Genomic DNA, 144,179 nt, shown 5'->3' with positions numbered 1-144,179 from the left:
GAGGAAAAGGACAAGATGATTAAAAAGATTGAACAACTCAAAAATGACTTGAAAGCTACAAATGAGAGAAATTAAAAGCTGAGGAAATTTAATGAAAGCTCTGAGAAGATAGATGAACAATTAAAATCTTAGAGGAGAACAAAGGAGACAACTAGTCTTGGTTACTCCGATACAGGTCCTATGGAAACTAGAGAATCATCTGAATCCAAAAGGATGAAGGATGATAAAAGGAACAATTCAGGAATGAAAGGTATGAAGTTTTCTAAATATTCTTGCAATCATTGTGGTAAACTAGGTCATAAGTCTAAAGTCTGTAGAAATCAACCGGTCAGTCAAAATAATTCTTTCACCTTTGATGGTTATTGCAATAATTGTCACAAGTATGGTCACGCTGCTTATAAGTGTAGATCTCGATCTAGCAACATGTCTAATAGAAGAAGATTTAATGGATATTGTTTTACATGCAATAAATATGGACACAAAGCTAAAGAATGCATGTTCAAGTCAAATGCATCAAGATCACCATTCAAACTAGTTAGAGCTAATAAAAGGAGTAATCGGTTCAATGCCACCTGTTCCACTTGTGGTAATCTTGGTCATGGTGCAGCAAATTGTAGAATGAGAATGGGTCAGAGAAATAATACAAGACCATGGAGGACAATTGGCATGGCATGTTTCAATTGCCATAAGATTGGTCACTTAGACAGAGAATGTAGGAACCAATCCTATAACCGATCTAAATGCATGTTCCAGTTTGGCAAAAATAAAGGGCAAAATGACTTGAAAGGAAAGAAGACAATTGAAGAGGTGAGGAATGAAATGAAAAAGACATGGATTAAGAAGGAAGAAAGCAAAGAAGGAGAGAATAATTTTGAAACTAAGTCATCATCCACCGGTGATGACAGTTCCACTTCAAACTAGGCATATTGATGCTCAAGGGGAGCACATATGGTAAGATCATTAGTGAATCCCCTCAACCGATATGAGGTTATGTCTATCTACATAGTTTAGATGCATAAAAGTTTATTTAAAGATATTATTTGGTAAATTTTTTGAAGGTTAGTGTAAATGTTGTTTGTGTATTGGTATCGATAACAAGCAACCAGTAAGAAGTAAATCAGTGTACCTTAAGTTGTAAATTGTCAAAATTGTTCAAACTAGCCATTGTATTGAAGCACCAATAAACCTTAACAGATAAATAAAGAAATGATAATACATTCCATTTACCTTTCTTTCTTGTGAACATTCTTGAGCTCTCATGCGACCTAAGGTGATCAAAATATTGCTAGCACTATTTGTGCGAAGTGATCAAGCAGTATGATAGTGGTGATTGGAAACCCTAGAGGAGAAGGTATTCAAACCTTGTTTTTGAAAAAAAAATTTGAAGTTCATCATGGAAGCTTCGGTGTCAACTCTTGTGCTAGTTGAAGCAATTAAAGAACCACAACCCAAGTTCAAACTACATCCTATGAAGGCTAGAGAGATCAACATGACCGGTGCCCTATCATTTGTGCCCTCTGGTGTGTTACTAGCTGAAGATATTTTATTCTTCATCCATTGCAAGCTTGAAGAACTTGGAGATAAATTCATTCAAAATAAATTCAAAAGGTTCTATGATCATGATCTGTTGAAGGCAGAACATTTGCATCTAAAGAACAAGGGTTTGTCTAATGATGTTGACTTTCTTGATCAATTTCATGTTGATTGGGTCAGATATGTGTTCAGAAGAGTGCATGATCAATTTCTATGGTTGGAAGTTGAAGCATCGATAAAGATCACAAAAGATGTGATTCAAAGAGTAACAGGGTTTAGCACAACCGGTGAAGCACTAACCCTAAGAACAATATCATCCATTGAAGTCGCTCAATTGACTCAATCCCAATGTAATAGGAGAGAAATGACAATCTCTCACATTGAGGACATAGAAGTGAGGTTTGCTTCTGCAGTGTTGGGTTATAGGGTCTATCAATCAAGATGCATGAATAGTGTGTCAAGCAGTGCTATCCATGCAGCCTATCAAATCATCAAGGAGGATGCAACATACGATGTTTGTAAGATGATCAAAAGTCAATTTCTAGTGAACATGGAGTGAATTAAGAAGGACAAGAAGCAATCATTCAAGTATGGTTCATTACTGGTATGTATATTCTTCTATGTGCCAAATTTCTTTCTCAATAAGGGCAATGTAGTGTGGTCTGAAGATAAACCTATCATGGTTCAGATATGTGAAATGATTAGAGATTTAGGTGATAAGTTTGGAGAAACAATGTGGGGTTATTTTAAAGAATTCCAAATCAGAATGCACAAAAGAGAGTGAATCCCAACCGATATAGTTCAAAAGTACAAGGACAACATTTTTTTGCTTATTGATACTGACTGTTGCATTATTCAAGCGGTGTAGCCTAGAACCTTTTGGGTACCTGCTATGTGTTATGAGGTCAAGGAAGAAATTACTAAAGTATATGCAAACATGTTACTATCTAAATCGATAGACAGAAAAGAAAAGAGATTTTGAACTTGTGGGGAGGCAAGCTTCAAAATAAAAAAGGAACTCAAGGAGCCTATCATACAAAAGAGAGTAAGGAAAATGATTGACACATTAGACAAGAAGTATGGAGGTGAAGCATTCAGTGACACTGCTTCCACTAGTACAAGTCAACAAATATGGGCCAAATCAAAAAAAGTTAAAGAACAAATAGGAGAAAAGAAGAAAATGTCAAAGGCAAAGCCCAAGGGTGTTGCATCCAGCAAACTGACAGCATACACAAAATAAAAGGACTCAGATACTCCTGCATCTTCCCCAGGTAAAGATAGATCGGTACGAGTGACATATGCAAGACATCAAAAGCGTGAAGGGACAGATGACACAGAGGCTAATAAGAAGCCCAAGAAGGATGAAAAGGAGGGTGATAACACTAACACCCAATCTGATGTGGAAATAAAAGAGGTCAGAAGAAGTGGTAGAAATGTATTTCCAACTATTGATGAATTGGTCCATGGGATCAAAGTGTATGGAGGCCTATCTGGTGTTGGGAGAAAATATCCCCTCTGCAATGAGGAGGACAAAAGAAAAATTGAAGAAGCACTTATCTGGAACTTGCATAAGTTCTGCAGAACTCCTAGTGAATTATATGGAATAATTTCATTAAACTTGTAGACGTATAAAAATGACCATACTCCTAAAATGAATATTTTATGTTCATTTCCCTATTTAATTAAATCCAATTTAATTAAATTATCCACATTCTTCTATTTAATTAAGTAAATCACTTGATTAAATTCACTATACCATTTAATGAATAAATCATTTTATTCAATTAAATCCCCCTAGCCATTTTTAATTAAATTCAAATTTAATTAAATAGTTATCCTAAATTGAATAAATCAAATTTATTTAATTACAACCAAATTGAATGAAAATCAAATAATTCAATTAAATCCAATTATCCCCTCATCCACTTGCAAAATCCCAAACCCCTTCCTAATCCCTTCTAGAATCTTCTAACCAATTCTAATTAACCTAAACCCCCTCTAAACTTTGTCACATCCCTAAGCAAAGGGAGGTCACTTCTCAAATGGCCCAAAGTCTTGGATAACCATTGAAGGTTTTCAACCTTCAACCACCAAAAACCCTAAAGTCTTTGAAAACCATTGAAGGCTTCCAACCTTCAACCACTTAATCCCCAAAGTCTCCAATAACCATTAATGGTTATTTCAAACCCTCCCACATGGTTAAAACATTTGTTTTGACTCAACCTCTATCCAACCCAAGGGTCTCATCAGGTCATTAATGCTTTGACCATGATTATCTCTTAATCATTTGCACAAAGGTTTATCTTTGGATTAGATCTTAATTCATTGGGTAAACCTAACTTAGACTTGACCCTTAGCCTTTAGATAACCATGAGGTCTCCTCAAGCCTTTAATGCCTCCAACCTCTTCTCTCAACCCAATCCTATGTTGACACTTGTCATCATTTCATTGATGCCAATTGTGCACATGGATCCCCAACTTTCAAACTTGGCCCTTGATTAAACCATTCGATCCTGACCATCCATTGCCCTGTTTATGCTATAAATAGAGCTCTCATTCCTCCATTCTTAACAATCATCTTTCAAATTTGAAGCATCATACTTATGCTCAAATACTTTCAAGCTTTTTCATCATCTTTATACTCTTCATTTAGCCTCTTTTAGATCATAAATTAATCATGAACATGCATGCTAAAGTAGTTTATTTATCATTTTAGCTCAATCATAGATTAAATATAGTGTGCTAGGATAGTATTCATACTAACCCTGTCATCTTATCATTTAGTTTGTTGCATTTCAAGCATCTCATCTAGCTTATAACACATCTCATACTAAGATCAGTTAAAATCTCTCTCGTTCTCATATTTGCCATCCCTAAGCCATTTTGCTCAGTAATCTGAGAGCAAAACATTGGTTTGAGGGACATTATGAGATAGAGAACCATGGGACCCTCCTTGGGAAGCTGAGTAACACATCGTTACTCCATAGTTTGCATCAAGAAGTCCTGTGTGTGTGTGTGGATTGGTATTTTACATATTTTTCACATATTTAGTTTTATTAATCCATTTTTCCCACATACAAAACTTATAAAATCAAATTGAAGGGAGATGGAAAACAACTTTAGCTATTGAGAAAGAGCACATGATAAAAGAACTCATGTAAGTGCAACATGAGCTTTATTATAATAAAGCATCTATACCAGCATAAGCATGTATTCAACACTTTAAAATAAGGAACAAGACAGGGAGAGTGGCCATAGGATATGTCCAAGGTGTGCATGATGAGGGTGTTGCCTTATGGAAAACAATCTTGAGCCAACAAAAGGAAGTTGAATAAGAAATAGCAAAGGGAACTAAACAGGACCAAGGTGCAACTGCCCTTGACAAAGGGGAAGGTAAAGACAAAGACTCTACTGAAGGTTTTGATGTTTTCTTAGTTGATGATATCATAGGTAATGTTGTGTCAGATATTCCTAATCCGACAAAGGACATTGAGAAACCGATCAAATGCAAATGAATTGTTGAAACTTTTGATATTGATGTTACACCGATAAAGGGAGCCGATAAAACTAAGCATCCCAATGAAGATGAAGTCTTAATTGAAGATATACCTTATGAAGATAAACCTCATAGAACTTTGGTAACAATAAATCCTACTAACAATGAACCTCTTTTGTCAGAAAAAAGGTGTAGAGGAAGGAAATCCAAAGGTGATAAATTTATCAATACCACTTGTTGAAGAATAAGAGAAGGAAACTAAGGAGAAGGAAGAAAAATAGAAGGAAGCAGAAAAGAAGGAAGAAGAGATGAAGAAAACAAAGGAGACGAAGGAATCAAAACAACACAAAAGAAAGAGGATTCTTCATACGGTCAACCTGAAGATGGTAAGAAAACAGTGGTGGACACTCCTCTAGTAAAGAGGAAGTTACATTTAGAAAAGGAGAGTGAAAAGAAGAAAGCTAAACTCACCACCACAGCCAACTCTAATGTTGAGTCTAAAGAAAAGGGAGAGAAACAAAGGAGGAAGAAGAGGAAGACTCTGTAATTGACATAAACAAGATGACCCCAAACAATTAATGAAAGTTTCTAAAAAATTGAAACTTCAAGCTGAAAAGGCAAAACTTAGAGCAAAGAAAAAGAAGAACCAAATTCTTAATACTGCAAAGACCATTTTGTCTGATCTCATTCCTGACATTTCTATTGATGACATTGCACCCATCTTTGATCAATTGGGCACTCTTGTCAAAGCAATTGATTTAGAGGCAATCGATATGGAGAAGGTTGTAGTTAGACAGTATGAAACAAGGAGAGGTGAAAAACTAATGGAACACATATCAGTTGGCAAAGTTTCTCTCTCCACTAGCACTGGAGAGGTCAAATCTATACTACAAGAAGTTGGCCAATTATTGGTCAAGTCATCAATCTTATTGATTTAATCAAAGATCTTGAAGATAAAAGAGCTCAAACTCAAAGGGAAATCCAAGATCTAATAGGTTCTTTTGATCCTCTTACAAGCTCTGCAATGACCTTTATTGGAAAGGTCAAACGGTTAAGTCATGAAATCAAAAAGCTAAAAGAGTAAGAGGATAAATGATCTCTTAATCTATTAGAGATATAGTGCTACCTTGCACCAATCATTGATTTCATGCAAAGGAATGTCAAAGAAGCAGAAAACCTCATGAGTGCACCTGACTATAAGACAATAGTTGATATGGAGGATTTTGGTACAGTTTTGCATGGACACTTCAGCACCATGAAACATGTGAAGTCTTCATGGGAAACCTCTTTGTAGGATGCTAAGGAAAATTTCAAAGACATTTTTGCTTTACTTTCATGAATTCTTTTGTATATTATTTTCCATTGATGTCAAAAGGGGTATTTTGTATATACATGAGGCACATAAATAGGAGATCAGAACTGGCACATACATGACTATTTTAAAGTGTTTTCCACCAATACCAAAGGGGGAGTTTGTTGAAATTATGATACATTTTGTATGACTGGTGAAATGGTTGTCATTGTTGGCAACATCAGCTTCTAAGTCTCTACAGTCCATCGATAAAGGAGTAAAAAGTAACTAGTATAGAACAATAGTCATTATTCCTATCGGAAGTGAGTGGATTGGTATATAGGGGTTAACCAAATAAGAAGTGAGTAGACCGATATACAAGGGTTAACCAGCTAAGGAGTAGACCGGTATATAGGGGTTAACTGGCTAAGTAGTGAGTAGACTGGTAGATAGGGTTAATCAGCTAAGTAGTGAGTAGAGCAGTATACAGGAGGTAACCAGTTAGGCAGAATTAGACTGGTACATAGGTGAAAACTGGCAATATAGGAGTCTCAACTGACAGACTAAGAAATATCCAGATAACATCCAGTTGAACCAGCAGTCTTCTCTTTTCAATTGGCAAGATTTTTGGCATTAACTGTTGCCTTGACCGATATTCCTGGAATGATTTTTGGAGAGCAATTTGAGGCACAATAACATATTTTTGAATTTGATTTTTGAAGGGAAAGTTGGCACCAGAACTAAAGCCTAATATATTCACATCATTCATTATGATTGTGTTGTGAATGAGAAAAATATATGTGTGAATGTTAATAGGGGGAGCAAAATAGAGTTCAAAAGATAGAGGTATGAATTAGTGAAGCTGACACCGATCTGAAGAATAGAGCTTGCAAAGCAGATCTATGAGACAGAGGTAGTATCATCAGACAAATCAATCATCTTTGTTTCCTTCTAACAATTGCAGCTTTGTAAATCCTTTAACAGGGTGAACCTTAATCGGTTCTTCATGTAAAATCTCTTAATAGAGTCACTTCTAATATGAAGTTGTAAAATCCTCTAGCAAGGTGAACTTTAACAGGTTCTAAGGTATTCTTAACCGGATACCAGCCACTCCTAACAGGGTAATGTTCTCAAAAAGAACTATTTGTAAGCTCTTAACGGGGCACTCTTTTTCATTGCAATAAAAGAGATTGTGGATTATCCCCACCATGGTTTTCTCCCTCTAACCGAGGGTTTCCACATATAATTGCTAGTGTTATGTGATGCTTATTTGTGCATGCAAATTTATTTTCTTTGATGTTCTCTACTTTCATGATTAATGCAATACTTAAGTTAATTTGGAAGGATAGCTACAGACCAGTTAGTTTGAAAGTTTGAAATGTGAATAAATAGTTTTGACTGATTCACCCCCCCTCTCAATCACCAGTTAATACTAACATTTACAACAAAAGATGAGTACTTGATTTGGGGTTCGCAAGGTAAGTCAAGTCTCATGTTAACAAGATTTCGGATTTTGTTTCACTTCCATTTGGTAAAACTATGCAATTTTCAAATAAAGTTTTCTTTGAATCTTAATTAATACTAATGTTCTTATGAAATTCACCTCTAATTTTAAATATTAAATAAATTTATCTACACTAATTACTTGTGAAATAAATGTAACTTCTCCCTTACTAGTCTTATGATTCTTTATAGCTAGAAGGTACATGTGTTTTTAACTATTAATAGATTTGACTATTCTCAAATTCCTTGTATACACTATATTGAAATCTAATAAAGAAACAATCAAATGTTCAACTTTTTGAATTGAACAAAAACACTAATCCATATTGCTTGAAATGCATAAAAGGGGTAACTATGAATCTAAACACGTTTACTTGGTAGGTAAATCCATTTAACCATTAATGCTTGCACTAATTGAAATATACAAAGGTAGTTTGAAGTGTTGACTTAGTGTTCAACACATCCTTGGGGTTCGTGACATGGCTTCTTCCCACCTCCAGTGGATCCTTGACTCTATCCACTCTCTCATTCACTAACAGCTCAATCTTTTGGTGTAACGACAATGGTGATTCCAACAAATTGTATCAGAGTGTTGGGTTACAAGTTTGAATCGTAGGAGGTCCCCTTCATTCCGTCAGTGTAGAACCCTCAGACGGTGTTGAGGGGGGGATTGTTGACTTGGTGGTTAGCACCTCCTTAGGGTTCATGACATGGTTTCCTCCCACCTCCCATGGATCCTTGTCTCTGGCTTCTCTCTCATTCACGGACAACTAGAGCTTTTGGTGTAACGATAGTGGTGATTCCAACAAATGCTATCAGAGTGTTGGGTTACGGGTTCTAATTGTAGGAGGTCCCCTTCATTTCATTGGTGCAGAACCCTCAGTCAATGCTGGGGGGATTGTTGACTCGGTGGTCAGCACCTCTTTGGGGTTCACAAGGTGGCTTCCTCCCACCTCCCGTGGATCCTTGCCTCTGGCCACTCTCTTGTTCACTGACAACTCAAGCTTTTGTGTAACATGATTGGTGATTCCAACACAAAGTCCAATAAATAAGGAACTTAATATCGAAATGTATTGAATGACTTGAGAGAATCTATTTACTACTTGGATTTATTTGGGACTAATTAGTGATACTTGATGAAAAAGGGCCAATACTATAAGTGTATCATTGATGAAATGTCATTTTCCTTTTTCCTTTGTTTTCTTAAGTCAAACTAATTTATTTAATAGGAAGGTTTAGTTGTTTTTTATTAAGGTAAAAATGGGTTTTGAAGGGACCCAAAACCCTTTACAACAGAAACCAAAGATAGCTCTTGAAATCCCACCAAAACTAGAAAGAGCCACTACCAAAAACAAAAGTTGCACAAAAGCCAACATACAGCCTGAAACCAGAGAAAGGGCCAAAGAAAAATCTAGCCCAATCATCCACAAACAAGGAGCCTCAAAATTTACGTCTAGAACTGACCTTGTGGGATCAAAGAGTCATATCAAAAGAAGGCCTGGACGTCTTAGATTTCTTCCCCTTAATAGTAATCCATTCTTCTTCCACCTTAGATGTCGTGTCAAACCAATTTGAAGAGCCCAATGATGGCCCATCTAGAGTTGGAGAGAAAGCACCAACAGAGAACACCACCTCTTTTTCAGAACCATGAATATTCCCAACAGGAAAAGCATCATTCTTAGCACATCCTAAAATAGTAGTCTGAACACTAGTACCAGACATGTTACCATGAGGGGCAAGAGAAAACAAACCAGACTTAGCAGCCCCAAGACTAGAAACCGCAGTACCCTACATCTCACCAACCCTTTCATCTGAAACCGAAATAGTCGTAGTAGTAACTATAGTACCTTTCATTGCCTTTGAAGATTCCATTTCAGATTTCTTCTCAACAGTGTAATGCAAATTAGAAGCCCCCTTCCACCATGAGGCTGACATATTCTTCTTTGCAAGCCCACAATGCTCAGTCGCATGTCCCATTTTAAAGCATCTTCTGCACCTAAAGGGGATCTCTTCATAGTCCAAAGTTTGAACCCAGCTTCCCTTAAAAGAGTTGATAACTATCTCAACTAGCAACCCCTTTGAAATATCAAGCTCTACCAAAATACAGAAAAAGGTAGAGTGAAGAAGATCATAGGAATCCTCATCCATAAGTAGAAACTCACCAAGAGCATCACCGATTTCCTCAAAAAGAGAATCAATCCATAAATGAAGAGGAAGATAAGAAAGTCAAACCCACACTAGAATCTTATTGAATGTTTTAGAAAAGGGTTGAAATCAAAGTGCCAGGGTTTAATCATTAAAGGAAAGTTATCCTTCCAAAAAAAAAGCTCACACAAAATTTTCTTTTTGTCCTTAGCATTCTCAAATTTTGCAACAAAAAATCCTCTAGCCATAGGGCAGATATGAACAATACTAGAAATAAGAGGTTCCCAATGCTGGGAGATCCATCCATGCAGCTCAAGAAGACTAGGCCAGGTGCCCCTAAATTGCTAAATAACATTATGTGCAGCAAAAACCTTCTCATTATGCTCAATATCCAGCTCTGTCTCCTTGCTCAAATTCATAGAGATGGCATAGGAGACAAGGATAAACCCTCTCCCACCACCTCCACTCAAAGAACCAAGTAGAACACCAAAAGTTGTTGTAGTAGATCCAGGGTAAAAAACCCTAGTCACCACTGAGGAAAAGGATGGGCGAGCAGAACCCTTCCTTTCCCCTACAGACGTAGAACCCAGAGGCTTCATAGGTGCCTCCCTCACATCCATACCACTCACCACGACAGTGACAAACCCATCACCCATGACAACATTGATAGACCCATCACCTAGTGGGGCTGAGGTAGAGGAGTCGTTGGGACACACAAAAGAGTTGCTATGATGGTCGGAATCTGCCATTTCAAAAATCTTAAAAGACTGGGATGTTCTTAGGAAGGTTTAACTATTATATCTTCATTCTAAGAAATATTAATTCAAGATAATAGATCTCTTAATGTTTGATTATCTATTTGAATTCCACAAGTGTTAATTGACCCTTTTTCCTTGTGCAAAATTTATCCTTTAAAAACCGAAAGGGACTCTTTCACATCATTGAGGAAATAGTAACTCTTTAGCAAAATTGAAAACATAAAAATTAAAAGTAAAGCATAAAAATTAACTAATTATGCCAACATGAGATAGCATCTTCCATTTAAATTAAATAACCATTTAAATAAATGGAAGCAAGCAAAACAAAGGATGGTCAAATGATGACTCTCAAATGACCAAACCAATGCACTATGACTCACATAACAGCCAGATGGGAAGGACAACTGACTGACAACACTCACACAAGTGTAACTACGGGTCAAGCTAGGATACAACAACTATCTCCTCCACTCCCATCGGATATATAAGGCATGCTCAGACCTGTGAAACCAGGTGGATTCGATACCCCATACCTACCCAGTACTAGTACCTACAATGTCCTGCACCAAAGAATCCATACGTGCATATAAATAAATATTCATATATATAAACAGAAAGGACACACACACTGATGAAGGAGAATCGTGACGTTCCCTGTCTCACTAGAGTGAGTGAAGGAAAATCATCCCCTCATACCCTAAAACACTTGCAAACACACAACATATAAATAACGCATCATAATATAAGATAAGAGTGTCAGTCCATGATAATGATCCATAAAATAATATTAATCATAACCACTGAGATACTGCATAAAATCATACACCACATATCCAGATAAAGCATGAAATAACATTGCATAATGTCTGAATCAATATATAAAAATGTTCCACTGAATAGTCACTGAAGTAAATCAAAATATAAAAAAAGAGGTTGATCGAGGAGGGGTACTACATCCTTCCCCCCAAGCCCAGGCTTACTCCTGGAAGCCTAAAACAGATAATAATAAAGCTCTCTCATCTTCACCGCATCTTCCCAAGTCGCTGAGGTCTCATCACTTGGATCCCATAGGACCCTTACCTTCTCGATGGTACAGCCCCTGAGGGTCAAATTTGGATGCTGAAGGATGCATAGGAGATCCATGGAAAGTTGTCCGTCCTCGACCTGTAAAGCATTCCAATCAAGAACATGGGTCACATCAAGATGATAAGGTCGAAGAACTAAAACATGAAAGATATCATGGATGTGGGATAGAATCGGTGGCAAGGCAAGATGGTAGGAAATGGGTCTTATCCTCTCAAGGATCTCAAAAGGGCCTACAAAATGAGGCGCCAACTTAGAACCCTTTCCATAACGGATCGGACTCTTCCGTGAATGCACTCTCAAGAACACACGGTCGCCAATAGAAAACTGGCGATCAACTCTATGGGCATCGGCATACTTCTTCTGCCTATCCTAAGCAGCAACCAAATGCCTGTGAATCTGCTCAACCTGCTGCTCCATCTCATGAAGAAAATTTGGACCTAAACGCACCCTATCCTCCAACCAATCCCAACTCATAGGAGTATGGCAAGGATGACCATACAATTCTTGGAAGGGAGACATGCCTATAGAGCTTTGATATCTGTTGTTATAATCAAACTCCACAAGGAAAAGATATTCCTCCTAGCACGACTGTTGATTCATAACATACATGCAAAACATGTCCTCCAAGACCTGATTCAGACACTCAGTCTGACCATTGGTCTCTAGGTGATAAGCTGAAATGAAGTTTAATTGGGTTCCCAAAGCATGCTGAAGTGAGGTCCACAAGGCTGAAGTAAAGACATGGTCTCTATCAGAAATGATCCACCTTGGGATCCCATGCAACCTCACCACATCTTCCAAGAAGACTCATGCCACAACTATTGTTGTATAAGAAGATTGAATAGGAACAAAATGAGCAACTTTGGTCAATCTATCAACAATGACAATGATGGCATCATGAAAACGCGATGAAACAGGTAACTCTACAATGAAATCCATGGAAATGATATCCCATTTCCAATCCAATATCAAATTTGGCTATAAAAGCCTTGAAGGGTGTTGATGCTCTGCCTTCACCTGCTAACATTCCAAGCACTTGGACACAAAATCAGTAATGTCACATTTAATACCAGCCCAATGATATATCTATCTAAGATCTATGTGCATCTTCTTGACACCAGGGTGTGCCGAATAAGGTGCACGATGGGCCTCAGTCATGAGAAAAATGCGAAGACCCTCCAAAGGAGGTACATAAATCTGTCCAAGATGTCAAAGAAGACCATCTAACTCAATAGTATATCCATAATATCTACCCTCCAATGGTCTTCCAGACTCTGCCATGGCTCTAACATCCTGATACCAGGTGTCCTCAAGAAGAACTTCCAGAATTATCTCACTCAAGTCCACACCAAGGGACAATGTTGCAACCTCATGCCGCCTACGACTCAAAGCATCTTCCACTACATTCTCTTTCCCTTGAATATAATGAACCTCAAAATCATACTCATAAAGGAATTCTATCCATATTCATTGTCAAGCATTCAAGTTTGGTTGCGTGAAAATATACTGCAAACTGCGGTGATCGCTATGCAGCTCAAACCGACGCCCCAACAAGAAATGTCTCCAGTGAACCAATGCATGCACTACAGCTACCAACTCCAAGTCATGAACTAGATAGTTAAACTTGTGATCCTTGAGTTTGTGAGACACATAGGCAACCACACGTCCATCATGCATAAACACCACACCTAGACCTTCTAAAGAGGCATCTATGCATACCATGAAATCTCTGGATGGGTCAAGAACTACCAAAATCGGAGCACTAACAAGGAGTTCCTTCAAGGTACGAAAAGCAAATTCACACTACTCAGACCAAATGAACTTCTTCCCTTTCCTCTGAATAGAAGTAATCAGATGGCCTATCCGAGAAAAGCTTTGAACAAAGCGACAGTAATATCCGGCCAAACCCATGAAACTTCGAACCTCAAAAACATTAGTCGGCACTGGCCAATCAACAATGGCTTGGATCACTGAGCGGCTTTGTGGCCAAACTGACTGTAGGTGAAGCAAGCTCCTCTACTCCCAGATGGCCCACTGGAATGCTGAAATCTCTCCCCACTAGGGGCCTGTGATGCACCCTGAGAGGACTGCCCTGGAAAGGTTTGCCTACCCCTGGGCCATTTCCTACTCTTTTGAAACTAAGAGTTTCCACCTTGTTAGCCCTACGACTGCTTCGGTCTTGGTGGTTCTTGTTGTTGACCACCCTTAGCAGGTGCCTAAGGACCCCTAAGATGTGCAGCAATCTTGGATTGATTCCCTCTACCTCTAGACCCACTAAATGGATCACTCCCAATCTGAACTCCAGACTGGCCGCCATGAGCATAGCTAAGGTTCTGCTCAACCAACCTGGATTTTTCCATGGCTACCTCTACTGAAGTAGGCTCAGAAACCCTCACTCCTCCATTGATGCAGTCATTAAGACCCCTCAAGAAGTGTTGCACAAGCATAGCCTCATCATTCCTGATCCCGGAATACTATTTGAACTCATAGAACCTATGCTCAAACTTATCCACTAACAACCCAATCTGCTGCAGAGCATAGAACTTGTCTGCTCTCGATTGCCTCCACTAGAGTGAAAGAAATCATGCTCTGAACCTCTCCAATAAGATCTCCCAAGATGCGGTTTTAATGCTCACACTGATCCTCTCCTCCTCTAATCTCCACCAGATAGATGCAAAGCTCAAAAGATGCATGATCGTGCATCTCACCTTGGTGTTGTTGTCATATGGATACATGGTGAAACATCGATCTAAACTAATAAGTCGGGTCTCTACCTCGAGACTGATACCTTTACCATCAAAGAACGAAGGGTTGGACCTCATCAAGTCCCTCATGTGCTCTATCATAGCTGGATCTTGGTCCACAAGGACCTCTCTCCTTCTAGAAGATCTCTCTCTCTCTCTCTATAATCTATTGAAGTGACTCCTCTACCTGGCCATGGATGGGTTGATCCATCTTGGGTCTGGGGCCTAGTCTAGCTAGCACCTCCTGAAACATCTGATGTAGCTCTTCCCTTTCAGGAATCTGCTCTCCTGAATGTGGTTCCTCCTAATGAATTGATTGATCCCGATCCACACTCGCATGAGTGGGTGGGGGCGAAGGACTATAGTAGTCAGAACCTTGACCCCTTCCTCCTCCTCTGCCTCTGGTGCAGCCACCAACACAGCCACCTCCCTTGGCTTTCCTAGCCATGACCTAACACTACACAAGAGAAAAAGGTTCAGATCAAAGGCAAGGAAAGAAGCAAGGAAGTCACACCACAAGACCTACACAAAAGGTCAAGGCGAATGGGCTCACTACAAACCCAAAGTATCTAGTATTGAAACATGGGCTCTGATACCAAATGTAATGCCCTGCTAGGAACCCCGAAGGAAAACCCACAATAAGGGTAGAACATTTTTTATTTTTAGTATAAACATCATAAGTGAATTTACACAATATGCACGATAACACAAGCGGAAGACTTACACCAAAATTCCTTAAGGGTTACCAACGAAGAATTAAATCCATAAGATAAATTCCACATATACCATTTATACAAATATCCATCATTAACTCAATGATCACAATAAGCCATAAGCAAAAAAATATACATCATTGAAAGATTGAAAGGATACAATATAATTCCACTTCAATAAGCATTTACACATATCATAAAGGAAATTGATAAAAATATCCCAGACATAGGTTACATTGCTCTTCCAATACATTGCTTCTCAATATACATATAAAGATACAACTTAACCAAATACAAGTTTACAAAAGATCATGATACAATGACCACATAGGTCTCCAAATAACAATAATCTCCAGACCATGAGATGAAGCATGAGCCACAAACCACAGAAGCACCTTCAAAGCCAATCCTCACATGAAGGTACAAATCCAAACATCCGATGGGAAGTGGCACTACCACCGGACCATGTAATTCCCAAAATGGAATCACCCCACCGTGCTAGGAGATAGCTGAGGACCCTCAAACAAGCCTAAGCATGACATGGTCGAGAAAACAATACGACTCCATGACAGCATAAAGAGACTCCACAAGGATCCAGGTGACTCAACATCACAAATACACAAGTGACTCGATATCACAAAACACCAGTGAACCGACATCACACACACTAGTGAACCTAAAGAGGGAGTGTCATCACATAGCTTGATGGTTACATGGTTGGCCTCCATAGGTCCCAACTCACTATCCTGGTAACCTTTCCCGAACCTCTAGCTCCAACTAAGTCTCATGTGGACCCTACCATCCTTTCATGAAGAAAAGGTGGTCGGTTTGCCATTCCAGGCCTTCTCACAACATGATGAGCCTCAATAAAATCACTCACCCAGGTGTGAGGTACAATTATCTTTATTAATGTTATAAGACTACCCACCTAATCAATTCATTAGATTACCATTTATTGTCTAACTTTCGATGGGTTATCCTGCCATCCACTTAGGGCGTGGCCACCACTTGAAAGCCACTCTCTCAAAGGACACTAAACATAACATGGTCACTCCACGAGGATCCTATGGTGAAGCAGACGACCATAACACCACTATTAGAAATAAGTGGTCAAACAAGGACATACTGACTCTTGGTTAACCATAAGGAAAAGACACTACATGGTTAAGACAACAAAGCCAGCATATATCACTTGGTCAAAGATACTAAATATGTCACCATGGGATGACTGAACCACAGACCAATAATAACACAATATAAACTTGCAAGGATAGCTAATTCACTAAGTTTGCACTCAGACAATCTTTGAGAATATCAACATCATAAGCACTTGCAACATCATTGATTGAAAATTAAATAAAACACTCTTTATAACAGTCACATCTAATCAATTTCCAAATCAATATTCCATCAAGAATGAAATCCACATTAACCATTCAACTGAATTAAACATGAATTCCTAACAGGCATTTAATTCATTTCCAAAATATAGATCCAAATTAACCAATTTGAATTCCTAATTCATGCCTTGATTTCCATAGATAAATTTATTATACCACATAATAAAAATTACATGAAAAATCACCATTTTCATTTAACACTAAAACCACTTAAAATATATTTCATTTTATAAAATTTAAGTTCATAGCATAAACCAGTTTGTACCGGTAAGGGTACAAGGTCAAGTGGTGGCCAAGGCCAACCTGTAGTAGTGCTTCTACCACTGGTAATAGCCACTACCAACTGGTAGCAGTACTGATGACTGGTAGTGCCACTACCAAGCGGTGGCCAAGGCCAACCTGCAGTAGTGCTTCTGCCACTGGTAATAGCCACTACCAACTGGTAGCGGTACTGACGACTGGTAGTGCCACTACCAACCGGTAGCAGTCCTACCGATCAGTAGTGCTACTACTGACCAGTAGCATTCCTATCGATTGGTAGCACTGCTACTACGTAGCGGTGCTGGTGACTGGTTTCTGCTACCCGCGGGTAGAAAACACTACCGACCCGCATGGTGGGACTAGCCCGCCACGGGGTAAGGTAAGGTCTACGAAATAAATAAAATACATGCCTCCAAGGCATTAAAATCAACACTCCACCAAATCATTTAAACATGAAAATGATTCATTCCCGGATCATTTCACGACACACACATACACAGTGCCAAATCCAAATCTCAAATGGATATTTACCAATAAGGTAGATGGTGAAATAAAACCCCACAAGAACCCCAAATCTTGGGCAACAAGATACTAGAAAGCACACAGCAAACTAAATCTAGTTCACTCTTCCCAAATAGAAGAGGTAAAACAAGAAATTAATTTTGAAGAACACAACATACAACAAATAGAGAAATGAACCATTTTTTTCCCATAAGAAAACATATGATTTGAGATTCACAAAATCAACAATCACAGGCATTATTTCTTCCATTCCTATCATTCCACATGAATCTACAAGGAATTTTGCATATTTTCAACACACGGGAAGCAAACTGAAAAATTCAAATTTAAATTGAAAACAAGAAGAGATTATCCAACCTTGAAGCAAACTAGCAACCAAAATGAAGGAAGAATCACAATCCCTGCAAACCAATTCGAATTCCAGCTCCTCCTTCCAGAATGATTTACCGATTTTCTCTCCAAAATTTCTACCTCCTCTTCCCATGAATTTCCAAAATTATATGGGAAAATAATTTCAACCTAAACTTTCTAGTTTGAAAGTTATTCCATCCAATCAGATTTAAATATTTTTAAAAAGTAAAAAGCAATCAGATTTACTTTTATCCAAAAACAATTCTTTTTCAACAAATTAAAAAGCAAAAGTCAAATGGAAAAGTAAAAAGGAAACGCTTTTATTATTTTCTATTTCCAAAAATACTTTCTTTCAACATAGGCATTTAACATTTAAATGGCTAGGCAATTATTTATTTCCTTCCACAAAATCTATTAATGCAACTTTACACAATGAAATAAGCCATTTAACCATTTAACCTAGCAATTCATTAATTAAATAAATCAATAATCTCAGAGCATAAAAATTAACTAATTACGCCAACATGAGATAGCATCATCCATTTAAATTAAATAACCATTTAAATAAACGGAAGCACGCAAAACAAAGGATGGTCAAATGATGACTCTCAAATGACCAAACCAAAGCATTATGACTCGCATAACAGCCAGACGGGAAGGACAACCGACTGACAAAACTCACATGAGTGTAACTACGGGTCAAGCTAGGGTACAACAACTATCTCCTCCACTCCCATCGGATAAGGCATGCTCAGACCTGTGAAACCAGGTGGAGTCGATACCTTGTACCTACCCGGTACTAGTACCTGCAATGTCCTGCACCAAAGAATCCATACGTGCATATAGACAAATATCCATATATATAAACAGACACGCCATGCACACCGATGAAGGAGAATCGTGACGTTCCCTGTCTCACCGGAGTGAGTGAAGAAAAATCATCCCCTCGCACCCCAATACACTTGCAAACACGCAACATATAAATAACGCATCATAATATAAGATAAGAGTGCTAGTCCATGATAATGATCCATAAAATAACATTAATCATAAGCACTGAGATACTGCATAAAATCATACACCACATATCCAGATGAAGCATGAAATAACATCGCATAATGTCTGAATCAATATACAAAAATGTTCCATTGAACAGTCACTAAAGTAAATCAAAATATACAAAAAGAGGCTGATCGAGGAGGGGTACTACAGTAATTCTTGTTGCAAATAGATAGAAAATGGATTTAGAACCTTTCTCCAACTTTGGATTTTAGTTAAGATATGAATTTGTATGTTTCAACTTGTTTTTTTTTAAATGAGAGTTGCTTTGGGGAAACGCTGCCCAAATTTTTATGTATGTCCATAAAGTGAATTTTATTTCAAAAGTGTGATGTTGTTCACCCATCAACCAATGGGTTTTAAGGAATTTTTTATTTGGCAAGTTTTAAATTTTTGAGTTTTTGGAGGTCCATCAATGGTGGATGGCCTCCAAAACCTGGTTATTGGTCTCCTTAGACTTTTTGAAAAATGTGAATCTGATGTTTTAAATGTGAAATTATTATGTGGAATAATTATATTATTTATGAAAATTTCATTTGTGGATTGAATCGGATCCATTCTCCTAGCGTTAGGGCCAATTGAATAGTTGAATACATGTGCTGGAAATGCATTGTTGTCATGAGTTTTTTTTGTTTAAAAAAATAAAATAGAAATGAAAATCTCTGTCAAAACAAAATCATAGTAAATGTTATTTCTTGTGCAATGTGTAATATTTTATATTGTTTTTAATTCGATATATATATATATATATATATATATATATATATATATATCTAATTTGTAATTTGTAATTTGGAAAATGGTGTTAGAGGAAATTTATTTTTTAAAAGAAATATCAGTTTAGTATTGAATATATAAATATATATTTATACTATGTATTTTGAATTAGCAATATGAAGAGAATGTTAAATTTGATTGGATATAATAGTAAATGATTTTGTGAAAACAAAGGCTATAGGAATAACCATCAATTTTGTTAGTCAAAATGATTTTAATTTGGAAAAGATTATTTTGATTTAAATATTGAATTTAGTTTTTTAAAGTATTTGAAATGTTATTGTCATTAATTTAAAATTCGAATTCAAATGGTATTTGTTATAGCCGAATTGGCTTAAATTGAAATGATTATATATTTGTTTATAAATGGTGGTTTAATTAGGCTACGATTTGTTGTTCTAATTAATAAGAAAAACAAGTTTTAAGGACCCGAAACCTTTAACAAAGGAGCATAAAATAGATCTTCAAAAATCATCCAAATTTGCTAGGAAGAGCTTACAAAATGACTGGAAAAAACTAGTCAACCGAAAGGACAGCAAAAGAAAGGAACAGCAGAGCAGAAAAAACTAGAGAAAACACAGCACAACTAAAACGACTTAAGGAGCTCCTCCGCCTTATTAACCAGCTGATCATAGTTTGTTGTGACAACTTTGAATTCTTCCATGTCCTTGTTTTTACCTCTGGTCCTTATTCTAGGTCCTTGCGCTTTTCTTCTACCATCCATGTCAGGTTCAATCTCCAGGGAGTCCTTCTCCTCTTCCATTTTGTTGATGAGGATTTTTGTGTTGCCAGCTGAAGCCTTCAAAATGTTTAAACTTTGTTCTGCAATGCTTTTAAGGCTTTCTTCAATTTATTGACTTTTTTATCAGTTTCCTCCATTCTTTGATCCATACCAATCTCATTATTTTTCCTCTCAGTCAAGTCTTTCTCAATTTTCTCAAACCTGGGGTTAAAGGAGTCTCTAATCTCTTCGACTTTGGCAAATGTTTGAGTTAGATCCTCAACCTGTTCTGCCATTGACTTGCCTCCGTCAAAACTGATAGTCTCCAGGATTTGGACTCTATGATTGAGCTTCTTACTATCCTCCACAGCTTTCTTGTAACCGGAAATTAACCAATTAATGGTATCCACAAAGCCTTTCAAGCCCTTAGAAGGAGGATATGAGGAGGGTGATTTCTCACTAGAGTTGTCTTTTTCCTTATTGGAGGTGTTTCCAACAATGATTTTACCAACTTTTATGATTCTCTGTTCAAAACCTTCCCCAATGGTCTCCTCCAAATTCTGGTCGAAGTCCGGAATCTTTTTTCTGCACCTGTTCCTTATGCTCCATAATATTGCCTTCTTGTTTCTTCTTTTTTTTCCTTGTTTGAATAGAAATTTTGTTTTTCCTTTTCCGAGGAGACTGGGGTTCCTTCTCAGATTCCTCAGAGACCTCTTCCTCCAAAGAGGAGCTAATTTGGAGAACTTTATCTTTAGATTTATTCTTACCCTTTGAGGAGGAAGGCTTGGTTATCACATGTTTCCTTTTCTTACTAGTTTCTACTTCAGAGTCATCCAAACTCTCTTCGGATTCACTCATCGAATCACTATCTGACTCCTCACCCAAAGAAAAAATGGAATCCGACCCTTCCTCCTCAAACTCAAAGATAGATGGTTGAGGGCGGGCAATTTGGTTGGCTTTGAGGTGGTCATAGATTAAAACCATGAGACCTTGATGTATGGCAATATCACCCTTAGGGTTCTCTTTATGGGCCTTAATGGTAGCTTTCATAGAGTACAGCAAAAAATATGGGATATTAACTTTTTCATCATACCTAAAATGGTTCAGCAAAACAAAATGGTACCCATACACTTTTGTGAATCTACCATCCAAAGTAACATAGCGCATTATAGCAAATAAGACCTCCCTCCATGGTTTAACAAAATCCCTAGGAGGATAGTAAGTTTTACTTAGCTTAACCAGGCACTTTTTCAATGGCCTCCTTGCTCAATTTCCTGTCTCTATAGTAATTGCTTCCTTCCCTGCGGAGACCCGTAACCTGAGCAATGAGGTATTCATCAATGGAAATTGATTGATCTTCCATCTTCAAAGTGCCCTTTATCCAATTTTTACAGAAGAAATTAGTAACTGTGGCATCGTGCTCATGGAGCCTCTCCATAAAATTTGAAAACCTACCCTTCTGCAATATGTTCCAAACAACCTCCTTTTGCTTCCACTCCTTGCAGTTGCTGGGTTCATAGCGGCGTCAATTTCCTCCCATTTTTTCGCTACGAGTTGTTGTTATTCCTTTAAGGTGTGTGGTTTAAAATCAAGTATTGAAAAAAGTTATTTGGGGTGTATGTTTACTTGGACTATTTTGATGTGTTATTCCCTAATGTGGATTTTATTATCATGAAAGAGTCAGTTATTGAAATAGCTGAAATTAGTTGACATTGGCTTTTAAGTATATTTTGAGTGATTGTTATGATTCCTTAACATGGATGATTTAGAGTGCAAGTGTATTCATTGGAGTTTTACTCTGCTTGGTGTATTTTTGGTGTCGATTTGTAAGAGTCATTTTCATGTCATGATGGCATGTTGTTGAATGTAAGTTTATTGTGTAAGTTGATTGGGTTAAGTTTTGGTCATGGTCATACTTGCCTTATTGTGGTTTTGGTCTTGTTTTGTGGATAGACCAGTTTTTTGTTTCACACCTTCAATTGATTTAACCTCGGTAGAAGGTTTGTTTAATCAAGTTGTCCTTCAGTTTTTCTTTTTGAACTCCTTATGTTGGTTAGCTTTTTTTATTTGCCTTGGGTTTCTTCAGAGGTTGTGTAGTGTCATAAGGAAGAGTGGCTTTTGAGTGGGGGACGCGCCCAAAGAGGTAGAAGGATAACACATCAAAATTTTAGTAATAAGTTATAAATTAATTTTAAAATAGGGGGTTGGGTTCTACAAACATTAATGAAGATAATTTGTGCCCCACTCATGGTTGAGTGCTAGTAAAGACTCGGGATATAGTGGGAAGGCTTGGAATGGAAAACCAACTACCTTGTCCTCACAAAAGGTTTGTTGGGTCCACATGAGACATGGATGGGGGCCAGAGGTTTGGGAGAGGCTACCAGGGTAACCCAAGATGGGGGTCGGGGCCTATGGAGGCCTGTCAGGGTAACCTATACCAATTATGCGATGACACTCTTCCCTTATGTTCACTAGTGTGTAGTCATGTGTTGGCTTTACTTGGAGCACTCGTATGAGAGTCCTTCTTGTATGCTTATGTCTTGTTTGAGTATCTAATGTACATGTGAGACAATGTGATGCTTTGTTGTGGCTGGTTTGAGGGCCTTAGTACTATCTCCTAGCACGGAGGGGTGGTTCTTTTTTGGGCCACATGGTCGGGTGGTAGTGCCACTTTCCATTGGGTATTTTGTTTGTGCCTTCTTGCGATGGATTAGCATTGTAGGTGCTCCAGTTGTTATTCTATATTTACTCCATACTATGTTTCAAATGGATCCTTTTGTTCTTCTTAGATCATTCATGTATCTCTTGGACCCTATGTGGTCTTATGTATCATTTGTTTATGTACGCCTTGATGGTAGGTTGTAATCGATGTGAAATTTATATATTTTTCATATTTTATTTATTAGAATGGTCTTGCACTTGAAGTAGACCCGGATATGTAGCCCATTAGGGGTGCTCTGATATTAATCGGTGTTGTATGGTGTATGTGTTCATCTAGTTCCTTTTAATTTTGGATGTATGAATGCTATTATAGTTAAAATGTATAATGTAACTTAGGTGATATTAATCTTAATTGGATGTATGAAGTTATAAATAAAATGTGGTTATATGGATTATGATAAATGTAGCTTTAGTGATGTAATAAAACTAATGGCAGTTGTATATATTCAATCGTGCTTAGTTTAACCTCTTATGGAATTTAATTGCTATGTTCATGTGGTAATCATTCTATCATGAGAAGGTTTAATCAATCTCATTGTTAATTGGATTAATCGAGTAATCTTCATTGGAAATCCTTTAGGTGTTTAGATAAGTCTTTTGCTTGTGCTAATGGTATTGGAAGGTTTAACTTAATACATCTTAAAGTTTATTAATGTTTAAAAATATATATTTGCACTCTTTTCGAGTGTTTGTAGTTGTTTCCTTTAGGGTTTCTCGGTGGGGCATTACATGTGGACATCCTTGAGTAGCATAGGAACATGATATATCACCAAATGATAAAAGATAATGACTAACTAGGACAAAATTCAGCAGCTATACTGATTTGTGCCTTCGTTTTGATTGCTTGATGTCATAGTTGATAATGTCTGATCTCAAAAAGTTGTGGACCTCGTTTAAGACTGACCTATCTGATTTCAAATGTATCCTCTTATGTTTAAGACAAGATAATGATCACTAGATATGCATATGTGATGATTTATAAGATAGCTTGATCAGTTGATTGCGGATGTTTGACTTGATAGTTGTATCCTTTGTTAACTTTGTGCAAAGTGTTTGTTGGATATCTGCTAGGATGTTTGATTCTTGCGAGACATTTTATTGCAAATTTTATTTTTTTTTTTTTTTTTTTTTGGTTGATTTTGTGGATCAATATTTGAATGTTTTTGGTTGATTTTTTCAGGACTTTATCTAAATGTTTTTCGTAGATTTTTTCAACATCGTATTTGAATGTTTTTTTGGTATTTTTGAACAATTTTCCAATGTTTTTGGATTTTTTTTTGTGTTTTTCAATGCTTTGATTTTTTTCCAGGACTCTATATGATTTTTAGGATTTTGTGATTTTCAATGTTTTTTGGATTTTTTGTTTTTTCAATGTTTTTGGATTGATTTTTTTTTAGGATCATATTGATGGACTTGAAAAGCACTGAGAGGGGGGGTGAATCTGTAACACCAAAAATAATACTACTTTAAACACTGACTGGTAGATATACTTAACAAGTTTGTTAAACAATATGCATGAAATCCAAAATGATATAAAAGAATCCACAACAAGTAAAACATCCACCATAATACAAATGTTTATACATGGAAAACCCAAATGAGAAAAACCATGGTGAGATGGGACTCACGAGCTAACTATTTGCAAAAATAGATAACTGACCGGTTAGGGTCTACATAAAGTTGCTCTACTAGGAGTGAATCATGTTAAAGATCCCAAAGCTTAATTAAAAGATATACCCTGTTAAAGGTAGTACCCTGTTAGGAGTAACCTCGATAGACGATTTCTGAATCCAAACTAATGGATCACTTGGTTAGAGGATTTTTACAGTGAAGCTTGTTAGAGCTTACCTGGTTAGGGGATTTGACTGTTGCAGTGATTAGAAAACAACAGATGGTGTGATCTAGTAGTAGCACAACTTGCTTCATTAGATCCTCTTTTGCGCTCAAAACTTCTTTACCAACATACTTTGCAACTTAATACTTTTGTCTTTTCATCAAAACATATCTCCTTCACTCATACAAAAATAATTCATTGTGGTGTCAATATATAGACATTTAGATTTCATGTTGGCCTTGAGAAAACATATCAAAATTTCCTAGGTGCAGTTTATCTGGTCAAACAATCATAACTCATCACAAACATACCGCCAAACTTTGTCGGTGAGGATAACTCATCACGACCAGTGATAACTCATCACACAATCAACTAATACCAGTTGGACCAACAGTACTAGTTGGAGTTAAACACATAAACTGTATGACCATCGATGCTCCTTAGATAATCTCTTCTATATCTTTCTGGTTGATGTCGAGTTATGAATAACCAAATATAAAAATATCAGCTAACTCCATGCATATATCGGTTGTCGCCATTTACCAGTTTCATATAAACTGGTGCAGGAGCACCTAGTTTTGTTTATACTCTCCATTTCAGTATTTTTCATGCTCAAGTGTCTTGTTAGTTTTGAAATGTTGTCATAGGTTGTTTTGAATCATTTCATATTGTTTGATCTCATTTTGTGCTTGAGAGATCAAGTTTTGCTTCTTAGGGCTTGAGTTGTCAATTTTGTGCTTCTAGGCCAAAAAGGGCTAAAAAGTGGGAAATTGCCTTATAGGCCTAGAAATGGTTGGGAAAGTTTTGGAACATGTCTTGTGAGTTTTTTTAAGCATTCCTAAGTTTCTAGGAGGGATAGATAAGTTAGGTTGCTCAAAAATGTCATGTGGAGCAACAAAAGTTGTTTTCTTTGTTTGGAAAAGTTGTCATTTTTAGGACAAGTTTGTAAAAGCAACCCCCCCTATAGCTCGTTGTTCGTATAGGACCTTGTAACTGAATCATGATGCTATAAATATTCCTCCCTCTTCTTTGTATAGGGTTGGCAATTATATTTGAAAGAGATCCTCAATTAGAAATATGAAAAAATTTGGCTTTTAATGGTTTTTGAACTCATTTTCTTGTGATAGTCCATACTAGACAGTTTCCTTCCATACTGTACTTGCTGGAGATTTATTTCAATCATTGGTTTTGCATTTAGAAGTTGGTTGTACAAAATAGTTTCATTTTTGCTCCTTGACTGCCCTATCAAGGTTTTTGGTCTCCAAAATGCATCAACTTGTCTAAATCCAGGTTTGGGCTCCCATGGATGGACTTAGACAAGTTGTATTGAACATGTACAGTGTAAATATTTCATATGTTGGCCAGGGTTGTGCAAAAGAAGTGTTTTTGAGTCCATGCTAGGCAAGTTGGAGATGGACTTAGCTAGTAAATTTGAATGAAGACTCAAACAAGTTTGTGCTCAAAGGTAAATTGAGTGAACAAACTTAAGGCAAAGGTCTGCACTAGTCTCCTTGGGTTTTTTAAGGCATTTGGAGCTCCAAACAATGTTTATTTTACCTTGAAAATGTGTCAAGTTGTAGTTGGCAGCGAGCTCCTTGTCTTGGGGATTTAATGACTTTTTGGATCCAAACTTGCTTTGTGAACATGTTCATGCCTTGGGATCTTGTGATAGGTTTTTAAAAAGTGTCTGGAGGTTATTACATGCCTTGGTGAAGGTTTTCATGTTGTCCTAACCTTTCAAAGTGTAGAAAAACAGTAAAATTGCAGTGACAGTGCATAAAACAGTCACTTTATTGTTTGTATGGAAAATGTTTGTTGTAATGTCATGCAGGGAAGAGATGGAGAGTTGTTCCAAATTATGTGGTAGAGGGTCTACAATAATTTGGAAGCTTGTTTTGTGGTGTAGAAGAGACTTCCTTTGTTTCATGAGCAAAACCCTCTCAAAACCCTACTTTCTTGCCTAAAAATATGGACAATCATTATACTATCTTCTCAGGAGCTAAACCCATGAAAATCCTTGAGTTTAGACCTTGTTGACACCTCCCAAGTTAGGTTCCATGAATTTTTTTTACCATCGTTTCACTATACAAGCAAAAATCACTCCAACTAGGCCTCCACGGGCTAGTAGCCTTTTTAGCCTTGTTTTACAAAAAATTGAACCTGATTGCCTCAATGATGTTAGAACCTTCCAAACTTGTGTAAAATAGTTGAAATACACACAATGGGCCTAATTCAATCAATTTTTACAGTTAAGACATCATCTTGGGGTGTGCACCTATGGTGGAGGATTTGAGTAATATGGAGCAAGGGAGTGTAGCAACATCATAGGGTGGTTGGTTGAGAAGAGGTGTGGGTGGTGAAGATTATTATTGCAAACACTGATTGAAACCGAAAGAAAAAGCATATCATTTGGGTCCACTTGATATTTTAGACCAATTTAGACCTATTGAGCAACTTCTCACTCAATCTCCCTATCATAGTGGTATCAGAGCCTAAGAAAGATTCAGGTGAATAGAGAAAACAAATTGACAGGATCAATAGAATCCTTTGAAGAAAACATGGTGACTAATGCTAAGTTAGCTAAGAAGGTCAAAGACTAAGAAGAAGAAAATAGAGCACTCAGAGAGAGGTTGGAGCAGCTAGCAACAAAACTAGTTGAAATTGAAGTTAAGACTGAAGAAGTCCATGATAAGGTTGGAGATAAGGGAAAAATGGTGGCAATAGAAGATGAGGTTCCCATACCTAACCCTGTCTTTGAGCAAGAACCATTCTTGAAGGCTTTGAGAGCCATGAGTGGTAAAACATTAGAGGGAGTAGCTCTTTTCAATGGAAAGATGGATCTTGATGCTCTTATAGAATGGATTGAAGGCTTGGAAAACCATTTTGAGTGTGATAGAATAACTGAAGCACAAAAGGTTAAAGTAGCAAAATTAAGGTTGAGAGGGGAAGCCTTAACTTGGTGGAATTTCATCCAAGAGGAAAGGGTGAAAGAAGGTAAGAGGCCAATAGCCACCTCGAAAGCAATGGTAACCAAAATTAGAGAAACCTATCTTCTTGAAGACTATGAAATCCAACTACATAGGAAAAGACAAAACTTGAGACAAAAAGACTTCGATGTCAGTAGCTATACTGAGGAGTTTCAAAAAATATGCATGAGATCCAAGGTATTAGAGGATGAGAGTATAAAAGTAGCAAGGTATTTGAATGGATTGAGATGGAACATACAAGAAGAGATGAGTTTTTTATGTCCACAAATAGTTCACAAGTGTTATCAACTAGCACTCAAAGTGGAAGAGAAGAATAAGAAAAAGAAAGAGCAAAGCAATAGATGCAAAGGTAGGGGAAGAGATGGTAGAGGCCAAAGAGGAAGTTTTGGTGGAAGAGAAGATCAAAGGTCCCAAGGAGAATACAAACTTATTGAGCAAAGTGGGGATTCATATAGCAAGAGCAGCTATAGAGGAAGGGGATCTAGCAGCCTGGGTAGAGGTAGATCTAGTGGACTAGGAAGAGGGTCCTACTTCTCCACCATGAAATGCTACAATTGTCAGAAGTTGGGGCACCCTGCCTACAGATGTCCAGAGAAACCCACTTCATCACAAGGAGGTGAAAGAAAAGTGAATTATGTGCAAGAAAATGCAGTAAGAAGCAAAGCTCATGAAATGAGCTTAACATCAGAAGATGGTGAGAGTTTGATGATGAGAAGAGTCTTGATAAAGGAGCCAATTAAGGAGGAACCTATTCAAAGAAGGCCATTGTTTAGAATTAAGTGAAAGATCATGGGAAAGGTATGCAAGGTGGTCATTGATTCAGGATACACAGATAACATAGTTTAAGAAGAAGCAGTGAGAAAACTCAAACTAGAAAGAATCTCTCACACACATCCCTATAGAGTCACATGGTTGAATAGGGAGCAGCATGTTCTTGTCAATGAACAAACATGGGTAGAATTCACTATAGGAGGGTATCAAGATAAGATCTTATGTGATATTCTTCCAATGGATGCTTGTCATCTACTTCTTGGTAGACCTTGGCAATTTGACAGGAAAGCCATACACAATGGTGAAAAGAACTCCTACTCATTTCAAAAGGATGGTGTTACATACAAAATTTAGTCTATAAATGGAGAGAAAGAGAGCAGCAATTCAAAGAATCATAATGTTTTAATAGTGAATGAGAAAGAGTTTATTAACACACTTGAAGAGGATAAAGGAGTCGGATTTTCACTCATAGTGACACCCAAGGAAGAAAAGAAGGAGAAGAAGGTTGAAATACCACAATAAGTGCAGCAAATACTTGATAACTTTAAAGAAATTATAAGGGATGGAACACCTGCAACCTTACCACCTCCTAGAGCCATTAGCCATCAAATAGACTTCATACCAAGAGCCTCTTTACCAAACAAAGCAGCCTATAAGATGGTACCTGAGCATAACAAAGAAGTGGCAAGACAAGTGCAAGAACTCCTAGATCAAAATCTGATAAGAAAAAGCATAAGTCCTTGTGCAGTAACTACCATTTTAGCACCCAAGAAAGGAGGTACATGGAGATTATGCACAGATTCAAGAGCCATTAATAGAATCACTATCAGGTATAGATTTCTTATTCCAAGGATTGTGGATTTGATGGATTGTTTGGGAGGTGCAAAGTACTTCACAAAAATTGACCTCAAGAGTGGTTATCACCAAATCAGGATAAAAGAAGATGATAAATGGAAAACAACCTTCAAAACAAATGACGGTCTTTATGAGTAGCTAATTATGCCATTTGGTCTTTCTAATGCCCCAAGTACATTCATGAGACTCATGAATGAAGTGTTGCATGATTTCATTGGTAAATTTGTAGTGGTGTACTTAGATGACATACTAATATTCAGTAAAGCTAAAGAAGAGCATTTGAAGCATCTTGAAGTTGTTTTGAACAAATTATATGATGAATGGTTGACAATTAATTTGGAAAAGTGTGATTTTATGAAACAGGAATTGGTTTATCTTGACTTTGTGATCTCAGGTGGAGATTTGAAAATGGATAAAACCAAGGTGGAAGCCATCACAAATTGTCCTACAACCAAATCAGCAAGTGATGTCTGAAGTTTTCATGGCTTAGCACAGTTCTACAGGAAGTTCATCAAAGGGTTTAGTGAAATTTGTGCACCAATGCTTGATACTATAAAAGGTGGAGCTAAGGTAAAGTTTCAGTGGACAGATGCAGCAAATAAGGGGTTTGAACTTTTTAAAACCATGGTTGCTTCTCAACTAGTGCTTATACTTCCTAGTTTTGACAAGTTATTTACTATTGAATATGATGCTAGTAATATTACAGTAGGTGCAGTGTTGAGTCGGGATAATAGACCTATAGCTTTCTTTAGTGAAAAGTTGAATGATGCTAAAAAGAAGTACTCTTCCTATGATTTGGAACTCTATGCTTTAGTTCAGGCACTTTGAAAGTGGAGACATTATTTGCTTCCAAAGGAGTTTGTTGTTTATACAGAAAATCGGGCTTTGAGTTTATTGAATTCACAAGATAAGTTAAATCATAGGCATGTTAAATGGGTTGAGTACTTAAAATCATACACTTTTACTCTTAAGCACAAGAAAGGACAATGCAATAAGGTAGCAGATGCTTTGAGTAGAAGGCTTCTAACAGTGCAGGAAGTATAGGTTCAGAGTATTGGCATAGAATGCTTCAAAGGAATGTATCCTGATGATGAAGATTTTGTAGCCATCTATAAGGTTTTCCAAGCATTTGATAATTCTTTTCATAGTGAATATGTTGATTATACTTTGCAAAATGGTTTGTTGTTTAAAGGTGGGCAGCTATGTGTTCCTAAAAGCTCAATGAGGGAGAATCTGAAAAAATCTGGCTTTTAATGGTTTTTGAACTCATTTTCTTGTGACGGTGCATATTGGATAGTTTCCTTCCATACTGTACTTGCTAGAGATTGATTTCAATGTACATTTAAATCATTTGATGTAATACTTTCATTGGTTTTGCATTTGGAAGTTGGTTGTACAAAATAGTTTCATTTTTGCTCCTTGACTACCCTATCAAGGGTTTTGGTCTCCAAAATGCATCAACTTGTCTAAATCCAGGTTTGGGCTCCCATGGATGGACTTAGACAAGTTGTATTGCACATGTACAGTGTAAATATTTCATATGTTGGCCAAGGTTGTGCAAAATAAGTGTTTTTGAGTTCATGCTAGGCAAGTTGTAGATGGACTTGGCTAGTAAATTTGAATGAAGACTCAAACAAGTTTGTGCTCAAAGGTCAATTGAGTGAAAAAACTTAAGGCAGAGGTCTACACTAGTCTCCTTGGATTTTTTGAGGCATTTGGAGCTCCAAACAATGTTTATTTTACCTTGAAAATGTGTCAAGTTGTAGTTCGCAGCGAGCTCCCTGTCTTGGGGATTTAATGACTTTTTTTATCCAAACTTGCTTTATGAACATGTTCATGCCTTGGGATCTTGTGATAGGTGTTGAAAAAGTTTTTTGAGGTTATTACATACCTTGGTGAAGTTTTCCATGTTGTCCTAACCTTTCAAAGTGCAAAAAAATAGTGAAATTGCAGTGACAGTGCATAAAACAGTCACTTTATTGTTTGTATGCCAAATGTTTGTTGTAATGTCATGCAATTCAGAGATGGAGAGTTGTTCCAAATGATGTGTTAGAGGGTCTACAATAATTTGGAAGCCCGGTTTGTGGTGTAGAAGAGACTTCCTTTGTTTCATGAGCAAAACCCTCTCAAAACCCTACTTTCTTGCCTAAAAATATGGACAGTCATTATACTATCTTCTCAAGAGCTAAAACCATGAAAATCCTTGAGTTTAGACCTTTTTGACACCTCCCAAGTCAATTTCCGTGATTTTTTTTACCATCGTTTCACTATACAAGCAAAAATCACTCCAATTAGGCCTCCACGGGCTAGTAGCCTTTTTAGCCTTGTTTTACAAAAAATTGAACCCGATTGCCTCAATGATGTTAGAACCTTACAAACTTGTGTAAAAAAGTTGAATTACACACAATGGGCCTAATTCAATCAATTTTTACAGTTAATACATCATCTTTGGGTGTGGACCTATGGTGGAGGATTTGAGTAATATGGAGCAAGGGAGTGTAGCAACATCATAGGGTGGTTGGTTGAGAAGAGGTGTGGGTGGTGAAAATTGTTATTGCAAACACTGATTGAAACCAAAAGAAAAAGCATATCCTTTGGGTCCATTTGATAGTTTAGACCAATTTATACCTATTGAGCAACTTCTCACTCAATCTTCCAATCATAAACCTTCTAGCATACCGGTTTGCATTATAAGTAACTTTGAAGTCACACCGGTAGACAATGTGAACGTATGTGTGTGTGTGTGTTACATCAATGACAACACATAAAGCATTACAATCATCAGCAAGCCAACACATATATGGTTTTTACGATTTTTTCAACTATGCTCCCAGTATGCAGACCTATATGACATGATGATCTGCAGAATGCATGTGGAGACAATGAATTTTTGACATGACCTATGTTAATGCAATATGGATGATGAAGACGCATTTCCCATTCGAAGAAGGATGATTGTGTTTGTTTTAGCATTTTGTAATACACCAATTGAATTGGAGGTACAAAACATTTCATAGATAAGCGGTCAATCGATCCTTAAGGTCCCTTGGAACATTTGAATTAACACACTTAGTGACTAGGATTTACAAATGAAGATATAGAAAACTTCCCCATTGGTTCTTGAAACTTTGATCTTCTTTTGTCCATGTGTGTACACATGAGTTAATTCTCGCTCTTGTATTCACTAAAGATCCTTAGCATCCTATATGACTAGCTACATGGATTATTCTAACTTCAAAAGCATCCCGAATAGAGCCTCGCTACCAGCAAGCTTTTAGAGCTCCGACGAGGTTATAGACTGTAATCTATCAAATATTTCTCCATTTCCAATAGGTGTCCATAGCCCTGATGGAGTTACTTACATGTTCCCATAGTCAAGCTTTTTGTCGCACTTTCATGCGTGATATTTCAGTTATGTATCATTTCTCTTTTGCCTTGCTATCGATATTTGGCATTGCACTTTTTATTTTTTATTTTCTTGCCTTGACTTGTAAGTAATGAAACCTACTTGGGTGTGACAATTACAGCAGTGTTGAAGTAGAATTTTTGATTTTTCACTAGTCGTATGATCAACTAGGTGTCTCGAATGAATTAGAGATTTTGTTAATGTGTTTGAGATATAGCAATTGATATATTTTGGGTTAACAAGTCTCAAATAGTGAAATCACTACCCAGCCATAAGTAAAGTGTCGTCACGGGGTAATGTTGAAAATCAATGACCTTAGGGCCTCAAAGACTTCATGTCTGAATATCTAAGAAAGGAGATGACCCTTGTTTCTCTTGAATGCAAACAAATGATAAACTAGGACAATTGCTTTGTTTTATTGATGCTGCTATATGATAATGCAAAAATTTTGTGAATGTGATGAATTTGAAAAAGAAATTATATGTGATACAATGCTTTGAATAAAATGAGATGCAATACGGAAAGAAAAACCTAAACTAACTCAGCCCTTAGATATAGTATCGTTTTATGGTGCATGTGATGGACTTGAAAAGCACTCAGAGGGGGGGGTGAAATAGTGACACCAAAAATAAAACTACTTCAAACACTAATCGATAGATGAACTTAATAAAACTTTTAAACACAATGCATGTAATCCAAAATGATATAACAACATCCACAATAAGTAAAACATCCACCATAACACAAGTGTTTGTATGTGGAAAACCCAAATAGGTAAAAACAACGGTGAGATGGAACTCACAAGTTAACTATCTGCAGTAATAGATAACTGACCGGTTAGGGTCTACAAAGTGCTCTGCTAGGAGCGAATCTGGTTAGAGATCCCAAAGATTGATTAGAATCTTATACCCTATGAAAGGTAGTACCATGTTAGGAGTAACCTCGGTGGAGGATTTCTGAATCCAAACTAATGGATCACCTTGTTAGAGTATTTGTACAAAGAAGCTTGTTAGAGCTTACCCAGTTAGGGGATTTGAATTCTGTTGTGATTGTTAGAAAACAACATGACTGGTTTGATCTATCTAAGTAGCACAATAGTTGTTTGATTAGATCCTTCTAAACATGTTCAACACTATTCTTCAACATACTCTGCGACTTAACTCTTTTTCTCTCGCATACAACAGTATCACTTTCGCTCATACATCATACAAAATAATTCATTGTGATGTCAATATATAAACATTTAGATTTCATGTCGGCCTAAAGAAATCATAACACAACTTCCTAAGTGCAGTGTATCTAGTCAAGTGATCATAACTCATCACAAAAAATACTGCCATAAAATTGTCGGTGGGATAACTCATCACGATTTGTGGTAACTCATCATAAAATCAACAAATACCGGTTGGAACAATCAATATCGGTTGGAATTAAATATATGAACTATTATCCTTGAATCTTCTGATATAATCTCTGCTTGATATTCATCTTGATGCCGACTAATGTGTATCCACTGGTTGTCTTCTATGCATATACCGGTTGTAGTATAAATAACTTGAAATTATACCAATAGACAATATAAACATGTGTGTGTGTGTATGTGTTTCATCAATGACAACATATGATGAATATATTACAATCACAATCAAGCCAACAACATGTTGTTCATAGGGTCAAGGATTTTTGTGTAGGTAGTTCATTGGTCTTTGTTTGAAGAGTCGAATAAGATGTCTTTTCCAATAGGATATAAGGACTCGGCTAAGTTTACATGTTCAACATCTCTAATGTTCATTTCCTTAGTTTTTGGATTTTGTGGGTCATCAAAGGGAAATCCATCTTTGGCACCCATGAATTTAGTTATAGTCTTATCATTTTCAAAGCAATCCAACTATGGTAGATACTCTTGCCCCCAGTCTATTAAGTGAGGGTGTGTGAGGCAAATAGATTCTAGTTCCCAAGTTGTGACCACAATGGCATGTGAAAATGGCACACATATCATTATTTATAAATTGTTCTCTACAGTATGATCAGGATTGGTGATTTCATTGATAAGGAGTTTATGAAAAACTTGTGTAGAGGGATTGGGATCGTGAGGGGGACTAGGAGAAATGGTAAGTTTGATTTAGAGGGAATCTTGTGAGAAACGTGGAGGATTATGACATGGAGATGAAGGGATGGAGGGATCTTGATCAAGATCTAAAAAAATAATGGGATCTTGCTTAGCATATGAAGGTGAAGGAATACTTTGATCTTAACTTGGAAAGAGATTATTAGGAAGGATGGAAGGGATGTCCTGATCTTGCTTAGGAGGTGGATGTTGGATGGGACTTGAAAGGAAACTTTGTTATTGAGACAAAAGGGTATCATTATGAATGGAATAGAAAAGAGCAAGGGGATCATCATAAGATTCTTGGTTGGTGGGGTCTTGATCAAAAATTGGGTAAGGTGGAAGGGTTTGTTCTTGATCTTGATTTATTTTAGGACTCATTTCTTCTAATTTTGGATTATCCTCTTGAAACAGGGAAGGAGTTTGGATATGCATGGGAGATTCTTGGAAGATTTCAACATTTTGGCCTGATGAGAAAGGATTTTGAATGGTACTCTCTATAATAGGAGTATATGATGTGATTGGGTCTTGAATTTATGAAGCATGGAAAGGACTAGCATCATAAATTGGATTAGATTGGATTTGTATTATGGATATCCCTTAGGAGATTGCATTATTGGATAGATATGGTGTGAACTGCTCTTGTATGACTTCAGGGTATGAGGAAATGGTGGAAGATATGGAGGCTACTTGAGGTGCAAAGTCTTGACGGGAAGAGCCATTGGTAGACATGGGTCGATGATCTTGTTGCATTATAGGTGACATATTGACCATGTTCGATTTATGGCCAAAGGGTGATGCATTTGTAAATTCACTTGCATTTTTTTCGGATACCCTTGGTGGTGTATTTGAAGACATAGGAGGATATTCACAAACATGTCATGTGACTGAAGGCAAAATTGATTGTATAATTGTGTGTGACCTTGGTAGCGGTTGAATTGTTTGCACAATTTGTGGTGTTGAGAGTTGTGTTGTTTTTTGTATTGGTTGTTGGACTTGCATTGTTGGATGTGTTTGTTGTTGATATTGGTTTCTCATGTTTATTTGTGTGAGAATAGTTGGTATGTCTGATTTCATAATAAGAGCTTGCACATCAACTGGCTCTAATTTCATATTGGGATATCCGAATTTTTAAAATAGTTTGAACATCTGGGATATACTCTCTTCACTTTTTTTAACCTTTCGTTCCAGGATCTCTATTTATCGAGCTATTTTCTCTTCGAGTGGTGAAGTCGTAGGTATAACGTTTGTTTGTTCCTAATAAGTTTGATGCACGTTTTGGGTCATGTATATGTTGGATTGAGATGATTGACTTTTTGGTTGCAATGACATGGTCCCATGAAAGTTAGAAGTTTGATAAGGGTAATGTTGTCTCCTAGAAGTTTGAGAGCTTGTTTCAACCATTGCACTATATGCCATTTTTTTTGGATTTTTGATGTTTAGGGATGAAATGCAATGCAACTAAACAATGAAAGTTAAACCCTTTCTTTTTTTTATTTTGAGAATTTTGAAAATGGACAAATGCAACTAAGGATGAAAAATGCAACCTATATTTTTGAAATTTTTTGACAAATTGGATTAAGGAATGGAAAGATGGAACCCTAAAGAATAACAATGCAACTTTGGACTTCGACTAGGGACCACCCTAATTTTGAAGATAATGCAAAATGGAGAAATGATTTGACCCTATGTCTTATGAGGATGACGACTATGCAAGGACTAAAACAGGGATTATGATGACTGTGCAAGGACTTATGCAAAGATTATGAGGATGCTAATGGGATACAAATGAGGAGTTTATAAGGACTATGAGAGACAATGTAAGGACTTATGTGAAGATTATGCTCGAATGCTAATGGGATACAAATGAGGACTGTAGACACCCAAACATTGCACCATGCTTGCACACACTAACTAACATTTTTGCCCTAATCGATTAATTGATCAAGTGTCATTCTTCTAATTCAAATTTTCTATTTTCCTAATCATTTAAATCATGTCATCATTAATCATTCATTTCCTAACATTAATTGAATAATCTTTAGTATTTGATTAGTTCAATCCCACTTTAATTAAATAATATTTATTATTTAATTAAATTCAATTTCATTTTTTCTCATAATTGAATAATTTCTTTGAATTATTTAATTAGCTAATTATTTCATCATAATTAAATAAATTTTTATTTATTTAATATTTCAATCCCATTTTAATTAAATAATATTTATTACTTAATTAAATTCCATTTCATTTTTTCTCATAATTGAATAATTTCTTTGAATTATTTAATTAGCTAATTATTTCATCATAATTAAATAAATTTCTATTTATTTAATAAAATCTTAATTATCTTCTTCCAAAAAACAAGAATGGAAACAAATCTTTATTTGTTTTATTTAATTAATTTAATTTCTAATTATCCTCATCCAAATTCAAAAATGGCAATAAATCGAGAAAGTGATTTTAAAAATTAAAATAAATCATTATCCAATTTAAATCAATTATTTTCTCATATTCTCCCAATTTTCAAAAATGGAAAGTATGTCATCATCTACCAGTTAGCTTCTGATTTTCTTGATTTATCTTCTTGGAAAATATCTCTTTAATCTCAATTTAAAATTTGAAAAAGGAGATATGCCCAGTCAAACGCCGCTTTATGCTATCTTTTTTAATCCATCTTGATTCTCCAATCTTGTCTTCAATCTTCAATAAATTCATCAATCTTTTCCATAATCTGAACCACGCTTCGAGTATCCTTATGTTGTTTAAATCATTTTATCATCTTGTTTTCAAATACAATTGCATTTGTAGGTGAGATCAACATATAAATTTTAAGGAGAGAGAAGAACAATGGAATCACATGGAGGAGATTCTACACTTTGGTTTGCATTTTGTTTTTAGAATCTTGTCTTCATGCTTCTATTGATTGAATTAGGATTTCATTTTCATAGCATTTATGTTTCGTGGTTGCATAATCTAATGCTTTGATGCTTATTCCAAATTCCTAGTTACAAGGACTTTATAAGGACTGTGCAAGACAATGTAAGGACTTATGTGAAGATTATGATGATATATATGAGGACTCTATAAGGACTATGATGAGGACTATAATGAGGACTAAGGACTCTAAGAACACCTATGGTCACAAGTATGTAAAATATTGGACTTTGTTGAATTGTCTGATGTTTCAAGGTAAACTCTATTTCAAGTAACTCGGTTTGTAGGACAAGTCTTTTTTTCAATTTTGAGAACATTGTCTAAGGATAAGTATAGCTAGATGACCTGTGTTTTGAAAAACTCTGAGAATTTAGAGATACCTAAGGTAGGCCTAAAATAGCCCAAATACTGACTCAATACTAGTCTAGCACAACAATACACATAAAACACAGAAGACAATCTTAGGTTGGATAGTGGAAAACATTCAAAGAGTCCCTTGCAATAAAATACTGAAACAAGATGAACAGCTAGAGAGTCTGGCAACACTCGCTCCACTCCATGACACACACTTCTTGGGAAGCCCAGTCTTTCTTACCCCGAAGATCCAAAGATCTTATCATCGAGGGATTTATGTCTCATAATGCAAGGTACATGAAGGGTATCTATGGGGTACGATCCGCACTCTCGGAATCAATGAATGTGGGATTTGGGCTACTAAGTTGGTTCTTATTGTAAGTTTCGAGGGACCCCGATCTAATGACATATTCTCAGACCAAGCCACTTAAGTCTTTAGTTAATCTTATCGGTGCAAGGAAGGCCCGCGCATACGTTAAATTCACTCAACACTCTTGCCTCCTGACCAGTATGTTTATATAGTGGCTTGAAAAAACTCGCTCGAGAGTACACTAGGGGAGATGATATCCCCAACACATCTGAATTCAAATTACCTCTATGGGGTGATGAAATCCCCAGTCAAAGATATCCCTCACTACTAAAAAAAAAGTTGGGTGTCTTTATCACCTTTCCCTCTCTCCCAAGACCTCGAAGGCAAGTGAAAAGGTTCTTAATGCAACAATAGGTCCACTTGAGACACAATAAAAGTTATTTTTCCCTTAAATATTGCAATGTGTGATTTATTCTATCCATAAGCCTGATTCACACTCATTTTAAAGCCCAAACTGAGGTGTGAGATAAACATGCACATGTCTATTTTAAACACCAAAGTGAAGTGTTCATGCATGTCAATTTTAAATCTCAAGAACAATTTTAAGCACCAAGTTGAAGTGTGATATCATGCATGTCAATTTTAACCAAATTTGTTGTGAGCACCAAGCTGAAGTGTGAAAGCATGCATGTCAATTTTAACCAAATTTGTTTTAAGCACCAAGCTAAAGTGTGAAGGGATGCATGTCAATTTTAACCAGATTTGTTTGAACCACCAAGCTAAAGTGTGAAAGCATGCATGTCAATTTTAACAAGATTTGTTTTAACCACCAAGCTAAGGTGTGAAAGTATGCATGTCAATTTTAAACCCAAAATCCAAAATTGATATAACCCTAAAGAATCATGCATTCAAATTGTTAGTGGTTTCCAAAATAGTCTAGGATGATCAAGCCTTCTCTGTAATTTCACCACATGTTGCAAACAGGGAATCAGTAACTAGAAAACACACAGAAAAACCAGAAAACAAAAAGTCAAACTATTTATCAAATGAATGTGTGATTTTAACAAAGCGAATGCGTAATAATATCTAGGTGATTGCGTTATGATGAGTGAACTAATGCGTAAAACTGACAGAGTGAATGTGTGAAACTAACAAGGGAGAATGCGTGACAAATAAACAGGCAATTAAGAAACCCTATCAAAAGCATAAACTTCACCAGAAACCTACAAATCAGAATGTCAAACCCTAGACAGATCTCTCATCAACCATTCTATATTAATCAGATCATATTTCACTGTGTATGATAAAAAAAAATGCTATTGTATCTGTCAATGGCTTCTTGGTCTTCTAGATCTTGTATTCTCTTTGCTACCTTTAAGATTCGTCGGTAATGTATGGCTTGTCTCCTTTGTTTTGTTGTTCTTCGAGCACCTAAAATATTAAATTTTACCTTATGTGCCATAAGATTTTATATTGAAAGCATCATATAAGGATAAAAAATCTTCAGATTTGCAGAATTTAGACAGAACAGAGGATTAAAAAATAGGAAAATGAAACAAACAAAATACATAATTATATCTAAGCGAATGCGTCAAGGTATCACACGAATGTGTGAGCCTGATAGGGCGAATGTGTGATTCTATCTGTGTGATTGCGTGATTTTATTTGCGCAATTGCATGATGTTTGATTCCGCTTTTGAAATCTGTACAAAACCTGCAAAAAGTTTGAAAATTCTTATGATCCTGCAAAATCACATACAAAACATAGAGGGTTAATTAGTTGTTGTTCATGTCGGGTTCACCAAAATGTATATGTTTAAAATCATCTTTGCTTAACTATAAATGATAAGGAAATCACGAATCCCTATTCTAGCTAAAGAATTCAAACAACATCAATAGAATAACACAATCAAAGCAATAAGAATGTAAAATATCAATTAAGACTCCCTATCTCATGACTGCATATGGCTTCCATTGTTCTTATCTTCTTCATGGTATCATGGCTCTCAGATATTACGCTGGCAACCTACAATTGACACAAAGATTCAAAGTTTGTGATTGTTGAACAGGGAGATTGAATGTTGAATTTATAAATTTTTGGAGAAGATTGAATGAGAGGTGGAACAAATTGATCAAGAGGTGGAACTCGGGTGAGCTCACATGTTGATTGATAGTTGAACTGTTGATTTGGAGGTGGAACATAATAGATTGAATAGATAAATGAGTTAACTAATTGAAAGATGAAAAAGAATGATAGGAGGATAATTGTTTGATGACAAAGAAAGCTTTATTTAGAAAAGCAAACTGGAAGATAGAAAAATAGTGATTGGAGAGAATTAAAGAAATGATGTAGTTAATCAATTAAAATAGATTGAATAGTTAACCGATTGAAAGATTTTTGAGAAAAAGCAAAGTGGAAGATAGAAATAGGAATTGAAAAGATAATGACTTAATTAATTAATTTAGCATGTGCTTGATCTTTGACTTTGATTTTCAATTAAAATCTTTGCATGAGATTTAATTCAAATATTGAATTTATTTTAAATTCAATTTATTATTTGAATATATTTAGAACTTTAACTTTAATTTTGAATTTGATTTTTGAAATCATGCACATGTATTTGAAATTAGAAGAAATTAAAAGAAGATGAATTTGAATTTGAATTTAGAGAATTAATGAAATTAGAAGAAATATGAAATTAGAATATGAATTTGGGGATTTAGAATTGGAATTTAGAAGAATAAATTAGTTAATTAAATAATTTAACAAAACTATTTAATTATTTAAAAATTGAATTTAATTAAATAATAAAGATTATTTAAATTAAAGGATTAAAATCACAGCTAATTAAATAATTAATATTTAGAAAAAGGATTAAATGATTAATTGATTAGAAATAGAAATTGAAATAATTAGTAAGATGATGAAGAAATATGAGTTTAGAAGAATAAGATTAATTAGCTTAATTAAATAATTAAAGACTTATTTAATCAATTAGACGAATAATTAGTACATGATCAATGAGACATGTTTAGGTGTCTACAATGAGGTTAATTTAAAGGGGTAAATTATATTAAAATAGATAATGTACTATAAATGTAGGTGAATAGAGTTTGAGATGCAATGAGTGTTGATACTAAAAATCATGTAGAAAATAGCAATTCACAAGAATACGTAGTGTCTCCAGAGTGGACAAATTTGACTACAATGAACACAAAATGGAAGAGATCAAGGTATATTTGATAATAATAGAAATGTTGGTATTGATATGAAAACTTTACAAATGAGATTTTGGCATGGACTAAATGAATATATTGCAGTCAACATGTGTTATATTTGTCAATAAAACTAATCTATAATGAAGTTTGTGAAGAGGAGAAAAAATCTAATCCAATGATAAATTGCATAAACCAAATAAAACACTAATGAAACTATTTAAACCAAACAAAAGACCATTCCCTTGCTACTGGCCAGTCGGTTAACTAGGAGAAATTTGTTATTTACTTCATCAACACTCCCTTGTTGAGGCAACATAGGATTGTTAACATAATTGGCTGTAAGGTTGAGATGCTCCCCTCAACTTATTTGGGCATCCCTCTTGGTTTGGCTACTCCAAACTCTTTCTGGAATTCTTTGATTGATAAGTTCAACAAAAAACTGGCTGGATGGAAAGGCTCTATGTTGTCGCTGGCTAGTAAGCTCCAACTTCTTCAAGCTACCCTTCAGAATCTACATGTTTATGCTCTTAGTTTGTTTAGTATACCAGTCAAATTTGCAGAAGCGTTAGAAAGAATTCAGAAAAGATTTATTTGGTATGGTGTGGAAGATAAGAAAAGGATTGCTTTGGTTGCTTGGGATAAAGTCTGTGGTCCTAAAAGTAGTGGGGGGTTAGGTATCAAATCCCTTAAACCTTTCAATAAAGCTTTGTTAGCCAAATAGGTTTGGAGGGCCTATGGTATTAAGAGAGATTGGAGTAGGGTGTGGTTTGACAAATACATCCATAATCAACCCATTCATTCCCTTCTCTATTCTGAAGATATCCCTGATGGGTCTTTTATTTGGAATAGTATGATAAAATCTATTAAAGTTGTTAAAGTTGGAGTTCGCTGGGTCCTTGGCAAACATAACAAAATCATATTTTGGGAGAATGTCTGGATCAAAGATGAGACTCTTTTTAACCAGGATTGCAGCCATATCATTGAAGATTGTAAAGGGAGGTTTGATTCTATGCTCTATAATTATTGGGAGGAGAATAAATGGGTTAGACTTGATGTTGTTTATGTTGGATTCTCTTTGCTCCAGCATGATTTGTTGTCCTTTTCTATCAGCAAAGACTCAAATGATGTCTTCTTATGGAAGAGTAGTCCTAGGGGTACTTTTACTGTTGCTAATGTTTACAAAATGATATCAACTCAGGCTTGTAACCCTATATGGTCTAAAGTTTGGAATAGATTCCTCATTCTTAAAGTTAATATGTTTTCTGGCTTGCCACTCATAACAAGATTCTCACTATTGATAACCTGGTCAGAAGAGGATTTATGATCCCTAATAGGCGTGAGTTATGTCAGAAAGAGGTTGAGTCTATGGATCATTTGTTCATTCATTGTTCTTTTACTTGGGAAATCTGGGGTGAAGTGTGGACGCAATAGAAAGTTGATTGGGTTATGCAGAATAGTTTTAAGGAACTCCTTTGGCATTGGATTTTCCCTACCAAGCTTCCCATCATCAAGACCCTTTGGTCCTTTCTTCTTCCTATGACCTATTGGCATATTTGGAAGGAGAGAAACAATAAAAATTTTAGGGAGACTAAGTGTTCTTCTCGGGTGGTCTTTGAAAATATTTGTAGGGCTATTAAAGAAAACATCAACACCATTCACAAAAGCAACAAGCAGTGTAGTTATATTGATATGAATGATAATGATAAAAGGATTCTTACAGAATGGAAATTATTGAATAAGGTTTGGAAGTCCGATATGAAGAGTAGAAGAGATAATGTGGTTTGGAGGTTCCCTCCTCATGATTGGGTGAAGGTGAACTTTGATGGTGCAACTAAAGGAAATCTGGGTAATGCTGGTGGGGGAGGTGTTATCAGAAATTCTCATGGCTTTTTTATTGTTGTGATTGCTTCTCCCTTTGGAATTCAAAACAACCATGTTGCTGAAGCTCTAGCAATGTTAAAATGTCTCCAGCTTGCTTAGGGTTTCAATTTTTTAAAAATTGGCTGGAGGGGGATTCCCTTAATATAATTCAAGTTATTAAAGGTATTAGTTCCCCTTCTTGGAATATTCAAAATATCATTGATAAGGCAAAAAAAAATGTTAGATTCTTGTGATAGTGTGGTTATTACCCATACCTTTAGGGAAGGTAATAGGGTAGCCAATTTGTTAGCTAATGAGGGGGTCATTTTAGCGGAAGATGCTAATTATATCGAAGAGTCATCATGTAAGAACAAAGTTCAAGAGCAATTATTTTATGACAGGATCAATGGTACATATTAATCTCATCATTACCCTTTTTGGTTCGGACTTCAATGATAGAGTTTGGAGTGAGGCGGATTGTCAGATGATGACCTGTTTCAGGCATCGCATTAATGAGTATAGGTGTGAAAGGCCTTCTCATATTAAGTACTGGGTTAATTTGCATGTTTTAAAGGGCTACTTGAAAAACAAGATAATTACTTGGGTTTTCGATTCCAGCATCTTTGTTCTTCAGCATCTGGTTAGTTTGTGCTCCCCTGAGGGTTTCGATTTGAACTGCTTCTACATTATGGGTGGAAATCTCAACCGTAATGAGCCCACCAGCTGTGATAGTTGGAAGGGTGAAAGGAAAATTTGGAGAAGGCTGCATAAAAACGGCTTCACTGATTATATGGAGAAATTGCATGGGAGCAAGAAGCTCATTTCTCATGGTTTTGCCAAGGGTTGGAAAAATAACCGAGTTACTCTGTTTGGTCAAACCTGGAGAGTGGATGAAGATTTGGTGGCCGAGGTGACTGGTTTGCAGAAGGACGGCATCAAGTTTTATAAAAATCGTAAGTTCTAGATGGAAGCCATCAATAATTTCTCCAAGAACGAAGAAGAAAGGGATCGCCTTGCCAAAAAGAATAATATTTCCTATTATCTCCCTAACCAAGTAAACTCCTTTTGGCAGAAAATGTTGGAAGTGTTAATGGAGTATCTTACTGTTGATGGTAGGTTCTCGAAAGTCTATAATTAACACTTTGTTATCCTTAATCACTTTCGCCATGGTTCTAAGATATCTTTGCCCTTCTATCTGGCCTCCTCCCTTAATGGCAGTCTAGCTGACCATGCTAAGAAACCCAATTCCTACCCCATTGCCCACCAAGGTCTTATTTTGTTAATTTATGAGTATCTTAAGGATAAAGTTAAGGCCAATAATGATGATCCCCTTGTGGAGAGTGTCCATATCTCTGGGGATGATGGCAGTTCTGAGTCTGATGAGGATTCTACCAATCCTCCCCCTAAAAAGAAATCGAGGGTTAGTTAGAAAGTTGAAGAAGAAGCTGAAGAGATGATTGATCCTGACCAGGAGCAGGAGAAGGAGGTGGAGAAGGAGGCGAAGCATGAGCAGGAGAAGGAGGTGGAGGGTGAGAAAGAAGACAAGGATAATGAGCAGGCTAAAGAGGATTGTTGATGAGTCAGAGGAGAAGGAGAGTCCCTATGATACGAACAACAAGGATGAGGTTCTCAATAATATGGAGGAGGGCAACCCTAGGCCTGAAGATTCTGCCCAGGACATGGAGAATGCGGATACTATTTTGAATGTTGTTAGAAACAACTCTCTGAAAATGTTTAATTCCTAGAAGTGGGTGGTTGATAATATTACCAACATTCAGGAAAAACAGAGAGAGCTAGAGTTCAAAATTGAGAATGTGGTTAAGGATATTAATGATAAAGGAAAAGAGGAAAATTCTGAAGATAATAGTAAAGCAGAGGATGAAAAAAAAATTCCTGACTGATCAGAGGGTGAGATCATAAAGGGAGATGTGAAACACCTGGAGGATGTGGTGAGGACTCTCAAAGAAAATGGTGAGTCTGATTATGAACTAATAAACAACAGGGTTCAAAAAACCAAGAGTGCTCTGAGGAAAATCATGGAGTCAAGTTCTAGCTCTGTCCAACATTCTTCCAGACGCAGAACTAGGCAAAATGCTAAAGAGTTGGAGTTGAAGACTAAAGGTAATCAACAAGTGCAGGAAAGCAAAGACCTTAAAGAGGCAGCAAATGCAATGATGATGTTTGTCAAGGATGTTGAGGAGACCATAAAGATTTTTACCTAGATGTTCTAGTTTTGTTTTAGGTGTCAATTTCTCGTTGGTCTTTTGTTGTACTTTTCTCTGGCTGCTGTCTTTTGTGCTGATCTTTTGTTGCCTTTCTTTTCTTCATTCTATCATTTCTTACTTCTCTAATGCTTTTCTTTATGATTTGTAAGTGGGTTTCGGGTCCCTTAAAACTTGTTTTTCCTTAATCAAAAACATCACGTGATTTGTCTTTGAATTTTCCCTTAAACATGTAACAAGGCTCAACATAAGACTCCATCCCTAATATTTTCAAAACAATTAATTTTCAAAAAAGCCTCATCTGATGGATCCTCATTTTCAACACAATCCTCAAAACAATCTAAGTTAACATCATGTGATTTGTCTTTAAATTTTCCCTTAAACATATCACAAGCTCAAGATTTGCAAGTTTAAGTTGTGTAACCCTTTTTTACAATAATTACATTCAATTTCCCCTTTGAGATTATAATATATTAACATGTAAGCATCAACTTCTATTTTGTCTCTTTTCTTGTTTAAATGGACCAAAATCATATATTCTAGTGTTGGAGAAGTTATTTGAATAATATAAGATAACATTATCATATTTTGAAGGCAAGTTATTTTACAAAATGGCTTTAGCATTGTCATCATCTATTTGAGCCTTAACTTTTTGCTAGTTACTTAATGATGGACCTTGAATTGCTAATATGGTTTGACATTGTGATTCTATTTTCTATTTTAAATTTGAATAATTGAAGATTTAGAATAAATTTTATATTAATTGTTTTTGTTCCAAATATTTTATTCAAATAATCCCAATTTTTTAGTATTAACTTGTTTAGATCTAACAACTTAAGTACATTGGTAGGTGGTATCTCCTTCCCATTTTTTATTCCTCGTAAATTTTTACTTGTCGAATTGCATTTTCATTTTGTATTCAAGTATAATGAACCAATCCAACAGAGACCTGTTTAATCTAATGAAAACAATAGAAAATGTTGAGCACAAGTCACATTTATATGTTGCCATAGCAATCTTCAAAATTGTGCATCTACGCCATTTTCTTTTCAGCCCTGTATTAACTACCAATGCAAGTCTAGCAAATCCCATCTTGCAGTTTTCTGTATTTTCTGATATCTCTTATAGCATACTCTGCAATTTCAAGCTAAACATGAGAAAGAGCTATCGCAAAAGTTGCAATCAATGACAGTAAGATAATTTCTCAGAATTGGAAGGCCATTTCAGGAAGCCTGCACATAACCATGTCAAAGACGTGTTAGACAGTAATTCATTTGAAAAGGATTTAAAGAAATCTTATGAAAACAAATTCAATGTCCCTATGAAACAATAATTCATTCTCAATACAGATTTGAATTGGAATCCTTTTGATTCCAACAAGCATAACACAGTTTAGTCTCAAATTGAACTATAGTCTATAGTCTATACCACATAAACATGTTAAAGACAGTCATTGGAAAACGATTTCAAGAAATCTTATGAAAACAAATTCAATGTCCCTAAGAAACAATAGTTCACTCTCAATATGGATTTCATGTTGATTCCAACAAGCATAACACAGTTTAGTCTTTATTTGAACTATAGTCTATACCACACCAAGACAAATCTTAGGGATTAGCATAAGCAACCTAGACTGACCGCACGAAAATATAAGTTCTGACTAAGGATCACTCTGCCAAGACAAATCTCAGGGATCAGCCTAGCTCAATTATGATTTGGCCATCAAACACAGACATGTATACACATAAGCAACCGAAGCTGGTACTGGATAAAACTTAAGGAACTAGCTTCAGGTCAAGAATTGTAGCCTGCCAAAATGAACTTAAGGAACTAGCTTCTGGTTAAGAACGGTAGCCTGCCAAAATGAACTGTAGGAAGGTTATCCTAGCTGTGTCAAAGACAAATGACACATTAGCGTACCAAAATCTAAATAACTAGTTTCTGGCTAGGAACAGTAGCCTGCAAGTTGAATCTTAAGCAGTTACCGTAGCTCAATCTTGATTTGGGCCATCATCCAAAGACAAAACTTAAGTAACTAAGTTCTGGTTAAAAACAGTAGCCTGCCAAAATTAACTGTAGAGGTAGTGTTTGCCTTTAAAAGTTCAGTGCCCCTTGCTGTTTATCATTGTAGACAGGAACCATTATAAGTTGGATTGTTAATTGATTTCCAGAAACAAAAGAGATGAGATGATTCCTGATTTCAACCAAACTTCAACCAAAAAAAATCTGTAAATAACTGATGGTTTGTTTCACAGAAGAGGCTTAGCCTATGATACAGGCCCTAATGAATGAAATGTTGGCTCCTTAAATTGAGAGAGCTTGAAGAAAACACCGAAATTTTGTTGTCATGTGAGCAATGTGGTTTTCCAAACAGTAAAATTATATATATGAGTTAATAATTTTGTGTTGGCTTTGCAATCAGTTATTGCGACTTGACTACATAATGTAGCTTCATATGCCTACATCAGTTTTTACGTATGTTTTCATTTTGGTGGGTAAAAGGATTTGATTGATTAGAAGCTCACAACCATGCATAACATGTTGAATAAACAAAACTTTACCAAATAAAATTTCATCCTACCTGCACTCATATAAAATGCATAAAATAACTATTATGTACTCCAGGTGCAGGCAGATTGGCATGGTTGGTGTAGTCCCACTCTTGATCATGGAGTTTAGAAATGAAAAAAAAAATCAAAAGGGAAGCTTCATATGCCATATTGGCATTTGGCTTTGTTGGTATTTGGAGATTATTGGTATTTTGCATAGAAATTTCATTAATGATATGTTGTCATTGATGTCAATTGAACCAGTAATGGTATTCATGTTATTGCTGATATTGTTGATTTTGACATTGGCTAGTAACCGGTAAAAGAGCTTTGTGGAACATGTTGTAAACCAGTGAACCGGTATAAAGGGTTAAAACCTTTCTATGTAATGTAACTAGTAAAACCCTATCAGCTGTTAAACACTAACCGACCAAGTTTGTTGGTTTATTATCTGATAAGCGGTAATGATGGAGACACGTGTGATCATTTGATTAAGGATATATTCAAATTGTTTTGGCATGTTTGTTCTTGTCTAGGGAAGGAGCAAAGTGGATTGCATTTAATACACAACATGTGATGAGTTACAAAGTCCGATGAAGCGGTGATCATGGAGCGGTTGAAATTGTCTTGAAGAATGTGAAGAGATTGTCATGATTTCTAACAGTCAAGATTGTACTGACTTGTTTGTAATCTCGATGATGAAAATTAGGTTTTTGTTGTGTTACCGACCTAATTGATTTTTATTTAAGGTCGATGAAGTTGCTTGTATAGGTTGTTGGCAAGGTTGGTAGAAAACCTGTTGAGTGTGTAGTTGCCAAACCGATGAATGGATCTGCACTTTGAGTGAAGGCAAATTGAAGGTTATAGAAGGATCTGATCAAACAAAAGTAGTGCTATTCAAACAGATCAACAAAACTGTTGTTTTCTAACAATTACAGCAAAAGTTAAATCCCTTAACCGGGTGAGCTCTAACAAGCTTGGTTACTCATTAAATCCTCTAACAAGGTGATCCATTAGCTTGGATTCTTAAATCCTCCAGCGAGATTACTCCTAACAGGGTATTGTGCTTCTGACAAGGCATATTTGTAAATCCTTTAACCGGGTGATTCCTAACCGGAATTAGTTCTTAACAGGACTTATTGTAAAGCTCTAACAGACTTTGGCTCCTAATAGGCTGAACTTCAAAAGAGTTCAAGATAGCTATCCTTGTGAGTCTCATCTCACCGTGGTTTTTACCTATTTGGGTTTTCCACGTATAAACATTTGTGTCAAGTGGTGAATGCTTTTGTGGTTGTGACTTTATTTGTTGATATGGTTAATTTCTGATAAGGCATGTTATGCAGAAGCATTGAAGATGAATATGTTGAGTTATGATTAATCATTGTTGATGTTTACATAGATGTTGAAGTTGTTTACTGTTAAAGTTGTCTTAACAGTTAAACCAGTTGATGTCAAGTATTCCTATGAGTATTGATCTTGACTGAGATATGTTTACTTTGTTTGACTGAGTTTGAGTTTGGGACCTAAGTTTCGGGAGCATGGGCCTTCGGGGGAGGAGACACATCCCCATGGAACACTCTACCTAAAATACAAGTTCGTGTACATTACTTTTGAAGAAAAAGCTAAAATATTTTCCATGTCCATCTTCATCATCCATGTCTGCTCGTCCAGATCGAAGTACTCTTGAAAAAGATAATATCTTTAAATGATGGGATCTTGTATCAAATGCCATCCACCATTCAGCTGTACACGAAAATTCGTAAGGGATGCCTCATATACCAAATTGGCATTTGGCTTGACTGTGACCTAAAATGCAAGTTTGTGTACATTAATTTGAAGGAGGAAAAACTTTAAAAATGAGCAGTATCCATCTTCACCATCACTATCGGTCCGCTCTTCCATATAATACTCAAAAGAAATAGCTACTAATCAAATCTCAGTCACTCTCATTCTTTGTGTAATTAAAGAAACATATACTGATTATATATCATTGAACAATACTGATATATGTAACAAAATGCCTTCATCCCAGGAACTCTAACGAGTGCCTTTAGACCAATTCACTTGAAAAGCAGTGTCATCATATTTGATGCAGGAAAATAAGAGATGAATTGATCTCTGGAGGTGGTAATCATCTTTATTTTAACTTACTAAAGGGTAATTATATTTAGAACTTACTAGAATGGTAATTATATTTAATATACAAATTATATGGCATTGAAATTATATTTAATATACTAATTATATTGCATTGAAAATCAGTCACAAGTGTAGAATTGGCATACTAGAATATTTTCTGTTGCACCCCACTAACTCCAGTGAGTTGCTTTGGACAAGTACAATAGAAATGTTTTCATATTTGATGCAAGAAAATGAGACTAGAATTGATCATAGCAGATGGTAACCATCCTTTTATTAGAATTGAGAATCATTAGAAAAATGGGTGTTGAACCTTCCCATAGCTATTGCATTCCAAGCCCTAAAAATGGTTCTTCCCTAGGTTCGAGGATTTGTTATGCTGATGCTGGTATTGTGGCTCCAATCAACAAAAGCTGTGTTTATTATTAGATCTGGCAGCTTCAAGCTGTTTTGCCTCTGCTAGTATGACAGTCTATTTGAATAGGAAGCAGATTTTGAAAGTTGTCTTTATGCATGGCATGGCTGTTCTGTCTTTGTTGCAGCCCAGGTCTCTGTTGGTGAAAACCGTTTCACATCCCTCTATGTCGGCTGCTGTCAATAGGAATTTCTACCTCTGACTACCATCCCAGCTGGTGAAAACCCAAGGTGGCAAAGTAATCCCTACTGGCAACTGGAATTTTGGCCTTCTGGCAATAGAAATTTCTACCTCTGATTTACATCTGTACTGTACATGGTAGTTTAGCAGTCGGTGCCAAGGTTAAAAGTGGGTGGCCAACTAGGCTAAAGGTGGTAGGGCAAAACAATTAAGTTTCTTTCTTCTCCTAAGGAGTCTTTTGCTTCAGTTGTTGAAGGCTTGAGGGTTGCAGCATCTACTTCTGTAGATGTTGTTTCTTTTGAACTATTCAGAGATAACTATAAGCTTTTCAGGTAGAAAACTTGCAAGGGGGGTTGTTATGTCGAATATGTGGATCTTATCACTTTTGGCCGATGTCTCTCATATGAAAATATGGAATGTCAAGTAAATAGAAGCCTCTAATGGACAACAATGTAGATATTTAAACCTATGCTTTACTGCCTTACATGAAAAATCATGTCCCCTTATTGCCTTACATGAAAAATGAGACAATTTCTGAGATTCTTCCTCTTACTCTATCAATTGTCCGTATGTTTCTGAGATACAACTTCACTATTTGCAATCCCTTGGTGCCTTTTATGCTCTGTATTATTATTGCTCGACACCTATAATGCCACCAGCATCAACTCTTACTGAGCAGATCCAACTGGCCTAAATAAACAATACCATTCCCTCTTGATTTCTGTGATGTCTGATTTATCGATGAGGTATGAGAGTTCAAGTGTTTCTATCTCCCTTAATGTATGATGTTGTAACCGATGAAGAGGTACATACTTGATATTGAGGGGGGTGCTGTTGCTGTGCTTTATCCAAATTTTAAGAGCCCTAAGATTACTTTTCTCGATTGGTGATAGTCCCTCTAAGAATTCCCCGATGTCATCCATGCCCCTCCTGAACTGAAATTAAATACCATATAGGGTGAATGGTTGCATCCTTCGATCATGAATAGACATACCATTCCTTAATCGCATCTCTTCAGGCGTGTCAGTTATTGTCCTAACCATCTCTTAAGGACTAATCGATGCTCAATAGTTTGATTGTGATTAGTTAAGTGCACTTTCTATACTGTCCGTACAGGTGAAAGGAAACCGTCTCACGGAGACAGTCCACTCTACCGAAAAGATCCCTGTTTTTCTAGAATTATTGTTTTGGATATGATTGACCGATGCTTTGATTAGCAGCCGTTTTCAATCGTAATCTTCTTCCCGGAAGATGACCATCTCCAACGGCTGGCAATGACTTTTCAGAGGAGAATACCAACCAAAGATATCCGGTTCAGATGTCGGGCCTAAATTCCCAATATTGGCTCCACGCTTCTCCTTGCGTCCATATTCACCATGCCGAAAAGTCCACCACGCGACTCTTAATATCGCGATGCAGAAGAGATGAAATATTCATATTTCCGCCAAGTAACTCGATGGCTTCCTACATCCGGTACTATTAACTTAATCTATAATATTATTAGGTGGCGATATTTGATGAAATCGGATATTCCTTTATTGCTGTCAATACTACTTCATCTCTTCACAAGATGGTTGCTGTCATCTCTGGCAGATTGTGTCGCTGCCACATATGCTCTTAATTAATCGAATAACTATATAGACTTCTACCTATCTCCAATAAGGAGTCTTCGGCGGTCTTTAGAGAAATGACTATAAGTTCTTTGAAGGCAATGACCTACGATTCTTTATAAGTAGATTATATTCAAATCGTTGTTGAAAGTCCTCATTCTAGTTATCTCGGGTATATAGATGATGATTTGCAGCAGTATTGCTATTAATCGATATGCTTGTAATTAATTGTTTTCGTAATAATAAGTTTTTAAAATCTTTAATTAAATCTTATCTTAAGCGTGTATCTTTATGTTCTGAATTGGGGAACATTACAATAGTCGTTCAAAGAAGTGCTAATAGGTGTAGGGCTTCGCGCCGAGAGATTTAAATCAATTGCTATGGAATCTTTTGCTTTCACCCATACCAATTTGCTTGTATTCAGGTTGAGATGGATACTTTGAAAGATCCGCCACCTGAAGTTGGGCTTAAAGTGAAGTACTCAATATGGTCACATAATGGTCATTTTCATGTCGCATCATACAAGTTTTAACCACAAATCTCCTGAGAGAACTGAAACCCCTTCATTTAACTATACTGGATTCTTTAGGTGAATCATCTTAGATGCCCTATGCCTCTAGTTTGTTTGTTCCTTTAGCTCTTCAGCAACTTATGAACCTAGATTAAACCCTCTATGATATGCCTCTACTTTGTTCCTTTGACTCTTCAGTAATCTTATGAAGCTAGATTAAACCCTCTATGGTGCCACATGAGAAGCAAGTTTTGAATGGCATTTCAGAGACTAAAGATATTCCTTTAGCATCTTCAATGGGATCGTTGCAGGTAGATTCCTCACCTCTTTTGGATGTTTGTACCAACATCCTCCCTAGCTCTCTCTCAATTGGATAATGTTTCATGTGTGTTCATGTTCCAACTGAATGTGATGTTGTGATAGTCACTAATATTTGTACCAGTTGTCGATGCTACAGTAGAAGTGGATGGGGACTTTATTTTGGTATCCAATTGAAAATCTGGGTCTTCTAAGAAAGATCCCAAAGCCAACGGGTTAGCTAGGAGTTGAACCTATGTCTTAGCCTGGTGGATTATGGTATTTTTCTTAGCTTCAATTTGTTTCAAATTGGCTTAAAGCCTTTATGTTAGTGTTTTCTTTACAGGCGTGGATCCCTATGGAAACCACACCTTAATGATCGAAAATGAAGAATATGAAAGGCAGCTGTAGAATGGCATTAGCCCATACCTAAGGAATTCGGATGAACCAATCCAAATCTCACACAGAAAAATGAAATACAAATCGATATGACTTTTCCATAAACAGTAACCATCATTTGGTAAGTACCTTAGTAGGATGAAAATTGAATGATTACGTGCCAGAATAATACAAATCTGATGAATAATCCTGCAAACCAAGACATAATGATAATACCAGAAATTTGAGCAATAAAAAGCTTTACGTAGCCACAAAAAGTGCTGCACAACTTATATAAATTAGATATGGAAATAAATATTTGCATTAAGTCGTAAATAAGATTATTACTAACTTATTACAAAGCAGAAAATTTTTGCTCAAGGGGCATTTCAACATGGTTTAAATTGTGACTCACCTGGAAATATAACGGAAATACAATATAGATATAAAAACAATAGTCTGTAAGTAATGAACAACTGAGACGACTATTATAGGAGTTTAAAGGAATAAATAAGATGTGTTAGTAACTGAGACAATTACACAGGAGCTCAAAGGAATAAGTAAGACGTGTAAAAGACAAACATAAGTACTGAGTCAATTACAATAGAGTTTACAAGAATAAGTGAGATGTGTTCCAAAAGAATACTTACATCTATAAAAGATCTAAACACGTAAAATTGGCAACACAGTTTTCAATCACTGCTAGCGATTAAGGAAGAGAGAAAGCCAAAAGCTGCAGTAATTCCCTTTGAAACGGAGCTAATTTACTGTGGTGATTCCCCTTTTTGAATTTAAGGTCTCATTACATTGAACAAAGGCCATTTTCTTAGCAAATTTCATTGCCTTTTCTTTAGAATTCCCACTCAAAGAAGTCTTAAACTGTTCCTGGTGTCTTTTCTGCCTTCCACACATTTAATATATCCATCTTCAGTCTCCAATATGTAAGAGTTGATCCAATTTAAATCTAGTAAGTTACCTGTGTCATTGTCATTCCATTGAACAAATGCTTTTGTCTTGGCAACTTCCACTGCTTTTTCTTTAAACTTCCCTCTCAGAGGGATCTTTAATTGTCCCTGGTGTCTTGTTTGACTCTCTCTGACCTTTTCAGTAGGTCCATATTCAGTCTCTAATATGCAAGACTTAATCAAATTTAACTTTAACGAATACTCTGTGTTGTTCCTGTTATTAGGAACCTTCTCAGCAAAATTCATTTATTGTATACTTTGGAGACGTGAAAGTATATGAGAGCCTGCTTGATTTCTTAGCCATTAAAGGATATAAGCCTCTATTTACACCATGTGGAGGTATAAGTAATGAAGAGGTGCGTCTCAGCTCCCTACAGACATTTAATTTCTTAGTAATGGGCAACATGGAACCAAAATTCTGGCTTCCAAGGAATTTTGAAGAGCATGTAGTTGGATTTTGATCTGAAAACCTCTCAAAATCTGAACTCTGTAGCTGAAAATCAGTGATCTTATCTGACATAATTTTCCTGCTTTCTGCTGTCACATCAACTTTGTTGATGGTTTTACAGCCTGCTGATTTTAACTCAGAAAGCTCACATTTATTGGGTTTCATCCATTCTGATGAACTAGAATTTTTAAGGTCAACAAATTGCTTGATCCCATTAACGTGGCAGACAAAAAGCTGAAATGAAGAAGACTCATTAGAAACATGATTTGTCTGAATCTTGACCATACTTTTCTTAACTTCATCATTTCCTCTACAAGATGGTGGTTGGTTGCATGGTTGATCATGTTTCACTGTTTTATCATCTACAGCCATTTCCTTTTCAAACAAATCCTTTCTGTCATCAATGTCAATTTCCTCGTCATTTCGTCTACAAAATGGTGGTTGGTTGCATGGTTGATCATGTTTCAATATTTCATCATCTATAACCATTTCCATTGCAAACAAATCTTTTCTGTCATCAGTGTCAATGTGCCTCTGGCTATTCTTATCATTATCATGGTGATTTTTCAGCCTTTCACAATATAATAATAGTGCTGGATCGATATCATTTTCTTCCTGATCTCTCATGTCTATCTCTTTCTCCTGAAATCCACAAGATCAACTAACTAAATAAGTGAAAAAAATCCAACAAAATACCAAGCAATATGAGCATGTGGTTGCTCATTGTTTCGATGTTTGAGATACCAATATTCCAGCCACTATGCTATCTGACAGTCAAAAGATAACAAGAATATAAATTCAACAGGGAGATCATACCACAAGTGAAGCAGCATAATAGGGATGTCTCCCTAGTTATGTAATTACCTGAGACAAAAGGCCTACTTCAAAATGAATTGACCTCTCCTCATGACCAGGAGAAAACTTGTCTTCGTGGGTGTCACCCGTATTCACCACCGAACAAGGAGAAAGGCTGGATGTGCAATGTAAGGATTCCTCATCAGCATTTCTGGTAACAACTTTACTCTGTTGAAAATGTTTTTCCTGATCATCAACAAACCAAATGAGAGACATATAACCATTAAAAACAGCAGACGTATAATATTCAGACCACTGAATTGAGCAAGCTTCAAAAATAAATCTGCTGCAGAAGTCAAAAATACCACACGGTCATCATCAAATAATGTTGTGGCCTTACGAAAAGGAGGGACAAATTCTGAACAAATAGGAGATATTTCTATTTGTATACAACTCACCTGACCCAAACGATCCAATCTTTGCATATCAACTGTTGTCTGCTCATCATTAGCGTATATTCCATTATCATGGTCCAGCCTATCATTCGCATCTTTACAAAGAGAGGAAATGGATGTGCTACCCAGTGAATATTCATCACCAATTCTAGTAACAAATTTATCCTGTTGACAAAGCTCTTCCGGATAATCCGAAAAAGGAAAAATGTCACCTGAGATTATAAAAGAATCACTAGATACTAAATGATCAAGAATTCAAAAGGTGGCCAAATGATAAAAAGAAAGTCCATAACAACACATCCTCATTAAGGGCTATGGATAACAAGGATAAGAAGGAAGGAGCATATTCTGACCAAATAGGATATACTTCTCTAGTATACAACTCACCTGACCCCAATGATCTACTCTTTGCACATTAATTGTTGTTTGCTCGCCATGACTATATATTTTGGTATCATTATCCAGCCTATCATTCACATCTTTACAAAGAGAGGAACTGGATGTGAAACAACAGTGAATATCCATCACCCTTTCTAGTAACAAATTTAGCCTGTTGGCAAAGCTCCCCCTGATCATCCAAGAGAGGAAAACATAAGCAGGAAAAATACAACCGGATGTTATAAAAAGATCACTAGATTTAAAACTTCAAATTTTGATTTGCCACAAAAATACTGATACTACATGATCAAGAATTCAAAAGGTAACCAAACCATAAAAAGATTTTATCTGAAAAGAATATCCATACCAACACATCCTCATAAAGGGCTATACGAGTGTCTCGACCAGGTTTAGTTTGCTGATTAGCATGATGGTAAAGCTCTTTCCGAGCATCTGTACTCAATGATGCAATATGCAATAGAATGTTTTCTGCTTCAAAGGTCTTAGCTGTATTATTGTTCTCAATTGCTGCAGTGTCTGTCTTTGGATTTTCTCCAGTGAACTCTTTGGTATAGGTATCCACTGTTGATGGGATAGCATCTTCCTCAATCGGTTCTTTTCTTTGAGATTGAATTTCCAAAGAGAAATATGTACTTCCATAAGGAAATTTTGATGCAGTGAAATCTTCCCTATTATTGTGTATTTTTAATATAGAAGAAATGGATTTGTTCTCTTGTACATTTTGGCTCTGGTAAGGAAGATTATGAAATGTAGAAGTAGATTGTGAATAAGCAGAACTATTTCCCACAACAGTTAATCCCCTTCTTCTGGCTAGGATGTCTGCTCGTAAGGTAGCAGCTCTTGCTAAATTGTTCATGCCTCGTAAACATTTACCAAATGGAATCTTCTTATAGTCATCCAACCTTGAAATTCTTCTACTCTCTTCAGCTTGTAAATCTAGCAACAGGCTTTTCTTGTGCACTTGCTCATGAGAATCATGGAGACAATTCATCTGTGACACACTGAAATAAAAGATAAAGATTTGAGAATTTGTTTACAGTTGAACAGAACTCTATACAAAACATCTTGAGCGTTCAAGGCATTGCTAACCTCTCAACTTTCTTGTCACTATTCTGATAGTCCTGTAAAAGATAAACTGCATCAAGCTTTTCTTTTTACCAAGGAAAAGAAAGAAAAATATGCACGAATTAACCTAGACCAGTGCTGAAAGACTTCCCCATAATCATGAGTTAAGTTCGATATCTATAAATATCAATAGTAAATACAACAAACTTTTGAACTAACCAGCAAAAAGTTAAAATTAAGAATTCACAATGCTTAACAACTGTAAGAAATTGGAAGCCAACACTTCAGACAATTTTCTAGATATTCTTCTACATATAACTGCATATAACGAAAACAAAAAGCCAAATATCCACCATAACAAATTTCACCTAATAAGTGTAGCCTACCTAGAGCCTCATCTGCACAAAATAAAAATCACCTATCTTTGGGCCTAGAGGCTCATTCACCCAATATTAAAAAGAAAATCATCTAATATTTTGATTGCAACAAATTGAGGGGCTGCAAGCATCAAGAGTCCTTTTCCTTTTTAGTATTTTAGGAAAATAACACACCTCTGCAAGATGAAAATTGTGTTCATTGCCTACTTTGTTTTTGGGGCTTTTGCTACAATAATAGTGCAACTCTTGATCCAGCATTTCAACATCCTGACATCCATCTTTGATAGGAGTCATTTCAGATACTGCTTCAACAAAAGCATGTGGACTAGTAGGTTCATCTATAGAATAGGCAGTTTTTGTAACAAATTTAGCCTGTTGGCAAAGCTCCTCCTGATCATCCAAGAGAGGAAAACATAAGCAGGAAAAATACAACCTGATGTTATAAAAAGATCACCATATTTATAACTTCAAAATTTCAAATTTTAATTTAATTTTCTAGATATTCTTCTACATATAACTGCATATAATGAAAACAAAAAGCCAAATATCCACCATAACAAATTTCACCTAATAAGTGTGGCCTACCTAGAGCCTTATCTGCACAAAATAAAAATCACCTATCTTTGGGCCTAGAGGCTCATTCACCCAGTATTAAAAAGAAAATAATATTTTGATTGCAACAAATTGAGGGTCTGCAAGCATCAAAAGTCCTTTTCCTTTTTAGTATTTTAGGAAAATAACACACCTCTGCAAGACGAAAATTATGTTCATTGTCTGCTTTGTTTTTGGGGCTTTCGCTACAATAATAGTGCAAATCTTGATCCAACATTTCAACATCCTGACATTCATCTTTGATAGGAGTCATTGCACATACTGCTTCAACAAAATCATGTGGACTGGCAGGTTCATCTATAGAATAGGCAGTTTTTGTAACAAATTTAGCCTGCTGGCAAAGCTCCTCCTGATCATCCAAGAGAGTATAACATAAGCAGGACAAATACAACCTGATGTTATAAAAAGATCACCAGATTTATAACTTCAAATTTTAACTTGCCACAAAAAGACCGATACTACATGATGGAGAATTCAAAAGGTAACCAAAACATAAAAAGATATTATTTGAAAAAAATATCCATACCAATGCATCCTCATAAAGGGCTATACGAGTGTCTCGACCAGGTTCAATTTGCTGATTACCATGATGGCAAAGTTCTTTCCGATAATCAGTACCTAATGATGCAATATACAATAGAACGTTTTCTTCTTCAGATGTCTTAGTTGTATTACTGTTATCAATTGCTGCAGTTTCTCCAGTGAACTCTTCAGCATAGGTATCCAATGTTGAAGAGATAGCATCTTCCTCAATCGGTTCTTTTCTTTGAGATTGAATTTCCAAAGAGAAAGTTGCACTTCCACAAGGAAATTTTGATGCAGTCAAATCTTCCCTATTATTGTGTATTTTTAATATAGAAGAAATGGATATGTTCCCTTGTACATTTTGGCTCTGGTAAGGAAGATTATGAAATGCAGAAGTAGACTGTGAATAAGCAGAACTATTTCCCCCAATAGGTAATCCCCTTCTTCTGGCTAGGATGTCTGCTCGTAAGGTAGCAGCTCTTGCTAAATTGTTCATGCCTTGTAAACATTTAGTAAATGGACACTTCTTATAGTCATCCTTGTACCTTGAAATTCTTCTACTCTTTTCATCTTGTAAATCTAGCAACAGGCTTTTCTTGTCCATTTGCTTATGAGAATCATGGGGACAATTTACCTGTGACACACTGAAATAAAACATAAAGATTTGAGAATTTGTTTATAGTTGAACAGAACTCTACACAAAACATCTTGAGCATTCAAGGCATTGCTCACCTCTCAACTTCCTTGTCACTATTCTGATAGTCCTGTAAACGATATAATGCATCAGGTTCTGCTATTTAGCCAGGAAAAGAAAGAAAAATATGCATGAATTAACCTTGACCAGTGCTGAAAGACTTCCCCATAATCATCAGTTAATTTCAATATCTATAAATATTAATACTAAAACGACAAACTTATAAACTAACCAGCAAAAAGTAAAAATTAAGAATTCACAATGCTCAACAACTGTAAGAAATTGGAAGCCAACACTTCAGACAATTTTCTAAGAAATTCATCTACATATAAATGCATATAACGAAAACAAAAAACCAAATATCCACCATAACAAATTTCACCTGATAAATATGGCCTACCTAGAGCCTCATCTGCACAAAACAAAATTCACCTATCTTTGGGCCTAGAGGCCCATTTACCCAATATTAAAAAAGAAAATCATTTAATATTTTGATTGCAACAAATTGAGGGGCTGCAAGCATCAAAAGTCCTTTTCCTTTTTAGTATTTTAGTAAAATAACACACCTCTGCAAGATGAAAATTGTGTTCATTGTCTGCTTTGTTTTTGGGGCTTTTGCTACAATAATAGTGCAACTCTTGATCCAACATTTCAACATCTTGACATCCATCTTTGATAGGAGTCATTGAAGATACTACTTCAACATAAGCATGTGGACTGGCAGGTTCATCTATAGAATAGGCAGTTTTTGTAACAAATTTAGCCTGTTGGCAAAGCTCCTCCTGATCATCCAAGAGAGGAAAACATAAGCAGGAAAAATACAATCTGATGTTATAAAAAGATACTAGATTTATAACTTCAAATTTTGATTTGCCACAAAAAGATACTACATGGTCAAGAATTCAAAAGGCAACCAAAACATAAAAAGATATTATTTGAAAAGAATATCCATACCAACGCATCCTCATGAAGGGCTATAGGAGTGTCTGGACCAGGTGCAATTTGCTGATTACCCTGATGGTAAAGTTCTTTCCGATCATCAGTACCCAATGATGCAATATACAATAGAACGTTTTCTGCTTCAGATGTCTTAGTCGTATTAATGTTATCAATTGCTGCAGTTTCTGTCTTCGGATTTTCTCCAGTGAACTCTTCAATATAGGTATCCACTGTTGAAGGGATAGCATCTTCCTCAATCGGTTCTTTTCTTTGAGATTGAATTTCCAAAGAGAAAAATGTACTTTCACAAGGAAATTTTGATGCATTGAAATCTTCCATATAATTGTGTATTTTTAATATAGAGGAAACGGATTTGTTCCCTACATCCTCAGGTAAGGTTGTAGTAGTTGCTGAGCCAAACTCATTTGTTTTATCAACCTTCAACATTGAAGAGTTAGTTGAATAAGTATTAGATGACTGAACAACCCTATTAAATAATCAATATTAAATGACTGAACAACCCTATCAAAAAATCAATATTGGATGACTGAACAACCCTATCAAAGAATCAATATTAGATGACTGAACGACCCAAGCTTTTCCAATGACAAGTGAAATCAAAATGGAATTATCATATATGCAATATAGATTATAATATAATTAATTTCAAATTTTGGCTTCAAATATATATGCGATGGGCAGAAGTTACTGATTACAGTTTCCTGTATCTCTTTTTGTATACCCTTCTGCTCCAGATTATTTAAGTTTAAAAGGTATTTAGATTAAATTGTTTAAATAGATTCAAACAGAAATAGTAGTGGCAAATACCTTCAAGATCAAAGTAAGAGCATCTGCCATAAAGGAATTTGTTTTATTTGCAGGTATTCCATGTTTCTTACACAGATTTTGAAGCTCTTTCCGGGAAAGGCTGTAATAATCAACCTCGGGCTTATCAACCTTCAAGATTGAAGAGTTAGTTTTGTAAGTATTAGATGTCTAAACAACCCTATTGAAGAATCAATATTAGATGACTAAACAGTAAACAACCCACACTTTTCCAATGACAAGTGAAATCAGAATGCAATTATCAAGTATACCATATAGCTTATCATATAATTAATTTCAAATTCTGGTTTCAAATAAATATGTGATGGGCAAAGTTAAGGATTACACTTTCCTGTATCTGCTCAGGTATACCCTTCTGCTCCACATGATTTAAGTTTAAAAACTATTTTAGTTAAATTGTTTAAATGGATTCAAACAGAAATAATAGTGGCAAATACCTTCAAGATTGAAGTAAGAGCATCTGCCATAAAGGAATTTGTTTTATTTGCAGGTATTCCATGTTTCTTACACAGATTTTGAAGCTCTTTCCGAGGAAGGTTGTGATAATCAACCTTTGGCTTATCAACCTTCAACATTGACAAGTTAGTTGATTAAGTATTAGATGATTGAACAACCCAAGCTTTTCCAATGACAAGTGAAATCAAAATGCAATTATCAAATAGACCATATAGTTTGTCATATAATTAATTTCTAATTTTGGTTTCAAATAAATATATGATGGGCAGAAGTTAAGGGTTACAATTTTCTGTATCTCCTGAGGTATACCCTTCTGCTCCACATGACTGATGTTTAAAAAGTATTTAGTTTAAATTGTATAAATAGATTCAAGCAGAAATAGTATTAGCAAATACCTTCAAGATCGAAGCAAGAGCATCTGCCATAAAGGAATTTGTTTTATTTGCAGGTATTCCGTTTTTCTTACACAGATTTTGAAGCTCTTTCCGCGGAAGGCTGTGATAATCTACAACTGCCATCTGTGCTGTTGTCCCACTTAGACTTGCAGCATGCACAAACTACAGGATCTGGAATAATGCAACCTAAACAACACCAATATCCTTCCAGTAGACCTTCCCCGAGCAGGTATAGTGGTTAATTCCAAAACTCTGAACTATTGACAAAATAACATGTCCTTAACTAGTCTTGCAAAATAATAAAGGCCAAACTAACGATATAAAATACAATCTCTGAAAATAAAAAAATGAAGCTTGTTTAATCGCCAAAAGCATAACACTGCAAATAAGCATTAACTAGAGTCACTGAAAGTCCATTGTTTTAAACAAAAGATGTAACATAATAATGTGCGGGCATAACTTGAGATTCTTTACAGTGAAGCCAAACTCAAATACAACTTAAATATGTTTTAACTACTATTGAAGAAAACAAAGAGAGTGCTTTTGCCTAATCATCAAATATTCTTATTTATATTTACAGTATTGTACATGTTTGGCATATTAATTCAAGAAATGGACCAAGCTGTTAGATCTGAAAATGCAGATTCTGAGGCTCCTTATGAACGGGTAACTAAGGACACAATCCCCTCGATACTACTAGGGTTTTTTGTGCAGCAGTGATTCACTCAAAAGTTTCAATTGTTAAAACCTGAAGGAGATAATTTTCATCTTAAAATACAGTGCATGGAGCATTAGGCTAGACAATTTGAGCAGCCATTAGAAAATAGAAGATGGAATTTTGCAGCATCCTCTTGTACTTTTAAGGGAGATAATTCTACCAAATGGAATCCTATATTTAGTTTTGGGTTCACAAGTCTGAGAAACTGGAGAAGAGCTAAAAATATGATATTATACCAGAGCATTTTAGTGTAAATCACTCCAAAATGTTCTTAACAACACCTGTTGACAAAATTCTAGTAGCCCGACCATTTCCTAAGAAGGGCTAGATAAAACTGCAAACCCTTGATAAGTATTCTCAAAATCTAGAAGGAGAATTCCTATGCACATACGTCTGAAATTTTTTAGTTGGAAGTAAAGAGAAGGCAAGGACATGGAATCTGAAGCGGCAACAAAACTATGTGACATTCTCCTAGACTCAGCTCACACCCACACCCAACATACTTTTCAGATCTTGACTATAATGCCAGTCGAGTAGATGCTAGTGGCAGTGAATGGTTGTCTTTCATCATTCAGTCCGCAATAAATAATTACATTGCATAAAAATAGCCATATACTATAATTTTAACTTTCCTGAAATATCTTCAATCCAGTACCAAAATACTTGACAATGATGTGGAAGATGTAGAGATTAAACTCCATGAAGAACTGAATCTTCTTGCCTTTCCTCCCAATAATGATTTATATTTTATATGTATTTTTCATGCTTCAAATTTGTTATAATGATTGTTATAATCAATGGTCAGTTAGCCAATAAATTTGACTCTTTGAAATATTATACCATGTGTAGGAAAGGAAACCAACTCTGTAGATCTTGTTTTGGTGTCCAGGATAAAGCTAAGAGTATGATTTTTCATCCTTACAGTTCAGATTTTTGAGCTGCTGGTGTCACATTTTGAAATTGAAATCAAGCTGGAAGCTCTGAGGTTCCAAATAACTTATGGTATTTGTATGACTCGGAATATAGAAAATTGGCCATATATGATTGCCCCTCTTCAACAAGTTAAAAATAAAAAAAATTTAGAACAGAATCAACGGATTTTATCCGTCAAAGACTAGTACAAACATGATGTATTTGAAAGAAGAAGGTCAAAACAATTTTTTTTGATATGGAAGTCTAGAGGTTCTTAAGAAACCCTTATCATAGAAGGCCAGCAACAACTACCCATTGAAAAAGGATGCCAAAGCTAAGTCTCATGAATCAGAACATTCCAACCTCATATTTTAGCATCTATGGCATAACTAATTTTACAAATCTAGTCAGTCTGATCAGATTAACAAAAAAGAGAGAAGAAACCCTTTTCTGTTCTTTTTTATTCTCTTTTTTGTCTGAAGGTGTCCCATATGGGGCAGTAAATTCCAAGTTGGGACTTTCTCATGCGTTTTCCGATGACATGAACTTTCTAATTGGCTGACTGTCTAAGAAACTAAATTATATTTTATCCTCATGAAAACAAGAAGTTTGCAACATTGACAGCTTCTTCAACTCACAATTGACGGGCTGCCTTCTTGTGTCTCCAACAAGGATCTTTTAAATTTGCTACATATTTATCTAAGTTACCAGTCCTGGTTTGGATCCAGATTTGGGTTCGAGATTCAGGTTCGCAGGTTCGTTCTAATTTTTATTAGGGTGGGTTCGGGCTCGCTTAGGGTTTGTACAAAAACATATAAAATAAAAAATAAAAAATATATGCATATACGCAGCAGCAAATAAGTTCATAATACACCACTATCAACTATGCTAATAGTAAAGTAACATGCTCGATATACACCACCATATATCTTTCATTCAGAAATGCACAAATGAGATATGTTTCACCTTTTTGGCCTTTTTAGTGGTCAAGTTAGGGTTGGAGGATCAAGTTAACCAAAAAAGACAATAAACAAAAACTTTAAAAAGTCAAAAATGTGAGTCAAACAGTCAAATACTTCCCAGGTTTTACCACTGAAGCAAAATTCTCTGCAAATTTGACCTGGGTCCTTCACAGTGAACCCACAGGCCAAATGCAGGACCCTGGGCGTATTTGCAGAGGACCACATCCGAACCAGATTTTGTGCAGAACTGGACCAAAACCCTGAGAATTTCCAAAAGAATCTGGCAACTTAGATATTGATCAGCAGAAGTGTAAGTCTGAGGTAGAGTATTTCTAAAATTAGCAAAGTGTAGATCTGAGTAACCAAGTTAAGGTAAAGTAATTGAAATATAAGCAGAAGTCTTTGTGCATTGTGTGCCTAATTTGCTGGGATTTTCTTTCTGGTTTTGTTTTCATTTTTTAAATTCATTGCGATTGACTGTTGTAGTCTGTGTCACTAAATTTTGGACTAAGACTGCTTAGTGCTTTGGTAAAACTCATCAGCTCTCAATTTGAAACTCTAAGATTTTAATACTGTTCACTTTTTTATTGAATTTTTTTCACACTTATGCTTTGTAATTCTGGTCTGCATTGCTTGAGTCTATTGGTTTTCCCTGACCCACTTCAGCAACTGTGCCAAGTGTTACCAGAGCAGGTTGAGGTGTCTAGGCATTCTCTTTGAGGTGGAAGAGACCCTAGATATTTTGGAAGCATAGAGTTATCGAAAACCATCAAAGATTTACAGGTAAAATGGAAGCCATTGAAGCTGCCCAAAAAAGAAAGAGTTCTAAATGTGATTAATTCATAAAAAAAAGAGGAGTTAGAAGAATACAACCAAAGGGAAATCAAGGCTATTGCTAATATGGGAAGTAAAGCTTGGATGGAATTACCCAATTATGCTAGTAATCTGAATTTGTAAAAGTCGATTGACTAGATATTAGACATGGAGAAGTACTTCGATTTGGAGCAAACTGAAGGCTACGAAAGCTTTGCTCCAATACAGACATGCATCATGTTGGTGGGCCCAAGTAAAACAAGAAAGACTTTGAGGAGGAAAAGAAAGATTAACAGTATGAGTTAGAATGTTAAGTAAAATGAAACATAAATATTTGCCTTCTGATTATTCTATTATAGTATTTAAGAAGCCACAAAATCTCCACTGCACAGATTCACTATCAGAGCTGGCCATTCTAAAATACTGAAGAAATGTTTCTGTTGATTTTAGGCAATCAGATGTTAATCTAGTTACTTGAATTATAATCAGACTGAGAATAAGCAGAAATAATAATAAAAGCATACAACACAAGAGTACACTGGGAAAACCTCCCTCTTGGAGGAAAAACCAGCATCAAAGATTCAGATCAGTTCCTTATTTATAAGCAGATTACATGAATCAGATTACTTATCTGATTGAGTGCCAATCTAGGGCAGACTGAACCTAGAATATGCAGCTGTAGTATGTCTTCAGATAGAGCAGAATGTCGACACCACTTGAAGAGGGAGATCATTGAAGTATAGCGCACCACCTTGCCCAGCAAGTTGTCCAATGGATTCACTCTCTAACATGCCAGATTCGCTGACTGTTCTTGCATAAGGCTGATCGCACTTGATAAGGATATGGTTGTGTAGAATGAATCTTGTTTATATACAAGATTCATGCTCAAGTTTTCCCAAGTCGGTTTTTGCCAAATTCCCTTTATTTTACATATTTAACTTGCACTTTTGGTGCCCAAATTTGGGGCCTACATAACTTACAAGTTGAGCCACATTTCCTTTTAGGGCCCAGCCCTATTAGATATGAACCACACATTACATTTGGGCCTAGCCCTATTAGACATAAACCACACGTTACATTTGGGCCCAGCCCTATTAGACATAAATTACTTTAGCCTTATTACAATAAGATAATATTTTAATTGCCACACGGCATCATTAAAATATGATCCGAACTAGCTAATCATTTCAACACTCCCTCTTAGCTAGAGAGGATTCTATCAAGTCTCAAAGTGACTACCACCATGGCTACTCCCATGGATGAAACAAATAATATGTTCACCATAGCTACTCCCAGAGGGTGAAAGAACTCATTATGGAATTTCTTCCATGATACCCACCATGCCTACTCACAGAGGGTGGTGTTGTCACCATTTCACACATCACCCCATTAGAATGGGGACTCCCTCTTTTTCTTGGGTTTTGCTTTCCCTTAGTTAGGTTATCTCTACTTGCTTGGTGTTTTGAGTGAGTGAGTGAGTGGTTGTCGGGCTGGGTAGATTAGGGTTTCTTTCAAAAGCTAAGTCTAGCCTGGTTTTGGGAGGTCATTGGTTGTCTACCTTGAATCCTAGGGTCGTCTTAGGGAGTTTTACCTTTCAGGGAGATTAAAGATGGATAGATTGTGCTAAAAAGATGAAAGGTCTTAGGTCAAGATAGGTCAGAGTGTTGGTTTTTATGTCAGAGTCCTGTTTTCCTCCAAAGTCAGAGTCGTTTAGGATAAGTCAATGGCCAAGGGGAGATTCAGGAGGCGATTTCAAGAATTGATGAGCAAATTCACTTGGTGATGATTGAAGAAGTCTTGGAAAGTTATATCCAAGGCAGGGAAAGGAGGTTTGAGGTGTAAAATGAGCCAAAACCATGAATTTCGCTCCTAACCCTTCCGAAGGGTCCAGGGCGAAATTCATATTCCTCTGCTCTACTCGTCTTGACCAAGTTTGAAACTTCTACTGCATGGTGTCGGAGACTGGGATGCATATTTGCCTTAGGAAGAAGGTTTGAAGTGACAAAATGATGAAAGTTAGCCTGGAAGAGGAAATTCGCTCCTGACCCTTCCAAAGGGTCCAGAGCGAAATCCTCATTCAACCCTCAATTTTGGCCTAACACATGGAGAATGAAGATTTTGAGCCAAGTAAATGGCAAGAAGACATAAGGGTGATAAAGAGATGAGAATTTGACCAAGTTTGAAGTGAAAGGAATGAAATTGAGTGTGAAATCAACCCAATTGGATGAATTTCGCTCTTGACCCTTCCAAAGGGTCCAAAGCGAAATTCTTTAAGGTCACACCTTTTTCTCCTTGTTTGCACTGGAAACCTTGATTCCTTAGGCATGGTAAGGGCAAATTTTCATATTCTACCCCTAGGAAGTGATTGAAGATCTTTGAAAGAGTGGATTTTGCCTAAGGCATGGATTTTCACTCCTGACCCTTCCAAAGGGTCCAGAGCGAATTCCAATTTTCCTCCATTTTGCTCTTTGATATGACCAAAATTGTTGACTTTTGAGGCATAGTTGAGAAGGTTTTGATACATGTTTGCCTTGGAGAGGAGACTGAGACGATGAAATGGTGAAAATCAACCTAGAATGGAAATTTCGCTCCTGACCCTTCCAAAGGGTCCAGAGCGAAATCTTCCATTTGACCTTCTATCTTGCCTAAAATGATGAATAGAGTTTGAAAGGACCTTGAAATTGATCAAGTTTGAGAGAGAATTGGATAAATTAAGATTTTCACTCCTGACCCTTCTAGAGGGTCCAGAGCGAAAATCCTCATAACCCTCATTTCCTTCCTAATTTTGGCTAAGTGTTGGTCTCTAAGGCATGTTGGAAGGTGGATTGATGTGTTCTTGCCTTGAGAAGTGAATGAAAGCTTTGAAAAGTGAAGATTTTGTCCAAGAATGGAAATTTCGCTCCTGACCCTTCCAAAGGGTCCAGAGCGAAATTTCCCATAAATCTCATTTTCTCCCTTGTTTAGACCAACATTCTAGTTTTGAAGTGATGGGATGTAAGAATGTGAAGGATTTTAGCCTAGAAGGTGAATTTCGCTCCTGACCCTTCCAAAGGGTCCAAAGCGAAATTCCTTACAAACCTATTTTTCACCTTGCTTAGGCTTAAAACTTTGTTCCTTGGGTGAAAAATGATGAAATTTTATCTTGCAATGAAAAATGAGATTGAAAGGATGAAGAATCAAAGTCAAGAATGAGAAATTCGCTCCTGACCTTTCCAAAGGGTCCAGAGCGAATTTTCTCAAAACCACTCTCTTCTCTCAACTTTGTGCTAGTGGGCTAAGGTAAATTCAAGAAGGAGATGTCTTTAAGTACGACTTTGGCATGTTGATGATCATTGAATTTGAAGGAATTGAGCCAAATCAAGGATTTCGCTCCTGACCCTTCCAAAGGGTCCAGAGCAAAATTCCTAGGATCATCTATTTTCCTTGCAAATCAAGTTAAGTTTTTGGTTTTTATGGCCTAGATAGGAGTGAGGCGATGTGTCCTTGGTCTTGGAGGTGGATTGAAGTTGAAAAAATGAAGAAATGAGTTTTAAAAACTAGAATTTCGCTCCTGACCCTTCCAAAGGGTCCAGAGCGAAATTCTCGATAGGTCTTGTCCTTGCCTAGGTTTTTGAGTGAATTTTCCTTTTCAAGGCTTTTGAGGATTAAGCAAATGTTGCCAAGTTGAGAAATGGATTCAAAAGAGGGAGTCTAGAGGAAACAGAGTGAAAAGAATGGAATTGAGTGAGGATAAACAAACAAAAGATGAATTTCGCTCCTGACCCTTCCAAAGGGTCTAGAGTGAAATTCTTCAAATCCACTATTTCCTCCTTGTGTCAAGTCAGGATTTTGATTCCTAGGGTGTGGGTGAGATTGGAATGATGTTACTTTGCTCTGTAGAATGAATTGAAGTGAAGGAGGTCAAGAATTAAGCCTAAAAGGTGAATTTCGCTCTTGACCCTTCCAAAGGGTCCAGAGCGAAATTCACAAAATATCATGTTTTCCTTCAGGATTGTGTTGAGCCAAGTCAGTGATCAAGGTGGATTTGCCTTAGAGATTGCCTTAGAAGAGATTGTGAATGAAAGAAGGGTGAATTTTGACCTGAAAAGGTGAATTTTGCTCCTAACCCTTCCAAAGGGTGCAGAGCGAAATTCTCATAATCACCTAATTTACCCTTAGTGGACGCTAAAAAATTGAATCCCTAGGCTTTGTTGAGTTAAAGCTGGCATGTGCTCACCTTTAAGAGGAATTTGGAATTTTAAAAAAAAATGAGGCAACTGAGACCTAATCAAGAAAATCGCTCGCGAAATCCTTGGAGATGCCTATTTTTCACCTTGTTTGGGCTAGGCAAAGACGTGATGACAAGAGCATGAAGGGGTGAAAAGTCAAGGTCATGAAGGTGTTGATAAATGGAATAAATGTAACTAAGTGAGATAGTCAAGCAAGCCTCCTTGGGGTGATTGAAATCTCTCTCATACCATGGACATTCTAGTGTCTATAAAGAACCTCTTCTAGATTTACCTTGTCTTTTAATAATCCACAAGCGAATTTCTTCAAGGCACCTTCTTTTTTCTATTTCAAATCACTCACTAAACGTTATCCTTGATTAATAAAGCAAATATGCCTTGATCAAGCAATTGTTAAAATTGACAAAATCGACTTTTAGGCTTTGAAATTCACTTAAAATCAAAAAATCCACACTTTGGCGCTCAAAACATTTTATTTTTGCTTTATTACCAAGTCGGCCAGCTTGTAAAAGGTTTTGTTTTATTTTATTCACACATTTATCAAGTTGGCCTAGTGGTAAAATGATGGGAGCACCCTATAAAGGAGAGGTGTGTTTTGAATTTTTTAAATCATTCATTCATTTTCTCCTATGCGAATTTGGAAGAGCAGAACTAAAGGTGCGAATTCTAGCAGACTTGGGCAAATTTTTTGATTAAAGAAAACTGGTTGAAGGCGAATTTCTTGATTGAAGAGCTGGTTAATGTTGATGTGTTTTTTATGCACATGCGAACACAAAATAAAATACCTAAAGGTACCTTATCCTCTCTTGAATAAAGTCTCTGAATGCTGAAGATGTCGCGAAAAGGATCAATCGGGATGACTTCAAGGTTCTTTGTTGTAGGATCTCTACGTGTGGATAAGCTCTCTGTGGTATGATGTGATTTGCTGGAATCACAAGGGGACTTACACTTGTCGACCTAAACGTCTGATTTGCTTTGAATATTGCTGGAACACAAGATTTTACTGGCTTAGATTTGAAAAAAGGGAAAAAAGACGAGGGCGAGGAAATGATCTAATCCTAACACTAAGAATGTAGGAGCAATGAATGATCTTTGATGAAATTCTAACTAAGTCTTGTTTTGACATCCCAGGACCATCTCCACAAGGTTAGTGCGATATTTGAAGGAAAGCTTTATGATGTTCAGAGCATCACTACAGGCATAGACACCATCAAGCTGATGCATATCAATAAAGAAGCGACAATTGAAGTTAAGCTTAAGCTGAATGATTCCAGTTGACTACACAAGGCAAGTCTACAATCAACAAACTGCTAGTAGTATGGATATACGAATTTCACCATCAATCAAACACATTTCTTCCACTCATCTAATAACATGAAATCAAATATGAGAAGTATAGAGACCATGCAAATTGTTGAATTGACCCATAAATTTCACCATTTCTTCAATGAAGTTTTACAAGTCTTTTACAACAACATCTTGGCAACAATCTTTGCCTTCTCTCTCTACTCTACTCTAATTGCTATACTATTAACTGACTAATTCACTATTCTAACTATTCACTCCCTACTTTCTATTAGCCTTTACAAATGAAGAGCCGGGGCTTATATAGTGCCCTTAATACAATTCAATGGCTAAGATCAATTTGAGATCAATGGCCAAGATTCTACAATGAAAACCCTAATTAGGGTTTGTTACAACAAACTCAATTCTGACTAATGAAATAATTGTATTAATTGGACACATGTCTTCTCTGGAATATTCGACCAATGGATAGCTGGGGTAGGTACATCGAAGTTTGTGCCACCTCCCATGAGTTAGGTACATTGAATCTGGACACACTGAGGTGGACCAATCCGACTGGAGGAGTGATGACTGGGATGCCACCTCATCTGACACTTGTACTTGGTAGATATTCAACTTGATGTTGTTGAGAAGCTAGCTTTTATTAACTCTTCTAAAACTATCTGCTTCTTCAACGAACCCTCGCTCTGACTTCTTTTGTCTTTGATGTGCAAGATGATGATGTACCTCGCCTTGGAATGCTGGATTGGAAGAGGTCGCCCTTATCCTTGCTCGATCTTCTTGGAGGAGACCGTCCTTGATCTGGCTTGATTTTCTTTGATGAGAGTCTGCCAAGTAATAGATCTTCCGACTCCGGGCCGCCATTTGATGCCTACACAAAAATTCCAAAATTAGTCTTTAAGCATTATATCTTAAAATGTAGAAATTAAGACTCTCCAAAGGGAAAATTCAAGATATTGATTAGGAAATTTCATGATAAATCTAGAATTCTTCATTTCCTAATTAATTAATCAACAAAATCAAACTCTCAAGTCTTAGACTTCTTTTCAAAAATTGTTATGAAATTAAAACAAGCCTTGACGAAGAATATCAAAATGATTTCCATACCTTCTCTTGAGTACTTAACTCTAAGACCTTCGAAAATGATGAAAGAAGACTGGATTTTGCTAGACAAGGTTTAGATTGTAGTCTTCCCTTGGATGAATTACGCCTCCATTAGTCTTCAAAAGAGCTCTACCTTCCACTAGCTTCTTCAAAATCAGGAAATTCGCCTTCAAATACCTTCCAAAATCTAGAAATTATCCTTCAATCTAGCAAGAAATTCGCCTCTCCGATTTGCTCCTCAATTTCGCACTTAGAAGGATGAATGAATGATTTGAAACTTAAAGCAATACTCCCCCATTATATAGAGCGCTCACCCTAATCAACCATGAGGCTGACCTAGCAAATAAGCCTTAAAATAAAATAAAAACCACTAAAAAGGAGGCCGACTTGACAAATAAAGGCAAATAATAAATATTGAGCGCCCAACTTAATTTTTTCATTTTCAAAATTAATTTCAATGCCTCCAAGGGGAATTTTTTATTTATTTCAAGGCCTAAAAATTAATTTATTAAATTGTCAATGCCTTAATAAATGTGAATTTAATTTATCCTTTCCAAAGGCTTCGAAGTTAGCAATTTTGGGGGATTTGAGGAACATCAATGATCGATCAAGGCCTCAATGAAGATTGACAATAATTTCGCCCTGGACCCTTAGCAAGGGTCAGGAGTGATTTTCCAAATTAGGCCTTAAATATCCTATTTTTGCAAATCCAAAATATCACCAAGGCACTCCAAATGGCATCTTTTACTGAATTTGGGTTTGATTTCACTTGAATTTTGGAAGAAAAGTGCATTTAGGATTTTTTCACCCTGGACCCCAAGCAAGGGTCAAGAGCGATTTTTCAAATTTGTGCGTACTCCTTCATCAACTTTTCTTGAATCCACCCTTCAAGGCTAGGCAAAGGTCTTCTTCTTCCACTCCATCCAAGCTTGGTTCGTTCCTGCAAGGCAAAATAGGGGATTTTCAAATTTTCGCCCTGGACCCTCAGCAAGGGTCAGGAGCGATTTTTCTTCCCTGGCTTAGAATCATCAAGTTTTGGAAGCAAATCCTTATTCATCATGTTTTTGAAGGCCATTTTTACCCTAGTACATCCTTGCCTTAGCCAAAACTCAAAGGAAATAGGTGATTTTGCAATTTTTGCCCTGGGCCCTCAGAAAGGGTCAGGAGCGAATTTGAGTTTTTTGAGCAAATTCTTTCATTCTTTTAGCTCCAAATTATTTCTAAGGCATAACACACATGTTTTTCTCCCATCCAAGTCATAAAAACCAAAATCCAATCTTGAAATGCAAGGAAAATAGGAGGATTTGAATATTTCGCCCTAGACCCTCAGCAAGGGTCAGGAGCGAATTTCCCTTTGGGCATCAAAATTTGCATCTTTAGCTATCCAACCCAACTTCAAGGCAATTCAAATGTCATTTCACACCCATGTCTAAGCTTGGCCTTGCTCAAATTTTGGAGGAAAAGATAGGTTTTAGGATTTTCGCCCTAGACCTTCAGCAAGGGTCAGGAGCGAATTTCCTTTTCTAGGCTTGGTTCTTCCTTTTTCAAACTCAAAATTACCTCAATTTGACCAAACAAGGCAAGAAATGTCTTCTACTAAGATTTTCGCCCTAGACCCTTAGCAAGGGTCAGGAGCGAAATTTTGGTTTTAGGCAAAATCCTTTATTCTTTTAAGTTAAAACTTCTCCGGAGGGTAAAGGGAGTTATCCTTGTTTCATTCATGCCCAAGACTTGACTTTTTTCACTACAAAATAAGGGAAATTCAAAATTTCGCCCTGGGCCTTCAGCAAGGGTCAGGAGCGAATTTACCTTAGTTGCCCAAAGTTCACCATTTTTCATGCTTTCAAACCCTCAATTGCATCAAGAGACGTCCAATCTTCCTTCTGGGAGACCCTGCACAAAACAAGTTAGCCAAAATTAGTGAAAAATAAGCTCATATAAAATTTTCGACCTGGACCCTCAGCAAGGGTCAAGAGCGAAATCTTCATTCCAGCTAAACTATTCAATTTTTAGTTTCAAATCATTTCACAAGGCAAGGTTAGATCATTTTCCAAGTTAGGAACAAGGTTTCAAGCTCAAACAAGGTGGCAAATGAAGTTTATAATGAATTTCGCTCTGGACCCTCTGGAAGGGTCAGGAGCGAAATTCCTCTTCGAGGCTAGAATCCATCATTTTTTCAAGGTTTCCAAACATTTCCAATTTTCCCTTCAAAATACCTTGCAAGTCAAAATTTGGTCAAAGAATTAAAGAAATGAGTCCTAGGTTGATTTTCGCCCTGGACCCTCTGGAAGGGTTAGAGGCGAGATTCGCTTTGGACTCTCAAGAAGGGTCAGGAGAGAAATTTGACTTTTTAAACTCTCCGTCAAGATAATTTTATGGAATATAACATCTTTCTTCTTTCTTATACTTTAAGTTATATTCCATATATACTTTCAGGATGTTTGAGAGTGGTTTCAGACCTCCGGGAGTTATATTGCAAAATCTAGTTTTTGGAGGATTTTCAGTTTTCCAGACTTGGTCAAATTCCAAGATCAGGACATTCCAGACTTAGCCAAATTTCAGGATCAGGACATTCTAGACTTAGCCAAATTTCAGGATCAGGACTTCCAAACTTCATCACTTACCAACTTGACCTAACTCAAGCAGAACCTACTATCCAGGTGATCCCCTTGGCGACACTCGAAAGCTAAAGGCTAATAGACAAAACCCTAAAAGACCTAGAAAACAAACCCTAGAAAGCAAAAAGCAGGGGTCCCCATTTGCAATGGGGCGATGTTTGAAATGGTCACAACAGTTAAGAGCTGGTTGAGTGCGAATTCCAGCAGGTTTAGGCGAATTTCTTACTTGAAGGCTGATTGAAGGCTGGCTGGAAGCTGATTGAAGGTTAAATCATCAAAGGGGAGGACCTGAAATTCAGATCAAAGACCTTTCATCCAGCAAATCTTCATTTTCCTTTATCCATTTTTCAAGGTTGATAGCTAGGAATCAAGGAGGAGGTATGTACAATCAGATTTTTTTTAAGGCATATTGAAGATTAGATTTGATTTTCTATATCAATCCTTTGTAATGTTAAGTCTTGCATAATATGATTTAATTCATAAGTAATATCAATTTGAAAATTCATAATTCTAAGGATTTATCACATTATTTTCAAATTGTAATCTATTTATTTCCTTGAAAGGTCTTAAATCTCCTACCTTAAGATATTATGCTCAAACCTAACTTAAGCCTTTTGTGTAGGTATCAAATGACGACCCCCAAGGCCAGTGGATCCACTACCCGGCAGGCTCTCATCAAAGAGGATCAAAAGAACGATGAGTTGGGGACCAGGATCGTGTCCAAGTGGAGCAATATCGGAGACACCAATCTAGCAAACTTCAATGTGAAGAAGTTTCAAGAAGTACCCTACATCAGCAAGTCATCCCCTGTTGCGAAGAGGATAATTGAGAGTGGCATCATCAAGGCTGCAGGATTCCCTCCTGCCGTCAAATGTCACGAGCTAATGATTGAATGTGCCCGACACTATGACTCACATTCGAGGACGATCGTAGCCAAGGATGGAACTATCTTAGCCTATCTCTCAGAAGAAGCTATAAGTGAAGCTTTTCATCTCCCAGAGCCTAGAGAGATGATCTACAAGAGCTTGGAAGGAGCTAGGTCTATCTACGAAGATGATCCTGATACCTGTTTGAACTTCATCAAAAAGAATTGGTTGCTCAAAAGTAGGCCTCGGTTGAACAAAATACCTAACACACCACACAGAATTGATTTCCAAGAAGAATTCAGGGACTTGATAACCATGCTCAATCGGGTTACTGGTGCCTCTCAAGCCTTCTTCTTCGACAAATGGATGTTCTTCTTCATACAAGTGATCATCCAAGGAAAAGGAATGCTCAATTGGGCTAGAATCATTAGCAACAACTTGGATGTGCAGTTGAGGAGGCTAGCCCCTACCAAGTCATTTCACATGAGTTCATATGTTATATATTCCTTAGTCAGAAGTTGAGATTGCAGGGCTACCTCACAGAGGAGTTGTTGGGAGAGGACCCGAAGAAATAAGAGCTAGTGATTCTTATGTTCAACTGCATCATCCGCCAAGGAATGACTACAAGCTAATCAATGACACCTTCACGATGTATATTACCAAGGCATTGCAAGGAGGAATTCACAATCAACTGTCTTTGGAAGCGAAAGAGCTCGTGAAGAAGCATGGTGCATGGTTTATTCAGTTTCCAAAATTCACCTACATCAGGGTCCATGGGTGTCCTTCACCCCCTTATATGTTGCCAAGGTATCCTATGGATAGAATAATATTACTTGAGGTGACTAGACAGTTGGCAGCTTATGCAAAGGCATCAAGACATAAGCACGGAAATGGTATCCCTGTACCCATTCTACTAGGGAATTCAATTGAAGTGTGTCCTAATTCTCAAGCCGCGGAGGATGCAGAGGAGTTATCTTTATATTCATTCACATCTTTTGCTTCAAGGGAGAATTTCGACCCTCATGGTCACATGGAAGAGACAGTTGGGAAGAAATACAAACATGAGTTTCAAGTAGAAGACTTCTGGATGAATGTTCAAGATGATATGGAGGTGAAAAGAAAGATGCATTCCAGATTACCCTTGGATCTCATCAGGAAATGTAAAGTTTACAGAGTAACCGATCAAGCCCACGACAGTGATAGATATCTCCAATCATCCTATGAGAAGGAAGATAAAGAGGTGAAGGTAGATTGGGATGAGCTAGAAGTGGCAGACCTGAGAACATTGATGGATCCTGTTTTGAATTGCACTCGCAGATGGGTGGACGTACAGCATCAAAAATTGAAAGAGCAGAATGTATCCATGACATTCACCCTGGAAACAAGAACAAAAGAAGGAGAAGCAAGTGTGAGGGAGAATACTTCTCATTCCAAAGGATCGAAGAGAAAGGAAGGACCTGAGAAGAAAGAACCTTCCAAGAAGAAACAAAAGGTGAATCTTGATCGTCCACCGAGTATGTCTTCTAGGCATGAAAAAGAAACAAGTCAAGGAGAAGATCAAAGACAGATAGTGTATGAGATTGACGAATCTATGGAATCCATGGTGCAGAATGATAAACAAGGTAAAGGACAAACACCTCAGCCTTCATCAAGTCAATCTCTCCATGTTGGTGCTAATGAACAACAAGAAGGAAGGAATGATGATGAAGCAACATCTCCTTTCAAAGAAGATAGACCTCTACCTAAGGAAATACAAGTAAGGGAAAGGAAGTCTTCTATTCCAGATTGGCTAAAAGAAAAACTGACAAGGGTAGTTGTGGTCGAAGAGGAAGAACAAGTATTCGACTTGGAAAGTCAAATAGGAAATTCCCATGAAGAGATAGAAAAGAAGAAGGCTACAAAGATGTCAAAGGTAATTAGAGATGATGCAGGATCCAGGAAGGTACAGGTAGCCACACCAGTGGTGGACAAGTATGAAGATGAGATTCTAGCAGAGGAATATGATCTAGAGACATCTGATCTTGGTCCACTAACCTTCGAGCAAGCCGTGGAGGAAGCAACTGATTCAGTGAGAGCACTTAATGACAAACTCAAAGAAGAAATGGAAAAGAATAAGCTAGAAAGGGAGGTTAGTGCTTGGAGAAATTACTTTAGTCACCTTAATCAACCGAGTTGAAGGCACCATCCACCCAATTCAAGACAAGGTGTTTGATGTATTGTGTACGATCCTTGAGAGAAGGATTGAGATCGAGACAAATGTGGATGTCCAAGAATTGGAAGATAGGATCAAGATCATATTTTGCAAGGAAGAGAGCATGGTCACAGAGGAGCAGTGAGATTAGATGTATGCTACTATGTTCTTGATCGAGAAAACAAAAGAGCTAGAACCTAGATGGGAGACGACCCTTCTCACGACCTTTGATCAAGTCCTCCACTTGGAAGAACAAATGAAGAATCTTCATGAGATTCCCATTGCTAAGATCGAAGAGATTACGTCCAGATTCATTGAATATGCCAGAAAAGAACATAGAAAAGGGAACAAAATCCTAGATGAAAAGTTGTTGTGAGATGATGTGGCAACTTTATTCCCATTGGGCTATGTTTCCTCGTTATTTGTGCCAATTTCTATTGGCTACGGATTGATAATGTTTATCTAAATGGGGTCTTTTTTGTAACAAACCCTAATTAGGGTTTAGGTGTCAAAATCTCAGTCGTTGATCTTCTTTTGATCCAGGTCCTTCATTGTATTTGAGAGTGCTATATAAGCCCTCACCCATTTCATTTTAAGGAGTTAGAAAAGTTAGAATCAAAAAAGAGAAATAAGTTTAATATTGTTAGCAGCAAAGAAAGTAGTGAAAAAATAAAGTTGAACAATTGTTGTTTTACTTGGCTATGAGATCAACGAAATATTGAAGTTATGGTATTTTATTGCAATCCTAGTGGCTATTTTCATGGTTGTTTATCTTCTTGAATCACTCTTAGTAGAGATAGTATTTAATTTTTAAGATTGAAGTACGAATGTTGTGCTTGATCTTTGGTAAAACTTATAATCAGATGCTAATCTAGTTACTTGAATTATAATCAGACTGAGAATAAGCAGAAATAATAATAAAAGCATACAACACAAGAAACAAGTACCCTAAGAAAACCTCCCTCTTGGAGGAAAAACCCAGCATCAAAGATTCAGATCAGTTCCTTATTTATAAGCAGATTACATGAATCAGATTACTTATCTGATTAAGTGCCAATCTAGGGCAGACTGAACCTAGAATATGCAGCTGTAGTATGTCTTCAGATAGAGCAGAATGTCGACACCACTTGAAGAGGGAGATCATTGAAGTATAGCGCACCACCTTGCCCAGCAAGTTGTCCATTGGATTCGCTCTCTAACATGCCAGATTTGCTGACTGTTCTTGCATAAGGCTGATCGCACTTGATAAGGATATGGTTGTGTAGAATGAATCTTGTTTATATACAAGATTCATACTCAAGTTTTCCCAAGTCGGCTTTTGCCAAATTCCCTTTATTTTACATATTTAACTTGCACTTTTGGTGCACAAATTTGGGACCTACATAACTTACAAGTTGAGCCATGTTTCCTTTTAGGGCCCAGCCCTATTGGATATGAACCACACATTACATTTGGGCCTAGCCCTATTAGACATAAACCACACGTTACATTTGGGCCCAGCCCTATTAGACATAAATTACTTTAGCCTTATTACAATAAGATAATATTTTAATTGCCACACGGCATCATTAAAATATGATCCGAACTAGCTAATCATTTCAACAGTTTCAAGGTAGATTAATGGGTTTAGACTAACAATTACAGATGAAATTGTTGATAAAAAGTTGCCTTAACCTTGCTTTTCCAATATTTGTATTTAATTGTTTAATTGTATTTCATTGTCACATTTAGTTTTAATTTGGCAATTTCTACTTTTCACTTAATTATCATGAAAGTTGCAAGATGCAACTATCACAACTTGTAAGGTGGATAAGTGTTGTTGAATTAGAAAGAGCATGAGAAAGAGTGTAATGTACCTTTTTATAAATTACCCTAGTTTACCCTAGATTTTAATTCTTAGTTATTAAAGGAGGGTTATGAGAGGGAGTACCTTTAACCCTTAATAGGAAAACCCTACAACAAGTTAGCAAATAATCTACCAATTATAAAATATAAGTGATTAATAACAAACATGCTAAGTAAAGAATGAACTGGTCATGATAAAACGAAGCAAGGCTTACCATGTAAAACAAGAAGACTAACTATGATTCATAAATCAAAGAAAGGTAACTATGATTAATAAGGTAACTGAAAACTAGATAAATATAAATGTAAAGAAACATGGATCATAGGTAGAAGTTTCCCAAACAATGTGAGTTAGGAGGGATGACTCAATAGGGTGTCCACAACAACCGTTCTCCCTTAACCATACTTGATAGGGTGTCCTAATCGCTGTTCTCCCTCAATCAAGTCATAGTTGGTAGGTTGTCCTTAACGCCATTCTCCCTCAATCAAGTCACCTTCTCCTACTCATATGAATCATCATCATCATCATAGAGAGGATGGGGATTGCCTAATAGGGTGTCCTAAGTCTAACCCTCCTAAGCCCAAAGGCAGAGCACCTTTACCCCCCTTTGGCCTCATGTGGACTCTACCATACATATGAGGTGGCATACCTAGAGGTGACCATTTAACACCGTTCCCCCTACTGCAATCATTCTTCTTCTACCATGTCTGATAATAAACAAACCAGAATATATATATATATATATGCATGCAAAGCATCATATTTCACCACTTTTTCCAGAATATATAACCATGAACGACTCTAAAGTATGCTGTGTAAATGTATATAACAGTGGACTGTTATCAGACATTAGTATGCAAAGAATGTTGTACAAATATGGTTCACAGTATCAGTACCAGAATGTCTTAATGTCTTAAACATGGATATGACAGAGAGTTCCTCACTTGCCATGAGTTCAATCTGCTTTCTTTTGATGTTCGTCTTCCTTCTCTTACCATGATTGGGTATATTCAGAACATATGAAGAAATCCATTCAAACTGTGGTAATCAAACGAACTGTTGAATGTTTAATATCTTATAAAATATCCAAGATGAATCCTCCCATTCTTCTTTGTTCAAGTCTTTGTGTGCAGGTTGATTTTCCCTAGATGCTTTTGATTCCTTTCCTTTATATCTCTCAATGTGAGGGAGAGGTCACACCTCTTCATCATGTATGCCCTTTGGCAAGAGACACACCCTTTCACCATTAGCACCCTCTAAAAGAGTGCAACTCTTCATTATTTCTGCCCTTTGAAAGGGACACAACCTTTCACAATCAGATCTGTACTTCCCATTCCCAAATTCTACCCCCTTCAAATGAGTTCTCTTCTCCCTTTTATACCTCATATTTGACTATTCATTAACTTATTCAAATTTTAATCATATTTAATTATATAATTTAATATTTTATTTTTATTCTTTTGTAATTTTAATTTTATTATTTAATTTTAAAACATTTATCAAAGTGAGGACATTACAAAGAGGATTTAAAATGTTAGCTTGGATAAGATAGGAATACCTTTAGTTTGCATGTGCACATTTCCAAAAATCTAATATAAGATCACAGGTTGATTACTTTAGTTGAAAGAGAATGTTTCTAACTTTTCTCTTCTTAATTTAGGCATTGAGATTTGCATGGTTATGTAATGTGCCCAACTAAATTCACGCAATATTGGTCACTTTATGAAATTGTGTATTTTCTAAATTTTGAAAACCAAGCCAAGCTGGAACAGCAAATAAACATTGAAAAGAATTGACTGAAAACACATCAACACATCCTCAGTTGCTTATTCAACACTTCATTTGATCAATCTCATCAATTACAATTGCTGGAATAAACCCTAGATTACTCCAAACACTCGGATCTAAATTAAAATAATCATGTTAGCATCATTCAACATCAGATAGTAATTTTGGGAGCCCATAGAGATTTGATTTTATTTACCCACTGAGCTGGAAATGATTACAATGCATGAAACAATATTTGTTTCTGATTTTAGTATTAAAACATCAATCACAAAATGCAGATCTAGGCATCCTTAAAGAGTCTGTTTGTCTTCAATTACTGGTATGAAATACTGTAGGCTGTGGTAGGGTGGTGGCTGGTAAAATGGTGTAAAAGTTCCTGTGCAGGAGCAAACAATACTAGTACAGCTGCCCACTAAGTCTCATCCTACCCTCCATGTTGATAAACTAATATAGAATGATGACAAATGGCTGCTACGATGTCTAAAGGTTGTATGGGTGATGCTATTTGACCCACAAGTGCAGGTATTCCACTGATCTGCAATAAATGCTAGGCAATGAATGACTAATGTGCATGCAAACCCTTGAAAAATCAATAATATATGATGATAGCAATGTCCTAGATATAGCTAGCGCTCAGATACAGCATGAAATTTTGATAATCAGCCACCAAAAAAGGTAGACATTACTTGTAATCCAGCAAGTAGGATTTAAAAGTGAAAAAGATGTTGGCAATAAATTTCCTCCTCAAAATGGTGCCTCAAATCTAGCTGAAAGAGATGATGAACAGCAGCAATAAATTCTGAAAATCCAACAATGAAACCCTCCAAGTGCCAATCACCAAATGTGCTTGCAAACTAATCGTTTCTCGGTGGGAACTTGCTTGAAAACTAAAAAAAAGCAAAAAGAAAACTGTAGCTCCACTATAGCAAACTGAAAAAATGTCTTCAAATCCACAACAACAAATCAACACAATCGTGATCCCCAGATGTAATCATCCAAAATGAGAAACAAGGGTTTCCATTCTTGATCCCAAATGTGTAATCCAAGAGGGTTTCTGTCCTCTCAAACTCGAAACAAACCAAAGGTTTTTGCCCTTGTATGCCCTAGATTGAACAAACTGCTCAAATATTAAATTTGGATGCAAAAAGGTTAACTTGAATGATCTTAAATGAAGATAGGCACCCCCTTGATACCTTTTCAAATTGGGCCCTTGTGTCCCAAAATTTCCCTCCAAGTATTTAAAAACACTTCTTTTTTTTGGTTTTAAAATACATTTATTTTGATATTGATGTTTAAAAACACCTTTTTTATTTTAATTATAATAAAATTATTGAGTCCCCCTCAAAATTAGAGATTATTCAGCCCAACTTAAATAATGTTACTAATTATCTTAATTTTAAAAAATGGAACATGATAGGGGCTTCTTTTAGCCCGTGATTGTCTCTAACAATTTTGAAAACCATTGGCAGTTCCTAGTTTTGGGCCTTGCATGGAGATATTGGTGCCCGTGATTTTCTCTCATGATTTTAGAAACCATTTATGGATTCTAGTTTTGATTACTGCCCTATATATAGTGGCTCATAGTGTGAAGACAAAGTTTTTATGATCGTATGTGTTTACAAAAGGTTATATTACCAAAATCTCTCCAACCTTCTATTGTCTTTCTCCTATGAAGGCTTGAGTGTGTTGGCACATTGTGACTGGACTTGGTACTTTGAATAAGTTAGTTCAAGCTTCCAAGGCTGGGTTTTGTGATGCCCTTAGCCAGACACTAATGAACATCCCTCTATTGTGCCAAACTCAACCTTTATAATTTAAATAGGTTCCCCTTACCTAGAAGGGATGGTTTATAAGACCATTTAAGTGGTGCTACACATTTTGTTGATTTTAACACTTTCAGATTAACTAAAACTCAGAAAATCAGAATTTGTTTACTGATTAGATTAATTAGATTAGAGATTTATAGTTTTCAGATTTAAGCGTAGTAAAGAAAGAGAATGAAATAAAGACAAGACACAGTTACCCTAGGAGGAAAAACCCAGCCAGAAAAGATCCTCAGATCTGATTATGATTTAGATTCATATGATGATTACACACTTATCTGGAGTATAGATGTTGCTGTCACAAGAATGATGGCATAGCAGTCTACAAGATTAGCTCACTGACAGAGATCATGATTTGCAGTCCTTCCAAACTGATTTGCTGTGTATGAACAAGGGTTCGCAGCACCTTCAACTGGTTCGCAATTCTTCTATGAGGTTTGCTGAGCCTTCAATGGAGTGCGCTATCTCCTAATGATGATCTGCTGCCTTCTATGTGTATTTCGCTGAACATGAAGATGATAGAAGCAATCGCTACCTCAATGTATATATTTCGCATGCCTTTGAAAACTAAAATGATTGAATTGTTATGAGAGGTATGTGCTTATTTATATGAGGAGCAATACCTCTAACATGTCAGCTTGCCTTGTAGATTGAACCTTTTAATTTAATTAATTTATTTAATCCGAAATGGATAGGGTTGGCCCTATCAAGATGGTGTGTTGGGTTTGAGTGTAGCGTGGAGACCTTTTAGGAGAAGCCGAGAGGTATAGGGCCTAGCCCTACACGTTGGAGAAGGGGTTGGCCCCCTTAGGCGGATTCCAATGTTGCCCAAGGCAATTGGAATCCGCCTAAGGGGGCCAATTACAAACAACACTCCCTCTTAATTGGGGAGAAAGATAATCTTACAACCAGATTACAAGATTAGGGTCCAGCCCTAAGTAATACATACAATGTTTAAATTGTAATTCGAACTTAGTTGTCAACTTCAAATACTCTTGAGAGAGTATCACAACAAGTATCCCATAGTATCCATCTTGTACTGCATGTGGAGGATGACTTCAAACTTTAACATGCACACTTGCAAGTCATGAATACATACACAATTATTCATGCACATCATGGAGTCTTTCCATGCCATCGATCACGCATATCCATCTTTCATTGTCTTTACCTCAGTCTTCTCCCAAAGAAGAATGTAACATCATAATCTTCCATCTTGCACCCAAGCATAGAGTGGAGATACATAATCATTGCGCTCCATAAGCATAAAATGAAAACATAGTCCTCCATCTTGCACACAAGCATAGAATGGAGTCTAATAAACATAATCCTCCATCTTGCACACAAGCAAGAAATGGAATAGACATAATCAAAATATTGTAGTCTTCCATCTTGCACACAAGCATAGAATGGAACTACATAACATAGTCTTCCAGCTCGTACACAAGCATAGATTGGATCCACCTTACATTGCCCGCAGAGGGTGAAAAGGATCTTTTCTACCATCTTACATTGCCCGCAGAGGATGGTTAACAATTACACTTCTCCCTGAGAAGATTACAATACCATCTTACATTGCCCGCAGAGGATGGTTAACAATTACACTTCTCCCTGAGAAGATTACAATACCATCTTACATTGCCCGCAGAGGATGGTTAACAATTACACTTCTCCCTGAGAAGATTACACTACCACCTTACATTGTCCGCGGAGGGTGGTTGATACAACACAATGTATCACAAAGGTTGAGACTCCCTCTCAACCAAGGCGGTGTTCTCCACAACTCCAAGTCTATCTCAAGCTTCAAGAGACTTGGTGAGAACATCTGCAACACAGGATTGTCCTGCCATAAAACACTGAATTGTCAGGCATCAATATACAATGATAATAAATCAAAACAACATAGCAAGAATTTTGAGAAACCACACTGCTTCTCTTGATGCAACACTTGCAACAATATATTTTACTACAATAATACTTAATGCAACTGAGGACTGCCCCTGTAGGTCCAAGAGATCGCAGTGGGTGAATGCTTGAAGTGTTTTCCTTGTCCGTAACACTTCTTGACCAATCTGAACCTAAGCAGCTTCAACCCATAATCAACTGTGCCTCGCAAGTATCTTAGGATGTGCTTGGCTACAACACGATGAACATGTTTGGGCAAGCTCATGAACTGACTGAGAGCATTCACTGCAAAGCATATGTCTAGTCTAGTGTTAACTAGATACATCAGTGATCCAATCAACTGCCTGTACTCTAATGGATCTGCAAAATCAGAATTAGCTGCAGAAACACTTAACTTCTTTAAGTTAGATTCCATAGGAGTAGACATAGGTTTACAATCCATCATTCTAAATCTTTTCAAAATATCAATAGTATACCTTCCTTGACTTAGAAAAATTTCGTCAGACCTTTGCCATACTTCTAGACCTAGGAAATAATGCATTAAACCTAAGTCCTTCATTTCAAATTCTGAAGCTAGTTCTTTCTTACATCTAATGATAAGTTCATCTTTACCAATAAGAAATAAATCATCCACATATCAAGCTATAATTAGCATTTCATCATTGGATGACTTAGAGTAGATGTTAGAGTCAGCATCATTTTACAAAATTCTAAACTTAGCAAGTATTTATCAATTCTTTCATACCAAGCACGAGAGGCCTGTTTGAGGCCATACAAGGCTTTCTTCAATTTGCACACCTGAATCTCATAACCCTTTAAGATATACCAAAATAGCTGGAACTCCCTCTCAGCGGCAACTGTGTCCAATCACAGCTTCCAAAGCACTTGAACTTCCTTCGAGTGTATGCCCATCCCAATAATTTCCCTTAAAGAATTAGTATGCCCTATTTCAGAAGCATTCCAAGCCACTGAAAGATCCAATCAATTTCCTGTACTCCAAGATAGGAAATCATACACTTAAGCATCAAGTCAGTTCAATCATAATGAAATTGAAAATGCTTGACCCAAGAAAAGAATTACATGCTAATACTCATAATAAAAGGTAATCAACCAACATAAGTTAGAGTATACCAATTCAGAAGGAGGCACTCCCCCTTAACTTCTGCACAATCAATCTTTTATGTTAAATCTCAAGGATCCTGTCCATCTATCTTTCAATAAGGTGGACCCATAGCACAATTGTTGACATAAGATGAGGATAAATTCCATCAAGAGATTACACAACAAGATTGCCAATCAATGTCATCAATAGAAAATGAAAATCCTAAGAAATCAATTGCGAAGTCTTTCAAAGAGGAATCACAAATAGAATCACAGATTTGTAGAAAATAGTTTCAGCCAATGAATAGCAACATATGCAACGTTAGTAAGACAAGATATAAATTCAATCTCTTGGAATAGACGACAGAGTAAGCACAAAAACCTCACAAATCATCCAACCGTGCCCCATCAACCTCTTTATAGGAGAAGTGATGAATCTACAATTATCAAAACTCAAGATTCCATTAAGGTCCATAGTTGATCATTATCTTTGGTATTACAAAACCAAACAAGAAGGATTTGCCCTAAAACATAACTTCTTCATAAAACATTTATAGTAGATCTCATTCTTCACATCAATGGTCAGATTTGAAGGTTGAGAACATCTCAAAAAATACTAGAACAACTTATTGGTGTAACAATAAATGAAAGTAATAGTTCACTCAAATCAGAAGAAAGAGCATAGAAAAGACCAAAGACTGAATGCGGCCATAATATCCATTAGTTCATCTATTTGCAGTTCAGTCCAGAGGAAGTAATCAAAACAAGTGAGCATTGATAAAATTGATCTAACAACAACATCATTCTGCAAAATGATATTAATAAAATACTTTCTAGTTATACTCTTTGTTAACCATCAAGCACAATTTCATACTTGATCAAAACCAAACAGATCTCAAGGTAGTTTATGCTAGTAGAAGAATCCCATACGTCAAAAAGGCACATGAAGAAGATCTAAATTATACGAACTACAAGGCTGTGTAATAGACAAGAGAAATAAGTTTCTTCGTCTAGCATTAACCCTTGCATACTATGAACATGATTGCAGATCATCTTTCAACTAAACTTTTCTATCAGGAACACCTATTAGTAAAATTACAAATAGGCCAAAATATTGAGTCAAAGTGATCTCGAATTGTTCATTAAGAGTTCATCTCCATAATTAATAGAACATAAAATTCCTACACCTCAATCGGTATACTTATATCAATGATGTCAAGGCAAACAATCATTAGCTCCTCATGACTGTACACATCTCCATAAGTTGTTCATGTCAAGTAGAATTCAAGTCAATAAGAAATGTCATGAATGAAGATCATTTTTAACATAACTCAACCAAGCTACTCACTTAGAATGCATATAAGTATTCATCACAAAGATACTTAGAACTTTTAGATCAAAAGTCAATAATAGAACCAGTCCATGTTATTTAACATAATAACAATATATAAATTACATGTGCAGAGAACATAACAAGTATTTAGATCCTAGTTATATAGATGACAACTGAGGATGATGAGTCCAAGACATTCTTGATTCCAATCAAAGTATTAACGAAGAATCGATCTATAATACCTTGCAATACTCAAACAGAAATTTAGAATACCTTCTAAGTTCTAAAAAAAATATGCAAATCATGATGATATCTAAATAATGTTCTATATTAGATAAGTCTACCAACTAAGGCAATTAGAATCACAAAATCAATACGACCTAGAACTAGGTCAGCCAAACAATAATACTTCAATCCTTTGGATAAGCTGAGTATAATATATCTTGCAATCAAGAATATAATGACTCAAAAATACTTAGCTTGAATGACGCTGAAGAGTCGGATCTTCAAGCATGCTAGACCAAGATGTGACCATGCTAAACCATTGATCACAAAACCTTTTCAATCTTTCCTCAATCCTGGAACCTGTCATCATTATACGACAGCAAGAAGGTGCAAGATCTAGGCTACAGGTGCTAGATTGATTACAACCTGGCTCTGATACCATGTTGATTTTAACACTTTCAGATTAACTAAAACTCAGAAAATCAGAATTTGTTTACTGATTAGATTAATTAGATTAGAGATTTATAGTTTTCAGATTTAAGCATAGTAAAGAAAGAGAATGAAATAAAGACAAGACACAGTTACCCTGGGAAAACCTCCTAGGAGGAAAAACCCAGCCAGAAAAGATCCTCAGATCTGATTATGGTAGATTCATATGATGATTACACACTTATCTGGAGTATAGATGTTGCTGTCACAAGAATGATGGCATAGCAGTACACAAGATTAGCTCACTAACAGAGATCATGATTTGTCGTCCTTCCAAACTAATTTGTTGTGTATGATCATTATACGACAGCAAGAAGGTGCAAGATCTAGGCTACAGGTGCTAGATTGATTACAACCTGGCTCTGATACCATGTTGATTTTAACACTTTCAGATTAACTAAAACTCAGAAAATCAGAATTTGTTTACTGATTAGATTAATTAGATTAGAGATTTATAGTTTTCAGATTTAAGCATAGTAAAGAAAGAGAATGAAATAAAGACAAGACACAGTTACCCTGGGAAAACCTCCTAGGAGGAAAAACCCAACCAGAAAAGATCCTCAGATCTGATTATGGTAGATTCATATGATGATTACACACTCATCTGGAGTATAGATGATGCTGTCACAAGAATGATGGCATAGCAGTCCACAAGATTAGCTCACTAACAGAGATCATGATTTGTCGTCCTTCCAAACTAATTTGTTGTGTATGAACAAGGGTTCGCAGCACCTTCAACTGGTTCGCAATTCTTCTATGAAGTTTGTTGAGCCTTCAATGGAGTGCGCTATCTCCTAATGATGATCTGCTGCCTTCTATGTGTATTTCGCTGAACATCATGATGATAGAAGCAATCGCTACCTCAATGTATATATTTCGCATGCCTTTGAAAACTAAAATGATTGAATTGTTATGAGAGGTATGTGCTTATTTATATGACGAGCAATACCTCTAACATGTCGGCTTGCCTTGTAGATTGAACCTTTTAATTTAATTAATTTAATTAATTTATTTAATCCGAAATGGATAGGGTTGGCCCTATCAAGATGGCGTGTTGGGTTTGAGTGTAGCATGGATACCTTTTAGGAGAAGCCGAGAGGTATAGGGCCTAGCCCTACACGTTGGAGAAGGGGCTGGCCCCCTTAGGCGGATTCCAATGTTGCCCAAGGCAATTGGAATCTGCCATCCCTAATTACAAACAACACATTTCTGCTACATAGATATAAAAATTGGATACCCTCAAAATTAGGATACAAGAGGAGGATGAGTGGAAAACAGATTTGAGAACTAAGGATGGATTATATGACTGAAATGCTAATACCATATATGGGGAAATTTGTTGTGGTTTATCTTGACAATGTACTGGTGTTTAGCCAAACTTAGGAAGAATGCTTGTGACATTTGAGAGGTTATAAAAAATTTGAAGCAAAGCTGCTAATAAATCTGAATTGCTCATTTTTTAGGGAGGAAGTGATATATTTAAGTTTGTGACATCTAGAGAAGGATAAAAGATGGAACCTACAATGGTAACTACAATTCATGAGTTGCCTACACCAAAAAGTGATATAAAGGTAAAAATCTTGAATAGATTGGATAGTTTTAATAGAAAATTCATTACATTTCAATGGAATTTTTCCACTATTGACTTTTTGTATAAAGGACATATTTACATGGACAACAAAAGTAGAGAGACGCTTAAATGTTTCAAGGGGATTGTGATAAAAGTGGTAGAGCAACTGAAGTTGTGCTGAGTTAAGAGAGCAAACCCTAACCTTTCTTTGTTGAGAAATTAAATGAGCCAAAACAAAAGTATTATGTTTATGACTAAGAGTTCTATAATATCATCCAAGAATTGAGGAAATAGTGGCACTACTTATTGCCTAAAGAGATTGTTCTTATACAGTTCATCAAGCATTGAAGTATGTGAACAACCTAGAGAAGCTGAATGAAAGGCCAATGATGTGGGTTAAATACCTAAAAAGTTACTATTTTGTTTTGAAGTACGTGTTTGGAAGTTCAAATAAATGCACTAAGTTGAACAATATATTGTTGAACATCATGAAAATTTTGAACCCGTTGATCTTGAATTCATTGATATCTAGAGGGCACGTCAAGATGCTACAATACTTAAGGATTTCTTTATTCACAAAGGAACTTTGTTTAAAATTCAGCAATTATGCATACCCCAAGGCTCTATGAGTGAGAACTTCATAAGGTAAATGCATCTCGGAGGGGTTTTCTAAGGGAGAAAATCATCTTACAGTTAGAAGAGAAATATTATTGGCCATCTACAATAGAATCTAGAGAAGTTTGTTGCCAGGTGTAGAATATGTCAACTCGCAAATGTTGATGTTGTAGCTAGGTCGGATCCCTTCTAGGGCCGACCTAGCATCTTTTGATGGCTAATTGGCCTGTCGGCCTTAGCCATATCTATTTGGCAAAATTCAAATGTGTAATCTTCTTTAGGACTTGCCCTAATTGGGCGATGTAACTTGTGGATAGGTCAAGTCCTATATTGAATGTAACTTGCATTGAAACGTGTTGGGGCTGACCTATATTAAGGTCACTTGTAACATGTGGGGCTATTTCAGTTTTGGTGCCCACCTTAAAGCATTGAATTGTAACTAAATATGTTCTTCACACAAGTTGACTTGGGAAAATTAAAAGGCTAAGTCTCTTATATATATAAGGCATCAATCATTGTATAAACATATCATACACACAACGAATTCATTCACTTAACACATACAGTGAATACATCTATGATCAGTGAATATCCTCCTCCATCAGCACGGTTTAGCGAATCATTCTTTAGTGGACAGTGAATCATCTTTGAAGGCTGCAAATTATCCTTGAAGGCAGAGCGAACTTCACCCTAGGTGCAGCGAACTTCATCTCAGAGACAGCAACCCTTCTTGTGACAGCGAACATCATATCCTTGAAGATAAATTCATTATTGCATGTTTGCCCTAGGCTGAAGACATTATACTACTGTGCATAGTTTGCTGATTGCTTCAAGTGTTGAGGCACATTGTAAAGATACTTCTGATTATTGCATAATAAGATCTGAGATTATAGCTGGGTTTTTTACCTCCAAGAGGGAGGTTTTCCCAGGGTATTTTTGGTGTTCCTTGTGTTTATTATTTGATTATCTGTTATTGCTATCTATATTTATCAGTCTGATCCTAAAACTAACATGGTATCAAAGCTAAGGTTGATTCAGTTGTGATCAGACTTTGTGATAGCAGCGCTCCTACTTCTTCATGCCATTTCCAGCATTGAAGATGGTGACTGGTTTAAAGGTTGAAGATAGACTTGACGAAACCTTGAACTTCACCTCGTGGAAGGTTAGAGCCCTTATTGCAGTTACTTCAGTTTGTGGAAGGAAAAGATCAGCCTGAACCTGAAGATCAAGAAGAGAAACTCCAATTCAAGAAGAATGCAATCAAAGTCAAGAAGATCCTGATTGACTCTATGAAGGATCACCTTGTGCCTATCATTTCCAATATACCTTCAGCCAAAGATATGTTCAAGACAATAGAAGGGATGTATGAGAGAAACAACACAAGTAGAGCACTTGCATTGAGGCAAAAACTTCATCAAGTCAAGATGGCAAAAGGAGAAACTGTTATTGCTTACTTCATGAGGATCTCTGAGTTGAGAGATCAGCTCTCTTCTATTGGTCATGTTATTGACAACAAGGACTTGACCATGTTGGCTCTTAATGGTCTTCCTGCATCCTGGGAATCTTACATTCAAGGAATTAGTGCAAGATCTAAACTTCCCAAGTTTGATCATCTTTGTGTGGATTGCATTCAAGAAGAGTCAAGATTGATAGCAAGAGGAATTGAGCATGATCATTATGATGTGGAAAATCAAGTCCTTGCTACTCACACTTCTATGGAAAGAGGCAAAAGAAGAAAGAGGGATAGAGATAGAGGTCCAGATCTTGTTCCGAAAAAGGACTTATCTCACATTCAATGTTTTAGGTGTGATAAGTATGGTCACTATGCTCAAGAGTGCAAATTCAAATCTACTCCTCTAGCTTCTTCTGCGGAAGTTGACATAGGGCAACTCAGGAGGAGCCAAGGTCAAATGTCAATTCGGAAGACTTCTTATTCTAAAAGGAGGAAATGTCAGCTCAATTTTAGAAGGAGCCTAACATTTCAGCTTCAGAGGGAGCCTATCATTTCAGCTTCAAAGGAAGCCACATCGTCTTGAAGATTTTGTTAATGCATTCTTCTCTGCGAGAGAAGTTTGAGGAGCAAGCCCTTGTTAATGCAATCTTCTCTGTGAAAGAAGTTTGAAGTGAAAACCCTTGTTCGACCCTCTGCGAGTAGGCATGGTGGTAATGCACTCTTCTTTGGGAAAAGTTTGAGGTGAAAGCCCTCTTCCACCCTCTGCTAGTAGGCATGGTGGATCCACCCTTTGCAAATAGGTATGGTGGATGTCATTGAAGAAATTTCATGACTTAGCACTTGTGTTTGTTCACCCTTTGGGAGTAGCAATGGTGAACGTCATGATGTTTATTTGGTTTCCATCCATGGGAGTAGCCATGGTTGACCCACCCTCTAGGAGTATCCATGGTGGTTGTGTTCATTTGTAATTCCATCCATGGGAGTAGCCATGATGGACCCACCCTCTGGGACTAGCCATGGTGGTTGTGTTCATTTGCATTTTTCATGGGAGTAGCCATGATGGTTGTCACTATGTGACTAGGTTATTGAGAAGGTCTCCTCCCTAGCTAAGAGGGAGTGTTGATGTTGTAGCTAGGTCGGATCCCTTCTAGGGCCTGTTGTGACATTTTCACACATCGCCCCATTGCAAACAGGGACCCCTAATTTTTAGGCCCTTTCCGTCTTTTGGCTTTGTTTTTTGGGTCTTTTTGCAACAGTCTCATTAGTCTCTCAGTTTGCGAGTGTTTGGGGGTCATATTGATCAAGTCAGCTTTTTGTTTGAGCAAATCCAGTTAAGTCTAGGGCTTGTTTCGTCAATTTTAGGGTTTCTGCATTTTGTCCCAAATTTTAGGGGTTTTTGTTAGGGTTTTGAAGAAACTAAGCATACAACTGGAATCAAGGCCCTTCAAGGAACCTCCCAGTAAAATTTAAGCCAAAACTGAGCAACTTTCTATTTTTAGAAAGTTCCTATTTTTTAGGGATTTTGCCGAGTCCCGAAATGTCGTCATTTTGCCAAAAATCAAACTTACTATTTTTAGTATGTTTTTATTTATAGTAAGTCATTCGTGTGTATTTTTAGTAAGTTTTTATTTATAGTAAGTCATTCATGTGTCCTGTCTAGGGATCTAACACTGACATTTTAAAAGTTTCTATTTTTAGAAAGATTGTTCTGACAAGACCATTCAGGCAAGGTGATGAAGATCGAGCATTCGCGACTACTTCTAATTCCGGAAAGTTGAAAAAGCAGACAGGGAGAGTCAGAAAATGGTTAAGTGCTGGAAGCCCACTCCTGAAATGGAAAGCTCAAGAAACTTCTCTAAGTCTAGAAAAACAAAGAAGGCATGGAGGATCCACAAATTCGTTGAATCCTCCACCAGTGCAAAATTCCGCCCCAAGCCACAGCTGGGCGCCAAAATGGAGAAGGCATGGAGGATTCACAAATTCATTGAATCCTCCACCAATGCAAAATTCCACCCCAGGCCACAGCTGGGCGCCAAAATGGAGAAGGCATGGAGGATTCGCAAATTCATTGAATCCTCCACCAGTGCAAAATTCCGCCCTACTCCTCAGCTGGGCGCCAAAATCAAGAAGTCATTGAGGATTCACAAATCATTGAATCCTCCACCAGTGCAAAATTCCACCCCAAGCCACAGTTGGGCGCCAAAATGAAGGAGGCATGGAGGATTCGCAAATTTCATTAAATCCTCCACCAAGTCAAAATTCCGCCCACAATGAAGGGCAAGAGCAAAAATGAAGGAGGCATCGAGGATTCACAAATTTCATTGAATCCTCCACCAAGTCAAAAATCCACCCAAGATAAAGGACAGGCGCCAAAACCAAGGAGGCATGGAGGATTCACAAATTCACTGAATCCTCCACCAAGTCAAAATTCCGCCCAAGATGAAGGACAGGTGCCAAAATCAAGCAGTCATGGAGGATTCACAAAATTGATGAAATTCCCTCTCTAATAAAAAAATCCATACTTAAGCTTGAAGATTGAAAATTTGTCTAAGGCATGAAAGTCAAAGGATCAAGGAGGAATGAAAAGCCAAAAATAAAACCCTCGAGAAATTTTTTGAAATTTCCCTTTTTAGACACCAAATCTAATCAGAATCCGGAAAATTTTGCACATTTGGACTCCTGATATAATTCTTTGTCCTCGACCCGGGTCCTAAATTTTAGGAAAATTCCTAAAAAATATGAAATGTGGCAAAGTGGTCAAAAAGCTTCCTACGAATGTGATGAATTCAAAGAGCACAAAAAAATTCCAAGAAAGTGGAAAACTTGACTAAGTGATGGAAATTCCTTCCTTCGCAACAAAATTCTTGGAAAAGGTGAAAATTTGGCTATCGGAAATTCCTTCCTTCAGGACAAAATTCCAAGAAAGGTGAAAAATTGACTAAAAGTTTGAAATTTCTTCCTTCACGATAGTTCTTGGAAATCATGAAAATTGGCTAAGGCATGAAGAATTTCCTTCCTCGGGGGTAAGGAACAAATTTCTTTTCAAAAGAGAATTCCTTCACAACATGAATTCCACGTCGGGATGAATTGTAGGTGGAAAAACAATTTCTTGGCAAGGAAGGAATCAGGGATGAACTGAACAAGAAATTTCCCCCAAGAAAAGTTTTTAAAAAATCCATTCTCGAGCATCAAACCACATCCAAATTTCAGAAGTTTTTGGAGAATTTTCTCTCTACTGGACTGGGGAACCCTAATTTGAAAATTTTCCTAAAAAATAGGAAATGTGCAAAATTGATGAAAAACCTTCTTCAAGCAAGGAAAGTTGAAGAGACTTCAACAAAATTCTTCCTAAATCGAATTTTCCCTCTCCAACAATTCCAGATGTGCAAGAGCGGATATACGACGGCGGGGTCCACTTGCATGGCGAGGATCTATTGAACACGTGGCAATAGAGTGGCGAATTCATTACCGGAATATTTGACCGAATGGTGACCCGGTCATTGCATGTTGAATTTATGGTAAATTCCTTCTGCATGCAACCATCATATTCAAGAGATGATGGTGCATTTATGGCATCATGGGCGATTTTTGCATGACGGTACATTCATGGCATAGTGGGCACTTTTTAAATGTAATGGTTCATTAATGCTTTATGGGTGCTATTTTCGGCAAGATTGTAATTAATTGTATATGGGCTTTATGGGGTATTTATTGTTGATTCCCACCTTGTTGCATCCTGAGTGGAGATTCTTTTGGGCAAACCCTAATTAGGTTTTTGCATGTCAAGTCCTATATTGAATGTAACTTGTATTGAAACGTGTTGGGGCTGACCTATATTAAGGTCACTTGTAACATGTAGGGCTATTTCAGTTTTGGCGCCAAGCTTAAAGCATTGAATTGTAATGAAATATGTTCTTCATGCAAGCCAAAGGCTGCAAATTATCCTTGAAGGTAGAGCGAACTTCACCCTAGGTGCAGCGAACTTCATCTCAGAGACAGCAACCCTTCTTGTGACAGCGAACATCATATCCTTGAATATAAGTTCATCATTGCATGTTTTCCCTAGGTTGAATACATTATACTACTGTGCATAGTTTGCTGATTGCTTCAAGTGTTGAAGCACATTGTAAAGATACTTCTGATTATTGCACAATAAGATCTGATATTATAGCTTGGTTGAACACAGACTTTTAGAAAGCCATTGCCTTTTACAATTGGAACATGGGAAGATATTAGTATGGATTTTGTTTTGAGATTACTTAGATCTTACAAGGGACATGATATTATCTTTAAAGTAATGGACAAATCTTCCAAAATGGCTCACTTTGTAAGAAAACCAATGAAACACTAAATATTGCTAGATTATTTTTCTGGTATATGGTAAGATTGCAGCATTTGCCTAGAAGTATCACATTTGACAAGGATACTAAGGTCACGAGTCATATTTGGTGAATGCTATGGCAAAGATTGTGGGTGATAGAGGATTTCATCCCCACACTAATGGAGAAACAGAGGTACTTAATAAGAGACTTAATAATCTACTTAGAAGTTTAGTTGGAGACAAAACTACTTGCTCGGATTTTGTTCTTGCCTAGACAAAATTCGCCTACAAAAATTTAGCAAAGGTGAACTAGTGCTTCTCGTTCTACATTATCTATGGAAGATCTCCAAGTTGTATAACAACTTTAATTAAGGTGGTTGCTAAAAGAAAAAATGAAGAGGTTGAAGACTTATTAGGATATATATGCAAAATTACATGTGGAAATAAGAAGTGAATTTGGAGAAACAATTCAAAATACAAGGAAAAGGCCAATGAGAAAAGGAAAATGGGTCATTTACAATCAATGATTCAATTATGATATTTCTATTGAAGGATAAGTTTCCCAACGGGATCCATAATAAATTGAATACAAGAAAAATGGACCCTACAGAATTATGCGATAAGTCTTTGACAATGCATATAGAGTTCATTTTCCAACACTGATAGATTTTTCACCATTCTTCATTGTTATTAATCAACACACATGTAGATGACTATAGTGTTGCTATAGATTATGATGATGCTATTTGTGTTGCATTTCTAGACAGAATTGGTAACCATAACATACTATAGGTTTGTGATGAAGACCAAAAACAAATATTATAATGAGCATTTGGTACTATAGAAAGAAAAAGGGGGCTATTGAAAATGAATGGTTATCTAAAGCAAAATTCGCTCATTTGAGTGAAAGGATAGTTCTCACACTATACCTTCAGTATATAATAGCACCTTAAGGTCCAAAGACAATTTTAATCAAACCAAAAAATTGGAAAGAAAAAATTCTCTGCTTTCTTTCCTAATTGTTTTGTCTATAGGTGTTTGATGTGGAAAAACAAATTCCAAGTTGGGGCATTCTCATTGGATATCTAAAATTATCAACATTCATTGGCTAATGGTCAATTCCAATCAAGTTTCAATTGTAGAGCACAAGTTTACCACTGAGAGTAGGGGGAATCAGTAGTAAATAAAACTTTAATTTTTTATCCAACTAAATCTTATTAAAACTTTTAATTTGAATTCTGAAATGAAAGCACCAAATTGAAAGCTAAAAGAGACACCGCACAATGACACTAATGCACGAGAGAAAATGTGGAAACCCAAGGTGGGAAAACCACGGTGAGTAATGCTACTAGGATCTACTATCCTAATCCAGCCTCACGAATAATTCAATTACAATGATTAAGGGCACCAACCCTAAGGAATCACCCAATCCCTTACTAAAGAGCACCAACTCTTACTGAACCAAACTCTTTAATCTGAGAACCAACCCAGCATCCTTAAGGCACCAACCACAGGATGTCACAAGACAAGTTTTTACAAAATTTGAATCTGCAACTTCAAACTTCACAAAATGATGATGTGCAATCATAAATTACTTCATACTGAATTACTTAAACTTCACAAAATGATGATGTACAATCATAAATTACTTCATACTGAATTAGTTTGATCTCAACTTCAACCTTCTGATAAATCTGCCTTTTACAAGTTCTGGTCAGTGGTCAGAATTGCTTAATAAAATTTCATCAAACAAAACATTACATGTATGATTGCTGTTTACAATCTGAATCAATCGATGTAATCTGAACCAATCAATACAATCTGAAATAATCAATGCAACCTGAACCAATCAATACATTGTTATAAGTACTGTATACCTCAATCTTCTTCTAAGGTTTGACCTTCCAGCACCTTGCATTCGTTCAGGTTTTCCTCAAGGATATATTAACAGATTCACTTCATTTAATTCTCAGAAATTAGATCATAAATCTTTGTTCAGAATTATATCATTCTAATTCATAATTCTCTGCAATGCTATTATTGACTTCTCTTTAATCTGTTCTCAGCATTCATATCCCTTTTTCAACAATCAAAAAGCCACAAACCATAGGCATATATAAGTACAACTTGATAACTGTTCCCAACAGTTAACAGTTGCAACCAGTTATAACTAATCAGATTGGCAGTTGATAATTAGTTTATAACTTCCTCCAAACTTCCTTAACCAAAACAGTATTCCTTCTCATCGATTACACAAACATTGTTATTAAAAAACAAGTCACATCTATTATAATCTTTAACTCCACAAATACAACTGCTTTGATGTTTAGAAATCTTGTTAATGCTTAACACATTCAATGAATCAGTTAGATCAAACTGTTTTGTCAATCGAACTCAATCCATATTCGAAGTTTGTGTAACATTAATGAGGATACAGTCCAAGATAGAAAACATAATGATCACATGAAATCTAAAGTCTGAGATGGAAGACATAATAATGGTATCATGAAAATCTGTTTTTTATGGTTAATCTGAAACCACAGTGAATGTTTTGTTTGTTGAAAATTAACATGTTTCCTGTTTGTTGGTTCTGTTAGATTCAAGGACAACACAAACAATTTCAGAACAAAATCTGTAACAAGCACACAATGTGATACCATTTTGTGGAGATAGGTCAACCGATCACATTTTTCAGTAACAAGCTTAGGGTTTCAGAATCTCTTGACATCAATGACAAATACCAACAGCAATTTATCCTTATTCATAATTTTTGAAGTGGTCGAAAAAGTGCCTATAAAAAACAATAACCATGACACGTTCAAGGACATCTATGTTGAAATTATAGCTAAGTTCGGATTACATGTAATTATAGCTAGCTATGAATATTGGGCAAGACCTATATAATGTAACTTGTGGATAGGACAAGACCTATTGAATGTAACTTGTAATTAAGCAAGACCTATATGTAACTTGCAATTGTATTGGACAAGACCTATATGAATGTAACTTGTAATCTATAGGTTTGACCCTATTCTTGGCGCCAAAACAATAAATGGGAGGCTATGTCACATATATATACAAAGCATCATTCATTCAGCAGTAATCAATGAATCCATGTAGTCATCAGCGAATGCATTCTTCTCAACAGCAAATCATCTTCTATGCTCAGCGAACTGCTTTCTGGAAACAGCGAACTCCACCTTAAGGACAAAGAACCTCATTCAGAGGACAGCAAACCTTATGCAGAGGACAGCAAACTAGATACAAAGGGCAGCGAACCTTCTTGAGGCAGTGAATTGATCTGCAAATGGTGTCTTGAATCAGCATTCAAGTGTACTACAGATAAGTCATTTCATTACTGTGTATGCCCTAGTTTTATAATGTAACTTTATAATGTAAAGAACTATATAATTAATATTAATTTTTAAGTTGATTACTATTTATTTTGAATATATAAATAATCAATATTTTAATAACTTATTTTTCATTATAAATGAATAATTATGTATTTAACTATTTAATTTTCATGTATAATTAATATAATGATATAATATTATAGTTAATAAAATTAATATAACTAATTATATCTAAAAATTATGGGATGTTCCCTAAGACAAATCATAAGGTGGGATGGGATGTTAATGAAAAATGGGACAGCCTCAAAATCTCTGAAGGGTACAATTCCAATGCACGACAAACAAAGATCAGAGAGCCAAAATTAAGTGGTGTCCATCTTGTAATGTCTCCATTTGAGATTCACCTTGATTTAGTCCTGAAACAATCATTCTAACTCAAAGTGAGAATAGTAATGTATTAATAAATATAATTTTATCAAACTGAATATATTTTATTAGATCATTTAACTCAAATCTTAAGAATAGTATGAAAGACAGAACTTATCTCGCTTTATTGTAATGAGTCTAATGACCATAATAACCTCTTTCCAAGGTCTAATGTTCCTTATTTGTCTTTATGCAAAGTATATAATGACTGTCCATGTTATGAAGGCCTGTGATTGCAATAATTGATTAACAATGTTATCTCTGATAACGTCAATCTGCATCTGTCATACTGTTGTTGTCGATTTGATGTTATGATATAATATTTACTAGAAAGCAACTTCGATACCAATCCTGCTTCACTCTTCTGCCAATTATTCAGTCCTTGTTTGACCAAGAAGACCTTGACCCAACTCAAGCGGATTTTCAATATTGCTGCAAATGAAGTTGAGACAGTAATTAGGAAGGTGATCAATAACAAAATCTTCGAGGATGGTCATGTTCATGATAACCACATACTAGAACTGTGTTTGATCAATCATATACTAGTTCTCACAAGAAAAGTGCTAGGAGAAACATGCAATGATTGGTTACATCAAAGATCCTTTAAAGCCCTTGGGATTGATTCCAATTTCTGCATTCAACAAAAGGCCGAGGACTGGTAGTCTCAGTGGCATCTTCAATATTGCTATAGCCAGAGCAAACAAAGACTTAAAATAATCACTTTGTTCAGTGGAGAAGGATTCGAGAGGGAATATGGAAACATTCAATTTTTTCATTGGGCACTACGACTCACTCCTATCTCCACCACATGTTGAACACACCTAAGTCTCCTAATTCATCACAATCCCAAACAGGCAAATGTATCTTAAATGCAAAACCCTCATCTGATGGAGCTGATGTAATCCTATATATATATATATATATGCTCACACACACACACAACGTGCGATTTTTCAAATTTCATTTCTTATTGTGCTGCCATTATTGTCAAGTTTTAAATGTCTTATTTTTGGTATGATAGCTTTTGCCTGCAGCAGGGATTTTTCGATTGGATGCATATTGATTAGCTGACCAAGATTTAAGGCAGAGCATTGTGATATCAGCGGAAGTTTCCAAGCATTGTGCACCTATGTTTATGTCATTTTATTTTCAGTTTTATTTTTATTTTTTCAGAATTCACTGTCTGTCTGTCACAACATGTATGACTGCATTTATTAGTTAGGACAAAGACTGCATTCTTGCTGAGGCTGAGCCTCATTGGCTCTGTATTTGAAATCTGAAGTTTATGATAGACTTTGTATTCAATTTTTTCATTGAATTGTTTTCAAGTTTATTCTGTGTAACTCTGGTTTCAATGGTTGCAGGATGTTGGCTTTCCCTGACCCACACAGCTACTGTACCAATTTTGGCAAAATGATAATGAAAGCAGTCCCTAACTTTCACATATGTATCGCAAGGTTGTGGTATACATTCAAGATTATGATTTAACATTTAATGGTTATAAGGTAAATTCAAGGTTGCACCATCAGAAGAAATCAAGAAACCTAAGTGTACTGTGTAATATATTTGAAGATTCAACCCCGAAATTTTGAATCCTAGCAGGCTAATCAGAGCATCACCAATATCCAAAATAATAGAAACTACAAAAGAAGACCCAAAAAACCACCAGTATCCAACAAGAACAAAAAACCAAATCCGCCAATGACGGTCAAAGATCACAAACAAAACAAACATGGAGATCTGAATCAATTAAAATTGTCTTTTAAGTGTTCAAGGTGCTCTGCTCAAATGGTAATAGGGAACAGTCACAAAAGCCTGATCCAAGTTAAAACCCTATCATTGTATAATGCGAATTGGGTTTGTAGATAATGGCGAAGTTGCGGTGTATTAATTGTGGGGTACATTCAGAGTAGCAATTTAATGACTGATGATTATGGAGCACATTCAAGATTGATTTAACAATCATGGGATACATTTAGTGTGACCCATGTTGTGATCCATAAATCATCCCACACAAGATTAAACAAACTTCATCCCACACAAGATTCAACCCAAATTTCATAACAAAGAATTCATTACCACTAAAAACAAAGCAATTTATTGTCCTAAAGAACTCAACACAATCACCAACGATCACAGTCAATCTCTCGCCAATGCTAAATTCTAAATACCTTTTGTACCCAAGACTTAAAACTCTAATTAGTTATCATAACAAACACAGAAAACCATAACACATTGCCAAAGCAAAAGTACAAAATGGCTTACCTGCACAGGGAGACCGAGATGCCAGATAAAACAGTAGTAATATTTCCTCTTCAACAACACACCCCAGATAATTGTAAAATCCTCTGAAAACGGCGCTAAAGATAGCAGAGCCCACTTGCTTCTTCAAGAACGCCCCCGAGATAATTGCAGAAGCCTCTGAAAATCCCTCAAATAGCAGAGCCCACTTATTAGAAGAGTACAAATTTTGATAGAATATATCAATGCAAACACTTTTGCAGAAAGAAAGGATAAACCCTGCATAGATCAATTGCTGCGCGCTCAAAAATGTCTAGACAAAAACAAAAAATTCAAATATAAAATGACCGTGGGATATATAGGTATATATAATTTAAAAATAGTAATTTCTAAATATGAAATGACCACGGGAAACCAGTGTACACCAACATTACTCATGGGATAATTATCACCCCCACTGGTTAAAGAAACTTTCTATTTAGGTTCTGAATATTATTTCAATAAAATATAATCTTTTAATTTATATTATTCGTTTAAACAAAAGTAATGATGGGATTTATCCTTAAAAAAAGCATATTGAATAGAGTGATGTCTTAAAGTTTAATTAATTTAACCAGAGATGAAGTAATAAGTGTCAAGTGGTTTCCATAATAAATATAGTCTTAAAAAGAAAATAATTGTCTTAATCACATGGTTAAAGTTTAAAAATAGAAATAAACAAATATTAATCAACAAGAGCTATAAAAATGGCTTTAGGAGAATGTTTCTAGTCATTGTAGTTATCCACCATCCATCAAACAAATATTTGCCTTCTTTTGTCGACTACTAATTTTGAGAACTGTGTGATGTCTTCTCCCACCTTAAGGTCATGCTACAACTATGAATATTGATAATCGAAGAGAATCTAAGCAATGGTAAACTCACTAAGTTGGGAAACTTGACCTAATCACTAGGGAAACAAGAAACGAGGATGGTCATACTACTGAAAGGATGCTAAAACAAGGTAATTAGGTGATGATCATCTACTTGAATGGTCAGTAGGCAAGGTCCATCTTGAAGGTCACCTAACTAGTAACAAAGAAAGTCATATCCAGGATCTAGAAGAGTAGCATTATGATGAATATAAATAGTTGTGTCACTACTCCTAGCAAGAGGATTTATCATTAGGAGGTGAAAAGAGTAGGGCCCTACTAACAGTGCAAGGAGCATTCCTCCAATGATCAAGTAGGAACTAATGATGCTAAACTTCAAGGGCCACTTTTTATTTGTAGTGAATAGAAAATTTGAAATTCACAACAAAATTAGCAAGTACATAGTAGAATTCCTATCACTCCAAAATTTAAAAATGACATTTCCAAAATGAAAGCAAACCATGCCCAAGTGAACTTGGTTAGAAATTTGGTTTCATCACCAACCAAAACATTGTGTCAAGTGATAAGTCCATCAATTGTCCTTTTAAATGCCTTTGTTTATCTTTATAATCTTAAAAAATATAGAACTTTTAAATGTTTAATGACATTTTCTTAAGTTGTGATAAATATTAAGCACTAAACATGGTTGTTAGTTGAATGATTTAAAAGTTTGCATATGTGCATGTTAATTGGTTAAATTATGTTGGGGATATGATTGATCGATATGAGAAATGTTTTCAAGGTCTAACCTTTTCAACAACGAGAGGTTTATGGATGTGGTGACACAAGTTCCTAACATGTAGTTGAAAAAAGTGCAGAAACAATGATATTTGTGATATTCATATAGTTGAAGAGAGTGCAATTGCAATGATATTCTTAGAACCGAGAGAAATATGGATTGCAACAACATGTGAATGAGTGTTGAGCTGCCTATCAAGTAGTTGCTTAAGACTCCTTTTGTCAATAGATGATGGCTAAGCATGTGATATGTATTGTTCATCCTCCTACGATCCCTATTGAGGTGGTGATTGTGGAGAGCTCTTTGTTTTCAACCATGTTCATGTTCCTCTTGGTTGAGGGAGCCAATAAAAACCCTTCTCCATTAGTTATTTTTTTGGCTAACCGAGTGATTGTTGCTAGTTTTAAAGGGCACACCTTGGTTTCTTTTGGTTCTTGTTTTTGGTTAAGGTATGTTGGGTTTGGGTGCCTAATGTCAGGTCGTGGGAGCCTAGTTAAAACCCTCTTGTATGGTTGTGGGTGCCTGTCAAAACCATCAGTGCCTTTCAGGTTGTGGGAGCGTGTTTAAAACCCTCTTCTTTGGTTGTGGGAGCCAGCCAAAACCCTTAGAGTCTTATCTCTTTGCTTTGGTCCAACCTAATTTGTAATGTTTACTACTGTCTTTTGGCTTATGTTTCTCTGGAGGTTGGATGTATGGAATTTTTGTTTATATTTTGATCAATTGTTTCTTGTTGGGTTCTGGATGTCGATTTATCTAGGGGGTTTCGGGTCCCCTTAAAACCTATTGTTCGGGGTTTCAGGTCCCCTCAAAACCTTCTTTTACCTTAATCAAAAACATGTGCAGCCTAGTCCTTGATATACAATCTTGTCTATTGTCAATGTGACCATCTTATCTCATACATGTCACTAAAAATGGGTTGTGTTGAAAAACATAATGGGCTTTATTGTAGGATAAGGAAATGGCCATACTCAAAAGTATTTTTCTTGTCAATTCGAAATAAGACTAACACATCTAAATTTGGATGGATTTTGAATGTTTTCATTGTGATTCACACCAATTCTTGGTGTTAGTACTTGATGATCCTAATGAACTAGGAAATTCCCTTAGACACATGTTCCTAGATAAGCACTTGTAATTTTTAGTGTGCAAGCTCATGGGATAACAATTATATTCTAGAAAGATTATCCCTAGAGAAAAATAAATAAATTTAATTATAGTGAACCAGGCCACATCTTAGTATTGGGTAGGTGAAGGCACTAGATGGAGACTAATCTAGACCAAAGGAAATGGAGAAAGTTGGCTAGTGGGTTCAAGGATAATAGTTGATTTGTGAGGCAAATAAATCACATCGAGTCCCATGATAATGTATTTGTGGCATCCATGTAGTATGGTACAAAATAAAGGTTTGAAAGTGCATGGTATTCATTTTTATCTCTTAAAGATACTAACATGGCTTTGGAAGTACTTAATAAAATAAAAAATGGTCTATATTATACACTTGATAGCATTAGGGTATTTAAAATATTCAATTATTAAAGGAAATTGATCTTTATACACCTAGTACCAAAAAAGTGTTAAGTGTCTAATCATCTTTAAAACTTTTTAAAATAACAATAAGCACTGTCAAAAGACCGGTACTAACTCTTTTGTAAGAGACTCTAGAAACCGAAGATAGAAGACTAGGAGTTACAACATACAAATCCACCTTTAGATATCACAACTAAACTAGAAGCAAGCAATACAAGACTACGAGTAATAACGTAGAATTCTATACCGGATGTCTTGAGTTAGATATCCAAACTAAGTCTCCATAACAAGAATCTAATGCTTTAACCAATTGAGCTTGCCCCCTTGGGATCCTATAAAAAAAACCTTAGTCTAGTAAAAATCAAAATATATTATCTATATATATGATCAAACCACTTTGTTTGTGATTTTTTATTGTTTAAAATAAGTATTTTTTCAAAGTAAGTTAAGGATTTGAGTTTATTTTGCTACAACTTGGTGAATGTGCTAGAGGGTTGCACTCCACCTATCATGTATCACAACCTATATAAATAAACCTCTAAAAACATTTAGATATAACATTGGACTTGTTGCAACACGAGGAGACGGAGAATAGTGAAGCGGAGGAGGAAATGGAAATGGAAGACTGGCTGGAGATAGATTTGATAAAAGGCAACCTGAAACGTCTGGAGGACTTCATCAAAATAATGAAGGAATAGGTGGAGGAGGATAAGGACAATGTCAATGCCCGGATGGCTAGAAACGAGAAAGCCTTGAAAAGCCTTATGGACCATAGCCTCCAGGTTCTTAAAGTCTCCTCCCAGAACATGAATGCGCTGGTGAATCATCTGGAAAAGAAAAACCAGGAGAAGAACCTGGTAGTTATTGAAGATGCTCCTACTTCCAGCCTAAGCCACCAGACCCCTAGGTGCAGAACCATACAAACTACGACAGAGAAGGATATGAAGATGAAAGAAAGCCAGACAGCTCAGGAAAATACCGACTCGAGGGAAGCGGCCAAGGCAATGATGCTTTTGGTGCAGGATGCAGAAGAAACCATGAAGAATTTCTAAATTTATGTTTATGTTGGACTTGGGGCCAATTTCTTGCTGGCCTCTTGTTGTCCTTTCCTCTGTTGCTGGTCTTTTTGCTGGTTTTTTGCAGCCATTGTGTTTTGTTTCTTTCCTAAATATCTTTCATATGTAACTGGGTTTCGGGTCCCTTAAAACCTGTTTTTAATTAATCAAAAACATTGGACTTGTTGCACACAAATGTTTAATTTTCCCACTAAGTGATGTGATTTTCATTTAGGTCTTTTTAGTAGCACGTGCATTAATTGATGTGATGGTCACTGTAGGAATGTATGTAGTCATGATGCTTAGGAATGTCTATTGGCATGAAAGGAGTAAGTGCATACACAACCGACACAAAACCTATTGCACTTCACCATAACACAACTTGTGGAGCTTGATATTGGAAAGAGGTCATCTAGAATAGGAGTAGAATAGATGATTATGTCCCATCCACTAGATATTTGTATAGTGAAAGATATATGTAGCATTTAATATGAGAGAAAGGGATGAATAAATAAGGAATATATAAGAGATGTATGCAAGAAGATGTATATATAATATAAGATAATAATATAAGAAAGAATAAAGATATATCTATGATGTAATAAGAGATACAAGGATAAGATGGATGTACATGATTTCAATCTCGATAATACCAATATAACCAATTATATATATTATGTTAGGTCATGAATAGTTCATGTTTTTGTATTGTGTTAACTAGTTAGTGTTCTTTCCAGATTAACTCCTTGCTCCCTTTGTATAATTGAGTCTAGGGTATAAATAGAACAAAAAAAATTACTTGGAGCTTATGACTTTGGTTGGTGTTCCCCATTTTTCTTGCTAACATGGTTCACAAGATTGTCTAATATCCTGCTAGGTAATAAACTTATTCTTGAAGAAATTCCTATGTATGTGTATTCTTCAAATATCTAAATTTGAGAATTTTTAAGGGTGACTACAAGAAGTTGAGAATCCATAAAATGACACCTCTAAAATTGAGGTGATGGGTGGGCATAAATAACTTAAAAGGATATCAGTTTCCTAGGCAAGTTGGAATATCCAAATTTGAATTTAGCTCATATATTTGAATATATATCCATTTCTTATGTTAAAAAAACCCCTCACAACCTATTCTCATTTATTTCTACATACATTCTACAAAAGTGATGAATGTTTCATTGAGCCTTCAACCTCGAGAGCCTCATCATTGACCTATAATCTTTTTATCCCATGTATTTAATTGTCATTTTCATTTTTACATTTACATTAAGTCATTTTTTATAAACCTATGGTATTTTTCTTTATTCAATTTTTAAAAAATTACAAATTATAAATACAAACCATGACTCATAGCTACTCTCGATGACCATCTCAAAATTGTCCACAAATTCTACCTTAAAACCCTCCTACAACTAGAGAAAGATAGATGCAAACTTACAATAATTAAATTGAATTGTCCACCAACTTAGTAGTGCCTAAACATGTAGCCTAGAGATTGTTAACTGCATCTATATGCTTGTAACATAGATAGTGTTCCAAACGTAGTACTGTGTGGCAGCTCATAGTTGCATATACTCCCTTTGTGGTAGGAATTAGGAAAAAACATAATAACATCAAATAAGTCAACCAAGAAAACTAATATGCTATGAAAATACTCATGTTATGCCCTACATACCTATTCCCCATTAGTTTCCTTGTGTTTAAATATGGGTCCCCTATCTTTGTCTCGTTTCGCTTTTTTCTTTTAGTTTATGCTTCTTTTACCTCGAAACCCTGGAGTCCCGGAGTCCCAAGATCTCTTTCCTTTTTGTTCTTTTGCTTTGTCAACCCCAAAACTTCGGACCCCTGAAGTCCCGAGGTTGGTCTCTTTGCCTTGTGTTTTGCATCTTTACCTCAGAACTTCGGAGTCCTATAGTCCCGAGGTGTGTTGTGTTTTGTCAACCCTGAAACTTCAAAACCCCAAAGTCTCGAGGTTGAGTGTTCGGTGGCTTGTTTTTTGTTGATCAACCCCAGAACTTCAAAACCCTAGAGTCCCAAGGTTGATCCTTGTGTTCTTTCCTTGTTTTCCTTCACCCCAAAGTCCCAAGGTGAAGTGTTTTGTTTTGTGTTTCTGTCATCAAGCTCTGAACTTCGGGACCCCAGAGTCTCGAGGTCCCGTTTAAGGTGTTCGTACGGATGAGTTTGGGGGGGTATAAATATGAATAATGAACTTTTAAAAGCTCATTTGTGCATTTAACCTTCAGAGCTCTTGCTTCCTTGCCTCCCGACTGCAAGCTTCCAAACCTTTGAGCTTCCTTTGCATTCTTGGGTGTTTCGTTTCACCAGGTCGGTGATTTTCCTTGCCCTCTTTGTCGTTTCTAGGTTAGATCTTTTTCTTTTTTTTGCAGGTTTTGTTTGTCTTCTTCATTTTATTCTTTTTTGTTTTCTTGCTTGTTCCCGCGTGCCCTAATTCCTACCTCGAAACCCCGCCCCCCTTGGAGTTTCGGGTTCATTACTTCCTACCCCGAAACCTCGAAGTTTCAAAGTTTTGCTAAGCCTACCTTTGATAAGCCCGGAACCCCTAAGTCACAAATTATCCCTTTCGAGGAATTAATACCACTCACCCTGAAACCCCAAAAACCTAGAGTTCTGAGGTCCACCTTTATAAGTCCTATTGGGTATCTTTATTTGGCTTGGGACCTCGGAGTCTCGAGATGAGCCTAAATTCCCTACCTCGGAGTTCTGGAACCATTTGTTATCTACCCAGCCTGGAACCTCGGAGTTCCAGACTTCATCCACACATAGCTAGACCGAAACCTCGGAACCCCGAAGTTCCAGACCCTGTTTTAAAAGGAAAACTTCCTACCCCAGGACTCGAGAACCCCGAAGTCCCAAAGTGAATGGATTTTCTAATGTTTTGGATAAGGAACTGAAACTTGCTCTCTTCTTGCAGATTCGAGCAGTTAAATGGATGCATCTTCCAACAAGAGAGGCAAGGATATTGATCGACTTCCAGCGACCATGAAATATTATTATCAAGGACAGGTTTACACCTCAAAATTGGATGATCTAATCAAATGGGTCACTAACACTGAAATTGGCCATATTGAGATTGAGGATATTAGAACCCAACTGGATAATCCAAGATTGGAGGCCTCACAGAGAATAATCAAAAGATCAGGCCTAGTAGAGGCAACCATCTTTACACAATCGATGCAAGCACCTGAGTTCATAATGACAATTGCCCAATTCTACGACCCGGACACTAGAAAGTGCACCGACGCATAGGAAAAAATAGTCATAGACTTGTCCCTTAACATGTTGGGATTCGTGTTCGGTATCTCAACGAGAGATGAGATATTCCTCTCAACCAAAGAGGGAGCCTTAAAGGTATGGAACGACAAATTTACAGTGAACAAAAGGCACATGAATGAAAACTGGTTGGAAGAAGAAAGGAAAATAGGTCTGAAGGCAACAAAGATCTTGAGAGCAGACTTCAAGGAGCCTCAAAGGGACCTGATTATCATGCTAAGGAGGGCCTTTAGAAAGCCTGATTGTAAACACTTTCATCCGTGAATGTTCCAGTTCACAACTACTATCTTGGTGTAGTGAGTTTTTCCAAAAACTTATTGCTTTTTAGGAGAGGTGGTGAGTGTTCACATTGGCTACTTGACTGTTGACGGGTGTGTTAAAGCAGTCGTCAATAACTCCTAACACATTCAACAAAGGAAATCAAGACAAGACAATCAAAGAAATGCAAACCACACACAAATGTATCCTCCATTAACCCCCATTGTTCTTATATCTCCCCTTCAAATTGTCGTAGATCTCACCTATATTGCATGCAAGATGATGACAAGATGATAGAAAATTAAACAACATAAGCTTACTAGAAGCGTGGTTCTTGAAAATGAGCAATTAGAGCTCAATTTAAAGAAAATTTGAGATTGATTGGATGGCTAAGATTGAAAAGATTTTTGGTTAGATGGAGGGACCTAATTGAGTGCACGGTAAAGCTTTCATTCAGGGAAGGATGAAGATAGAAGAAATTAAATGGGAAGATATTATGAGAATAAATAATATTGTTTTTAATTATCTTCTCATAAATACCAAATTAGCAAGTTGAAAATATCATGAATATTTTAATAATTAAAATTATTAAATATCTTCATTCGAAAAGATAAATAGAAGAATAAAAAATAAATAAAATATCCTCTTATAAAAAAGTTATAAATAAGATTTACTAATTATCTCCTTAGAAAAAATATCAGATTTTTGGAGATGCATACCTCATTTTCAAATTTAAAATTAAGATTAAAGAGATATTGTCAAAAAGATTGGTTTTTGAGAATCAAGGAAAGATATTAGTTTCCAAACTCAAAAATTAGGAAGATTTTATGAGAAGATTTAATAATTGAAAAAAAAAAAGAAGCAAGAAATATCCTCACATGAGAGGATAAGTAGAGATAATTAATAAACAAGATTTATTAATTATCTCCTCACAAAAAGAAGATAAGATGTATTAATAAATAAAATTACTAATTATCTTTCTTTTGGAGGAAGATAAATATGATAAATTAATAAAAATTATTTATTAATTTATTGCTCTTATTTATGAATTAGTTAATTAAATAAAATGAATTTATTTAATTCATGGACAAAGAAGACAAATAAATAATTTTTATTTATTTAGTTATTTAGGACTTAGAAGAATTGGTTTTTTATCTGTAATAGCAAGATATTTTATTAATAATATTATGAAAATTTTACAAAAAAAGAGCCAAAATTGAGTCGATAACTATCTAAAACTGCTCGTTACTTGCAACTACCATTGAGAATCAATTAATTACACCCCTATCAGACCTCACCCGATACCCAAGGCCAAAGTGCCATTATATTCATCACCAACTATACAAAGCAGAAAAAAAAACCTCCCCCAAATACTAACACCGTTAGGACACAACAAAACACATTAGCACCCAACCCACCCTTGTACAAAGACATTTTCATCAAAAAAGCCCCATACATAGATTGTGAGAGTACATAACCATATACCCCAACAAGGAAAACCAAAAAGACTGCCTTACACATACGACAAACCTTGCCTTTATTCCTTACATCATCTATCAAGCCTTCCCGCATGGCCAAACCACCTTGCCACCCTGAGACCTTTGCACCCACATGGAACGCTTGCAACCATCTGCATTTGTCGCTTCATCCCTCATAGCCACTGCCAATGCCAGTTGAGCTTCCCTATTTCAAATGCAATTCATAATTGTATCCCACCTAATTATAGAGCTTCTGCCCTCCTCTCTTCCTTATCACACTCTAGAGGCCACTGCATGAGCGAAATGGGCTCATACCCATCCTCCGCCTTCTCACTCTCAAGGCCCTCACTCAAATAAAAAACCTCCCGCAACACTGCCCATTCTAGAAGGGAGTCCAACCCCTCCAACCAATCCTTCTCCACAATTGAGTTCATAACCCATTTAATGGTATCAATGGGTTTGCCCAAGTCAAGCCCATACATAATAACCAATGCACTTGATATCCATATTCATTTTATACCTATGCTTGAGTTGCAGAAAAATATCTCCCACCAAAATCTCCACAACTTAAATAAACTCGGTATCACCAAACAAAAATAGTCGCTTCAATCTTCGAGTTGTTACCTTTCCATGGAAGGCAACCAACAAGAGGGAAGTGACAAGGGTGAAATTCACTTCCATCCTTCACTCACCACCTTAAACTCTATCACACTCAACTGTAAATTCTGCCACCAAGCAGTGTATTTTCCTTCTAACGCCGCCTCGCATACTCCCCGTCCCACCACTCTAACTCCCCTGCCATGCCATTAATATTTCGCACACTTCACAAGGAGATGTCATATATTATCTATCCATTTAATCTCTCTGAAATCCTTGATTTGTACCTCTCCCACTTCGGAGAATGGTGATGCCCATTTTGACAAGACATGTGCCTCATTATTAGATGTTCTCCTTGCGTGGCTCACCTCACATCTCGGGAGGGCCTCCATCTCAGCTTTGACATCAAATTGGACAAAAATGGGAAGAATTGGGATAATTAGGTTGATAAAGACTATGCATATGATATGTTAAGAAAATAGGAGACATAGGCGTTGACCAGTTTTAAGTGTCTACACTTCCTAATATAGTGTTGTGTTAGAAAAGAATATCATGGCACTGGTTGAGATGACATGTTTTATGCTAAGCCAAATAAATGCTTGATATATTTTGAGGTAACACAATGTGTTATGCAAACTATATTCTTAATATCATCCCTACAAATTTTTTTTATTATATGTCACCGTATGAAAAGTGGTGTATTATGAAACACTATTGGTCATTTTCAAGTAGATGGGTGTTTTATATTTGACAAGTTGAATCTTCAATCAAAATTCAATTGGTAGTTTTTGAGTCAATCTTCACTTAACCATATTTCATGAATAATGGTTCAAAAGAATCCAATTCTCACGAGCATAAATTTCTCACTTAGCATTAATTTTGTCTACATGATGCTTATGAGTCATGTGTTGTTGAAGTTTGACTCAAGAATATACATAATATTGTTCACTACAAAGTGTTGGGTAGTATTGTTCAAGGCCAAATTTTAGATGAGAAGAGTGTTGTGAACTTTTCACACATCCCCCCAATGCAAATGGGAACCCCCTCTTTCTTGCTTTTCGATTTTTGTTAGTTTAGGGTTTGGTGGTCAAGTGGCAATTTTGAGTTTCAATGTCTTAGTCTAATTTTTAATATGGTCATGTCTAGAGGTTTTCAATGTGCAAGCAATGTTAAATTTTTGGGTTTTGAAGTCAATAGGATCAAAGTGCTAGAAAGGATTTTAAAATGTCAAATGGATCCTAAGTTTTTATAAGTGTTGAGGTTGCAACTAGCTGTGCTACGAGGGAAATTAACATAAATAATTAGTTATCATAGGTTTAACCACTAAAAAACCTAATCTAATTAAACATTTCGCAAACACAATGAAAATATGATTGAAATCAACAAAACGACGAATGCAAATCAAATTCTCAAACTCCCTTGTTGATTCAATCCTTGGCTTCCATTTCTCTTCTCAATCTATGTGGTTGTATAGTTATCATAATTGCGTTTCTATTCCTACATAAAAATGACACAAGAAATTCAAAGATGGTGGTTGGTGAAAATAGGAGATTGATGTTGAATTTATAAAAATTGGTGAGAAAATTGAATGGTCAAGATTGATATGCGAACTGATTTGATTGATGGTTAAGATTAATTGAGAGAAAATTGATTAATGAGTTGAACCTGTTGGCAACAATAATGAAGGAAAGCTGGTTGGGGGGGGGGTGTTGAATCAGTTTTTATCAGATTAAACAAATTAAGCACAATCTCAAATCTAATCAACTGCAGCAATAATAAAGATAAACACAATAACAACAACACACATAACACCAAGATTTTTGACATGGAAAACCCGGTTAGGGAAAAAACCATGGTGGGAACCTACCCACAATAAGATGATACTTTGTAGTAGCATGTGTAAATATTACAACGGAGAATGCACATCCATTCAGAAACACTGCCTAGAGCTCATTGCTCAAAATACAATGACCCAGAAGGCTACAACCCTCATGGAAGGTTCACTACCTTACAACAATGTTTGGGCTACATTCTAGTTAAGATGAATTGAAAAAAATAGCATCTCCTAATGTGTGATGACAATTCTAGTTAAGCACAATTGTCTGCCCTACAACACACTCACTCAATACACCACACTAAAAGATAAATTAGCTTATTTCTACATGCATTGCTCTCTGATAATATAGAATCAACACCCATACATCATCGATCCACCAATTACATGAATATAACACCTATTTATACAAATCATCAACCTTGACTACAAGGTCAGTCAACCCCTCAACACCTAATTATAAAATTACATCACACAACACATAAATCAACCACTGGACCAATACAATATTATAGACAACATGGTATGGACCCAAATCAACTCCTCAAACACGCACCACCACTAGAAATCTTTCCAAGATCAATCACAACATGTTACACCATCGAAAATACCATATAACACGAAGAATATCACCGGATCCATAAGATCTTCAATAACGTGCACAATGATCAATACAAACCACCAAGTTAAATAGGACATGGTTAAGAAACACCAACAAGCATGTTATAACCATCCGCAATAGTTGCATTAACACCACTTAATCAAATCTTCATCGATCAACACGCTAACACTCAAGAACACTCAATAGTAGCAACTCAGACAAGAAAGATAACTTGCGGAGCATCAAATCACTAACCATCTGAAATGAAGATACACACGAACATCCCAAACATTCTCCCAAATCAGCAACATAAGATATAATCATTCCAAAGCACAATGGATCAAACACTAGAACACTACAACACTTAACACTAAAAACCAATCTCCATATCGGAATCCACAATTCGATCACATCACCACGTAGCATCATGAAATTAATAAAGAATGAAGTATCTCTAGTTGATTCAACCAGATCAACTCATTGCAAACATTGGATTACCAAAAGAACTCTTTGCAACACCAAAACATAGGAATATGTTGACATCAATGACAATAACATATTCTAGTAGTAGCAATATCCAACATAACCAAAGTGAGCTGAATAGATGAACTTGTTGAAAAAATTGATTAATAGTTAGAGAGATGATTGATGAAGTCAACTAAGGGTGAGTGTTAGTAATAAATTAGCATGTGTTGTAGGAATTTAGTATGATATTGCTTTTAATCTAAATTTGGATTTTAAATAACGATCTCGATATTGCTTTGAATTTAGCATGATATTGCTTTTAATCTAAATATGGAATCTTGTAGTCCAACAAATAAGATTGTGGGAAATCCTTCTTCCCTATCCTCCTTATTTTTGGCAATCAAACGACACAAACCTTGTCCTTGGACAAGATTCTTTGGTTTGATATATAGATCAAACTCTTGTATTTTAGAGACCTAGGTAGCACAATTATTCAAACCTACCTCTCGTTGAGTTAGGATACTCTTCACGATAGAATGAGGTACAAACATAGTTGCATGGGAATGCAGAATATAATATATGAAGTGTTTAACAACTTTAACCACTGCAAACGCCTGCTTTCAATTAAAGAATATCTAAGCTCATGTTTCTTAAGTGGCACGCTCATAAAGGCTATAAGAACTTCCTCATTGTGTTCATTCTTTTGTAGCAAAATGCCAGACATAGTATGTTCAAAAGCGTAACAGTAAATGACAAACTCTTTTTGAAAGTATGGATTTATTAAAGTGATTGTTTGGGCAATAGCCTCTTTTACCTTTTCAAAAGCTTTTTTAGCTTCTTTGTTCCACTTGAATGCCAATTTTTCCCCCATCATTCCCATGATATGTTTAGTGATCTCCACGAAATCCGGTATGAATTGTTTGAGAAAATTAACTTGTCCGAAGAAATATTTAACACCACTTCTGTTGGATGGAAGAGTTAACTGTTGGATGGCTTTGACCCTATCTAGGTCAATCTTTATACCCTCCTTTGAGACAATATGTCCTAACAACTTTCCTTCGATAACATAAAAGATAAACTTTTTTGGGTTCAAGGAAACACCATGATCTCTACACCTTTGTACAATAGTCCATAAATCCCTCAAGTGATTCTTCCTCCACCTAGAATAGTTAGGTCTATTGGCATTTGGCATAGCTGATGTAGATCAGGTCATGCAGTTGAAGTTGGATGATTGCATCGGTAAAGGATAGAAGTCTATTTGTGATGAAGAGATTGAGATTATATGAATAGATGACATGATTAGTTATTTGTGTTGTCATTGTTGTCAACTGATGTTCCTGATGTTTGGTTTTATCATTTAAGTGATTTGGTTTATCGGGAGACAGGGTTTACCAACAGAGAGCTAAAGTCTGTGAAATAGGACTTTAACTGGTAAAGAAGAATTATTTTGATTGGATCGGTTGATTGGTGATGATTGGTTTTTTGTGGTTTGGATGGTGAACTTGTATCATGGAAAGATGTATGTGACTGAAACCAAAACTTGTAATGATTACCGAAAGGTGTGTTTCAATTTCTGATGACATTTTGCTAAGGTTTTAGTAGGGTTTAAGGACCAGTGAAGAAATCATCAAACTGATAATGATTTATGTTATGATGATGATCGACAACAAGTCTACTTAAAGTTGGTAACACGACACAACCCACAAGAAAGATTTAATAGTTGTTTTAGGGTGATTCAAGGAAGATTTTCTTGGGAATCAGCGAAATGCTTTGGAGAGTGTTTTGAGGATATAGATTAGATTTTCGTGATGAGTCATGATCAATCAATGATTGATATTGCATTGTAATTTGTTGTTATGATCTGGATAGTGATAAACAATTATCTTTTATGATTGTATTGTAAATTCATGATGTAATTAGGTTTTGTGGCCGACCTAGTTGAGATGGCTATTTATGTTGACACAATTGATGTTTACTGTGTCGGTGGTCTTAGAGAATGTGTTAAATCATCCAAGTGAAGTGTTTAATCTACCTAAGAGTTGCAGAGTGTTGTGTATAACTGGATCTGACCAAGAAAGCAGAGAAGTGCAAGAAAACATATCATTTTCTTACTGTTGTTCCCTAACAATTGTAGCAGGTTAAATTCCTTGACTGCGTAGGTTCTAACAGGCCTTAAATATTTAATTCCCCTAATAGGGAAGCTCTAAAAAGAGTGTTAAATCCTTTCACGAGGTTGATCCTAACAGATCATCAAGCTCCTAATCGAGTTGCAAGGAAAATCCCCTAATCGGGTGACTCCTAACAGGGTTTGCTCTTAACTGAGTGTATTGTAAGCTTCTAACAAGGCTAATCTCCTAACAGGGCATACTTCGAAAGAGTACAAATATTTGTGGGTGCTGACTCCCACCATGGTTTTTTCCCTATTTGGGTTTCCACATCAAAAACTTATGGTGTTCATGTGTGGAATGTTTTTCATGTGATGTTCTTGTTTGTATTTCATTTCATGCATTATTTAAGAGAAAACGGTTATGATGTTTTATCATAAGTTTATCAGAGGTTACCGGTACTGATAAGAAGTTGTTTGAGAAAGTATTTGATCTTTTTGATAAGGTTAATGAGTTGGCAATTGATCAGGTTTATATGATTACTTTGGTGGTGAAAGTATTGGTAAATGATTTGATTAATGTTTTAAGTAAATTTGATAAAGAGGTTATTAGATTTGATTATAGAAGTTGAGATATTTGTTATATAGTTTCAGATCCGAGATAAGCTGAAATAAGTTTGATTTTGAGATAAAGTTTGAATTGGTCTTAATACCGATTCACCCCCCCCCCTCTCAGTATTAATCGAAACCTCACAGGATTAACAAGGTCATCCAAATAGATAACAATTATTTTATTGACCAAAAGAGAGGTTCATTGCCCTTGGGAAGGTTGTTCTGACATTTATCAAACCGAAGGGCATGCAGTTGTATGTGAAGGTTCCACAAGGAGTAGTAAAAGCAATTTTTTGTTGGTTTGCTTCAACAACACTTATCTGATTATAGCCAGAGAACCCATATAATATTGACATCATTCTAGAACCAACAACTGATTAGGGGATATTATCTATGACTAGTAGAGGATAATTATCTTTGAGGCTGACCTGATTTAAATTTATGAAGTCTACATAAATTCTAATTTCCCTATTTTTCTTGCAAACTAGAATGATATTAGCAACCCAAGTCGAATGATGAATTGGGTATATAACCCTAACTTTTAACATCTTATCCACCTCTCTGAAAATAACATGAGCAACCTTGGGATTAAAATTTCTTAGCTTTTGTTTGAACGGTGTTGCTCCTGGTTTCAAAGGAATATGATGTTGAAAATGGCCATCCCTAAAATTCTTCAAATCCTCGTATGACCAGGAAAAAACATCTTTATATCTCATCAAGAAATTAAAAAATCTATGCTTCTCCTCAGGTGTGCAACACTTTACCAAATTAATAAATTTGGGATCAGCTTCATCTCCTATATTCACCTTTTCATAATCTCTCGATTCACTAAAATTGGGTATATTTTTATTTCCTTTATATCCATCATGCCTATCAACTAATTTTTCAAGAGAGACTAACCCCTTAGGAATTTTGTTTCCTTTGAGTTGAATTATATTTCCATCCAAATTATCTCCTAGATTAGGAAAAAATTCTCTACATTTAAAGCCAGAACCTTCAAAGAAAGCTGTCATGAACATACTTGCGCTCTGCAGAAAATTATCAATCTAGTTATCACTCTCAAACACCTACCAAAATTCAATATTATCAGGCAAGTTAGGGCGATAAACTATTTCAATTCTATATGTTTCTCCCTTAAATCAGGATGAGGGACCATAAGAGAAGCTGATACAACAAGCGAATCAGCCCGGATATTCTGTTCTCTAGGAATATCCTCAATTGAAAATGAATCAAAACCTTCAATTTGGTCACAAACCCTATTTCTATAATGTTTCAACCTTTTATTATTCATAGTAAAGATACTCCTCACCTGTTTAACAATCAACTCGACATCTCCTTTAACCCGAAGCATTTTTATTCCTTTCTTTATAGCCTCCTCTAAACCAAGTAATAAAGCTTCATACTCTGTTGTATTATTTGTGTTCTTGAACTCCAATTTGAAAGCAAAAGGGTATTTATCATCACTATGAGAGATCAAAATAACTCCTTCTCATGAGCCAATCGTAGAACAACTACCATCGAATTCCATGATCCAAATATCATTTGAACATTATGGTTCTAGTGTAGAGTTTTTATCTTGACTATCAGAGAAAATCATATAATTACTAAAATTACATTCTTGATAAAATATCTAGGACTTAGGATCATCAAAAGGGAAGACAGTAAATTTCACCCTTGTTTCAGGCTGTAAAACCACCTTTTGTTTTCCTACTGGAATAGTTTCCTGTGACCAAGCCAGTTTAATTTCCCCACCTAAATCTTTACAAAAAGTCCTGCTCAACGACATGTCATAACTAGCAGGGATATCAGCAACAAGAATAGTCAGTTTTACCCTTTTAATAGGATGAACCGCTAGAGCTACCTACGTGTCTTTAATCTACCCAAGCAGAGGAATTTTCTTTGAATCCATGGAATATCACCTACCAAATGTCTTTGTGAGGGATAAACCTAGAAACTTGGCTACTGTGGAGGGCATGATATTATCGGATGCACTAGAGTCTATAATATAGTTACTAAGCTTGTGACCATTGATAAACAAAGACACATAAAAAGGATCAAGCTTTGGGTCGAATTAAGGAGAAGAATCATTAGGTTCACTTGCAATCAAGTCGAGTGTAGACTCATCCGATTTAAATAAAGAAGCGACAGTTTCAACATCAGAAGACTCGACATTAATGGAATACTGATTAGAAGGCTCATATTATAGATCTTCACCTTTGACATATTTTATTAATTTTTCTAGTTTGTTAGGATTCAATCTAAGGTATCCAGTAGGGGAAATTTGAATTTTTGAAGATTTACAAAACTCTACAATATCAAACAAGGATTCATTATTGGGTCTCTTCAACAATTGAACCTCTTGAACCTTTGAACTATTAGGGGTTCGAGTTTGGAGTTCCTTACCCTTGGTTGATATTTATGGAGAGGGCACTTCATTTGTGGGTCTAAAATTGTGTTGGTTCCTAGTCAGTACAACACACGAAGGATCTTCTAGAGTAACTAATATATCACCTCCTCTTTCTGAATCCGATTCATATTCTAGGAAGTAGATCCTAGAGTTGCCAGGTCGCTCAAAATTCCTTCCATCATTTGCAACCTCTTCCATGGTTTCCCTCATATTAGTCATTTGCATATAACGTACCATTTCTGGGCAAGAACCCCCATCATGTTCATCTGTCAAATGGAAGATACACATATTAATTTTACTGGGAGGAGATTCAATAGCAAGCCCATATTGTATAGGTGGGAGTTGTAGTGTCTTATTACTAACATTTCCTGGCTGATTATAATTTCTTCTAGGAATATATTGATAAGGCTATTGAAAAGAGGTATTAGCTTTTGGAAATTGTCTCTTTAATGCAATACATCATTAACCAACCTTTGTACCATTGGATCGAAAGAGGTTGAACGCTGGGTGTTTGGTGTCTGAATCTCTTTCTTCCATTTACCAATAGTGATTAAATCATCCTCTAACTCAATAGCTAGTTATTGGGATACTACCAAATCAACTACCCTTTGTCTCCTGAGGTGGAAGCCTATATCAGGGGCATTAAATTAAGAAAGAAACACTTTTGATTATAAGTAGAAGGTCTTTTATTTGCTATAATTTTATTAACAATCTTATTAAATTTTTTGACAAACTCTCTCATAGGTTCATGAATTTCCTTTTTTAGCTACGTCAGTTGAGCAAGTAGTGAATGCTCATCCTCTGCACTTTTGAACCTAGCCTCAAATCTTGTTCTCATATCATCCCAAGTAGCGATTGAACCATTGGGTAAATGGTAAAACTATTTTTCCGTAACATTAGTTAAAGTTTGTACAAAAAGTCTCACAACCACATCTTCATGTTGAATTCCCAATACACTACATGCTACATTAAAAGCATTCAAATGTTCATTAATTGTTGTTTTCCCATCTCCATTGAACTTGGGCAGATTATCTTTCGCTCTTTTGGGCAGGGCATTTAAATTAGCTCCTAAGTTTAAGGGACCTATTGCAGCTCCCCATGGTTGAGCCATTAAAATAGTGAAAGGTACAATGTTAATGACAATAGGTAAGGTAGTTCCGTGTAAGATAAGGACTTGGTAGGTTAGAGATAGGGAAGGAGAAGGAGAAGAAGGGGAAGGGGATCTACTTCTTTCTCGTCTTGCCTAAGTAAGATTATAAAAAATATATTTTTTAAATCTTGAAAAATAGGATCTACCACTCCTCTTCTCAAATATCTAGTATAATGCCTTGATTCCAGCCCGCTCTCAATAAACAATACAAAATGTTCTTCTTCTACTTCACATAGAAAAAATAGAATAAATCATACAAGAATAAGAACCTCATAGGGCAGCCCCATTTACCCTATGATCAGGTGACTAATCTTGACTCTTCGATTCCTCAACAGAGTCACCAAAAATTTATTGGTTTAACAGATTTGTCCTTTTGATGAAATTAATGATATCTTGTTAACTTTGGACCCCTTTCAAAGAACTCAATCTGCAACCAATCAATTGGGTAAACTTAATTAAGTTTCCCTTTGAATTGTATCGGGTACAACTCCCCATTTGATTTTGAATGAATGTAAGAGAACACATTAATAATGAACACTTTTAACCCGAAAGCGTTTAAAGGTATTTTTAACATTTGTACATCACCGTGCCACAAACATTGCTAGAATTTTTTATTTATGAATCTACAAAGTACGTAGACTTTATTTTGCTTTAGATTAAATTCAACACATGATTTTTAAACCACTAAACTAAAAGATACATAAAGGATTTAAAGACTATTGCAGAGTAAACACATGAAAGACAATCCTCAAAGAGATTGATTTTCAAAGACTAAGTACACATATCACAACCTGACAAATGAATCCTTCTTCTATTCACAGATGAAAATAAAGTATTTTCAAAATAGTAATGCATCCCAAGTACTAGGTTCAAAAACCAAAATTTCACAGACCTTTTCAAAGTCTAATGAAAATGTATATCTAGCCACAACCTGGCCAACAATTAACATGGGAAACATGAAATTTTTACTTTTCTGCCTCGCACTTTCAGAGTAGTTTTAAAATAGAAAAACTAAAAACATAACCCTCTGAATGAACTAGCCAAGAGATAATACTAAGAAGATATTTGGCCGAGAAAAAGGCTAAGATGCATTGTTATTGGTTTCAAAAAATATGGTGGCAACAACATTCTTCCAATCCATGTGAGTACAAAATGTGGGAGGCAAACATGAACAATTATTGGCTTCCACACTTCTTTCTCTTCACGGACCTGCTCCACCTAATCAGTGTGATTTCCCAAATGTTTGATACAGAGGAATAAAAAGGATTCAATTTTAGCAATGGTCGACAAATCATTTGAAACTAACGCCTTGGCCTCCTTCATATAATTTATTTTACCCTCAAATGACTCTGTTATGACCTCAAGGGTTTTGATGGTCTTGCCATCTTTTACACATTTAATTCCTATGCATTTAAGATCATTTTGCATTTATGTGATCAATTCAACAAGCTGGTTCATTAGTTTTGCCGACTCACCATATGCCTGTTGCACCACCAAATTTCTCCATTCTATATATTTTTTTAAAACATAAATAATGTTATCATCAAGATATGGCATGGGCTTCTCACTTAAGAATTTCATTACCCCATATGCTTTTATATCCTACATCTGCGCCACCACTGTTGCCCACTTAGCTTCTTCCTTCTTCCAATTTACAATTTTTGTTTCAAGTTCATTCATAACTGATCGAGCATTTTCATACACTTTTCTCAGGTTAATGAAAGAATTTGTTCATGACTTTCAGATTCTCTCAAGCCAATCCATGAAAAATTCGGCAACCATCCTGCATTTTTTAATTTGTTCAAGGACTTTTTGGTTTGTCGGTGACTTTGGATCAAAGGAAGATGGTATTTGGGAAAGGGGTTGTGGGTGTGAATTATTGATTGCATATATGTACTCTACCATATGTCTCAATGTCTCCTTTAACTCTTTCTTATCCTTCTCATCCTTCCAGGTTTGAGTGACAATACTTTTGGTTGATGCCTCTAGATGGTAGACATATGTTGCCCTTGTACCAGCTCCAATGTTCACTTTTTCAATAGTAAAGTCCTTTGATGAAGGACTTTCCGCAACACCATCTATATTAGGACGAGCAATTTCTATTGTCCAATTCCCTGTATCTTCATCGAAGTCTATTTTATATATGGTCTTTAATATTTTAGCCTTTGGATTCATCCTCAGGATCTTGCTGACCATATCATCTATTGGTACTGAAACATGAACTATGTTTCTCTTTTTCTTGGACAGAGTGGTATCTAACAATGAGGATGGTCGCTACCAACATCTTTCTCAATATGATCTTTTGTTGTATCAGAAGTGGATATCATCATATAGCTAGACATGTCAATCTCCTCTACTTCAAGGCTCTCATTAGCACATGTTTCCATATCAGTCACCATGGGCTCCTTTTCTGCCATAATGTTCTCAGGTTTAGGAGACGAGTCCAGGTCTACAATCATTGAACCCTTAGGCTCCTTCTTGCTTTTCCCCTCAATTTTGGATCTTGTAACCCTTGATGATAGTTGCTCTTCTAATGAGGTCTTGGCACTATCCACCTTTAGCCTAACTGATGAGTCACCTGCAAGACAAAGTCCAACATGTCGGTTAGATGAAATATTTCAGACTGGAACAAGGGTTTCTTTAATGGTTAATTTATCAAGCTTCTACTGCCTTAACCATTGTTCAGTCCTACGAATGACTGGGAAGGACCTGGTCCTTATCTAATCCTTCTCATCTTGATTCCAATCAATTTTTGGAATCGAGGTCCTTGAACGGTTTGTATATACTAAGGGTCCATCAAATTCTCTCCCCTATCTTCAACCTCTGAAATGTTCATCTGTAATCTAAAATAACTTATTTGATGAACACTAAACTGAGAGAACATTCTTTTACGCACTTGAAATTCATCAGCACAATCTGCCCAGAAGTCCTCCAATTCAGGTACATGATTGAACCCATCCCTAAGAACCAAATTCTCTCATGCATATCCCTTACTATCAATTTTTTGTCGAAGGGCATAATATTTGAGGTTTGACTTTTTAAAATCAACCTCCAGATTTAGAGCATCTGACATAGTTTTGCAAATGTAATGGCCTAGCTCCACCGGGAACACAACTCTAGAATTATTCTTTCCTTCGGTCTTTTTATCAATGTAGGCTAATTTCTGACAAATTTCTATCAACACGAATCGGTCCAATGCATATCTGGGGAGTCTCATGGGTTCACCTTCAAAGCCACCAACCCTAACATATGTGAACTAGGGAAATTGAATGAAGTAAATCCCGTAAGAGCTAACCAATTGCTTCACTTCCTTAGACATTCACTGGTTCACATTTCCTTGCAACTCAAAAATCAATCTGCCAACAAAAACTTCATGACCCCGCCTGTAATTTTAATGACATCTCTTCGCCTGTAGATGCGGGTAATAATCATAAATCATCATGTTATCAACAAAAGGTTCATGATATAGTCTGGGCCATGGCCTAATGCAGGCTAAGCAGTAAAACAGATATGAAGACATATAAAAATTCTTGCTTCCTAAAATATTTCTCAAATCTTCATGTAGCCCGTCTGCAATCATACTTGCCCAGTCAATGTACCTATTATAATCTAAAATTAATTTGATGAAAAATTACATCTAATCTTCCCAAAAGAGGGCTTGCTGACTACCTTTAATTCAATGTAACAAAATTACAATGTCTCTAAACTCCTTTATCAAATGCTCCTAGGTTAAGGGTCTCAGAATCCTTGAACCACCCTTTTGAAATTTTAGCAACCAATTCCTAGCTATGACACTTTTGTACTAGGATTTGTTTTCATTAAAATAGCCATAAGAAGAGGTGATTGTCCAGTTTTCATAGGCCTCGCAAGCAAGAATTTTAAATACAACCATAATCGTCTCTCTGTCCACACTTAATAAGACCTCACCATTAGCATCCATGATGCATCTATACCTTGTATCATACCGATTCATACACTCTAGAACCAATTATGGGCATTATAAGGCATGCAGAAAGATGACGACTTCTATGAGACCATTATCTACAATTCTCTGCATCATGGGAGAATCGACAAGATTTCTAGCTCTTTCCATAAATTCCTCTAGATCAACATGAGTCAGAGATGTATCCCCAAACTTTGGGAGAGAACTAATTATGACAACTTCGACAACCATTTTGGGAGGTGTTGACTTCATTCTGACAATTCTGCTACTTCAACACTATACTAAGGCAAGCAAATAAACCTAGAACCACTACAACAAGAAATTGAGTAAATATTCTTTTCAATATGTGAAATGAAAGAGATGGCCAAGATTGAACTCACCTGTCATACACTGCGCTGTTTCTGAACTTGAGAAGCAGAGAACTACCTTTCTTTCATTGAGCTGCTTGTTTACTAATTTGACTTCTCAATCAAGATTTAAAGTACTTTGATATGATTAGCATAAAATTTGGTGACATAATCTCCATACTTATTCATGCATGTGAGATAACCTTGAAAAGACATTCTCTGAGGCATGCATTAATTACACATCATCTCGTAAGATTGCCTATCAAAGTAATGATTACTTTCTATCTTTAAAAGTTGCAGCTTGCCTGAAAAAGTGCTACAATTGCTCAAAATATTCCTTGCTGAACAATTATGCCTACCTTCTTACATCACGCCTTCTTTGACTTTTGAGCTTATCAATTGAGAACATCGAACCATGAAACCATCAAACCATTGAACCATAAAGGTTCACTAGTTCAAGGTTCAATTGGACAACACAAAGGGCTAAGACAATTGGACCCAAAACAAACTTGACCGACTGATGACCCTGTTGAACCAATGTACCTATGAACCTTTGAACTTAACAGATTGGTTCAATGAAGGAAATGTTCAACTATCAGTTTTATGACTTATAAAATGGGGCTGAAAGACTAAGATGATTTTGACTACGATCGCAAAAGATTCTCAGGGCGATATAAAGACCACTAAGACAAAATTTACAAGGGAAAACAAATGCAAAATATGAGGGTAACACTAGCAATGCGACATTTTTAAGTGTCTACATTTTTCCCCTCTTTGAGACAATGCTGGAACAACATTGTTTCAAAGAAAAAATAAAAATTTACTGCCCCTGCATGCCCTGACGATATTAGGGTATAATTATGCCCCCTCAAAAAATTGGTCAATTTTTTTTTCAAAATTGAGACCAACTTAACGAAAATGTGCTCACGAGCGATAGTTTCAAGTTTTGCAAAGTTTCGAGCTTGTTTGACTAACCTACAAGAGCATGAAAGTTCATGGGGACCATGAATGTTTTGAAGGGAAAAACCCTAATTTTGGCTATAAATAAGAATTTATAGGTTCATTTAGCTCATTTGCATCCATTGAGTTCTAGAGCATCTAGAGTGATTTCAGAGTATATTGTGAGCATTTTGAACGTGGTGGTAGGAATTAGAGCACAACGACACCTATCTGAGTGAGTCAAGTCATATCAACATCCAACGGGCATAGGTGACATGGTAAGTATCTTGAAAATTTTTGTCGAACTTTTCCTAATTTCAAATGATTTTCAAATTTTCCCGAAATTTCAAAATTTATCCATTTTGCATACGTATGTCAAAAATTTCGTATTTGTGTTATCTTTTGCACATAAATGATTTTTGTTTTGCATACATTAACTGTTTTGCATTTGACTTTACTATTTTGCATTAAATTGTAGGATTTCACATTAGTATTAATGATTTTGAAAGATTTGTAAATATGTTGCATACATTTTAAATATTTCGCATGTGTAATAATTGTATCGCATTTGTAGTAATTGTTTTGCATTCATTGTGTGATTACAATATTCTCTATTTTGCTTAGAATTAGTCTCGTACTTTGACATGTTGATTAATGCTATAATTTTCTATCACTACAGGAGTTATTTGATGTGTTGGGTACTCATCTGAATAGGCCTAATGGCTTGACATTGCATGATTAGTTGACTACTGATGGTATTGCTTTGTATCACCATGTTGGACCATATCATCTTCTATATTTACCCAAGCTTATGATCAACAGGGATCTGCTTACTACTTTGGTTGATAGATGGCACTCAGAGACATGCACCTTCTACTTGTCGATAGGTGAGGCATAAGTGACATTGGAGGATGTGTGGAGGATTCTGCATATACATATTCATGGGGAGATGGTAGTATATGATCATAGGATAGGTATTGCAGCCCTTTATGAGTTTTATAAGTGTAGCAAGTAGGATTTAGGCATTAAGGGGGTATATGAGATCAAATGGGATTATCTTAGTCAAGATTATGATGATGTGGTGATAGTGATGTGAAATCTCATTGTTGGATTATTGGTTCCTAAAACAAAGATGCCATGGCTTTCCTATGGGCTAGGGAAATGCACTTGCAGGTATGATCAAGGAGAGTTGGTTTTATGCTTGGGGTCCTTGTGTGCTTGATATGCTCTATTACCAAATGCATACAGTGGTTTACTTGGGATATACATCTATTAGATTTGGCATCACACTCCTTTAGGTCTGGACATGAAAGCATATTATGTGTCTGAAAAGTAGAATAAGTATCTACAAGCTATAAGACACAACACTTCAATTAAGTCATTACATGTATGGTTAGACATATATAAGCATGAATATGAAAACCATAACAAATCGACCCATTGCCTTCTAAAAGATGCGAGTATAGACTTGTTCTCAGATTTGTATAAGAAATACCAGTGACTAGACTACACCAAGACGAAGGATTTAATCTATATGAACATGATAATAAGCTAAATGGATGCAAGATTATACTAGATGGATGCAAGATTAAGCTATATGAATTACAATAATCATAATCAAACTAAATATGCAAAAAAGATAAACTAAGATGCAATAATCTCAAAAAGAAAGCACAATATCTTCAATGACTCTAGAGCAAACAACTGTATAATAACAATAAATCTCCAGGGTGTTTTGAATGAGAGATGAAGGCTGAATTTATAGAGAATCACAAGAGAGACCAATGGTCAAGATCGATTAGCAATGAGTGGTTGAGATTATTCAAGAAAAAACACAATTTAGGATAATTGAAATAATTGAGAGATTAAATTTAGTTAACCTTCAAATAGATTCCAATTATAGCTTGATTGAAATGCATTCAAATTATAAGTCCGAGTTCGCATTGGAGATAAGATTTAATTAGTTCCATGCACTTGTGATAAAAATAGTGATTCCATGCATATCTTTAATTTATTCAAGAAAGGAGTCTTTTCAATGCAATTGAACTTCTTTTCTCAAAAGCTTTGAGTTCTAATTTTGGAGAATGATTAATAATTCATTTTAGTTGCTTTTCTGAATTCAAGTTATCTTAATTTAGAAAAAGAAATAATATCTCAAGTTTGATTTCTCTCAATTCAATTCTTTTATTTTATTTTCAATTTAACTCTTGCTTTGCATATCGATTCCTCTTTTGTAATAAATTAATTCCTTTTTGCAAATTAATTCCCTTTTGCATGATTAAATGGCAAATTTATTAATTAATTAAATATGCTAGGATATTTAATAAATTAAATAGGATAATTGATCAAAATGATATTATTGGAATGATTTAATTAATTAAATAAATATTTAATTAATATTGAGTAATTCATTTGCCATGTGACATTAATGATTGAAGAATTAATTAATTATGTGCTCAAGGTTTAATTTAATTGCCTTTGGTTAGGACCTTGGTGATGATGTCGAGATTAGGGGCCCATGGTTTAGATGACCAATTTTAAGGTATTACATTTGCCCCTCTTTGAATTAATGTGCGAGCAATGCATTGGTTCAAAGAATAGTTGATGTCTAGCAGATACTAGTTCTGAACTTGATTGGTCACAGACTAGATAAAGACCGAGGTGTTTAGTTTCATTTGAAGCAATGAAACTAAACAGTATTGATTAAAGCGATACTGATCCCAAACTTGATTGAACTAGACATAGTGAGCGAAGATAAATTCGTTCTTGAACTTGATGGATCAAGACACGATGAGCAAAGATAAACTGTCCAACTTGATTTGGTGCGATGAAACTGAACACCTGCTCAGATTGAGCGTGTGATCAAAGATACTCTTTAAAAAATTTATTGAGTTTAAATGAATAATCAGCTTGATGAAAACTGATTAACATTAAGAGATTAATTCAGATGAAGACAAATATCAGCTTGATTTGAAGCGATTAAACTGATATGCCCCTAGCGATAAGGATTTGATTTTCTTTAGTTGAAAGGATTTTTGCTTGACTTTTGATGAAGATTTGAAAATTTTCTCGACATTGAAGATGTGAGGTCATGAGGTCATGAGTATGCCCCTTCAGGAGCGAAATTGAAAGATAACGAGGGTACATGATTATAGGCAATTTTTAGCGATAATTTGTTTTAGCACGAAAAAATGTTTGAGAGGAATATTTGAAAATTTAGCGATGTTTGAGGAGAAATTGAGCAAAAATTTGATTTGAAGAATGAACTTTAGATTCAATGTTGATTCATAAGAAATTGAGCACAAATTGGAGAAAGAATGAGCATTTGATGAAAAGCGCTAAGTGGTCCAATTTGTGTTGAATTGACTAGGATCTTAGATTTTGATTTCGATCTCAAAAATAGAATCAAGACGAGCAAATTAGCTAAGGCTACAATTTTCATGTCCATCGGAGCAAGTTGAAAAATTAGGGTTTTGGCTATATAAGGGGTCCAAGTGTCATTTTCAAGTCATTTTAACCTCCCATGTTTGAAATTCAAAAAGCCTTCTGTGAAGAAAAATGGCCATTCCAATTCAGGAGCAATGATTCGAGCGCCAAAGACAACATAACCGACCATAGAACTACGAGCCATTGGTAAGTGACTAATCTTATGCCTTTTTATTTCATCAATTTTGAATTTTTTATTGAATTTTTTGCTTTTTTGGTCATTAAAAGTTGGGTCACATTGTTTTGTCATGCGATACGATACTGTGTCTCGTACGACAAACTGTCTGTGAATGTTTTGTCATTTGAGGCCCTTAGTTTTGTCGTCTGAGACCTCCCTGTGTATTGTACAAGTGTTTCTTAGAAGACCATTTTATCATGCGGGTATATGTCTTTTGTCGTGCTATAGCTATTCCTAACTCGTGCAAGTTTTTGCTCAAACTGTGAAATATTGTATGGAAAACAGCGAGCACTTCTAAGTGTCCAAACTTAAAAATTTGGTTTTGCAATTGATGTTTAATTTGATGTGTAGCAAAATTTGGATGATTTTCTGATGCTTTGTTATTTGATTCCTGCACGTTCGATTGCCATATTTTCTATTTCAGTGTGTCTATCCTCTGATGATGAGGCTAGTTCGGGAGCTATCTGATGTTGACAAAGCACATATTGAGGTGTGCGGATTTACTCACCTATTGGATATGCCTGACATCTGTGTGAATCATGGGATGCTTACTGCACTGGTGGAGAGATTTCATTCTGAGCATAACACCTTCCATCTACTAGTTGGGGAGATGATCATCACTCCAAAGGATGTGTATAGGATTGTGAGGATTCCATTTGCTGGGGATAAGGTTGATTATGATTCTGCTCAACGTCCTGGTGTATTAGCCTTGAGACACATATTTCATGATGAGGACATCCCTGAGCGGGCCATGACATGGGATGTGATGATGGCTAGGTATAGTGAGCACTTTCCACTGGTGTGTGTTTTAGCAGGGTTCATTGGTTGCTTCGTCATGCCAGATAAGGGACAACAAGGATTTTTGTGTGGTTGGGGAAGGATGCTAGAGAGACTTATGTAGGAGCCTGGGAGGTTAGGGTGGGGTTCTTGTCTATTAGGCCACTTGTATCGTGAGATACATGAGGTTGTTTACAGGGAGGGGAAGAGCATGGTTGTAGGGGTGTTGGTTCTTCAGATTTGGGCCTGGGAGCATATCCCACTTTGCAGACCTATAATGGATGATGCAAGAGATCCACAATAGTCGATTGTATATAGATATTCAGGATATATTACGCAACCCCATCTGGGCAAGATAGAGTATTGGAGACGATAACTGGATGACCTAATTGTTGTCGTATGGAGACCATACAGGGGTCTAGAGCTTTGTGATGACTAATGGGCTGTGTGGCGTGATATGTTCATGACTCATCCTCTTATCGACTGGTCTGTTACTTTTATTGAGCGGTTCCTCGTATCTCAGGTTATGAGGTAGTATGTTAGGCCTCAGGGGATTCCATAGGAGTTTACCACCTACGCTCGTTACAGAGACAAGGAGAGACGAGGATGGCCCCACAGGTTGTCCTATGCATTGAGTATGCAGGAGCTAGCAGGGTTACAACGACTTAGGTGGGACTACCTATATGATGTTGCAGATGCGGGGGTATTGCCCCAGTACATGGATTGGTTCTAGTGGCATCCCTTTCCTAGATTTACTGATCCAGCTAAGCATGCACCTCTTATAGAGGAGGTTGAGGATGATGCTCCTGCACAGGCATAGGTATAGGGATAGGGATAGGGACAGGGACAGGGATAGGGATGGAGAACACAGGCTCCTAGGCAGATAGGTGGTGATCCTGGTGCGAGCAGCAGCAGGGTACCAGTTGGGGGGAGACAACGACAGAGAGGAGAGGGTGGATCCTTGGGAGCTGTTGGGGTTAGTGGGGTGAGGGTAGTGAAGGGTGCAGGAGAGGAGGAGAGAGTAGCTCCTAGACAAGTATGACAAAGGAGGGATGAGCAGGGTGGAGGTGGAGGAGGAGATGGAGGCAGAGAGGTGGTGAGGGAGCAGGGGCAGTTGATGCAACATGGTCTATGAGAGCAAGGTTAGAAGCGTTGCAGTCACAGTTGACTATGGCTTAGACAAAGCTTGCAGAGTGAGATTGACAGCTGGTGGAGCTCAGAGTTGAGCATGATCATCATGTCGCAAAGATGAGGGCAAAGCGAGACACTCTGTAGCTGAAGGTTTTGAACCAGACCAGCTAGGCAGCTTATTATGTGGTAGCGTATAGCGTAGCAGTTCCTGTAGTGCAGCAGGTTGTCCCATATTCGCAGTATATGGTGCGATCTGAGGGAGCTTGGGCACCTAGGAAAGATGCTGGTTAGTAGGCTCCACCTCCTCCACCACTTGGTGATGAGGGAGAGGTAGAGAGCTAGATTTTATAGCTCTTATATTTTGTTAGATACCCCATTTTTTGTAGCCCATATGATTCTTGCTCTGATGGGAGATTGTGTATAATAGTTATATCATTTGTACTCTGAGATATTTATGATTATATATAGGAGATCTTGATTTGACTTCATCGTACTTGTACTGATTGATTTATGAGATGTATTTCTACATGCTTTTATTCTATATGTATGCATATCTGTTCAGTATGGATGTATGTAATGCAAGTGAATATGGATGTTTATTTTTGTTTCTTTTTCATATGCAAATAAATGATGACAATGAGTATCTAGTAATGTAATTTTTCCTTTTCTATGCAATAATATGAATGCAAATGAATGTGTGAATCTATATAAGATGCTTATGTATGCAGCTAATATCTCAATACACAAGTACTCGATCGAAGAAATGATGAAAAAGAGACCACTTAGCCAAGAAGTGATGATGCTTCAAACTCTCATTCAGAAGATAAAGAGATTATTGTTATCATACCACTCGAAATGCACAAAATGTAGAATGAATGCAACCTAAACGTAGTCACTAGATTTGGAATGCTTAATTTTTATCACTGACCATTTAAAAACATAGCAGGCAGATTAGAGTTCCTTTCTTTTCATGTGCAATATTAATTGTCTTGTTCATAATGACCCTTTTTTCGTTCATATCCTTGGACACATTACGCATGCATCCGGATTGCACAATAAATAAATCCCCTCAAAATAGACAAAGAAATGATATGAACCTCCCTATAGCATACAAATAAGCAGAGTCAAGGTATGTGTGACGATTTCACATTGACGTGAAGGCACTTATCATAGACACCCAACTGATTAGATGTTTCCAAATCATCCGAATCATTCCTACAAGAAGAAAACAAAGAAAATATCATGCCACCAATCCTTGCTCCTCTTAGTCAAGATAGACTTCCTCGGGTTACTCAAAGGGATAATAATCGAAAACCAATATAAAAGACAACACTGAAAGAAAATTTCATGCATATCTCGAACTGTTTTAGTGATTGTTTTTAGTAATGTTATTTTTCTTGTTTGCTTAGTTTAAAACTCTTTAGTAGTTAGGAGAAAGGTGAGTGACTCAGAGTGGATGACTGGGTATCACCGACATAAAGTTGACTTGGTTGTTAGTGCTTAGGACACAAAAATTGCTCAATCGATTACCCTAAGACTAGGACATTGATCATTTTCAAGCCATGAGGGTTCCAAAAGAACTAGGATGTCACAAAAGTGACTAAAGGATATGTACAAGTGATAGAAAAGATGCATGAATGTAGTAAATGCCAATGTTGCATTGATAGATGGAGCGCTTGAGTACAAGAGGTGCCTGTTTGCCAGGTTTTCACCTACTTGGCAAAGATTCTTTTTTTTCCTTTTCTCTTTTTTTTTTCTTTTTTTCTTTTTAGGATTTTTTCAAACTTTTCTAGTTTTTAGGATTTTTTCAAGACTTTTTCATCTGGGCAGGTTGCTAGAGTAGAGAATACTAAGTGAATAATTTCATCAAGTGGATGGTTTTGATTGGTTCACGAAGTTCTTCTCCTTCCGATGTTGAGAGCTGATAGGCACCAAAGCTAAAGACTGCAGTAACGATGTAGGGACCCAGCCAACTGGGTTCAAACTTGCCTTTGTTGTCTCAAAACTATTGATTTTTAGGATTTTCTCTCAGAACAAGGTCACCAACCTGAAATTCTTGTTGTCGAACCTTCTTGTTATAACCTTTAGACATTCTCTTCTGATACACTCTCAGATGATCAAATGTCACTTATTAATGTTCACCCAGCAACTCAAGTTCTTGCAATCTAGATATTCTATAGTCTTCATCAGTAACAAGACCTTGCAAAGAAACTCTTAAAGATGGTATTTCCACCTCAATAGGTAAGACTGCTTCAGATCCATACACCAAACAAAAAGGTGTAGCCCTAGTAGGTGTTTTGATACTTGTTCTATAAGCCCATAATGCAGGATTGAGTTGCAGATGTCAATCCTTCACAGATTTGCTTATTGTTTTGTGTAAGATAGTCAATAGGTTTTTGTTAGATGCTTCAACTTGCCCATTACCTTGAGGGTAATATATGGATGACCGGTGTTGTTTGATTTTGATTTTTTCATAGAGCTCGTCTAGATCTTTGTTCTTGAATTTTCCTCCATTATTAGTCATAATGGATGAAGGTATACCATATCTACAGATGATATGGTTAAGAATGAATAGAGCTACTTGTTTACCAGTTGCTTTAATGAGCGAAACCACTTCTACCCATTTAGTGAAGTACTTAGTGGTAGTTATGATAAACTTGTATCCGTTAGATGATGCGGGATATATTTGGCCAATGAGATCAAACGCCCATTGTTGAAAAGGCCAATGTGTAATGAAGGGTATAAGATCCCTTACTGGAGAATGTATGAGATTCCCATGTAGCTGACACTTTTCACAAGTTTTAGCAAACTTTATAGCATCTTTCTCCATGTCTGGCCAGTAGTAGCTAGCTCGTAGTAGTTTCTGAGGTAAAGTTAGACCATTCGAATGAGATCCACAAATATCTTTATGGACTTCCGATAATGCACATTGGGACTCTTCAGTTTCTAGACACCTAAGCAAAGTATCGTCCAAACCTCATATAAATAGATCATTAGCGATGATAACATACCATGAAGCATTTCGGGTTAGGTTTCTTTTCTCATTATGGGTAAGATTTTCAAGGATAATTTGGTCTCGTAGATAAGAGTAAATGTCGTTGTATCGAGATGAGTCATGTCCAATAATAGAACAGACCATCTGGGACTTAGGAGAATCATAGGCAGGGTAATGTAACTCTTCCACCAGGAATTCAAAGCAAAAATTAGATTCTTGTAACTCAGGTATAGATGCCAAGGTGGCCATAGCATCTGCTGCTCTGTTTGGTGATCGGGGAATCTGCTGGAATGATACAAAATCAATTTTTTTCTTGAGATCATCCACCATTCTCTTATAAGGCATCAGTTTCTCATCTCGAGTCTAATATGTCTCATTGATCTAATTGATGATTAGATGAGAATCTCCATAGATGTGTAATTCCACAACCTTCCATTCGATAGCGAGTTTGATCTCATTCACAAAAGCTTCATATTCTGCAATGTTGTTTGTGCAGGGAAAAGAATCTTATAAGCCTTCAGGATTGAATATTACTAAGGAGTGATAATTAGTATTCAAGCACCAAAACCACATTGAGTGAAAGACCCATCAAAGAACAACTTCCAAGATCCTTGAGTAAGGTGCATGATGGATTCATCTAGAAATTCTATATGTAGAGGTTGGCTGTCTTCAAGTGGAGCTTCAACGATTTGGTTTGCAGTTACCTATCCTTTGATGGCTTTGCACTCTACATATTCAATATCAAACTCTGTAAGAACCATGACCTATTTTGCCAATCTTTTGGTAAGTGTTGCTTTATTGAGAAGATATTTAAGCGGATCAATCTTAGCCACCAACTTGATTGTATGTGCCAACATGTAGTGTCTCCATTTCTGTGATGCAAAGACTAATGCCAAGAAATCTTTTTCTATGATTGTATAGTTCATTTCATAGGACACCAAGGTTCTACTAATGTAATAAATAGCTCGTTCCTTTTTATTCTAGTCCTGTTGTGCCAGGAGTGCCCCCAGTGATGTATTGGTATCTGAAATGTATAGAATCAATGGTTTACCTTGGACTGGCAGCATCGATATAGGTAGATTAGATAGGTATTCTTTGATTTGCTAAAGGTGTTGTTCACATTCCTAATCCCAGTTGTATGTTACTCCTTTCCTTAATACTTTTGTGAAGGGTTGAGCTTTATCTACTAGCTGAGAAATAAAGCGTCTGATTGATTGGAGACATCCTTGTAAACTTCTCATTTGACTGATATTCTTCGGAGGTGGCATTTCCATTATAGCTTGGACTTTCTCAGGATTAGCCTCAATTCCTTTCTTTGAAATGATGTAACCAAGTAATTTCCCTGATGTCACTCCGAATGCACACTTTTTGGGATTTAGTCAGAGCTTGAATTTTTCCATCCTATCTAGTATGAGGCCTAGCTCTTGAATATGCGTGGATCTCTTCATAGTCTTTACTAAGGTGTCATCAACACAGTCTTCCATATTCTTATGCATCATATCATGAAATATAGTAGTTATTGCTCTTTGGTAAGTTGCTCTTGCATTCTTTAGCCCAAATGGCATGATGTTCCAACAAAAGGTTCCCCATGCATAGGTGAAATTTGTCTTTTGTTGATCCCTAGGAGCTATTTTGATGTGGTTATAACTGGTGAATCCATCCATTAGTGAGTACATCTCATACCCAACAGTCATATCCACTATCATATCAATGTTTGGTACTGGAAAATCATCCTTCGGACAAGATTTGTTGAGATCTCTAAAATTTGTGCAAACCCTAATAGATTTGTTTGCCTTTGATACAGGTACTATGTTTGATATCCATTCTGCATAGTCTATAGCTCTGATGAATCTAGCTTTTAGCAATTTTTCTAGCTCAGCCTTAAGTAGTAGTTACACATGAGGGTGCATCTTACGAAGTTTTTGTTTGACTGGTTTAACTCCTGGTATGATAGAAAGATGGTACATGATAAGATCAGGATCCAGGCCTGGTATATCAGAGTATGTCCATGCAAAATTGACCTTCTTTTCTGAAAAGAGATTAGTGAATTCTTTCAATTCTTCTGCTAATAGTGATTGAGCTAAGTGAATGATATGTGGTGTCTCTTGACTCCCAATGTTTACTGGTTGAGTTGGCTCAATCAATATAGAAGACCTTTCCTGGAAGTGACTTGGTAGTAGATCAAGTATCTCACCTTCAAGCGCCTCGGAGAGGTTTTCACCCTTAGGCACATCCTTTATTTTATCTATTTTAGATTCTGACACCGTCACAATGTGATTTTCGCCATCAGATCTTTTATTTTTATTTTTTTTTAAAATTTTTGTGACTAAGATACTTGATGTCTCTTTCAGTCATGTTCTTACTTTGTTCGCTGGTGGAAGATTCCATGGGTTCAACTACATTGAGGTAGTAGGATAACGCATAGTCATTGGCAAATATAGGTACATTCATAGGTTGATCTTGTAGACTACTGTCAATTAGTTCTAGATGTACCAAGGATAGATTTTGGACACGTTCGAGGGAATTCATGGTATTGTCATCATAACTATGGATCGAAAAGTCAAGTTCTAGAAGACTACTTTGCGTACATGTCTCGAGACCAGGAAGAGTCAGACATGATCATTGAAGTGCATGTTAATATTTAATTGACCAAATCCAATAGACCTACTTCTAGCATCGTTCTCTACGCCAGCCTGGACTACATATTGTGGTTTGATAGTAACAGGATTAGTGGATAGATTCTCGACATTCATGTTAGAGGATTTAGAGTTTGACGCTGAGTAGGTATTGTCATAAATAGGACTGTTGTTGGAGTCATCAGAGTCATAGGATGAAATTTCTGACTCTTCTTTGAGTGATTGAGTGAATGTATGTATACTGTCAACATCTACATCTTTAATGTTGCAAGTTCCTTCATGATTTGGTTCATTTATCACTTGTATCTAACATACCTGTTGACATAACCTTGGTGGTTCTATGAATCTCTATCGTCTACTCTATTCAGCTTCCGCTGGATTAATGACTGGTTCTATTTCTGTAGCTTCCAATTCTTCTTGTGTATTCCCATACTTGATTTGTTCTATCATATTAGATAGAGATATGGTAGGTGAATACTTTTCTTGTGTTCTTCCCTCTTTCAACTTTCATTCATAATCTTCTTATCTCTTTAGTCTGACTTTTTCTATCTCCTTTTGTAGTTTTAAGTGTATCGGCTCTTGTAAGTCATCTGCGATATCATTAGACTCTTTTGAAGTTTCTATAATAGATGTATCTGAAAGGTGATCTGGACCCCATTCATACTCATTCAAGTCAATCTTCATACTCATTCAAGTCAATCTCTGAATCTTCTACTTGTTGCCTACTAGTGTATGTGACTGGAATTTTTAGTGGTGCAAACAATTCTTTGATTCTATCTACCTCTTCTCTCATATCCTCTAGGACTTTTGTTTCTTGTAGTGTTGTAGCTGAGACCATTGGAACTTGAGTACCAGTTATTTCTTCTCTCTTTATTGCTAGCTCTTCTTGTTCTTTTTCACACTCTTCCTGAGTTTGTTGAGTGCTTACTTCTTGTGATTTTGAAGGCAGTGTCTTTTTCCTCCACTTAGACTTAGAAGCATGTTTTTGGTCTGATGCCTTTTTGGGATTTTATCCCAGTCTCGCTTTATCATTTATAGACTTTGTTTGCAGTTGAATAGGTTCAATAATACCCTCTTGATGTTTTTCTAGAGGACCGATACCTGAATATCCCATGCGTTGAATCATTTTGTAGTCGGGACCATATTGTGTTGGGGAAATCTCACAATTCTGTACTTCTTTGTTTTCACTATCTTCCTTGAAAAGCCATTTAAGAACAACATCCTCTTCTATTTCATCTACAAGGGAAGTAGAGGATTGTACAAAAAGACCATCATATATGATATTTGGAGTTGAAGTCTGTATGCTCATAGCCTCTGATGGTTTACCCAACTGTTTTGGTGATGGAGGGAGAGAGATTAATGAAAGTACTGGTTCTATCTTGTAGCCATCCATGCTAGTATTTGTAATTTTCAATTTTTTTCCTAAGTCTTTCATTAGAGCTTGTGAACTTTCAACTATAGAGGCTGCTCTATTACAAGGCACAAATATATCAACACATTTTGTCAATACATTACAAGGATAATTTGTATCAGCGGGAATACTGACTTCAACTCTGTTGTAAGGAAATTTTAAGCATCGATGGTATGTAGATGGAACTGCCTTCATTTCATGAATCCACGACCTACCCAGTAAGATATTGTATGATAGAGGAAGATCAAGCACCTGAAAAATAACCTCTCTTTCTACAGGTCCCACCCTGATTGGTAATAATACCAGACCTTTAGAGGCCCTTTCTTCTTCATCATAGGCTTTAATTGTTATTTTCTTGGTCGGATCGATGACATTTTTTAGAAAATCCTAGCTATGTAAGCAGACTGTAAGTACAAATATTCAACCTTGCGCCTCCATCTATCAAAACACATTTAACTCGATGTTTATGGATCATAGCTTCAATATACAATGGCTGGTTGTGTGGATGATTTAGCAAGTTGTCATCTTCTTTAGAGAAGGTAAGATACTGAGGTGAAGTCATATGACCCACCATAGACTGAAATTGATCGATATCTAAATCTTTTGGGACATTAGTTGTGAGCAAGGCTTTGTCCAAGATCTCTTTGTGAGCAGAAGAGATTTTTAGTAATTCAAAGATGGAGATTTGACCATTCGTTCTCTTCAACTGTTCGACAATGCTATAGCCAAGGGAGGATGATGAAGCTAGTTGTTTAAATTTAGCCATGGTTGTATCTATTTGTTTGTTTGATGAGGTTGGTAGGTTTGACATCGTTTGAGCAGGAGTTGAAGAACTAGCTCCTTGGAGAGTGACTTTCTTTTGAGCACGGGTCATAGCATTTGCATTTTGTGATTCATGTTGTTTATCTTTGATTATAATTACATTGCAATATTCAGGTTGGGAAGACTCAATCATATTGATCATGTCGTCATTGCTAGTGTAAGTGTAATTGACTTTGGCACCTCCTTTTGATTTTGAGGAATCACCTTGTTTGTAATTAGGTAAGGGATCTTTAAATTCTTTGTGATCAACATTTGTCGCATGATTCCCGACAATAATTTTACCTGTGTCAATGAGATCTTGAATCTCATGTTTGAGCTTCATGTAGTTGTTTGTGTTGTGACCTTTGTTTTGATGGTGTTCGCAGTACTTGTTTTCTCTCCACCATTTTGGTTTGACTTCTAGATCATATGGCCTAGAATTATTTGGTAACGTTATTAGATCATTGCTAATAAAGTCTTGAAAGCAGATTCATATGATTCCTCGAGAGGAGTGAAGTCACGTTTAGGTTTTGAAAGCCAAGATTTCTCTTTGAACCACTCTTTTACTTTCTTCAGAGGATTTTCTGTTGTGGTTTCAGCTGCTTTGAGTGCTTGTGTGCCACTAGCCAAGTTAAATATCATGGGTTTTGAGTTTGTTTTAACAATGTCTACTACTTCATCATTAACAACGTTTCTGTTGTTGTCTTTTCCATATTTCCAATATTTGTTCTTTTCTTTGGAACTAGATCCTGGTTGTGTTTCTTTCCAAAGTGAGATATCTCCTTTCTTTATAAGCACATCTTCAATTCAAAGGGCATTATCTACCATTTTGTTAAATGATGGGTGCACTTGCATCTGGATATTATATTTGAATTCAGGGATTAAGTTATTGACAAAAATATCTATTTTCTCAGAATCTGGAATAGGCCGTGAATATCTAGAACATCTTCCTCCAACATTGAAGGAAAGTGAGAAAGGGATCTCCTATTTTCTGTTTGGTATTGCAAGCTCAATCATAGTGATTGGATGATGAAATTTGTAGGAGTGTTGTTGGAGGAAAAATTGGATTAATTATTGAAAAGTTTTGATACCCATAGGTAGACTTGAGAACCATTCCATAGCTTGTCCTCCTAAACTTCTCAGGAAAAGGTGCATGAGATATGTTTGTTCATGCATGAACTTCATACATGAAGCATAAAATTATCTGACATGGTCTTGAGGATCTGAGGTACCATCATAGTTATCAACTTTAGGGATCTTGACTCACGAAGGAAATGGAGGCATGTATATGTTTTTGTCAAATGGAAATGGGCATATTGTATCCAGAGAAAATTGTTTTGAGGATTTATCCTTGTTTTTCAGTTCTTTGATATATGTCTGTAATGCTTGTAATTGTTTGTTTACCATTGCTAAGGGTGTCTCTTCCTCTTTAGTGATGAGGGTCTCAATGTTATAGCCAGTAGGAAGTTTAGCGCCTTGTTTTGCTAGTTCTAGAAAATAGTCTTTTTTTTCTCTAGCCATGATAACTTTCATCATTTTTTGGAAATCTTTATCCTCTTGACATTTTTGTATATCAATTTTTGGTGGTTCAGAGGCTTCAAATTCGCCTGATGAGGAATCACTGTCGGTAGTATGAATACTGAGGTTGTCATGGGCATCATGTTTAACAACTTGTCTTTCTTGTCTTGTTTCGGATATGGTGGGAGATAAGGGTTGATAAAAAACTAGTGTACCTGATGATGAAGGTTTATTACTGTCAGGATCCCTACGTAAAATGGATTGTTTTGATATGAAAAGGATTGTCCTATGCCTTTGTTAGCTTTCTTATGAACACTTATGGTTTGAGTAGGCATTTTTCTAGCCGATGTGACCTAAAGCTATTTGTGATGCAGAAGTCAAGATCAAATTTGGAGCTAGTTGTTCGTTTAACATATTGATTGAGAGAAGCAACTAAGATTTAGTCTGGTTTTAGGAACGATCTATCCTGTGTAAAACGTTTATCTAAGTTACCTGGTTTGATTTGAGAGAAGTGACTAAGACTCAGTCTAGTTTCAGGAATGATCTATCATGTGTAAGATGTTATCTAAGTGACTTAAGTTTGATAAATGGTTGATTGAACTAGCTGAAAGATGATCGACAAAATCATGCAACACAATAACAAAGGTACACTGTTTAGATTTGTTTATGCTCAGAATGGTGATAACCAGATTTACACTCACTGTAGGCTGTTTTGGGTAAGTTTGACTATTCTAGATTTTTAAAATCAAAGATTCATACGACAAGATTGATAAGACCAAACAATAATTTAATAGTTATAGGATGATATTAAGAATATTTCGTACTAGTTGCTGCCTAGGCTCGTACGACAGGTGGGTATACCTTAGACAACAAACTGATGAAAGAGATGTTTTCTCGTACGACATAGGATCAAGGGTCAAAGGACACTTCCCTAATTAGGATGAAAGATTATCAAATCTCATATGATAGGTAATGCAGGGTTAGATGACAAACTGTAGGGTTTGATGATATCTCATACGAAAATAGGTATGTAGCAGGATGATAAATCAAAAGACTCGTACGATAGTTTGCTGGACAAAGATGAAATTTTGACAAACTGGGTTTTCAATGACTAACAACGACCTATTTTGAGATAGACTGAGTTTTTAATGACTGAGATGGACTAGTTTTTGACATGGGCAAAGTTTTGATCACTGAGTTGTTTATTGTTTTCTCTAGTTTTTGGTATTCCAGTTTTAGTTTTAGGGATGAAAACACAATAAACACACAATATGTATAATGACTCCAATCACAACACACTAACCCTATGGAAATTGGTGAGAGAAGAAAACCTTTTCTTGTTGACTTAGGTACACACCCAATAGCTAATTAGAATACGATTGCTGAGTCTCACGCAATGGATTCTCAATGCTGTATTAGCTGACTCCAAACACTAATGAGGGCACGATATGGCAAGTGTCTTGGGAGAGTTACTATCTTTCTTGCACAAAGATTATCCCCCCTTTCAAAGGTGAACTGGGTAGCCTCTATCTTATAGTTCTTAGTCAAGAATTATGTTCAAAATTACCCCTTGAAGTCACGTAAGCATGATTGAGGCCTATAGCCTGATAAGCTATTGAAACAAGCTGCAGTCACATAAACATGATTGAGATCGTGAGGCCCTACAAAATGCTCGATATAAGAGATCTTAGAGAGAAAACTCAAATAATCTCATCCTCTGAGACTTTAATCACAAGAGACCTATTTATTATAGTGAGTTGGAATGCCTAGGTCCAGTTGTACTCACTT

General features: G+C 36.3%; 2 protein-coding genes and 1 long non-coding RNA gene across 8 annotated transcripts; 1 reads left to right on the top strand and 2 right to left on the bottom strand.

The window, feature by feature from the left end:
* Nucleotides 1-46,961: 46,961 nt before the first annotated feature.
* On the bottom strand, nucleotides 46,962-57,122 carry LOC131033414 (uncharacterized). Its single transcript, XM_057964649.2, has 5 exons — nucleotides 57,116-57,122; nucleotides 56,689-56,897; nucleotides 56,300-56,476; nucleotides 54,673-56,077; nucleotides 46,962-47,175 (listed from the first exon to the last, which is right to left on the bottom strand). The coding sequence occupies exons 1-4, from the start codon at nucleotides 57,120-57,122 to the stop codon at nucleotides 55,220-55,222; spliced, it is 1,251 nt and encodes a 416-aa protein (XP_057820632.1). The 3' UTR covers nucleotides 46,962-47,175; nucleotides 54,673-55,219.
* LOC131033397 (uncharacterized) lies at nucleotides 56,688-103,613 on the bottom strand. 6 transcript variants are annotated; one of them, XM_057964627.1, is made up of 13 exons: nucleotides 62,994-63,116; nucleotides 62,580-62,708; nucleotides 62,125-62,253; nucleotides 61,312-61,734; nucleotides 60,924-61,139; nucleotides 60,396-60,427; nucleotides 59,665-60,307; nucleotides 59,272-59,487; nucleotides 58,701-58,916; nucleotides 58,174-58,205; nucleotides 57,431-58,085; nucleotides 57,073-57,253; nucleotides 56,688-56,897 (listed from the first exon to the last, which is right to left on the bottom strand). In XM_057964627.1, exons 1-12 carry the CDS (start codon nucleotides 63,114-63,116, stop codon nucleotides 57,167-57,169), a joined length of 2,901 nt encoding a protein of 966 aa, XP_057820610.1. In that variant the 3' UTR covers nucleotides 56,688-56,897; nucleotides 57,073-57,166. The 6 variants fall into 6 exon arrangements, with proteins under 6 accessions (XP_057820610.1, XP_057820611.1, XP_057820612.1 ...); XM_057964628.1 differs by having other exon boundaries at nucleotides 56,688-56,864; XM_057964629.1 differs by having other exon boundaries at nucleotides 56,688-56,850.
* LOC131033398 (uncharacterized) lies at nucleotides 62,172-63,181 on the top strand. Its single transcript, XR_009103608.2, has 3 exons — nucleotides 62,172-62,277; nucleotides 62,633-62,723; nucleotides 63,047-63,181. It is a non-coding gene; the product is annotated as an uncharacterized LOC131033398 (long non-coding RNA).
* Nucleotides 103,614-144,179: the final 40,566 nt, after the last annotated feature.

Source organism: Cryptomeria japonica, chromosome 7 (assembly GCF_030272615.1).
Source record: "Cryptomeria japonica chromosome 7, Sugi_1.0, whole genome shotgun sequence".
In the NCBI taxonomy this organism is placed as follows: domain Eukaryota; kingdom Viridiplantae; phylum Streptophyta; class Pinopsida; order Cupressales; family Cupressaceae; genus Cryptomeria; species Cryptomeria japonica.
The sequence above is the reverse complement of the archived record's forward strand: the minus strand, read 5'-3'. Positions and strand labels throughout refer to the sequence as shown.

Excerpts from the sequence above, each read along its gene's own strand:
- LOC131033414 (XM_057964649.2), bottom strand. Across the intron at positions 56,477-56,688 it reads GATTGGATCGTTTGGGTCAG|GAAAAACATTTTCAACAGAG; the intron begins GTGAGTTGTATA and ends GTTGATGATCAG. Across the intron at positions 56,078-56,299 it reads AAGTAGGCCTTTTGTCTCAG|GAGAAAGAGATAGACATGAG; the intron begins GTAATTACATAA and ends TGTGGATTTCAG.
- LOC131033397 (XM_057964627.1), bottom strand. The coding sequence starts at position 63,116 with ATGGCAGTTGTAGATTATCACAGCCTTCCGCGGAAAGAGCTTCAAAAT. Across the intron at positions 62,709-62,993 it reads CTCTTGCTTCGATCTTGAAG|GTTGATAAGCCAAAGGTTGA; the intron begins GTATTTGCTAAT and ends TCAATGTTGAAG. Across the intron at positions 58,206-58,700 it reads ACAATTTTCATCTTGCAGAG|GACTATCAGAATAGTGACAA; the intron begins GTGTGTTATTTT and ends TATCTTTTACAG.